Source organism: Symphalangus syndactylus, chromosome 19, assembly GCF_028878055.3.
Source record: "Symphalangus syndactylus isolate Jambi chromosome 19, NHGRI_mSymSyn1-v2.1_pri, whole genome shotgun sequence".
Lineage (NCBI taxonomy): Eukaryota > Metazoa > Chordata > Mammalia > Primates > Hylobatidae > Symphalangus > Symphalangus syndactylus.
Genome location: NC_072434.2, coordinates 11,802,606 through 11,946,784, shown reverse-complemented (window position 1 = coordinate 11,946,784; position 144,179 = coordinate 11,802,606). Strand labels below are relative to the sequence as shown.

The window sequence follows — 144,179 nt, the reverse complement described above, 5'->3', positions numbered from 1 at the left end:
TTAGGGTACATGTGCACAATGTGCAGGTTTGTTACATATGTATCCATGTGCCATGTTGATTTCCTGCACCCATTAATTCGTCATTTAGCATTAGGTGTATCTCCTAATGCTGTCCCTCCCCCCTCCCCCCACCCCACAACAGTCCCCGGAGCGTGATGTTCCCCTTCCTGTGTCCATGAGTTCTCATTGTTCAATTCCCACCTATGAGTGAGAACATGCGGTGTTTGGTTTTTTGTCCTTGCGATAGTTTACTGAGAATGATGTTTTCCAGTTTCATCCATGTCCCTAGAAAGGACACGAACTCATCATTTTTTATGGCTGCATAGTATTCCATGGTGTATATGTGCCACATTTTCTTAATCCAGTCTATCGTTGTTGGACATTTGGGTTGGTTCCAACTCTTTGCTATTGTGAATAGTGCCGCTCAAAACCACAGTGAGATACCATCTCACACCAGTTAGAATGGCCATCATTAAAAAATCAGGAAACAACAGGTGCTGGAGAGGATGTGGAGAAATAGGAACACTTTTACACTGTTGGTGGGACTGTAAACTAGTTCAACCATTGTGGAAGTCAGTGTGGTGATTCCTCAGGGATCTAGAACTAGAAATACCATTTGACCCAGCCATCCCATTACTGGGTATATACCCAAAGGACTATAAATCATGCTGCTATAAAGACACATGCACACGTATGTTTATATTTTGAATTTTTTGTAGAGGTGGGTGGCGTATCACCATGTTGCCCATGCTGGTCTCAAACTCCTGGGCTCAAGTGATCTGCCCGCCTCAGCCTCCCTAAATGCCAGGATTACAGGAATGAGCCACCACTCCCAGTCAGTAGTCCTTAAGATTATAAAGGAGCTGAAAACTTCCTATCACCCAATGATGTCGTGGCCACGGTAAGTTGTAGTGCACTGCATTACTCACATATTTTTGGTGATGCTGCAGAAAAACCTACTGAACTGAGCTGCCAGTTGTATAAAAGTGTAACACATACAATTATGTACAGTACATAATACTTGATAATGATAAACAACTATGTTACTGGTTTATGTATTTACTGTACTGTATTTTTTTTTTTTTTTTTTTTTTTTGAGACGGAGTTTCGATCTTGTTACCCAGGCTGGAGTGCAATTGGCGTGAGCTCAGCTGACCACAACCTCCACCTACCAGGTTCAAGCAATTCTCCCAAGTAGGTAGGATTACAGGCAAGTACCATCATGCTCAGCTAATTTTGTGTTTTTAGTAGAGACGGGTTTCTCCATTTTGGTCAGGCTGGTCTCAAACTCCTGACCTCAGGTGATCTGCCCGCCTCGGCCTCCCAAAGTGTTGGGATTACAGGTGTGAGCCACAGGGCCTGGCCACCATATTTTTATTGTACTCTTTCTATGCTTAGATACACAAGGACTTACCAAGTGTTCAGGATAGTAACATGCTATACAGGTTTGTAGCTGAGGTGTATAGTAGTCTATATCATCCAGGTTTGTGTAAGTATGTACTATGATGTTCAAACAATGATGAGATCGCCCAGCGACACATTTCTCAGAACATATCCCTGTCATTAAGTAACCCATGACTATATTTACAGTGAGTTATTAAACCCCTAAGGATGCTGGGCACAGTGATTCATGTCTGTAATCCCTCATTTTGGGAGGCCGAGGTTGGTGGATCACCTGAGATTGGGAGATCCAGACCAGACTGACCAACATGGAGAAAATCTGTCTCTACTAAAAATACAATATTAGCTGGGCGTGGTGGTGCATGCCTGTAATCCCACCTACTCAGGAGGCTGAGGCAGGAGAATCGCTTGAATCCGGGAGGTGGAGGTTGCGGTGAGCCAAGATCGTGCCATTGCACTCCAGCCCGGGCAACGAGAACAAAACTCTGTCTCAAACAAACAAACAAACACCCTATGGATATTCAGTGGCAGACTGGGGATTCACAAAACTACAGGATAAATATGGCACATCTTCAAGAAACAACAGTATTACAATGATTTTCATAGGTGAAGGTGTGGAAGGAGCTGCCTGAGATGTACATTGGAGATGGTTACCATTCTCCTAAAAAGCTACAGCATAAAGAGGCTGTGATGTTTATTTTTAAATTTTTATTTATTTATATATTTTGAGATGGAGTCTTGCTCTGTCACCAGCTGGAGTACAGTGGCATGATCTCAGCTCACTGCAACATCCGCCTCTCAGGTTCAAGCGATTCCCCTGCCTCAGCCTCCCGAGTAGCTGGGACTACAGGTGTGCATCACCATGCCCTGCTATTTTTTTGGTATTTTAGTAGAGACAGGGTTTCACTATGTTGGCCAGGATGGTGTCGATCTCCCTACGTTGTGATCCACCCGCCTCAGCCTCCCAAAGTGCTGGGATTACAGCATGAGCCACCACTGCCAGCCTTTTTTTATTATTATTATTTTTTGAGATGGAGTCTTGCTGTCGCCCAGGCTGGAGTGCAGTGGCACAATCTCGGCTCGCTCCAACCTCCACCTCCCGGGTTCAAGTGATTCTTCTGCCTCAGCCTCCTGAGTAGCTAGGACTACAGGTGCGTGCCACCACACTCAGCTAATTTCTGTATTTTTAGTAGAGATAGGGTTTCACCATATTGGCAAGGCTGGTTTCAAACTCCTGACCTCGTGATCTGCCCACCTCGGCCTCCCACAGTGCTGGGATTACAAGCTTGAGCCACCACACCCAGCTGATGTTTATGTGTCAACTTTACTGGGCCAAAGGGAGCCCAGGTATTTATTTGGTCAAACATTATTTTGGATGTGTCTGGGAGGGTGTTTCTGGGTGAGATTAACATTTAAATCACTAGACTGAGTGAAGGACATTATCCTCCATCATGTGGGTGGGCCTCATCAAATAAGTTGAGGATATCAGACGAGATACGGCACATTCAGGGTGGTACGGCCATAGACGAGGATATCCTTTGAATAAGAGAGAATTCTTTTTGCCTGATAGCATTTATTTGAGCTAAGACATCAGCTCTTCCTGGGTCAAGCGCCAGCTAGCCTTCAAACAGGAACTACGGCATTGCCTCCCCTGGTTCTCAGCTATTCCGACTCAGACCAGAAGTAAACCATCAGCTCTGCTGGGTCTGCACCTTGCAGACTCACCCTGCAGATCTTGGAACTTACCAGCCTCCATAATTATGTGGGCAGCTTCTTATTTCATATACACATACATATATATATATATATATATTTCATTATAGCCATATAGACATTTTATATATATATATATATATATATATATATAATGTCTATATGTGTAATGTCTCCTGTTGGTTCTGTTTCTCTGCAGAATGCTGACTAAAACCCAGGCTAAGAACTTTAGTATTTGGCCTGTTGATTTAGAAATAACTTCCTTCCCAATGTCTTCCCAAGTATTTGCTAACCTTGGTAAACAAAATTATAATCACTTCATTTCCTAAAGGCTTCAAATTGAAATTGGCATAAAAATAAATTATAGAATGCAGGTGGTGGGTAAATTAATTCTCCCTGTATAATTCTTTCTACTTTTCTGTGCGTTTGATAATTTTTATAACAAAATATTTGGAAAAAGAAATTGCTGGCCAGGCACAGTGGCTCACGCCTGTAATCCCAGCAGTTTGGGAGGCCGAGGCGGGCGGATCACCTGAGGTCGGGAATTCAAGACCAGCCTGACCAACATGGATAAACCCCGTCTCTACTAAAAATACAAAATTAACTGGGCGTGGTGGCACATGCCTATAATCCCTCCTACTCAGAAGGCTGAGGCAGAAGAATTGCCTGAACCCAGGAGGCGGAGGTTGCAGTGAGCTGAGATTGACACCACTGCACTCCAGCCTGGGCAACAAGAGCGAAACTCCATCTCAAAAAAAAAAAAGAAAGAAAAGAAAAGAAATTACTTTGAAGTACATAGGTTATGACAAAAAATCTCTAATATTGAAGAGAAAAAATATTTATAAAATAGAATAAACTGATACAACCTTACTAGGATTTTAAATAAATGTAGTTTAATTCAAATCCCCCCAATTCCAAAATGGCAGTAATAAGACAAAAATAGAGCAGTGTGAAGTTTTCTATAACTTCACTGCTCCTTTCAAATACCCTACTCAAAACCTACCCCTTCTCTCCTCTTTCTGCAAATGGCCTTTCCTCTTCTCTGAGAAGAGTGATACCATCAGGCATGAAATGCTCCACTGTCAGGCCAGGCGCAATGGCTCATGCCTGTAATCCCAGCACTTTGGGAGGACAAGGCAGGCGATCACTTGAGGTCAGGAGTTCAAGACCAGCCTGGCCAACATGGTGAAATGCCATCTCTACAAAAAATACAAAAATTAGGCTAGGCACGGTGGTTCATGCCTGTAATCCCAGCACTTTGGGAGGCCAAGGTAGGTGGATCACTAGGTCAGGAGATGGAGACCATCCTGGCCAACATGGTGAAACCCTGTTTCTACTAAAAATACAAAACTTGCGGCCGGGCACGGTGGCCCACGCCTGTAATCCCAGCACTTTGGGAGGCCGAGGCAGGCGGATCATGAGGTCAGGAGATCGAGACCATCCTGGCTAACACGGTGAAACCCCATCTCTACTAAAAATACAAAAAATTGGCTGAGCGCGGTGGCGGGCACCTGTAGTCCCAGCTACTCGGGAGGCTGAGGCAGGAGAATGGCGTGAACCCGGGAGGCGGAGCTTGCAGTGAGCCGAGATTGCGCCACTGCACTCCAGCCTGGGCGAAAAAGCGAGACTCCGTCTCAAAAAAAAAAAAAAAAAAAATACAAAACTTAGCTGGGCGTGGTGGCACATGTCTGCAATCCCAGTTACTTGGAAGGCTGAGGCAGGAGAATTGCTTGAACCAGGGAGTTGGAGGTGAGCCAAGATCATGCCACTACACTCCAGCCTGGTGACAGAGTGAGACTCCGTCTCAAAACAAAACAAAATTAGCTGGGTGTGGTGGCGGGCGACTCTAATCCCAGCTACCTGGGAGGCTGACTCAGAAGAGTTGCTTGAGCCCAGGAGGCGGAGGTTGAAGTGAGCTGAGATCACACCACTGCACTCCAACCTGGGCAACAGAGCAAGACTCCACTTCAAAAAAAATTAAAAAATTAAAATTAAAAATTAAAAAAAAGAGAAATGCTCCACTGTCCAACATGGTTACCTAGAAACTTATTGGTAGGTGTCCTCTTTTTAGTTTTCTCTAGTCTTAGGGGAGGTGGTATACCACCTCCTATTCCAACCAATCTAGTCACCTTTTCCCTATTACCTCCTCATTCTCCAAAATCTTGTTCTATCACTTAGTCCTCTGTTCTTGTTTCTTGGGCCCCTTTCTCATTACCGGTTTCTTTCCCTACAATATTTATGAAATGCCTAACAATCCTCTTCTCCAAAATACTCTTCCTTTGTCTCAGATCCACAAGATAACTATTTTATGGAGATTCCTGTCTAGAAGATTCCGGGCATTCCTTAGGTAATGCCACTCAGAGTGCTGGTCTGTGAGCTGTTTGTTACTAGTCAGATTGAGATAAAGAGATTTCATTAGAGTGTAAAGCAGCTATGTCAGTAAGTATGCAGTTTCGTTTACCTGGATTTTTTTTTTTTTTAAGTAAGACTTCCTCAGTGAAAGAAGCAGTGTGTGGATTTACATTCTGGCATAGGTCTCTTATCTCACTGTGGACTGGTAATGAATAGTTTGTGGATTGGTACCTGTCTGTGAACTAGCTTGTTTGTGGACTACATCTTGAGTAACACTGACTAGAGTAACATTAATGCAACTCCCTATATCCCCACACCAACATCTTACCCTAGTTAAATGGGGCTAGAGAGAGAACTATCAGAATTATTTTTGTTTGGTGCTCAGTTGATGCTTCTAAGATGCAGATCATGTGTGTCTGTCTGAATCAGTTTTTGTCTAGGACATTGTTTTTCAAACTAAAGATCTTGAAGGGTTGTGAAATCAATGCTGTGAGGGTTAACCAGCAAAATAATATAAAATAAAATAGAAAATATTTTAAGGCATCACAAACCACTTGTTAAAAATTGTTTTGTGAAACTTTTGATTCAGTTATATTTATATTTTTGATAGATTAGATTATTGTTCAGAGAGATTCATCTCTCACCTCCATGGGTGGAGTATACTTTTCTGCCCCTGAACATTGGGCTTCCTATATGACTTGCTTTAGCCAATGGAATGATAGCAGATGTGACATGATCAAAGGTTTGAAGAGTAGTTGTGCAACTGGGCTTTCTTTTGCACTTCTACCATTTCCATGAGAAAAATATGCCCAGGCTAGTCTGCAGGTATCAATAATAGGATAAGAGGTATGTGGGGCAGAGCCACCTGAGCTAAACTACCTAGCCAGCCTCAGCTTATGTTAGCCAACCACCAACCACCCTCAGATACATGAGCAGCCAAGATCAGCAGTGCCACCTAGCTGAGTCCAGCATACATTGGCTGGCCCTAACTAACCCATAACAATTGAGTGGAAATTAATGCTTATTGTTATAACCCCTGCTTTTCTTAACCTATTTCAAGATAGGTTTCTGTCTCTCGCAAATTAAGCAGCTAGTTCTTATTAGTACAATAGTATTACGGACATGGATGAAGCTGGAAACCATCATTCTGAGCAAACTATAGCAAGGACAGAAAACCAAACACCGCATGTTCTCATTCATAGGTGGGAACTGAACACTGAGAACACTTGGACACAGGGCAGGGAACATCACATACCGGGGCCTGTCATGGGGTTGGGGGAGGAGGGAGGGATAGCATTAAGAGAAATACCTAATGTAAATGATGAGTTAATGGGTGCAGCACACCAATATGGCACATGAATACATATGTAACAAACCTGCACGTTGTGCACATGTACCCTAGAACTTAAAGGATAATTTTAAAAAATAAGAATAAAAAACCAGCAACGGAACAAAGCTGGATGGAGGATGACTTTGATGAGTTGAGAGAAGAAGGCTTCAGACGATCAAACTACTCTGAGCTACGAGAGGAAATTCAAAACAATAGCAAAGAAGTTAAAAACTTTGAAAAAAAATTAGAAGAATGGATAACTAGAATAACCAATGGAGAGAAGGGCTTCAAGGAGATGATGGAGCTGAAAGCCAAGTTTCGAGAACTACGCGAAGAATGCAGAAGCCTCAGTAGCAGATGCGATCAACTGGAAGAAAGGGTATCGCTGATTGAAGATGAAATGAATGAAATGAAGAGAGAAGGGAAGTTTAGAGAAAAAAGAATAAAAAGAAATGAACAAAGCCTCCAAGAAATTTGGGACTATGTGAAAAGACCAAACCTACGTCTGATTGGTGTACCTGAAAATGATGGGGAGAATGGAACCAAGTTGGAAAACACTCTGCAAGATATTATCCAGGAGAACTTCCCCAATCTAGCAAGGCAGGCCAGCATTCAGATTCAGGAAATACAGAGAACGCCACAAAGATACTCCTCGAGAAGGGCAACTCCAAGACACATAATTGTCAGATTCACCAAAGTTGAAATGAAGGAAAAAATGTTAAGGGCAGCCAGAGAGAAAGGTCGGGTTACCCACAAAGGGAAGCCCATCAGACTAACAGCTGATCTCTCAGCAGAAACTCTACAAGCCAGAAGAGAGTGGGGGCCGATATTCAACATTCTTAAAGAAAAGAATTTTCAACCCAGAATTTCCTATCCCGCCAAACTAAGCTTCATAAGTGAAGGAGAAATAAAATACTTTACAGACAAGCAAACGCTGAGTGATTTTGTCACCACCAGGCCGGCCCTAAAAGAGCTCCTGAAGGAAGCACTAAACATGGAAAGGAACAACCGGTACCAGCCACTGCAAAAACATGCCAAATTGTAAAGACCATCGAGGCTAGGAAGAAACTATAGCAACTAACGAGCAAAATAACCAACTAACATCATAATGACAGGATCAGATTCACACATAACAATATTCACGTTAAATGTAAATGGGCTAAATGCTCCAATCAAAAGACACAGACTGGCAAACTGGATAAGGAGTCAGGACCCATCAGTGTGCTGTATTCAGGAAACCCATCTCACGTGCAGAGACACACATAGACTCAAAATAAAGGGATGGAGGAAGATCTATCAAGCAACTGGAAAACAAAAAAAGGCAGGGGTTGCAATCCTAGTCTCTGATAAAATAGACTTTAAACCAACAAAGATCAAAAGAGACAAAGAAGGCCATTACATAATGGTAAAGGGATCAATTCAACAAGAAGAGCTAACTATCCTAAATATATATGCACCCAACACAGGAGCACCCAGATTCATAAAGCAAGTCCTCAGTGACCTACAAAGGGACTTAAACTCCCACACAATAATAATGGGAGATTTTAACACCCCACTGTCAGCATTAGACAGATCAACGAGACAGAAAGTTAACAAGGATATCCAGGAATTGAACTCAGCTCTACATAAAGTGGACCTAATAGACATCTACAGAACTCTCCACCCCAAATCAACAGAATATACATTTTTTTCAGCACCACACCACACCTATTCCAAAATTGACCACATAGTTGGAAGTAAAGCTCTTCTCAGCAAATGTAAAAGAACAGAGATTATAACAAACTGTCTCTCAGACCACAGTGCAATCAAACTAGAACTCAGGATTAAGAAACTCAGTCAAAACCGCTCAACTACATGGAAACTGAACAACCTGCTCCTGAATGACTATTGGGTACATAATGAAATGAAGGCAGAAATAAAGATGTTCTTTGAAACCAACGAGAACAAAGACACAACATACCAGAATCTCTGGGACACGTTCAAAGCAGTGTGTAGAGGGAAATTTATAGCACTAAATGCCCACAAGAGAAAGCAGGAAAGATCCAAAATTGACACCCTAACATCACAATTAAAAGAACTAGAAAAGCAAGAGCAAACACATTCAAAAGCTAGCAGAAGGCTAGAAATAACTAAAATCAGAGCAGAACTGAAGGAAATAGAGACACAAAAAACCCTTCAAAAAATTAATGAATCTAGGAGCTGGTTTTTTGAAAAGATCAACAAAATTGATGGACCGCTAGCAAGACTAATAAAGAAGAAAAGAGAGAAGAATCAAATAGATGCAATAAAAAACGAAAAAGGGGATATCACCACCGATCCCACAGAAATACAATCTACCATCAGAGAATACTACAAACACCTCTATGCAAATAAACTAGAAAATCTGGAAGAAATGGATAAATTCCTCGACAAATACACCCTCCCAAGACTAAACCAGGAAGAAGTTGAATCTCTGAATAGACCAATAACAGGTCCTGAAATTGTGGCAATAATCAATAGCTTACCAACCAAAAAGAGTCCAGGACCTGATGGATTCACAGCTGAATTCTACCAGAGGTACAAGGAGGAACTGGTACCATTCCTTCTGAAACTATTCCAATCGATAGAAAAAGAGGGAATCCTCCCTAACACATTTTACGAAGCCAGCATCGTCCTGATACCAAAACCTGGCAGAGACATAACCAAAAAAGAGAATTTCAGACCAATATCCTTGATGAACATTGATGCAAAAATCCTCAATAAAATACTGGCAAACCGAATCCAGCAGCACATCAAAAAGCTTATCCACCATGATCAAGTGGGCTTCATCCCTGGGATGCAAGGCTGGTTCAACATACGCAAATCAATAAATGTAATCCAGCATATAAACAGAACCAAAGACAAAAACCACATGATTATCTCAATAGATGCAGAAAAGGCCTTTGACAAAATTCAACAACCCTTCATGCTAAAAACTCTCAATAAATTAGGTATTGATGGGACGTATCTCAAAATAATAAGAGCTATCTACAACAAACCCACAGCCAATATCATACTGAATGGGCAAAAACTGGAAGCATTCCCTCTGAAAACTGGCACAAGACAGGGATGCCCTCTCTCACCGCTACTATTCAACATAGTGCTGGAAGTTCTGGCCAGAGCAATCAGGCAGGAGAAGGAAATAAAGGGTATTCAATTAGGAAAAGAGGAAGTCAAATTGTCCCTGTTTGCAGATGACATGATTGTATATCTAGAAAACCCCATTGTCTCAGCCCAAAATCTCCTTAAGCTGATTAGCAACTTCAGCAAAGTCTCAGGATACAAAATTAATGTACAAAAATCACAAGCATTCTTGTACACCAATAACAGACAAACAGAGAGCCAAATCATCAGTGAACTCCCATTCACAATTGCTTCAAAGAGAATAAAATACCTAGGAATCCAACTTACCAGGGATGTGAAGGACCTCTTCAAGGAGAACTACAAACCACTGCTCAATGAAATAAAAGAGGATACAAACAAATGGAAGAACATTCCATGCTCATGGGTTGGAAGAATCAATATCGTGAAAATGGCCATACTGCCCAAGGTAATTTATAGATTCAATGCCATCCCCATCAAGCTACCAATGACTTTCTTCACAGAATTGGAAAAAACTACTTTAAAGTTCATATGGAACCAAAAAAGAGCCCGCATCGCCAAGTCAATCCTAAGCCAAAAGAACAAAGCTGGAGGCATCACGCTACCTGACTTTAAACTATACTACAAGGCTACAGTAACCAAAACAGCATGGTACTGGTACCACAACAGAGACATAGATCAATGGAACAGAACAGAGCCCTCAGAAATGATGCCACATAGCTACAACTATCTGATCTTTGACAAACCTGACAAAAACAAGAAATGGGGAAAGGATTCCCTATTTAATAAATGGTGCTGGGAAAACTGGCTAGCCATATGTAGAAAGCTGCAACTGGATCCCTTCCTTACACCTTATACAAAAATTAATTCAAGATGGATTAAAGACTTATATGTTAGACCTAAAACCATTAAAATCCTACAAGAAAACCTAGGCAATACCATTCAGGACATAGGCGTGGGCAAGGACTTCATGTCTAAAACACCAAAAGCAATGGCAACAAAAGCCAAAATCGACAAATGGGATCTCATTAAACTAAAGAGCTTCTGCACAGCAAAAGAAACTATCATCAGAGTGAACAGGCAACCTATACAATGGGAGAAAATTTTTGCAACCTACTCATCTGACAAAGGGCTAATATCCAGAATCTACAACGAACTCAAACAAATTTACAAGAAAAAAACAAACAACCCCATCAAAAAGTGGGCAGAGGACATGAACAGACACTTCTCAAAAGAAGACATTTATGCAGCCAAAAAACACATGAAGAAATGCTCCTCATCACTGGCCATCAGAGAAATGCAAATCAAAACCACAGTGAGATACCATCTCACACCAGTTAGAATGGCCATCATTAAAAAATCAGGAAACAACAGGTGCTGGAGAGGATGTGGAGAAATAGGAACACTTTTACACTGTTGGTGGGACTGTAAACTAGTTCAACCATTGTGGAAGTCAGTGTGGCGATTCCTCAGGGATCTCGAACTAGAAATACCATTTGACCCAGCCATCCCATTACTGGGTATATACCCAAAGGACTATAAATCATGCTGCTATAAAGACACATGCACACGTATGTTTATTGCGGCACTATTCACAATAGCAAAGAGTTGGAACCAACCCAAATGTCCAACAACGATAGACTGGATTAAGAAAATGTGGCACATATACACCATGGAATATTATGCAGCCATAAAAAATGATGAGTTCGTGTCCTTTGTAGGGACATGGATGAAACTGGAAAACATCATTCTCAGTAAACTATCACAAGGACAAAAAACCAAACACCGCATGTTCTCACTCATAGGTGGGAATTGAACAATGAGAACTCATGGACACAGGAAGGGGAACATCACGCTCCGGGGACTGTTGTGGGGTGGGGGGAGGGGGGAGGGACAGCATCAGGAGATACACCTAATGCTAAATGACGAATTAATGGGTGCAGGAAATCAACATGGCACATGGATACATATGTAACAAACCTGCACATTGTGCACATGTACCCTAAAACCCTAAAGTATAATAAAAAAAAAAAAAAAAAAAAAAAAAAAAAAAAGAATAAAAAAATACAATAGTGTTTATAGGCCGGGCGCGGTGGCTCACACCTGTAAATCCCAGCACTTTGGGAATCCGAGGCAGGCAGATCACCTGCGGTCAGGAGTTTGAGACCAGCCTGGCCAACATGGTGAAACCCCATCTCTACTTAAAAATACAAAAATTAGCCAGGCATGGTGGCAGGCGCCTGTAATCCCATCTAGTCGGGAGACTGAGGCAGGAGAATCGCTGGAACCCAGGAGGGGAAGGTTGCAGTGAGCTGAGATTGCGCCATTGCACTCCAGCCTGGGGGACAAGAGCAATACTTAGTCTCAAAAAAACAAAAAACAAAAAACAGTGTTTATAAATAGTATTAAGCCCTGGTGTTCACACTGACATGTTTTATTCATTCTATTTATAATCCATCTCCTCAGGCTGGGCATGGTGGCTCATGCCTGTAATCCCAGCATTTTGGGAGATCGAAGGAGGCGGATCACGAGGCCAAGACATCGAGACCATCCTAACCAACATGGTGAAACCCTATCTCTACTAAAAGTACAAATTAGCTGGGCATAATGGCGCTTGCCTGTAGTCCCAGCTACTCGGGAGCCTGAGGCAGGAGAATTGCTTGAACCCGGGAGGCGGAGGTTGCAGTGAGCTGAGATCCCGCTGCTGCACAACAGAATGATCCTGTCTCAAAAAAAAACAAGCAAGACTCCGTCTCAAAAAAAAAAAAAATTCCATCTCCTCACAGTGTTCCTAGCTTAAATGCTATATAAAGTTATATATTACAGCAAAGGTAAGAATTTTCCCCCACAACTTAATTCAACTTAATACTTTTTGGCGGGGCGTGGTGGCTCATGTCTGTGATGCTAGCACTCTGGGAGGCCAAGGAGGGCAAATCGCCTGAAGTCAGAAGTTTGAGACCAGCCTGGCCAACATGGCAAAACCCCGTCTCTACTAAAAATACAAAAAATTAGCCAGGTGTGGTGGTGCGTGCCTGCAGTCCCAGCTACTCAGGAGGTTGAGGCAGAAGAATTGCTTGAACTCCGGAGGCAGAGGTTGCAGTGAGTCGAGATCATACCGCTGCACTCCAGCCTGGGTGACAGAGCTAGACTCCGTCCAAAAATAATTAAATAAATAAATTAATTAAATAAATAAATAAATAAAACAATACTTTCCTATCACACTCATTATGGTTACACTTCAGTCTATAAAATATTAGATCCTTCACAGAGGCTTCAAGTATGTCAGAACTGAAAAGCTTTGTTTTCAAAATGCAATTCATAGCTCAGAAGTAATGGGAAGTAATTTCTAATAACTGTCAGAAATGTATAATTCCCATTATTATGAACTTGATACTATGTTTTTGATACTCCATCCAAGAGGGCTGTCCGTTGGGTGAGAGGTCACAGTAGTAAGAGCTATGAGGTGCATCACCCCCTGTATGGGCTAAGGGACAGTGGAAGAGGTAAAGGTTGAGCTGTATCTCTCATATCGAGGAGCATCTCTCATACAAGTGGAGGATTCTAGAGGGACTTCCAATAACCAACAAAAATATCCCATGCATTTGGGTCTGCTATACCCAGTGAGTGTTAGAGAAACAGCAGTAATCAACAGCATAAAGACTACAACCTGGTTATAGATGGTGAAGTATTAATAAGGAGACAATCTCCCTGCTTCCTCCCCCTCAGACCAGATTAGAGCTGTTTAAGTACTGAGGGAAGAGAGTGAAGGGCATGGCATGAAGGCCAAGTCCTGAGAGCCACAAATTTGGTTTATGCTGAATAGAATGACATTGTTCTGACAACCAAAATAATGGAATAAGATCAAAGCATATCTAAGAGAGCCCTATATGCAGGGGTGGTGGAGAAGGTGGCGGTGTGTGTATGTGCATGTGTGTGTGGTGTGCCAAAGATGGCAACAGTTACTTTTTCTCATGCCTCTAATCCCAATATTTTGGGAGGTGGAGGCGGGAGGACCATTTGAGTCCAGGAGTTTGAGACCAGCCTAGGCAACATAGCAAGACTCTATCTCTACAAAAAAAAATTAAAAATTAGCAGAGCATGGTGACACATGCCTGTAGTCCCAGCTACTGGATAAGCTGAGGCGGGAGAATCACTTGAGCCCAGGAATTTGAGGCTGCATTGAGCCATGATCATGGCCCAGTACTCTAGCCTGGGCAATACAGCAGGACTCTGTCAATCAATTAATCTTTTTATCCTAATAAGATTATCCAGGGGACCCGTTTCTTTTTACTATTATCTATAGGAATATTCCTATCTAAATAAGAGACCACTGTATAGATTCAGGGTGCCATCTCCTTGGCCAATTCTGGAGAAGCTTTGATGTGATTTCTAATGTCTATATTTAATACTACTACTAATAATTAACATACTATCAATAATTAACATTGATGACTGTTTCTGTCATTATGCCAAATTTATAGATTATTCTACACATTATATTTAGATTACTACCTCCAATCTCCAAGAAAGTATTTTAGGGCTGGGCGCAGTGGCTCACGCCTGTAATCCCAGCACTTTGGGAAGCCAAGGCTGGCGAATCACAAGGTCAGGAGATCAAGACCATCCTGGCTAACACGGTGAAACCTCGTCTCTACTAAAAATACAAAAATTAGCCGGGCGTGGTGGCACGCACCTGTAGTCCCAGCTACTCAGGAGGCTGAGACAGGAGAATCGCTTGAACCCAGGAGCCGGAGGTTACAGTGAGCCAAGACCGTACCACTGCACTCCAGCCTGGTGACAGAGCGAGAATCCGTATCAAAAAAAAAAAGAAAAAGAAAGTATTTTAGGAGCCTTCTAATCTCATGAGCAGCAAGTTTCTGAAACATTTTATTTTCTAGGATTATTTCCACAAATCAATTTAATGTTACTTTGTTTCCATTTTAGTGGTTTATACATCTAATTTTATCCCCAGATCTTCAGATTACCTCATAATTTGCGTCCCAGAGATCTCTACAGACTGATTTTAATGAATATATTCCTTAAAAGTCTTTTTAAACAGAAAAAGGTTGTGAGTTCTAGTTTATAATTTGTGAAACAAAGAAGAGAATGTGGCAGGGCATGGTGGCTCACGCCTGTAATCCCAACACTTTGGGAGGCCGAGGCAGGTGGATCACCTGAGGTCAGGCGTTCGAGACCAGCGTGGCTAACATGGTGAAACCCTGTCTCTACTAAAAATACAAAAATTAGTGGGGTGCAGTGGCGCATGCCTGTAATCCCAGCTACTCAAGAGGCTGAAGCTGGAGAGTCTCTTGAACCTGGGAGGTGGAGGTTGCAGTGAGCCAAGATGGCGCCACTGCACTCCCACCTGGGCAACAGAATGAGACCATGTCTCAAAAAAATACAAAAAAATAAAAAGATGAGAATGTGTTAGTAAAGAATACAGCATATTGAGGCAGACTTAAAATGTAAACTTTAGCGCACCTGTAATCCCAGATACTCAGGAGGCTGACGCAGAAGAATCTACTTGAACCTGGGAGGCGGCGGTTTCGGTGAGCCGAGATCGCGCCACTGCACTTCAGCCTGGGCGACAGAGCGAAACTCCATCTCAAAATAAATAAATAAATAAAATAAAATAAAAATAAATAAAACGTAAACTTTAAAGTTTTCACTGTCTAGTCTTTTTATTTAGCCAAATAAATCCTTATAAAATCATATAACAGGAAGAAATTTACATACCTGCTAAACTTGCCTGTTTAAAAGACCATATAAATATTAAATCGAATTATTAAAGACAAATAAATGTCTATATTATTGTGAACCCTGAAAATATGAGACAGGTCTCAGTTAATTTATAAAGTTTATTTTGCCAAGGTTGAAGACGCGCACCCATGCGGGAGGAGGTTCTGACAACAGGTGCCCAAGATGGTCAGAGCATGTTTGGTTTTACACATGTTAGGGAGAAGTGAGACATCAACATGAACATTGGTTTGGTCCGGAAAAGGCAGGACAACTCAAAGCAAAGGCAGGACAACTTGAAGTGGGGAGGGGCCTTCCAGGTCATAGGCAGATAAGAGACAAATGGTTGCATTCTTTTCTGATTACCCTTTCCAAAGGAGGCAATCAGATATGCATCTCAGTGAGCAGAAGGGAGACTTTGAATAGAATGGGAAGCAGGTTTGCCCTAACCGGTTCCCAGCTTGACTTTTCCCTCTAGCTTGTGATTTTGGGGCCCCAAGATTTACTTTCCTTTCACATTATTTTAGAAGATAGACAGGTTTCATAGTTTTCTGTTCACAAATCACTCCAAGATTTTTAAAAATATATAGAAAATGTTCTTTTTTTCTTTTTTTTTTTTTTGAGACGGAGTCTCACTCTGTCGCCCAGGCTGGAGTGCAGTGGCGCAATCTCGGCCCACTGCAAACTCTGCCTCCCAGGTTCAAGCCATTCTCCTGCCTCAGCCTCCCCAGTAGCTGGGACTACAGGCGCCCCCCACCACGCTCGGCTAATTTTTTTTGTATTTTTAGTAGAGACGGGGTTTCACCGTGTTAGCCAGGGTGGTCTCGATCTCCTGACCTCGTGATCCGCCTGCCTCGGCCTCCCAAAGTGCTGGGATTACAGACGTGAGCCACCGCACCCGGCCAGAAAGTGTTCTTTATTTTCAACTGCAGTATTCATTCATTAAACAGATACTGAGAATTTACTCTGCACTAGACATTTTACCTGATGCTGAGGATATAAATTAAGATTCTGTTCCTGCCCTTAAATAGAAATTCAGTTTACTACAGGTGCAAATGCCCACATGTGAGACATTTAATACATTGGGTAAGAAAGTTAGAATTCAGGAAGTTCCCAAAATGTTCAGATAAGCTAAAACAAGCCAGGTGAAATTAAATAGCAATACATTTATACACACTCAGGAGGGAAAAAAAGGAAAGTAAAAAGCCTGCTGGAGTATAAATGGGGAGAGATCAGGCTAAATAACAACAGATGTAAAAAAGGCCCAGGGGATGCAGATGACACCAAATTTAGTAACCATGTGCACTTGTTGCTAAGAAAGCTAATTTTACGATGGATTAATAAAAATATGCAAAGTCCCCAAAATATTTCCAATTGATTTTGCATCAATCAGGTCTCACAGAAGGCAGGGGGTTGTCTTTTTTGAAGTACAAATTAGAACATTTTCATGAGACAATCAAAAAGGTGAAGGATCTGCAAACAGTATCAATGAAGATTTGTCAAAGGGAATAATGATGTTTAGTCTGTAAAAGAAGCTTAAGTGGGAATTGATTGCTGTTTTTAAGTATTTAAAGAGCTAGTGTGACAGAAATTGCTAGCTGCTTTTCAGTACTCATTTCCTTTGTAGTCCTTAGCAATGGAACCCTGCTTTTTAGTGGGGCACTTTGAAATTTCCCAACCTCCTTTGAGATTAGATGGATCATGTGACTAGGTTGTGGATGTTAATATATCAGCATAAGTGGTTTGCAAGAGTGCCCAGAAGTCTCCTTAATGAGAGGGGTGTGCTCTTTGGCTTTTACTCCTTTGTTCTGCTGCATGTAGCAGGGTCCTGACTGGCACTCTAGCAGCTATTCTGGATTGCAAGGGCAAAAGTTATGCTCCAGCAACAGTGGAGGGCAAAATGGAAGAAGTCTGGATTCCTCACCAGTTCATTGCAGTTGTCGTGTCAGCCCAATATTGCCTACCTCTGTACATCTTTTACATGAAAAGAAATAAAATTTCATTTTGTTTAAGACACTGCTGTTTGGGGTTTCTTTTGTATGTAGTTGAACTTCGGGTACAAAAAAAAAACATATGTTTTCTAAGACTTAAACATTTTTATTTTTGGCCAGGCGCGGTGGCTCATGACTGTAATCCCAGCATTTTGGGAGGCCGAGGTGGGCAGATCACGAGGTCAGGAGTTCGAGACCAGCCTGGCCAACATGGTGAAACCCTCTCTCTACTAAAAATACAAAAATTAGCCAGCTAATTTTTGCCTGTAGTCCCAGCTACTCGGGAGGCTGAGGCAGGAGAATCGCTTGAACCCGGGAGGCGGAGGTTGCAGTGAGCCAAGATCACACCACTGTACTCCAGCCTGGGCAACAGAGCAAGACTCTGTCTCAAAAAAAAAAAAAAAAAGACTTAAACATTTTCAAAAATGAAATGATCAGCCGGGCGCAGTGGCTCACACAGTGGCTCACACAGTGGCACTTTGGGAGGCCGAGGCAGGTGGATTACCTGAGGTCAGGAGATAGAGACCATCTTGGCTAACATGGCAAAACCCCATCTCTTCTAAAAATACAATAATTAGCTGGACGTGGTGGCACGTGCCTGTAATCCCAGCTACTTGGGAGGCTGAGGCAGGAGAATCGCTTGAACCTGGGAGGCACATCGCTTCTCGGCCTTTTGGCTAAAATCAAGTGTGAACCTGGGAGGCAGAGGTTGCAGTGAACTGACATCGCGCCACTGCACTCCAGCCTGGGGGACAAGAGCGAGAGTCCGTCAAAAAAAAAAAGAAAGAAGAAAGAAAGAAAGAAAGAAAGAAAGAAAGAAAGAAAGAAAGAAAGAAAGAAAGAAGGAAGGAAGGAAAGAAAGAAAGAAAGAAAGAAAGAAAGAAAGAAAGAAAGAAAGAAAGAAAGAAAGAAATGATCTACTCTGTGATGCAGAGTTATCTATCTCTGTATCTGTTTAAATGGAGATATTCAAATGAAGATCTGTTTAAATTTCTAGTTTCAGAAATGGTGACTATTCCAGGAGGTGAAGATAAAGAAGGTTACCAGACCTCTAAAGTTCCTATCAGCTCTTAGGATTACATGATTTCTCTGGCTGTGGGGATCAGTAGCTCTAAAAAAATTAACTAAAATTAAAATTTTAAAATTTTAAAAATTAAAGTTCCTTCTCCCTATTATGTTTGTGTCCAACATGAGCTGGCTTAATGTTAGGCAGTCCCCTGGTCATGCTGCTCAGGATCACTTGATTCTATTTTGGAGTTAAACTTATTCTAAGACCAACACTTCTAAGGTAATAATGAGGCTGCATGAGGTGGGTCACACCTGTAATCCCAGCACTTTGGGAGGCCGAGGAGAGAGGCTCACTTGAGGCCAGGAATTTATCAAGACAGGGAAACTGCAGTGGAGAAAAAGTAATTAACGCAGAGCCAGCAGTGTGGGAGATTGGAGTCTTATTATTACTCAAATCAGTCTTTAAAGACAATTTGTGGGGTAGGGGCTTGGGAAGTCGGGAGTGCTAATTGGTCAGGAGATGTAATCATAGGGGAGGGCCAAGTGAGTTTTTCTTGCTGTCTTCTGTTCCTGGGTAGGATGGCAGAACTCGTTGAGCCAGATTACCAGTGTGGGTGGTGTCAGCTGATCCATCCAGTGCAGGGTCTGCAAAATATCTCAAGCACTGATGTTAGGTTTTACAATAGTGATGTTATCCCCAGGAGCAATTTGGGGAGGTTCAGACTCTTGGAGCCAGAAGCTGCATGGCCCCTAAACCCTAATTTCTAATCTTGTAGCTAATTTGTTAGTCCTGCAAAGGCAGACTGGTCCACAGGCAAAAAAGGACTATTATCAATTTCGTTTCAGAGTCAAACCATGAACTGAATTCCTTCCCAAAGTTAGTTCCACCTACGCCCACGAATGAACAAGGACAGCTTAAAGGTTAGAAGGAAGGTGGAGTTGATTAGGTCTGATCTCTTTCACTGTCATAATTTCCTCAGTTATAATTTTTGCAAAGTTAGTTTCAAGACAAGCCTGAGCAACATGCAAGACCCTGTTGCCACAAAAAAAAATTTAAAAAATTAGCTCGGTGTGGTGGTGCACACCTGTAGTCGTAGCTACTCAGGAAGGAGGCTGAAGCAGGAGGATTGCTTGAATTTAGGAATTTGGGGTGGTAGTCAACTATGATCATGCCACTGCATGCCAGCCTGGGTGACAAAGCAAGATCCAAGATCAGTATCAAAAATAATTAATAATAATAATAATAATAATGAAGGAAAACCAAAGAACACATCAATGAACTCTTCAGCATAACTAGTAGCATAAAGAAAATCATAATTAACCTGAATAATATGAATAAAACAGGAGTTCAATTGAGGCCTCTCCTATGTGCCTAGTACAGCTGGTGAATCAAGGTATAGTCCACAATGACTGCCTTGCTGAAATTTTTTTTTATTTTTTAAAATGAGAATACTAACACCCCATCCTCTTTCCAACTTGCCTCTTCCATTCTACTTTCTAACTTCAATTAGTTATAACTTTACTTTTATATTATTTTAATTTTTTTACTATAAATATCTGTGTTTTGTCTATTAGTTGATTCTTTAAATACTTATTTCCTTGAAACAATAACACCTATACATGGTAAGAGTCCAACCATGCAAAAAAATACAGTGGAAGATAAAGTCCCCCTTTTCATCCCAGACTGTGACACCTCTTCCTCAGAGAGAACCAGTTTTGATGTACTCTTTCAAAAATATTCTGAGGCTGGGTGCGGTGGCTCACGCCTGTAATCCCAGCACTTTGGGAGGCTAAGGGGGGCAGATCACGAAGTCAGGAGTTCCAGACCAGCCTGGCCAAGATGGCAAAACCCCGTCTCTACTAAAAATACAAAAATTGGCCAGGTGTGATTGTGTGCTCCTGTGGTCCCAGCTACTCAGGAGGCTGAGATGGAAGAATTGCTTGAACCTGGGAGGTGGAGGTTGCAGTGAGCCAAGATCGAACCACTGCACTCCAGTCTGGGCAACAGAGCAAGATTCCGTCTCAAGAAATAAATAAATAAAATGTTAGATATATACATATTGTTGGCTGTATCTCTATAGTTACTTTGCTTCAAGACACTATGTGTTGTCACATGTGTGTGTGTGCGTGTGTGTGTGTTCCTTTCCTTATCCATATGAGTACTTTTTTGGAGTAGGCTCACATTTTTTGTTCCTATTTCCTTCTTCCACTTCTCAATCCACTGCAGCTTGGCTTTCAGCCCATTAATCCCAGTAAAATTGCTCTTACCAGAATCATTCATGACCTCTTACTTGCATAAGCATTTGAGTCTTATCTCTCTTGGCCTGGTGACTCTGTTTCTCTTTGCATCTCTCTATACCCCTGGTTTCAGTAAAGCACACTCTCCTAGTTCTCTTCCTATTTCTCAATTCCTTTCACTCTCTTTCATGGATTTCTTTTTCCTCTTTTAGACTCTTTAATATTGGTGTTCCCTTGCTTTTCATTCTCAGCTCATTATACTTTTCATCTTGTATGCTCTTCTGTGTGACTTAGTTAGGTCTTTCTATGGTCTGAATGTATGTGTTCCCCCAAAATTCGTATGTTGGAACTTAGTACCCATTGTGATAGTATTAAGAGGTGGGGCCTTTAGGGAAACGATTAAGGCATGAGTGGGGTTAGTGCCCTTATAAAAGATGTTGAAGGGAACTGCCTTGCCTCTTCTGCCTTGTGAGGACACAGCAACAAGGCAACATCTGTGAAGCAGAGAATGCTCCCCAGACACCAAATCTGCTGATTCCCTGATCTTGGACTTGCCAGCTTCCAGAACTGTGGTAAGTTTCTATTGTTTGTAAACGACCCAGTCTAAGGTATTTTGTTATGCAGCCTGAATGGACTAAGGTCTTACAACCTTGGTTAGCTACAATCAATCACTAGCAACTCCTCTCTCTCCAGTGCTGATCTTAATTTTATATCCAACTGCATATTGGATATCTCACTATGGAGTACCCAATATGTCCAGAAATAAACTCTTTTTTTTTTTTTTTTTTTTTTTTGAGACAGAGTTTAGCTCTTGTTACCCAGGCTGGAGTGCAATGGCGCCATCTCGGCTCACCGCAACCTCTGCCTCCTGGGTTCAAGTGATTCTCCTGCCTCAGCATCCCGAGTAGCCGGCATTACAGGCATGCGCCACTACGCCCAGCTAATTTTGTTTAGGAGAGATGGGGTTTCTCCATGTTGGTCAGGATGGTCTCGAACTCCCAACCTCAGGTGATCTGTCTGCCTCGGCCTCCCCAAGTGCTGGGATTACAGGCATGAGCCACTGCACCCAGCGACTCATCCTTCTTCTCCCGTAAAATGGCAAGTCTTCAGTATTCATCATCTCAGTTGTTGACACAATCATCTATCCAGACACCCAAGCCAAAATCCTTGTATCAGATTAAATTCATCCCTTCCTTTTGTCTTTCTATATTCAGTTGGTCCCCAGATTTTGCTAATTTTACCTACTAAATATTTCTATCTGTCCCTGCCTCTAGCCTTGCTACCACTGCTGTAATTTAAGCCTCATCATTTCTTGATTACTTCAATAGTGTCCTTTTTTTGAGGGGGGAGTACAAATTCTATTCCATCTAAAATACCAATTGGACCAAAACTCCTGCTTAGATCTCTCTGATCCTGTTTCTTTATCTGTAAATTGCCTAACCCTTTTGAATGCTATAAAAGGCTTAATGTGATTCAGAACTTGCCTAACTCTGAGTTCACTTCATGTTCTAGGAATACAAAACCATTTTTAGTTCTCTGACATAACATCTTAATTCAATATTCTTTGCCTTTCCCATACTATTTTCTGTATCTGGAATGCTCATATTTTCCTTTATAAATAGTGCTTTTTTTTTTGAGATGGAGTCTTGCTCTGTCACCCAGGCTGGAGTGCAGTGGCGTGGTCTCAGCTCACTGCAACCTCCACCTCCTGGGTTTAAGCGATTCTCTGGCCTCAGCCTCCTGAGGAGCTGGGACTACAGGTGTGTGCCACCATACCCAGCTAATTTTTGTATTTTTAGTAAAGACAGGGTTTCACCATGTTGGCCAGGATGGTCTGAATCTCCTGACCTCATGATCCCACCCACCTCAGCCTCCCAAAGTGCTGGGATTACTGGTGTGAGCCACTACGACTGGCATAAACAGTGCTTTCTCTATCCTGTTTAAGAAATGTTTGACTACTTGAAATTATAAAAGTGTTATTGTTTTACCTTTTACACTGAGGTTCACAACATATTTTGATTTTTTTTTCAGTATGAGTAGGCATCAAGGTTACTTTCTTTCCACATGATATGCATTGCCCCAGCATTACTTATTGACATGTCAATTTTTCTCATTACTACAGTGTCACCTTTGCATAAATAAAATGTTCATATAAGCATCTGTTTGGGAACTCTATTTAGATCCATTTTTCTGTTTTCTATCCTCACGCCACTACCACAGTAATTTTTATAGATGCTTTAGCAGTAATATCTGGTGGTATAAATCCTCCAACTTTGTTCTTTTTCTAGATTGTCTTGGCTGTTCTTAACCTTTCCAATTTCCACATAAATTTTGGAATCAGCTTGCAATTTAATACACACACACACGTACACATACACTCACACCCTGCTAGTATTCTAGTAGAGATTAGACTAAATCTACTAAATCAATTTGGGTAGAACAGTATCTTTAGAATATCTAGTCTTCCAGGCCGGGCGCAGTGGCTCACACCTGTAATCCCAGCACTTTGGGAGGCCGAAGCGGGTGGATCATAAGGTCAGGAGTTCGAGACCAGTCTGACCAACATGGTGAAACCCCATCTCTAGGCCGGGTGTGATGGCACACGCCTGTAATCCCAGCACTTTGGGAGGCCGAGGCGGGTGGATCACTTGAGGTCAGGAGTTCAACACCAGCCTGGCCAACATGGTGAAACCCTGTCTCTACTAAAAATACAAAAATTAGCCGGGCATGATGGCAGCCACCTGTAATCCCAGCTACTTGGGAGGCTGAGGCAGGAGACTCACTTGAACCCAGGAGGCAGAGGTTGCAGTGAGCCAAGATTGTGCCACTGCACTCCAGCCTCGGTGACAGAGCAACACTCTGTCCCAAAAAAAAAAAAAAAAAAAAAAAAAAAAAAACAAAAAACCATCTCTACTAAAAGTACAAAAATTAGCCAGACGTGGTGGTGCATGCCTATAATCCCAGCTACTCAGGAGGCTGAGGCAGGAGAATTGCTTGAACCCAGGAGGCAGAGGTTGCAGTGAGCTGAGATCATGCCACTGCACTCCAGCCTGGGTGACAGAAGAAGACTCAGTCTCAAAAAAATAGAATATCTAGTCTTTCAATCCATGAGTACAGCCATTCATTTGGGTCTTTAATTTTTCTCAATAATATAATTTTCAGTATAGAGTTCTTACACATCTTTCATAAGATTTATTCCTAAGAGTAGTGGGCTGAATTACATCCCCAAAGACATGAGGTGTTAATCCTTGGAACCTATAAATGTAACCGTATGTGAAAAAAGGGTCTTTGCAGATGTGATTAGGGTAAGAATCTTGAGACAAGGAGATGATCCTGGATTATCCAGGTGGGCCCTAAATATCATCACATTGTCCTTATATAAGAGAGGTAGAGGCTGGAGTGATGTGGCTTCAAGCCAAGAAATGTCAGCAGACATCAGAAACTGGAAAAAGCAAGGAACAGATTCTTACTCAGAGCCTCTGGAGGGAGCACATCTCTGTTGACATCCTGCCTTCAGACTTCTGGCCTCCAGAACTGAAAGAATACGTTGCTTTTTTTTTTTTTTGAGATGGAGTCTTGCTCTGTCGCCCAGGCTGGAGTGCAATGGGGCCATCTCAGCTCATTGCAACCTCTGCCTCCCAGCTTCAAAGGATTCTCCTGCCTCAGCCTCCTGAGTAGCTGGGACTACAGACACATGCCACCACGCCTAGCTAATTTTTGCATTTTCAGTAGAGACGGGGTTTCACCATGTTGGCCAGGATGGTCTCCATCTCCTGATCTCGTGATCCGCCGGCCTCAGCCTCCCACAGTGCTGGGATTACAGGTGTGAGCCACCATGCCTGGCCATAAGTTTGTTTTAAACCACAGAGTTTGTGATAATTTGTTACAATGGCCATAGGAAACTCAAACACTAGGTATTTGAAATTGTTGATGCATTTGTATATCATTTTCTTTTTTTTTTTGAGATGGAGTCTTACTCTGTTTCCCAGGCTGGAGTGCAGTGGCATTATCTCTGCTCACTGTGAACTCTGCCTCCCAGGTTCAAGCGATTCTCCTGCCTCAGCCTCCCAAGTAACTGGGATTATAGGCGTGCACCACCATGCCTGGCTAATTTTATTTATTTATTTAGAGACAGAGTTTCACTCTTGTTGCCCAGGCTGGAATGCAATAGCGTGATCTCAGTTCACTGCAACCTCTGCCTCTCAGGTTCAAGTGATTCTCCTGCCTCAGCCTCCTAAGTAGCTAGGATTACAGGCACCCACCACCACGCCTGGCTAATTTTTGTATTTTTAGTAGAGACAGGGTTTTACCATGTAGGCCAGGCTGGTCTTGAACTTCTGACCTCAGGTGATATGCCTGCCTCAGCCTCCCAAAGTGGTGGGATTACAGGCATGAGCCACCATGCCTGGCCAAAAACTCATTTTCTAATTGTTTAACGCTAGCACATAAAAATATAATTGATTTTTATAGCTAACTGTATCCAGCAACTTGCTTAAAATCACTTAATACTAAGTGTGTAGATTATTGTAATTTTATGCATAAAATGATAGACTATCATGCTTTCTCTAGATAACAGGTTTATGTATTTCTTTCCAATCCTTATACATTTTTCCTTGCCTTTATGGATTGCTGGAATCTGTAGTACAATACTGAAGTACATCCTATCTTTTGACTTTATAACTATGAGAAAGTAATCTGTTCCAAATTTAAAATATGCACCTAGTAAAACTTTCAAAAATACAGTAAAAACACCAGCCAAAAAAATAAACAACAGCCTTCTAGTTAAATCCAAAGGCCTTTTCTTAAGCCCTTCTCATGATTCTGCATCAGTGGACACTGTTTATTAACCCATTCTTTTTTATTTTTTTAGTTTTTTGAGACAGAGTCTCGCTGTCGCCAGGCTGGAGTGCAGTGGCATGATCTTGGCTCACTGCAATCTCCGTCTCCTGAGTTCAAGCGATTCTCCTGCCTCAGCCTTCTGAGTAGCTGGGATTACAGGAGCCTGCCACCACATCCCGCTAATTATTGTATTTTTAGTAGAGACGGGGTTTCACCATGTTGGCCAGGATGGTCTCGATCTCCTGACCTCATGATCCGCCTACCTCGGCCTCCCAAAGTGCCAGGATTACAGGCGTGAGCCACCGCGCCTGGCCTATCAAGCCATTCTAAAGCATTCTTTCCTGTCCAGCTTCTTCTTCTCCTCTTCTAATCCATTACAGTCAGGCACTTCCAAGATTTCGCCTTAGACCTTGTCTTTGTATATCAGTCCTTGTTAGCTATTGGGAAACATTTTAAGGTCCATTATTATTCAGAACCAGGCCAACTTCAGGTGCTTTCCTTTACTTCAGGAACAAAACAGAAACCTATTATACTTTCCTTTTTAAAAAATGCCATACTCTCCCCTCGCCCGGGTTCTTTTCCTAGCCGTGGAATGCAGTCTTCTCTGCGTCTGCCCTTTTGTGCTGTGCTCGAATGGTATCTTCTCACTTTACTAATTTTACTAATAAACAGAAGTTACAAAGGTCCCTAAATCTTTCCAATGTTTTGGTTCCTGATCTATATGCAGATTCCCTTCTGTAGGAAACTGCATGGGGTGCCACAACGTTGGGTGTTAGAAAGCTGGCTGGCTCAGAGGCCTCAGAGTGAGCAGCATTTGACAGGGTCTAGCTTTTGTGTTACAGGACCAAAGAAGCTGCATCATGTTCATTAGAAGCTGCTGCATAAAGACCAACATACCAGTGTATTAATTTGTAATGAAAAATAACGTCTGTCAAGGAAAACGGCTATTCATTTCATTTGGCCAGGGCACTCGCTCCTTGTAGGAAAACTATACGGGAATTAAAATAATATTCAGAACTGCATTTATTGAGACAAGGAACAGAATAAAAGGTCCAGTTTTATGATTCAAATATTTAATGGAATCACATTAAGCTTTAATAGAGAGATGAGACTATCTCTACTACTAGAACCAGATAGTCCTATACACACACAGGAGACTTTTCACTTCAGAAATATTTACTTTCCAGGGTTTTCTTGGCTCAATTCCTAAGTTAGATATATTATTTCTCTCAGTAAGGTTTGCTCTGGCCAGAGACGTTCATTTCTGGTTTGATCCACTCTGGATTGACCCATAATAGAATTATTACAAGACAATATTTTCTAGTGTTTGGGGAGTGTCTACTGAACCCCAATACCGCTCGGCATACATCTGCATACTAGACGCTCACAGTTAAATCCTCACTTATTTCTACTTATTCGTGGGGGAGGGGGGGGAAGAAATGAGAAAAAGAGGAAAAGAAAATCATAAACAGCCCCCAATGCCAGGCAGCCTGGCACGCAGCAGATGCCCTCAAATCTGGTGAAGGAATAAACGCAGTTTCCTACTCCTACCGCCGAATGCAATTCAGAAAAGCATTACAGAGCACAACTCCTTCCAGGCTGGAAACGCTGCCAGAAATCAGCTCTCGCTTCACCTCTGCCGGGGGACTCCGCCCTCTCCCCCAGAGCTCCAAGCGGAGACCGCAGGTCAGCGAGAACTGAAAACGCGTCTACTGGGCCAGGTCTCATGTTCATCTTATATCCCCCTCACTCACAGCACTCACTCCCCAGCTATTAAAACAGAAAAGAAAAAAAAACAGAAAGAAAGATGGGAAGAATAAGACAGTAGGGTTAGGATCGGGGAGAGGGGCTTCAGCAAAAAACAGCTGCATCGCTCAGCCCGGGAAACTCATCCCGTCATCCCCAGACTCTCTCTCGGGAATTGGGCCCCACTTCAGAGATCCAGAAACAAAAATTGTAGCGTCGAGATGGTTAGGGCCGAGTCTACTTCTTTCGCCGGTTGGGCCTCAGAGCCCCAAGGCCGCCCTGCTATACTGCGCGATTGCACCGCGGGCCAGAGCGCGCCCCCAGCTCAAGGCTGCCGGCGGACACCGGGAAACTGAGCGGCCTGCGGGTCCACACATCTGAGGAAGGCCGCGCTCCGGCCCGTGCCTGCAGCAGGGTCAGCAGAGGGGGGCCGCTCCCCGCCGGTCGCCCAGTCGGGTCGCTTCGGTCCTTTCTCAGGATGACCGCGTTCCTTCCGCCCAGAGAGGGCAAAGAGTCCCGCTCCCTCGTGTGCACCTCCCGCCGGCGCTCCCGAGCGCCCCCTAGGAAGAAAGCCCGAGCGGCGGCCACGCCTCGGTGGCGATTTTATTAGCGCTTGGTTGGGGTGGCCCGGCTGCCTGCGAGCGGGGTTTCCCCACCCCTCCCCCTTCCCCTCCCCCCCTGGCGGCCGGAACCTCCCTGCGGGGCGGAGTGATACCGGCGGCGGCGTAGAGCGCGGCGCGGCCGAGGGGCGCCCGGGACTGCGCGGGGCGGGCGGCGGCGGAGGGAGGAGGGGAGAGAGGCGGGGCCGGGGCGGGTTGTTGTGAGGCGACTGCGCTACTGCCGGAGCGGGGCGGTCATGGCGGCTCCATATTAACAGCCTCCTCCTCCTCCGCCGCCGCCGCCGTCGTCTCCTCCTCCTCCTCCTTTCCCTCCCGCCCGCGCTCTAAGCCATCTCCCCCTTCACCCTGACGCCTACCTCTTTCCCTCACCTTTCCCCCTCCCCTGTTCTACCATGCCCGGCATGATGGAGAAAGGGCCCGAGTTACTGGGGAAGAACCGATCGGCCAACGGCAGCGCCAAGAGCCCGGCAGGCGGCGGCGGCAGCGTTGCCTCGTCCACCAACGGCGGGCTGCACTACTCAGAGCCCGAGAGCGGCTGCAGCAGCGACGACGAGCACGGTGGTAGCCTCGAACTCCTCCCCGCCAGCCCGCCTGCCCCCCTCCCTCTTCCCCTCCCCCAGCCCCCTCCCCTCGCCGCTCTCCTGCTCTCCCGCCCTCCCTCCCCTCAGAGCCCGGGCGCTGCGGTAGCCTCGAACTCCCGGTGCAGTGCAGCAGCACCCCCGCGACCCCCGTCCCTCCTCCCTCGACCAATCCTCCGCCCTTGCCCCCCCCCCGCTCCCCGCCCCCCATCCGCTGCCATCTCCCGGAGTGCCCCGAGTTAATATCTTCCCATCCACCCGCCGCTTCTTTCCTCCATCTAGCGATTTTTATTTTTTATTAAGTATCTCTTCCTTTTTCTTTCTTTTCTTCTTTTTTATTTTATATATATATTTTTTGGCATTGCTTTGCAGATGTTGGGATGAGAGTCGGAGCCGAATACCAAGCTCGGATCCCTGAATTTGATCCAGGTAGATATATTTGCTTAAGCAAAATCTCATCTCTCCTTTCCTGGGCTTGGTTTGGGGTGGACGGGCTAGGGGTCCGGGCATGGGGCTGGGAGGGGATGCGGGGTTGGGCTGGGCAGGCATCCATGGCGGGGAGGCTGTCAGGCTTGGCCGGGCTGTGACACTGGGCGTGTGGGCAGATGTGTGCGCTGCAAGGTTAACATGGTTCCCTTCTGAGGCCACTTGCCCGCTGGTGGCATCGCCTTCCTGACCCTTAAGCCTGGAGCAGGGTCGGGGTGAGCAGAGGGAGACGGCCCTTAGTGGAGTCCAGGGTCCGAGGCCGCGGGCTGGAGGGACCATGCAAATGTCAATTGCCACCTCGCTCGCCCCGGCGCCGAGGGCCGCGCTCTCTCGGGCGGGCGGTAGAGGCCAGGGCGGCTGTCACCGGCCGGGGAAGCCAAGGGCGAGCCCTGCCGACCTGTGCGCAGCCGGGATTGTCTCTTTTCTTTCTTTTCGGCTAGGTGGTGTAGCTTTGGTCGCGGCAGCTCTGCGGAGTGCAGGAGCCGCGGAGAGAAAGGGGTGGGGGAAGGGGGTGGGGAGACGCCAGCAGCAGGCACACCTCGCTCGCCAGCCAGCCCTGCGAAGTTAGACCACAGGACAGTGGCTGCAGCTGCCAAGGAGACATTTTCTCCCCGAGCAGCCAGGTTCCAGCGTCCTCTGCCAACCCAGCTTGCGGGCTCCCTGTCTACTTTTCTCCAAACAGGCTCCCCGGCGGTCACGAGATTTCAGCCTGTGTAGGGATTGGGCGAGAGTTCCGCATATGGAGGCGCCCTTGCTGGAGCCTCTCGGAGTGGAGCGCGTTTCCTTCTCCCCACCCTGCCCGAGACCCTTCTCAGTTCAGGCTTTGGACAGACTTTGAAAGGGGCCCACCTTTTTTTTTTTCCTCGTTACAGTTTGTCAGTTTTTTCCCAGTGCCTATAATATTGCGTTTGTGTCAGACCTTGGATTTCTGTGTTAGATATTAAAGAGCTTACTTGTATTTTCTTGGGGAGAAACAATGTTTAATTATTAGGATTCAGAGGCGTATTTTTTTGTTCCTCCTCTCCCCATTAAGACAATGCGAAATGATATTTACCAACCATTTGGATTTCAGATAGCAGCTCCTCCTCCTGTCCCAAGTGAGGAGGATGAAAAGTAATGAGTCGGGACAGTCTCATTTGTAATAGGTGAAAACAATGATGCAAGAGTGTTCACTAGATTTGGGTTGCCTTCTAAATGACTGGCTGAGAGTACATTTTATTCAAGGACTATCAGTGTGTATACTGATGGGCTTCAAATAATTTTAAATGTTTTATGAAACTAATTTTCTTTATTGATGTTGCTAGTAGGTGAATGGCACTTTCACACCACTCTGCTCCCTTTGGGTTTACTTGACATTTGGAAAGAGCACATTTTGGCTTTAAGAGACTGAATTCAGGCCGGGTGCGGTGGCTCACGCCTGTAATCCCAGCACTTTGGGAGGCTGAGGCAGGTGGATTACGAGGTCGGGAGATCAAGACCATCCTGGCTAACACGGTGAAACCCCGTCTCTACTAAAAATACAAAAAATTAGCCGAGCGTGGTGGCATGCACCTGTAAACCCAGCTACTTGGGAGGCTGAGGTAGGAGAATCATTGCGTGAACCCGGGGGGCAGAGGTTGCAATGAGCCAAGATCACGCCACTGCACTCCAGCCTGGGTGACAGAGTGAGACTGTCTCAAAAAAAAAAAAAAAAAAAAAAACTGAATTCAATTCCTAACTCCCAACTCTTCTTTTTGTGGTCTGAGCAAGCCACAGGCTTTCCCTGAGCCTCAGTATTCCTAGCTGTAAAAACTTTTTTTTTTTTTTTTTTTTGAGATGAAGTCTCACTCTGTCGCTCAGGCTGGAGTGCAGTGGCATGATCTCGGCTCACTGCAACCTCTGCCTCTCGGGTTCAAGCGATTCTCCTGCCTCAGCCTCCTGAGTAGCTGGGACTACAGGCACACGCCACCATGCCCGGCTAATTTTTGTATTTTTAGTAGAGATGGGGTTTCACTGTGTTGGCCAGGCTGCCCTCGAACTCCTGACCTTGTGATCTGCTGCCTCGACCTCTCAAAGTGCTGGGATTACAGGTATGAGCCACCACGCCCAACCTATAAAAACTAATGGAATTCTTGCCAGGATTAAATGATGGGCATATGGCATTTATTCTATAAAGATTAAAATTTGTAATTATGAAGAACTATTCTGGATATATTCACACCTTTCTGATTTGGAGCTTTCATTGAGAGTCTGTTTTTTTTTTTTGGTAGTGATAGTTATTTCCAAATTATACCTCAGCAGCTACAATTATTTCCTAAGTTAATAAACATACCTATGTTTTTGCCCCAATGGGTAGATTTCTGAGTCAATATTTATTTCATAGACAACTATATACAGTTTGATTAGGGGTTTTATGTTTAATAAGAGCCAGACTTAATGCTGCAACAAACTTGTACATGCCCATAGCATTACACTGGAAAGCACTGATCTGGTAATTGGAAAGCATCTTTTTTGTTTCAGGATAAACTAAACACGAACAAATTTCAAAATTTTGAGAATAATCACTTAAACAGAATAATATTAATGTGATTTTACATGGCAACACTGTTAGCCAACTTAATTGACGATAATATTTTGCTTATTTTGAAACCTAAATAGAATATTCAAGGAGGAAAAAAATCACTGAAATGTTACTATTTTTAAAGTCATTAAAGTCATATTTTCAATTTATTTACTCAGACTGTAATTGAATTTTATTATTAGAATAAGGATAAACATCACTTTCTGTAAATTCACTTACTCATTTTCTGCTTAATAGTCTTCTCCAGAAGCATACCAAACCTAAGGACACAATTAAAACTAGCTACCATTTAAACATAGGAGGGCTTTTCTTATCTGGTAAAAGCTAATCTTATCAATCAAATGTAGATTATCAGTTATTGGGCATTTTTTACAGGGAAATACTGGGCCTCTGCCATTCAACATTATACTGCTGATCTATTTTATTCTTATTTATAAGTGTTGTGCTGTTGTGTGAAGTTTTTCACATCAGTATAATTAGGTGAGAATATAAACACATTACCTTGGGAAAAATAATAGATGAAAAGTTGTTGGTTTTTTTTTTTTTTTTTTTAAGGCAGAGTCTTGCTCTGTCCCCCAGGCTGGAGTGCAGTGGTGCGATCTTGGCTCACTGCAACCTCCACCTCCTGGGTTCAAGCAATTCTCCTGCCTCAGCCTCCCGAGTAGCTGGGACTATAGGCACGTGCCACCGTGGCCTGGCTAATTTTGTTTTTTGTATTTTTGTAGAGAAAAGGTTTCACCATGTTGGCCGGGCTAGTCTTGAACTCCTGGTCTCAGGTGATCCGCGTGCCTTGGCCTCCCAAAGTGTTGGGATTACAAGGTTGAACCACCACACCCTGCCAAAAAGATATTTATTAATTATGGAAATTGAGAAATGGTTAGCTTCTCTCTCTTCTCTTTCTCATTATCTTTGTCTCCTAAACCACTCAATCCATCTTTATGGAGATTGTTGACCCATAGCTCAGGAAGTCATTTGGAAGAAAAATTCCTTGGGTGCTGAGACTGTAAAATCTGCTATGATTAGACTAGAAAAATTAAGAGGATTTTTTATGGAGACTAATTTTATTGGAAAAGGTGATAGTGATGATGATAAAAATTAAGCAGGTAAAGAATGAATTGGCCAGGGGCCATAGCTCATGGGTATAATCCCAGCACTTTGGGAGGCTGAGGTGAGAGGATCGCTTGAGCCCAGGAGTTTGAGACCAGCCTGGGCAACATAGTGGGACCCCGTCTACAAAAAATTCAAAAATTAGCCAAGTGTTGTGGCATACCACATTTGTACTTCCAGCTACTCAGAAGACTGAGGTGGGAGATCACTTGAGTCCAGGAAGTTGAGGCTGCAGTAAGCTATGATGGCGCCACTGTGCTATACCCTGGGTGATAGAATGAGACTCGGTTTCAAAAAAAAAAAAAGAATTATTAAAATGATTATTTTAGGAAATATGAGAAGAATTGAGATTTATATTGGAATTTCTGAAGTTAAGAGATTAGGAACAGTTTACCTTAATTATGGAACCATTGATGATAATGTCTTTACTAACTAGATTTCTGATTATTTTCTTTCCGTTGTTCACTAGATCTTCCCACCTTTTATTTAGTGCCTACTAACTGTACTTACATCATGAGGAACAATTTTTGTGTGTAGAACCTAATTATTTGTCATATGCCTTTAATCTAATATGGCATAATAACCTTGGATGAACTACCTGACTTCTCTAGGCCTTAGTTTTCTCGTTTGTAAAAGGGTAATGATGTTAAGTATGTCACAAGATTAAGTTAAAATTAATGTATATAAAGTAGTGGTTTTCAAAATATTTTCCTTACATATCCATGAAATAATTTTGAAAAAAGATTCACGTATTTTTAGTTGACATCTGTTGTCAGAGTTTAAATAGTTGAAAAATATAATCTGCAGTGTATTGAAAATATTAGCACTTTGATAATAAAGTCTTTTTCTGTATTTTAAATATATCCAATTAAATATAAATACTACAGTGATGTGATAGTACTATTTTGTAAAATGTGTAGACAAGCTTCTAACATTCTCAAAGTTTACGTTGTTCCTTTTTGTCTTTGAAGTCATTTCCATGTATTTTCTCCACAAAATTTTATCGTATATAATTTTTTTTGTGCTTTATTGGGCCCGGTGCGGTGGCTCATGCCTGTAATTCTGGCATTTTGGGAAGCCAAGGCAGGTGGATCCCTTGAGGTCAGGAGTTCAAGACCAGCCTGGCCAACATGGCAAAACCCTATCTCTACTAAAAATACAAAAAATTAGCTGGGCGTGGTGGTGGGCACCTGTAATCCCAGCTACTTGGGAGGCTGAGGCAGGAGAATTGCTTGAACCTGGGAGGTGGAGGTTGGAATGAGCCAAGATTGCACCATTGCACTCCAACCTGGGTGACAGAGCGAGACTCTGTCTCAAATAAATAAATTAATTAAATTAAATTAAAGTGCTTTATTGATCACCTGTGAGTAAGGTTCTGAGTATTAAATCTTTTCTGGCTTGAGTTATTACAATTAGTGCTTAATTGATTAAAACTCTAGTAGTTATGGTGCCTTGAGTAAAGGAGGGTTTTCCTGACACCCTGTTTGAAACCCTGGAGGGTTTAAAATTTTGGGCCATGTACTCTTGTAAGATTTGAAATACATGAGAGATTTATTTTTTATTTTTTTTAAGTGAGAGAAGGGTATTTGTGAAGACAGATGATGGAAGTAGAATGAGTCTAACCTCTTATCATTTGACCACAGGTGAGTTTTCAGGCAGATTGTCTTGGGAAAGAGAAAATAGGGAAGTTAAAATTCTGAAAATTGATTCTCTTAAAACTTTCTCATGCGCATGTACCCTGGGAAAGTCTTTGTTTACCCAAGTTTGAAGTTGGTACATATTAAGTATATAATTTAGAACCTAGTATATATAAATAGTAAAATGTCAAAATATATTTAGTACAGCTTAATATTCTCGATATTTAAGTTCTTTATATGGTATATTTGTTCCATGATCTTCATCAAAGTCCTTATTTTTAATGTCTAGATTTTTATTTTTATTGATGTAGAAATCCTAGTTTATTGAATTATATTTTCCTTTCCTAGTTGTTGGTTTTCTCCAGTAGTCTTATAAACGTAAGACTCCAGTTTAAAGATCTAATAATTTCAAAGGGATTAACCTTTAAATGTTTTATCTAAAACTGAAGACAACTGATTGTTCAACAATTTCATTTTCAGAACTGATATGCTAGTATAGTCTTTTAAAATTATGATAGCTTGCTATCCAGGTTTTGGTTTGTTTTTTAATCTGTTCAGAAGTTAAGGTACTTCTAAGGCATGGTTGTTTTGTTGGTGACTCAGGTTTGAGTCTCAGTACTGTTTCTAAATATCAGATAGTTTTGAGGTATAATCTTAAATATTGTTACTGTTAAAAACGATAAACATGGGGTTAATGTCTATTAAATGTTTTAGTTCATTCTGACTTTTACAATGAAAAAGGTAAAACTTACTGGACACAAAGCATCCCAAGAGGTAGATAAATTATTTTTAATAGCACATGTTACTTTCTCCTATTTTATAGGAAAGGAATCACGTCTGAATTGTGAGAAAAACGTAAGGGTCATTACAGCTATTCAATTTCATTTTCAAGGGGTTGGTGAGAGAGGACATCAGCCATTTTTGAGATACAGCCCCTTGAGGATTTATTCATTTATTTTGTAGTTGATAAGGTGAGAAGAAGCCTTTTTAGGATAAAGAAGGAAGGAACTTAAAAAAGAACTGTCTTCAATAAGCATATACTAGTAATAATAAAAAAGTCTTAGGTAATGCTTACCATATGCCACGTACTTACATTAATTCATTTAATTTTTGAGCAACTCTGTCAGGTAGGTACTTTCATCATCCATATTTTTAGAGATAAGGAAAACTGAGGCACAGACAGATTAAATAGATTTATCCAAGGTGACACAGCTGCCAAGTAGCAGAGCTGGTATTCAGACTCTGGGAGTTGGGCTCTGTAGTTCATACTCTTAACCATTGCACTGAAATATCCCTTACTTCCTGTATCAGTCATCTCTTAGGCCTAGTTGACACATATGTAATTGAAAATAGTAGAGTCCAGTTCAGAGTTAGGGAAGGAAAATTGTGAAATGCTTAATTAGGCATTCTTTGCTATCAGACAGGATTGCTCTACCAGGATTGCTCTATGTATGCTGCTCCTCTATCCTCTACCTACTCACCGATATTGGAAGAGCTGTTAGTTCCCACAACTTGGATACCAGTTTCTGTCAGATGGGGCCCTTAATTACAATGCTAATAATTTTTTGGAAACTTATTTATTTATTTATTTATTTATTGAGACAGGGTCTTGCTCTGTTGCCCAGGCTGGAGTGCAGTAGTGTGGTCATGGCTCACTGCAGCCTTGAACTCCTGGGCTCAAGCAATCCTCCCACCTCAGCCTCTTGAGTAGTTTGGACTACAGGTGCACATGACCACATCCAGCTAATGTTTTGTGTTTTTAGTAGAGACAAGGTCTCACTATGTTTCCCAGGCTGGTCTCAAACCCCTGGGCTCAAGCCGTCCGCCCTCCTTGGCCTTCCAAAGTGCTGGGATTATAGGTAAGAGCCACTGCACCCAGCCTGTAGCTGTTACTTTTTATGGGGAAAAATTTTTAAAAAGTGTAATATCTGTCTGAGAAGGGACATTTAATGAAGATATTTTAATTCAGACTTTCTGTAAGGCAAGAATGAGGTGCAAGGAAATTATGTTTAAATATTTAGCATGATATGCCATTAAGACTTGAGACAATGAAAAACTTTCTTTGTTGCATTTCATGTTGTATTAAGTAGGATTTAAATGATCTTATTGTCGTGATTCCATTGTGCAGAATAATGAGTTCCATGTTAAAGGATTGAAGTTTAGGATATTCACTTTGTATAACATTAGATTTTATGAATTAAGTAAAGGCTTCTGACCAACTTAAATAGGATTTTTGTTTTATTACTATAGAATGAGTTGGCTATTTTGTGTTTGTATTGTTATTTTACAGGATTAAAACTTAAATATGTATCTTAATATTGAAGTTTTAAAAAGATACATTAAAGTTTCTTTTCTTTCTTTTTTTTTTTTTTTTTTTTTTGAGATGGAGTTTCGCTCTTGTTGCCCAGGCTGGAGTGCAATGGCGTGATCTCGGCTCACCGCAACCTCCGCCTCCCGGGTTCAAGTGATTATCCTGCCCTACGCTCTTGAGTAGCTGGGATTACAGGCATGCGCCACCACACCTGGCTAATTTTTGTATTTTTAGTAGAGATGAGGTTTCTCCATGTTGGTCAGGCTAGTCTCGAACTCCCGACCTCAGGTGATCCGCCCACCTTGGCCTCTCAAAGTGCTGGGATTACAGGCTTGAGCCACAGGGCCTGGCCAGTTTATTTTCATTGAATATAAATTTTACATAATGAACCTTAATTTGGCATTTTCCTAAATTCTCAGCTCATGCTTTTGTGTCCTCTTTTATTAAAGATATGACAAAATACAAAAGGCTTTCGAATACTTTGGTAGTGTTTCTTCTTTCAGTTCTCTTTTCTTCTTAATTTTCCTTATAACATACATAGAATTTTAAGATAAATTTATATTTTATAGCAATTGTATGATTTTTTAACTAAAATTTGTTGATCAGTAATGATATATGATGCTTCTCTAAAAATAAAAATATTTAATGATATTATATTATTGCCTGATAGATAACTTCCCTAGTTGGAGATTATAATAGTAGTTCTCTGACCCCCCCCTAGTTCTTCATTCCAAGTATCTTATAACTTTATAAAGGATTACAGTTTAACCTCGGAATTATTTTAATATGTCAGTAATTTTGGAATTCTGGCTATTAATGGTAATTATCAATACCACATAAAAGTCATTTATGAGCCGGGTGCAGTGGCTCACACCTGTCATCCCAGCATTTTGGGAGGCCGAGGCGGGTGGATCATCTGAGGTTGGGAGTTTGAGACTAGCCTGACCAACATGGAGAAACCTTGTCTCTACTAAAAATACAAAGTTAGCCAAGCATGGTGGCGCGTTCCTGTAATCCTAGCACTTTGGGAGGCCGAGGCAGGCGGATCACGAGGTCAGGAGTTCAAGACCAGCCTGGCCAACATGATGAAACCCTGTCTACTAAAAATAACAAAAATTAGCTGGGCGTGGTGGTGCATGCCCAGCTACTTGGGAGGCTGAGGCAGGAGAATCGCTTGAACCTGGGAGGCAGAGGTTGCAGTGAGCTGAGATCGTGCCATTGCACTCCAGCCTGGGCAATGAGTGAAACTTCATCTCAAAAAAAAAAAAAAAGTGGCAGCAATGCTTCATTTGTTGGTAGTTTTAATGAATTAAATGCAACTAAGAATTAGGTAGACCAGAAAAATATCACTGAATGATTAAAATAATAGAATCTACAGGCATGTAACTTGGCTCTGGCATAGCTGTCTCAGGCCTTCATTCATGCTGTTGATTCTTAATTTATATGAAGTTTTAATAGGGCTTGATTTTTCTGACTTTCTAGGCTGTAAAATATTAGAAATAAATAACAGGCTAGGTGTGGTGGCATGCAGCTGTGATCCCAACTACTTGGGAGGCTGAGCCAGTAGGATTGCTCGAGGCCAGTAGTTCAAGACCACCAGCCTAGGCAACATAGCAAGACTTCACATATTTATTTATTTATTTATTTATTTATTTATTTATTTATTATTTTTTTATTTTTATTTTTTGAAACGGAGTCTCGCTCTGTCGCCCAGGCTGGAGTGCAGTGGCGCAATCTCAGCTCACTGCAAGCTCCGCCTCCCAGGTTCAGGTTCACGCCATTCTCCTGCCTCAGCCTCTCCGAGTAGCTGGGACTACAGGCGCCCGCCACCACGCCCGGCTATTTTTTTGTATTTTTAGTAGAGACGGGGTTTCACCGTGGTCTCGATCTCCTGACCTTGTGATCCACCCGCCTCAGCCTCCCAAAGTGCTGGGATTACAAGCGTGAGCCACCGCCCCCAGCCAAGACTTCACATATTTAAAAAGAAAGAAAGAAATTAGAAAATGTTACTATCTTTCCAGGTCAGAAGTAGACTTTCAGATTATATTAAGAAGAAGTTGTGTTAACTTTTTTATCTTGACTTTTTTTTTTTGGAGATGGAGCCTGGGCTCTGTTACCCAGGCTGGAGTGCAGCTGTGTGACCTCGGCTCGCTGCAACCTCCGCCTCCTGGATTCAAGCGATTCTCCTGCGTCAGCCTCCTGAGTAGCTGGATTACAGGCGTGCGCCACCACACCTGGCTAATTTTTGTATTTTTAGTAGAGACGGGATTTCACCATGTAGGCCAGGCTGGTCTTGAACTCCTGACCTCAGGTGATCTGCCTGCCTTAGCCTCCCAAAGTGCTGGGATTACAGGCGTGAGCCATCACACCCAGCCTTTTATCTTTTTATCTTGACTTTTCTTCTAATGTAGAGCACAAGCTTTTATAAATATAAGATGTCATAAATGAACGTAATGTAAAAGTGAATAGCTGGCAGACCCTTAGCAAGAAATAAATAAAAAGCAGACATAAGTGTTTAAAAATTACAGCAATCTTGGCCCATTTAGTATGGGGCAAAAAAAAAAAAAAAAAACCCGAGGCATTCTTTCTCATTTAAAAGTCTTGAATTTTTAATGATGATCTCTAAGTAATGTATGGAAGTTTAAATCAGATTTATTACCTTCTGTCAAGTAGAGGTAGGTACTGAAGACAGTCTTTTTTAGTTTAAAAGGGATAAACCGGCATTTGCAAAATTTCCTTAGTTTTTATAAGCAAGATATTTACCATATGTAATGTAAATCTGTTTTCCTTTATTTTCTTTACTTGTCCTCCTTTGCAGGTACTGTACTAAAACATAAATAAAGCTTACTTTCTTTTTTTTTTTGAGACGGAGTCTCCCTCTGTCACCCAGGCTGGAGTGCAGTGGCGCATCTCAGCTCACTGAAAGCTCCGCCTCCCGGGTTCATGCCATTCTCTTGCCTCAGCCTCCCGAGTAGCTGGGACTACAGGTGCCCGCCACCAGCCTGGCTAATTTTGTTTTTGTATTTTTAGTAGAGACGGGGTTTCACTGTGTTAGCCAGGATGGTCTCGATCTCCTGACCTTGTGATCCGCCTGCCTCGGCCTCCCAAAGTACTGGGATTACAGGCGTGAGCCACCGCGCCCAGCCAGCTTACTTTGTTTCTACTTATTTTCAGTGTAAACAAAATCCTTCATATTCAAAGTAATTATTTTTTTCCCCCAGGTGCTACAAAGTACACAGATAAAGACAATGGAGGGATGCTTGTATGGTCTCCATATCACAGTATCCCAGATGCCAAATGTAAGTTTTCTGAAATTGAATGTTAATGTCAGCAGGAGTTTATCAGCCAATTCAAAATATGACTTATGTTTGTTTTTGGGTCTTATAGATTCTCATAAGAAAACAGTTTTGTCTTTGTTTTATTTTTTTATTTTTTTAATTTTTTTTTATTGGAGGTTGTTATATTAGAATGTTTTTCCTTTTGGAAGATAGTGGGTTGATCATTCCAATTTGTGTCAGGCCCATGAAGAATGAAAAAACCTAGGATCTGATGGCATTGCTGCTTAAATCCTCAAGCAGGGGAGGGAGTTACTATGTAGACATCTGCCCAGGCTTTTCCTCAGTATATGGAGCGGTAAAGACATGCCTTCAAACTTCAAAGAGCCCACTATCATTACCATTTTAAAGAGGAAAGGGGAAAGAACTGACTTCAGCAGCCATCAGGTCATCTTTGTGCTCTCCATTTCTGGACGGAGACCTTCTGGATCATTGACCATGCACTTCTTGAATCATGGTGTGGCTTTAGACTTCAATGTGATGTAGCGGACCTGATCCTTTGCGGCACATCAGATATAGGAAACGTGCAGGTAACAACACTAAGATCCCCACCCCTCCATTCAGTTATCATTTAGTTTATTAAATAACAACAACAACAACAACGACACTGAACAGTTAATTCTAGCAGCTGTAAGATAAGCTTGTCTTTTTAGAATATTTACTAACATCTTAAAGGTGTCTGATTTATTTAGTCCCATGAAAATTAATGATATCCTATCGTGTATAGTAAGTCGAATCATGCTTATTGATGCAATAGAGCTAAAAATTGAAAACTGAGTATGTTTCTGCTTACCTGATAAATCTTTCTGTTTAAGAGCTATAAAACACCAGCTAAAGGTCTAGCTGGTAATCTAGAAATTGTGTGCCTTTGAAGCATTCCTAACAGAAAACATGAAATTATTCATCTGGCCTGAGACTGTTTAATGAGAACCTGAAAGAGACTGTTGGTTTCCCAGGTTCAATCCTCATTACAGACAAAGGTTTTCATTCACAAACTGAGCATCAGGGTATCATTGAATTTTGCTGGCTTAGTTCTGTTTTATACAATGGTTCATTTCTTAGCAAAGTGGAAAACAAAATTCAGCCAGAGTGTCCTGGTAGTGCAGTGTTCATGTGGAATATTTAAATGAAGGTCTAGTGCAATAGTTTTCAACCCTGGGTGTGCATTGGAATCATTTGGGGAATTTTTTTTTTTTAAGTACTTATGTCTAGTCTCTTTCTCAGACCAATTAAGTTAGAGGCTTCAAGGGTGGATCCTGGATGTCTTACTTTTCAAAAGCTCCCACACTGATTGTAATGCATAGCCAGGGTTGGAAACCACAGGTCAGTTGGTATTGTTCAGCATATATTTAGACCTGTCATGTATTTAAGTGCTTTCGGCTGTAAACAAAATATAATATTTGGGTTTTCTACACAAAAAGCTTACCCTTTGAGGGGAGATTTGATAGCATACATTTAACCATTTTATTCTAGTAGCATTATTATAAGAACATATTCATATATTAGACTATACAGACTAATAATCACAGCAAATACTTTTAAAAATTCTTAAAATGGACCAGGTGCTGTTCTGGGCATTTTCCATTTATTAACTCATTTAATCATAGGAGGAAGGTACTGTTTTTAACAACTATTTAGAGTGAGGAAACTAAGGTACAGAAAGGTCAAAAGTTACTTGACCAAAGTCAAAAAAATAGCAATAAGCCGATAAACCCAGGTAGACTAGCTGTTCCAGAATCAGGATTCTTAACCACTGCTTCTCAAAAATATTTCCAAAATTAATTTATACATACATACACATATATAAATTAATTAGAATCAAGGCAGAGTGATTATATGGAGTTCACATAAAACTGAGTTCTAGTGAATGTGTCGGACTTCTTAGCAATGAGGCCTTGAAATAATAGCCAGTTTATCATCTTGAAACTGCTTATCTAAATAATTCTGTTGGCTTAATTACATATGGAAGATAAATGAAAGTGGAATACTCAAACATGCTTTGTGTAACAAGCAGGAAGAGCTGAAGAAAATTTAGAGTACTGAAGCATACATAAATGTGTCATTATGTATAGCTGGCAAAACTATAGATAAACTATCCTTTATACATCAATCAAAAATGGAATGGTAAAGGCTTTGGATCAACTTGAAATATGTGAAAGTGTCTTAAACAGCTAAGTCTCCAAATAAAGACTATTAGAACAGAAATTATCTTAATATTTTATACAATAATTAGATCTATTGGCTACCCATAGATTGGTCTTTTTCTGCATACAGAAATATAGTAATGTCATTGAATTTAGTAAGTATAATGTGTAGTCGTAGAGATAAGTTATACTAAATACAATTTTAAACCAGGTGAGCATCTGATCTTGCTATGATAAGTCTCTTTTTGTAACATTTCATGGGAGGTGCCTTTGGCTATTTTTTTTACCCTGGAATATAAATCGTTTTACTTTGCTATGTTAAGAACAAAAGTAGACCTAGGTAAATGAAGTAAATGAGAATAATTAATTATATAACCTTATTTCATTGCAGTGGATGAATACATTGCAATTGCAAAGGAAAAGCATGGCTACAATGTGGAACAGGTATGTAGAGAAACACTTCAGTAGTAAGGCTTGTCCCAATATTTACCAAATCTAGAGTATCTCATGATAGTTTCTGTCCTAACAACGTGCATAAGCTTGACCAGCTATTTTATAGATACCACAAAAGTCCTAGCAAAGAGTGACCTTTCAATATTAAGGAGTTTGATTTTATAAACATTATTCATCTCAAAGGCTTAAATATTTTTCTTTCAATATATCTGTTTCTTACTCTACTTCGAGTTCTGGAAGTTTCTGGAAGCCTTCAGTATTCCTCTGGCAAATGCTTACCAAAATGAAAAGTTAAGGTTTTGGTGTATTTTGGAGTAAATGTACACAGATAGAACTTTAAAACAAATCTTTTATTTATAAAAAAATTTTAATGATACAGGTAATTCTCTTTTGACTTTTTGTTCTACAGGATCTAAAAGTTAAACTTTACATTTACAGGAATATTTAAGACTTTAAAATTTTGAATGAAATCACAAAAGGCTCTTTTTGTTAGATAACTTTAAAAGGATATATCTATATATGATATATGTCTGTATGTAGAGTTGTCTCTTCAAATAAAAATTGTAACAAAATCAAATTATCTTAATATTTTACACTGTAATTAGATCTATTGACTACCCACAGATTGGTCTTTTTCTGCATACAAAATATAGTAATGTCATTGAATTTAGTAAGTATAACATACATAGTTATGGAGATAAGTTATATTAAATAGACTATGATGTATTTACATGTTTATTATGTAATACACTCTGTTATATATAATATAATATACTATATATAGAGAGACAAATATATGGTACATTATCCTTAGTAATGAGGGAATGGAAATTATGGAATAATGAAATGAAAGAGATCTTAAATCTCATTTCAACTAAATATTATTTCAACCTTTATCAGAATTAATAGTAAAATAGGTAGATTTGTTTTAAGATAAGTAAGAAAGGTAAATTATCTGTAACCTGGGTTATCAAGAGCTAACTTTATAGTCCAATTACATGGTAAAGGAATATTTTTGTGAAATTGAGATGTTTATTTTATCTATATCTATCTAAAGGTAATTAACTTTTTTGTGGATTTTGAAGCCTTTGATTGCCTATTTTTTTTTAAGCCTTGTCTTTCTGTTTAATATTTGAGAAAGTCAATCCTTTAAAATAGGACTATACCTTAATATGTTCATTTTCCTGTGTATTTTAAAGAACTGTTATCAGAGTACAGAAATTAACAAACGCACTATTTATAAAGTTCCTATATCTCTTGGAAAATAAAAGTTTGTGTCCTAAATGATGCGTAATACCTTATAATAAAGAGAAAGGCCTACTAAAAATAGAAGGGGAAGTTATGGAATTTTTGGAAATTGTCCATTTCAGTCTTTGTTATGATTTGGTAATCAAGTCATTGAAGTTATTTGTATGCCTCCTAATAATTCTATTTATATGTTCTGATAGTAAATGTGGTTAAAAAAATTGTTAAAGTTGCAGTGGAGGTACTTTTACTTCTTGGACGTGGTTAGTCTGTGATACACTTGTAAAAGATTAAAATTTAAAATACCTCTCTACTAAGCCCCAACTGAGCATTTCTGGCTTTGTGGCATCTGATCATTTCATTCAAGTATGGATTTATTGGAAATTTTCCTTTTAGCAAATTTTTTCCTACATATTGACAAATTTTAAAATGTGGGTTAAACTCGGTGTGAACCTACAAATCTGCTTTGTAGTCACTCTCCTCAGCTCACTGTTTTTCCTAGATTCTGCAGCAAATATGGTATATAAGAACATTCACTGTTCTGAGGCCCTGATTTAAAAGAAATAAATAAATGAGGTCTGCTACCTGGGCGCCCCTGATTTAAAGTCCCAAACTGTGAGTCTATCTTCAGTTGAAGTCATAGGCTTAAGATTTTAATCTAATTTGTGTTTAACTTTCTTAAGTGTGATGGAACATAAGTCCATTAAAACCAAAGGGGAATGATTTCTCTTCAAAGGCACTTGGCATGTTGTTCTGGCATAAACATAACATTGAGAAGTCCCTTGCTGATCTCCCTAATTTCACTCCCTTTCCGGATGAGTGGACAGTGGAAGATAAAGTCCTATTTGAACAAGCCTTTAGTTTTCATGGAAAGAGCTTTCACAGGATTCAGCAAATGGTATGGTAATTTTAATCTTACTGTGGTTCATATGTGAATGATATGTTAAGCTACTATTGAACACTTCCTAATTATTAAATACAAAAACATTCTTCAATTTAATTTTAAAAACTATTTGTAAATAGGTGTATTTTTATACAATCCTATTTTCTGCAACCACTCTTAAATGACAGTTATGTGCTATTGCATTATAGTAAATTAGCTTTTATTTTGACTTAAATAACATGTAATAATATACATGTAATAAGAGTTATTTCTTATGTTTATTGTTCCAGGAAAAAAAATAATTTCAACTTTATTTTTAAATGTTTCACTCTCTGACACGAGGATTTTTTCCAATTTATATATTTTTGGATACGGAAGACCCTTTTTTAAAAATCCCATATTAGGCCGGGCACGGTGGCTCACGCCTGTAATCCAGCACTTTGGGAGGCCGAGGCGGGCAGATCACGAGGTCAGGAGATCAAGACCATCCTGGCTAACACAGTGAAACCCCGTCTCTACTAAAAATATAAAAAATTAGCCAGGTGTGGTGGCATGCGCCTGTAGCCCCAGCTACTTGGGAGGCTGGGGCAGAAGAATAGCTTGAACCCGGGAGGCAGAGTTTGCAGTGAACCGAGATTGCGCCACTGCATTCCAGCCTGGGCAACAGCGCGAGACTCTGTCTCAAAAAAAAAAAAAAAACATATTATTTCAATATTGTCCCAATGGTGCTGCTTTTTTCTTTCTCTCTTTTTTTTTTTAATGGAGAGAAACTGCTCTGTATTTCTAGTTCCTACATTTTTAGTATTGTGTCAAAATAATGTAAATCCGAGAAGTTCCTGCATTAAACGATTTTAACCTGAGTAGATGAAAATTAGATAATATTTGCAAATATATCTAGGTGTCTTCCATAATGAAAGAGAACATTTTTGGTGGGGAAGTTGCATCCTTGTTTGTCACTCTGACACATCAGTGCATGATCATTAGTCATTTTAATACTCAGAGACTTCATTTGATGGCCAAAGCCTGTTTGCATTATTTACCATTTTAAGACCTGGATTTAAAACAAAGTTATTCAAAAAAATTTGTTAAGAATTGAATAGCTTTTCTTTAAAACATCTTGCTAAATGAAAGAAGCAAGACACAAAAGGTCACATATTGTATGATTCCCTTTATGTAAAATGTCCAGAATAGGGAAATCCATAGAGACAGAAAGTAGATTAGTGGTTGCCAGGGACTGGTGAAGGGGGAGAATAGGGAATGATTGCTAATGGGTACAGGATTTCTTTTTGAGATTATGAAAATGTTCTGGAATTAGAGGTGGTGATTGTACAAGTTAGTGAATTCACCAAAACCACTAATATGTACACTTAAAATAGAGAATTTTATTTTATGTGAATTACATATATTGAACACTAACATGGCTGCGCTGGGAACTTCTGGGGACATTCTCACCAAATTAGTGTGTGACCTCTTCCCCTCCTCTCCCAGAACAAATAGGAATATTCATTCAGAAATGTCAGTGAAATTGATATGGGATACTGACTGTAGTAGTATTTTTTAGCTCTATAAGTCATAAAGGTACCCATGAAATATTTTTTAATTATGCCTTTACTAAGTAGTAAAGAATATCATCAAAATTATTCATTTTGTTTATGAATTAAACTTGCTGATATTAACATGATTTTTTTTAAGCTTCCAGATAAGACAATTGCAAGCCTTGTAAAATATTACTATTCTTGGAAAAAAACTCGCTCTAGGACAAGTTTGATGGATCGCCAGGCTCGTAAACTAGCTAATAGACATAATCAGGGTGACAGGTAGGTTGGTTACCTCCATATAGTTACATTGTTAGGGACACTGCATTGGATTGCTTACATTTCCTAAGGCAGAAAAGTTATCACAACACATTGTAAATATTCCTTATTACATTTATGTTTCTACTCTGACAAGAAGAGCCAAGTGGTTAGAAGTTTTAATATTAAGAGCTCTTCCACCTCTTTTAATTTTAATAACAAATGCTTCCTTTTAGTATTGATATATTTAATACACATATTTAGAATATATTAAAAAATATGTTTTATGAAAAAAGTCTTTTTATAATTACCTGAGTAACTGAAACCCTTATTATTGAGGCTAAATCTTTTGATAGTATAAAATCATTTTGTTTCATTTTTGTCTGTCTTTATTCTCCAATGAAATTTAAGTATTATATCAATTTGTATGTGTTCGCATTTCCCAAATGATATTTCTTTTTAAATCCCTTTCCCACTGGGTCTCTGTTTTTGAGCTAGAAGTGTTTGCTAAAAGAATTCTGTATACCCAATGAGGTAAATGTTTCTGAACACTACAGAAATCTGAATTAAAAGCTCATCTTCCCAAGTACAACTCTTGTTCTGTTAAATAATATTTAGTAAAATTATTTAGATATATATATTACAGTTTGATAAGAGCACTAAAATACAATAAAAAGAAGGGAATTGGTTGGGCGCGGTGGCTAACGCCTGTAATCCCAGCACTTTGGGAGGCTGAGGCGGGCAGATCACTTGAGGTCAGGAGTTTAAGACCAGCCTGGCCAACATGGTGAAACCCCGTCTCTACTAAAAACAAAAATTAGCCAGGCGTGGTGATGGGCGCCTGTAATCCCAGCTACTTGGGAGGCTGAGGTGAGAGAATCGCTTGAACCCAGGAGGCAGAGGTTGCGGTGAGCCAAGATCATGCCATTGCACTCCAGGCTGGGCAATAAGAGTGAAACGCTGTCTAAAAAAAAAAAGGGAATTCAGTGTACTAATTTTTGTTTCTTCTCAGTGATGATGATGTAGAAGAAACACATCCAATGGATGGGAATGATAGTGATTATGATCCCAAAAAAGAAGCCAAAAAAGAGGTAATGATGATCATTAGAAGTGCTTGTGATTGTTCTACAAATCTGCTGAAAAAGAATGAACAGTACTTCATATTAAAAAGTTTTTAATGTGATGTTTTATGAGATAGTAAATTTCAGTGTTAATTAGCAATACAGTCGTACCTAGAACCCCAGTTAACCAAGTTGTTGAAAGTTGAAAATACCACTGAAACTGGAAAAAGATCTGAGTTTGTTTAAACTTAGCATTTACTAGTTATCTGACCTCAATCAATTTAGTGACTCTCATTCTTCTGAAGAAACTCAATGCCATGGGCCATTCATCACCTTAAACTCTTTCATCAATGTTATTTAAAAAATTCTATTCTACTGTAATTTTGTGTTTTACTGATTTTCTTTCTACTGCTAAATATTCTCAAATTCCTTAATTCCTTCATTTTCTCCCCCAAGTCTGCCTTACCTTTGTTTCACAGAGCCGTGGTCCCAATGATCAACTATTCGAATCTCTTTCTTTCCCATTTCCCCATTCCTTTAACTCCCCACTTCCCTTATCCTTCTGCTATACCATCCCTAACCTTGTAAACTTATGATGCTGGATTTGTTGCTATTCACGGTCTAAGAGACGCAGCAGGAGAAAATGATACAATTATGTAAATTGTTGCTACTATGAAAAAAGTTTCCCGTCTCACTGTAGTCCTTAAGTGCCTCTGTTTTTAATCTCTAAGTTCCACGTTTTTTTCTTAGTAAAATGAAAATAGTAGGATTGTTTTGAGAATCAAAGAGGTAATATGTATAAAAGCACTTTTTACAGTACCCAGGACATAGAAATCTTGGATACAAGTTGCTGTTGTTTTATCTGGGCAGCTGTTTTGAACATTCTTCCCTTCCTACACATTGCCTAATACCCCTCCACCCCTAAAAACACTTGGCAGATAACTTCATCCATGTCACAGAGAAAGTGTCAGAAAGAAGCTCCCTTAAATTCCAGCCCTTCCTCTAACCTCTGTGCTACCATACTGGCCTTTCCACTGTGGTATATTAGTACTTAGAACATACTACAGTTACTGTATTTTGCCCACTAAGCTGCGAACTCTTTGAAGTCAGGGACTGAGTTATTCATTTGTATCCCCTAACACTTTGCACAGTACCTGGTATATGGCAAATATTCAATAAATGTTGATTCAATAGATCGTTGTTGAATGAACAGTCTTGGGCCTTAATATCCCTCTCTCACAGTAGGAAGGATCTTTTTTCTTTTCCTATACAATTTCACTGCTTGTGTGATCCTATCCATCCATTCGTATCTACTCTGAGACTTTCTCCACCAGTTATCCTTTGTCTTTCCCATATTTTCAACCCTTCAGTGCAGCCAAAAAGTATGTTCAAGTCTTCCATTTAAAAGCATTTCTCAGGCCGGGCGCAGTGGCTCACGCCTGTAATCCCAGTACTTCGGGAGGCTGAGGTGGGCAGATCACCTGAGGTGAGGAGTTCGAGACCAGCCTGACCAACATGGAGAAACCCCGTCTCTACTAAAAATACAAAATTAGCCAGGTGTGGTGACACATGCCTGTAATCCCAGCTACTCGGGAGGTCGAGGCAGGAGAATTGCTTGAACCCAGGAGGCGGAGGTTGCAGTGAGCCGAGATTGCGACATTGCACTCCAGCCTGGGTAACAAGAGCGAAACTCCATCTCAAAAAAAAAAAAAAAAGCATATGTCTTAACCACTCTAGAAAACAAATCATCCTTCTTAGCACTATGTCACTTTTGAGTCTGCTTTAGTCAGGCTGCTTCTGTCCCACCACTTCACTGAAACTGCTGACAGGTTACCAATGATTTCCTAAATGCCACATCCAGTGATCAGTTGTATTCTACTTGTGCTTTCTGTATCAAATTACTGACCCCTCCCTTCCTGAAAAACTGTCTTTGACTTTCGTAATGCCATTCTGATTGCCGTCTACCTTTTTAACCATTGTGTCTCAATTTTAGTAGCATCTTTTACTTACTCTATTCCTTTTATCATTATTCTTTTTAATTCTGTCTCTCAAAAAACTGAGATTTGATCTCTCTGTTCTTCTCTGTGTGATTGCCTTCTTCTTAGGTTCTCATCTCTTCTCTGAATTATCCTAACAGTTTTCTCTCTGATTATCTCCGTGCCTCCCTTTCCACATTCTCCACACCACCCTTTCCAGTCCATTGACTGCCCTGTTGCCAAAGCAATCCTTTGTAAAGTTGACAATTCACTGCTTGCAGTCCTTACATGGTGTTGTCTATAGGATAAAACACAAACTCTCCAGTTAGGCATTCCCTACCCTTCCCCATTTATTTCTGATTACTAACAGTGTTTTAGATATGTCTTTTAGTTCCCTGGCTTTTGTCCTATGATTATGTTGGTCCCTTTTTTTCTGGAATTCCTTTCTTCCCAAATCTGCCTAGGAAATTCCTCACAACTCTGCAAGATGTAGCTTCTCTATGAAATCTTGTGCCTTATCTTGAATTGACAACCTCCTTATTTCTCCTTAAATCTGTTGCAGTACTAAGTCTACTGAGTGGTACTTGTTTACTCATAGTTTCCCCTCCCTGCCTTCCTGTCCCTGCATGGTGAGCTCTTTAAGAGCAAGAATATATTTTAACTATTTTCCACTCCCAGGGACTGATACATAGTAAGCATTTAGTAAAATTTTAATGAATGAGAATACATTCTATATGCTCTTAATTATGATATAAACCTGAAAACTTAGGAATTTGCTACCTAGAAAACATATGTATGTATATATGTATGTGTATATATGTATATATATATATATGGAATACATAGTTTTGCCCAACTATGCAAGATGTTGCATACTCATTTGGTCTTTTTTTTGCTTATGATCTCATCTTACCAGAAAATAATATGAGGGGAGTATAAGTTAAAAAGTTTTAAGAGGATACTGCAGAGGTGTGGTCCAAGACTAGCACTATGTGTCAGCAGCTTCATTCCAAACAATAAGGATAACAGGCAGGGAAAGAAACTACATTATTGCTTTTAATGCAGATCTTTGTAGCTGCTTCTGCATGTTGTTAACATATTACGTAGAAAGTTTTAATTTTAACTTTTAAAAATTGTGAACTATATATGCTGTAGAATATGTACGGTTTAAAGAAAAATAATAGATACCAGTGTATCTACCACTGAGCTGAAGAAACAGAAGTCCTGTTTGTGTTTCCTCAATTGGATATTCTTTTTTTTTTGAGAGGGAGTCTCACTCTGTCTCCCAGGCTGGAGTGCAGTGGTGCGGTCTTGGCTCACCGCAACCTCCACCTGGACTCAAGCAATTCTCCTGCCTCAGCCTCCTGAGTAGCTGGGACTACAGGCATGCGTCACCATGCCTGGCTAATTTTTGTATTTTTAGTAGAAATGGAGTTTCGCCATGTTGGCTAGGCTGGTCTAGAACTCCTGACCTCAGGTGATCCGCCTGCCTCAGCTTCCCAGAGTGCTGGGATTACAAGCATGAGCCGCCGTGCCCGGCCTCAATTGCATATTCTCACCTTCTCTCTAGAGGGAGCCACTATAATGAAATTTTTTAATTATTCACTTCTTTCTTTATAGTTTTATCACATATATATAATCACATATAATGATATGATTATCATTTAGTTTCATTTATTTAATACTTTATTTAAATGGAATCATATTGTATGTATTCTTCAATAATTGCCTTTTATTATTTTTGCGATTCATTTTTATTGCTATATTAAAGTGTTCCATTGTATACATATACTGCAACTTATTCACTCTCCAATTAATAAACTTAATTTTCAGCTTTTTATTATGGACACTGCTGATATGAACATGTTCTGGATACACATGTCTAAGAGTTCCTTTGGTACAATAGTTCTCAGCTAGGTTTAGCACTGACCCCGTAGGGGACATTTAGAAATTATGGAGGTGTTTTCATTGTTAACAGTGATTGTGGGGCATTTCAGTTTTCGAGTGGGCAGGAGAAAAGGATGACAACTATACTGAAATGCAAAGCACAGATTGTTTCACCAAAATGCCAACAGTGATTTATTGAGTAACAGGGTCCCAGGATTCTTTGGAATGGAGTCACTCTATTTTAGGGAATAGCCACATTAAACTTTCCTAGGTAATGGCATAATTGTTTTCTATAGCTGATATACCTCCACTAGGCTATGAGAATACCCATTGTCTACTTCTTTGCCAATGCTTGATCAGACTTTTAAAATGTTCCAAATCTGGCAATATGAGATGGCATTTCATTGTGTCCTCAGTTTCATTCATCAGGTAACTACTGAGGCTGAATGTTTTTCTATCTGTTTATTAGCTATTGTTACATGTTTCGTTCGTGGAGGTTTTTGTTTTGTTTTTTTTAGAGACAGAATCTTGCTTGTTGCCCAAGCTAGTGTGCAGTGGTGTGATCATAGCCACTGCAGCCTCAAACTTCTGGGCTCAGATGATCCGCCTGCTTCATCCTCCCAAGTAGCTGGGATTGCAGACGTGAGCCAGCATGCCTGGCTTGTATTTTTTTATTTTTTCACCTATTTTTCCACTGCATATTTGTCTTTTTCTTAAAGACTGAATATAAAAAGTTTTTTCGTATTGAATTCTTTGTATATTCTGGATACGAGTCCTTTGGTTAACAGCAAATATCTTTTACCAGTTTGTGTTTTGTCTTTTTACTCTCTACAGGGAAGTAAACAGCTGTTTCATCAAAAGCATATAAATTTTAAATATTATTTATTTATTTCATTTTCATTTATTTATTTATTTATTTATTTATTTATTTATTTTTTGAGATGGAGTCTCGCTCTGATGCCCAGGTTGGAGTGTAGTGGCGTGATCTCAGCTCACTGCAAGCCCTACCTGCCGTGTTCACGCCATTCTCCTACCTCAGCCTCCTGAGTAGCTGGGACTACAAGCACCTGCCACCACGCCTGGCTAATTTTTTTTTTAATTTTTTATTTTTGTATTTTTAGTAGAGATGGCGTTTCACCATGTTAGCCAGGATGGTCTCGATCTCCTGACCTTGTGATGCATCCACCTCAGCCTCCCAAAGTGCTGGGATTACAGGCGTGAGCCACCATGCCTGGTCAATTTTAAATTTAAATTCCAGTATTCTTTTACATTTTCTTTTGAAAGTTTTAAACTTTTTCTCTTTTTACATTGAAGTCCTTGCTGTAGCAGTAAATAAGTTCATGTTGTAAGGTAGAGATCCTTTATTTATTTATTTATTTAACAGTTGGGGGTCTTGTTTTGTCACCCAGGCTGGTGTGCCAGTGACACAATCATAGCTCACTGCTGCCACAAATTCCTGGGCTCAAGCCATCGTCTTGCTTCCTAAGTAGCTGGGACTACAGGCATGCACCACCACACCCAGCTAATTTTTTAAAAAACTTTTTGTAGAGATGGGGTCTTGCTATGTTGTCCAGACTGGTCTTGAGCTCCTGGGCTCAAGTGATCCTCCCACCTTGGCCTTCCAAAGTGCTGGGATAACAGGTGTGAGCCCTACCATGCCTGGCTATTTATTTTTTAATACGGAATTGAATATCTTTTTCAACTAGTCTGCAATACCAGCTTTATTATATATGAGGCTTACGCATATGCCTGGCTCTCTATTCTGCTTCTGTCGTCAGTTAAATATTCCTTGCTAATCCCACATTTTTTCAATTACTTATAATAAGCCTCATAAGTCTTGATAGTTGCTAGGGTAAGTTCTGCTAATAGGTGGTTCTTCTTAAGGAGTGCGTACCTTGGTTATTCTTGGACCTTTGCTCTTCATAACTTATTTGTATTACTTTTGATTTCCTATATAGTGATTTATATTACCTGAAAATAATAGCTATTTTGTTTCTTTTTAGTCCTTGTATCTTATTTCTTCTCTTACTGAACTGGTTAGTATCACCAATATAATTTGAATAGAAGATATGATAGGGAACATTTTTCTGATCGTAAAGAGAATGGTTTTTGTTTCAACATCAAGTAGGATGTTATTAAAGGTTTTTAACTCATTCACATTGCTGGTAGTTGATGCTAGCTGTAGGTTGGAGCAATTCCATTTGGCCTCTCCAATTTGGTGGTCTCTGAGTAATCTGACTTCTTGCCATAATGGCTGGTTTCCTCCAAAGTAATCAATCCAGGAAGCACTAAGTGGAAACTACTCAGCTATTTCTGGCCCAGCCTTGAAAGTTACTCAGAGTCACTTCTCTTGCATTCAGTGGTTATAAGTGAGTCACTAAAGTTGGTTCAGAATCAAGGGGAAGGAATATAGACCCCTGCTTCCCCATGGCAGGAATGTTTAGGAATTTGACATGTTTTAAACCTCCAAGCCCAGAGCATGGAATTTTCATAAATGTTTTCCCATGTGTGCTTAGGGATATTATCTTGGTAACAAGGTTTTATATATGTCCGTTAATTTAGGTTTGTCAGTTCTGTGGTTGAAATCCATATTCTTACTGCTTGCCTACTTGATAGCTTGGTTTTTGTTGTCTGCTTATGTGATCAATTATTCTGATCACTCAATTATTGAAAAGTAGTTTTTTATCTGTTGAAGTTAGTGTTATTAGGTGCATACAAATTGTTTTATCTTGCTGCTGAATTGAGCCTTTTATCAATATGTAGGGTCTCTTTTATTGGCTTCTGCCTTGAAGATTATTTTATCTGTTATGTTGATAGCTCCACCATTTTTCTTCTGTTAAGTATTTGCCTGGTTTATCTTTATCATTTTACTTTCAACATTTCTGTGTCGTTACATTTTAAGTATGTGTCTTATAAGGAGCAGATAGCTGGGCGTATGTATTAATATTTTATCTGAAGAGTTTAGCCCATTTATATTGATCATGTTTAGCGGATGTATTTTTGTTCTTTCTTATTTTTACCTTCTATTTGACTTGCTTTTCCTAGTCTTCTTTCCCTTTGTTCATGTCCTATTTTTGGGGATTAAGAACCCATCTGTTACTCTATTTTCTTTCCCACTCTGTCTCTACTTGTTTGGGATGTTTCTATATTTCTTTTCTTTCTTTCTTTCTTTTTTTTTTTTTTTTGAGACAGTCTTGCTTTGTCACCCAGGCTGGAGTGCAGTGGCACGATCTCGGCTCACTGCAACCTCCGCTTCCTGGGTTCAAGCGATTCTCCTGCCTCAGCCTCCTGAGTAGCTGGCACTACAGGCGCATGCTACCACGCCCGGCTTATTTTTCGTATTTTTAATAGAGATGGGGTTTCACCGGGTTAGCCAGTATGGTCTTGATCTCCTGATCTCGTGATCCGCCCCCCTCGGCCTCCCAAAATGCTGAGATTACAGGCATGAGCCACTGTGCCCAGCCAGGATGTTTCTATATTTCTATTCTTATTGTATACTCTGAAAATTTTATCCTGCATATTTAACTTAAAATCTAATATTGATGTCTTTATTGACTTTCTGATTAATAGAAGGCCCTTAGAATGCTTTGACTCCATCCACTACCATCCTGATTTATATACTAGTTTTGTCCACAGTTTGTTACATCTTGGTTTTTTAAATCTCACAGATCAAACATATAGTCCATTTTGTTTAGATTTACCCACATTTTTAACTTCTATTTTGCCCACCCTTCTTTCCTGAATCTAAGGGCTTTCTTTGAAAATAATTTCCTGAAGTATATCCTTCAGAAGCTCATTTAGTGAAGACCTGTTGGTCATAAACAGATTTTTTGAGACCTGGGTTTAAAGTGCATTGTTCTAGAGAGGATTTGCATTTGCTTCTGTTATTTGTCTCTAGGCACTACCAATCTAAGACACTTTAAACTAAAATCTTGATTTGGGGTTTTTCAGGCAAACAGATCATATAAATTTAGGCCCCAAACCTGCCTGAATGGAGGACTGTGGTTGGGGCACTCTTGGGAGACTTTTTTTTGGTTTCTTTCCACCCAGCCAAGAGTGAGATGGGCATGGCTCCCATTAATCACCCCCTCCCTCTGCAGAGCAGGGGTGTTTTTCTCCTACTTCACAAAGTGATGGAGTTCCCCTTTTAGCATTCTGGCTTGTCTCCTGTGCCCTGCACCTGTTGTCCATTGAAGCCTGGCTTTAGGCAAATGACAACTACTGCATACTTGATTCTCCCTCTGGATTCTTGCTTTCTCATCATTTCAGGCCTCGGAAGAATTTCCTCACTTCCCTGCCAGCTCAGAAGTGAATGTTAAAAGACTTTAAAAAATGTTTGATCAGCAATTTTAGTAGTGCCCTACTGGAAGGACTTTCTCTGAACATCAGATCTGCCATGTGTTGCTTGGAGTTAACTTCGAGCAATTAAGTGGATTATGCTTCATAATAAATGTTCAGTGGGTGCAGAGTGGCTCACACTTGTAATCCCAGCACTTTAGGTAGCCGAGGCAGGTAAATCACCTGACATCAGGAGTTGAAGACCAGCCTGCCTAACATGGTGAAACCCCATCTCTACTAAAAATACAAAAATTAGCTGGGTATGGTGGCGGGTGCCTGTAATCCCAGCTACTCCGGAGGCTGAGGCAGGAGAATTGCTTGAGCCCAGGTGGAGGTTGCAGTGAGCCGAGATCGCGCCACTGCATTCCAGCCTGGGGGATCAAAAAAAAAAAAAAAAAAATTTTTTTTAACGAATTTTACTAAGAGTTCCTTTTCTAAGAAATTGGAGTATTAGACCAGGCATGTTGGCTCATGCCTGTAATCCTAGCACTTTGAGAGCCTGAGGTAGGCAGATCACTTGAGTCTAGGAGTTTGAGACCAGCCTGGGCAACATGGTGAGACTCCCGTCTCTACAAAAAAAGAAAAATTAGCCGGGCATAATGGCACACAACTGTAGTCCTGGCTACTCAGGAGGCTGAGGTGGGAGGATCACTTGAGCCCAGGAGGTCAAAAGGCTACAGTGAGCAGTGCTCATGTCACTGCACTTAACCTGGGTGACGGAGTGAGACCCTGTCTCAAAAAAAAAAATTGGATTATTAAATATATTCATTGAAATGATCTTCAACCTAAAAGATATAGTTTCTAATAGATTATTCTTTCAGAATAACGTGTTTTTATATCATACTTTAAGAACAACTTATAATGAAATAATGCTTAAAACTTCACAGTCATCATTGTTATACTTTTAACTCTTCCGAGGCATATATTTACTTTTATTTTAATCATAGATTTGGAAGTTAGAAATATTTTCAGGGTTAAGATAATTGTGCCCCTTTTAACCTTTAGAGGCGTCGTTTTCTTTCAGCAACTGTAAAGTAAAAATGAAATGTTACCTGTCTTTAACCAGCTATCTAATCTGCTATGTGTCATAATTTCTAAATTACCCCCTTTTTTCTTTCTAATTTTTATTTTTAGAGGAACTTTGCATTTAATAAGTTGGCTTTTTCCCCCCTTTATTGCTAAGGGAAAATACAGCACATCTTGAAGTACATAGGAAAGTTTAGAGTCTTAACTTATTCTTTCACTTATTCCTAGTCCTCTGGGCCTAAAAATCAGATATTTGATTGAGTGGATTAAGCAAGGATATATTATGTTGTATGCTTTTCCCCCCACTTGGTGAGTGCTATGTGTGTGTGTGTGGACTTGTACATAATATATAATTGGTTAGAAGTTTTTTTTATGTGTACTTATTGCAGCAGATACTTCTAATATTAATAGACTGTTTTCACTTTATACATTTGTGAAAACCAAGTGACCTGTTATTCTGCTTTTATTCTCTTAGGGTAATACTGAACAACCTGTCCAAACTAGCAAGATTGGACTTGGAAGAAGAGAGTATCAGAGTTTACAACATCGCCATCATTCTCAGCGTTCTAAGTGCCGTCCACCTAAGGGCATGTATTTAACCCAGGAAGATGTGGTAGCAGTTTCCTGTAGTCCTAATGCAGCCAACACCATCCTGAGGCAACTGGACATGGAGTTGATCTCTCTAAAACGTCAGGTATTTTATAAAAATAATATTTTTAATGATTCTGTGCATTTTGGCTATCCGCTTTTACCTAGGTTGAGCTCAGTTGTTTGCAGATTTTTCTCAGCCATCCACTTATGCAGGTTTCATTTTTTAAAGTTTATCTTATGTGCAACTTAGAAGATACCTCTGCCTGTTCTGGATTTGAATCCCAGCATTGCTGCCTGTTAGCTCTGTGGTCTTGGGCAAATTATATAACCTCTGTAAGCTTCAATGTTCTATCTATAAAACTGGGGATGATAATCATTCTTCTCTTGCAAGTTATTGGGAATTATTTGCAGTGATACATGTAGATTGTTTAGTAGTGCTTGGCACATTTTGAATGCCCAGTGAGTAATGGTTGTTGTCTTCATCATCATCATCATCAGTAGTAGTGCTAGTAGTATTGTAAGGGCAGCATCATCAGAATCAGATAGTAGTTAAAAATCAGCATCTAGAGTCAGTGAACCTGTTAAGTTCTAACCCTGGCTATACCATCTCCTTCCTGTGTAACCTTAGAGGAGCTCTTTAACTTCTTTCAGCCTCAGTTTTCTCATCTGGAAATGTGGATAATAGTATAGTGGTTGGGAGGAATTAAACAAGATAATATATGGTAAGTGCTTAAAACAGTGCCTGGCACATATTATGTACCCAGTTATTCGTTGCTATTAGATCTCTGGCCTTCCTTAGTTGTCTTTTCCTATTTTTTGTTTGTTTTGTTATTTTTTTCTTATCCCTTTAATCTAGATATTCTTCTAAATCTGTACTCTCTTGGTCTATATCAACCAACCCTATACTCTATGCCAGTGACTTCTGAGTCTTATTTCTCAAGCTGTGACTTTTCTCAAGCTCCTTAGCTATAGTTCCAGCTGCCTGCTAGGTCTTCCCATAAAAGATTTTTTTCTCCGTTTCCTGTCTGTTGAAACATCAGAATCATCTTTTATTCATCCCCCGCTGTTACCCCTTTCCCAACACATGTAAACCAAAGTGGTAACCAAGTTACGTGAGTTTTATCTCTGAAATTTCCTTTAAGTCAATTCCCTCTTTTTTATTTCATCACTACTGCCCATTTAGGCTCTTGCTATCGCTTGCCTTACAATAACTATCTTGTTCATTCTTTTTTTTTCCTTATTTTTTTATTTTAATTTTTTGTAGAGAAAGGTTCTTGCTGTGTTACCCAGGCTTGTCTCGAACTCCTGGGCTCAAGCGATCTTCCTGCCTGTGCCTCAAAGTGCTGGGATTATAGGCATGAGCCACCACACTTGGCCTCTTGTTAATTCTTTCTGTTATTTCTCTTTAACTGGAGAAACACATTGTTGCCAGTGTTATCTTTTTAAAGCACTGGGCTGATCACTGTCATTCATCTTAAAGCTGTTTGTTAGTTTCTTCTTGCTCTTAGCAGGTTACAGTAGAGGTAGACAGGGATTTATAAGAAAATCATGTTAAGAAATTTGAAATTCATCCTGAGTTAGGAAACTACTGAAGGACTTTAAGGAAACGTGGAACATGGTCATATTTACATTTTTCAGCTATATCTTTTGCATTTTCTTGTTTGTTTGTTTTTTTTTTTTGCTTTTGTAGTTGCTTTAGTGATTACAATATTCATCCTTAGCTTATCACTGCATATTTAGTTAATATTACATAGTCCTCCCTTAATCCGTAGTTTCACTTTCCATGGTTTCAGTTACTTGCAGTACAGTACAATAAGATATTTTGAGAAACAGACTATATTCACATAGCTTTTATTACAGTATATTGTTATAATTGTTTTATTTTTAATTAGCTATTGTTATTCTCTTATTGTGCCTAATTTATAAGTTAAACTTTATCATAGGTATGTATATATAGGGAAAAACAGTACAGGTTGAGCATCCCTAATCTGAAAATCTGAAATGCTCCAAAATTTGAAACCTTTTGAGCACTGACATAATGCTCAAAGGAAATGGTCATTGGAGCATTTTGGATTTTGGGTTTTCGGATTAAGGATGTGCGACTGGTATATATTATGCAAATATCCCCAAATCCCCCGAAATTTGAAACACTTCTGGTTCCAAGCATTTTGGATAAGGGAATACTCAACCTGTATATGTTATGATTTGGTACTATCCACAGTTTCAGGCATCCACTGGGAGTTTTGGACTATATCCGCTGCAGATATGGGAGGACTACTATATTCTGCTTACAAAATGTAAGAACCTTGCAACAGTATAGTGTGGGATGAAGATTCTCTATCTTAAAACATGTTCAGATTTTTCTATTCCTTGGTCCTGGTTATTCACCCAAACTGCTTTTCTGGTTCTCTTTTCCTAAACATAGGCCACATTTGCTTCCTCTGCTTTCTTACCAAAACTTATTCTCCAACCCTTTCTAATCTAGTTTCTGCCCCGTATGGTATTCCAGTTCTACTGAAACACCTCTCCGAAGATCATTTATGGGCTGACATGGTGGCTCATGCCTGTAATCCCAACACTTTGGGAGGCCAAGACAGGAACATCACTTGAGGCCAGGAGTTTGACACCAGCCTGAGCAACATAGTGAGACTTCATCTCTATAAAAAAAATTTAAAAAATAGCCAAACGTGGTTGTATCTGTAGTGTAGTCCTAGCAACACAAGAGAGGCTGAGGAGAGAGGATCGCTTGAGTCTAGGAGTTCAAGGTTTACAGTGGAAAAAAAAAATCACTTATAAACAAGTGGCCACATCTAATGCTGCCTTCTTGGTTTTTAACTCCTATGACTACTAGTAATGTTTGACGCTGTCAGCCATGTCTTTCTTTTTGGAATTTCTTTCACTTGACTTTGTGACTCTCTGGAGTATGTGTGTGTATAGTACATATTTAGAAGGCAGCTATCCTCACCACTATACCACCAGCGCATCTCATATTTGGTTAAATGCTTAGCCTTTAGTCAAACTATGAGTGCAAGATGCCTATCTTCCAAACCACAGCAATCCTCTTTAGAAAACTTCTAAATCATTTGCTGTAATACTTTAAATGCACTAAAAATATAAAGGAATAAAGTGTACTCAGTCACCTGTATTCATACTTCATTCTCAGTACTACTACTCCTACACTTAGGGACTATTTTTATTGATTTTTTTAGAAGGCACTTTAAGCTTTAACTTCCTAACTTGGTTATTCATTTGATGTGTGACACAGTAAAGGTTTGCACTCATGGGTTTACAAACCCTGTTAACCACTGCTACTTTTATGTCACAAACATCTCATATGCAGTGTTCAAGCTGAATTCTTCCACACTCACCCTAGTTATCTGTTCCACGTTTTGTATTCTCTGTCTCAGTGAGTAGTGCCACATACTCTAAATTACTGAAACCAGTGACCAGTTACCCTCAATTCCCCCTAATTCTCCACAATCAAGTGTTTACAAAGATGTCTTGGCCGGGTGCAGTGGCTCATGCCTGTAATCCCAGCACTTTGGAAGGCCGACGCGGGTGAATCACAAGGTTAGGAGTTGAAGACCAGCCTGGCCAACATGGTGAAACCCCGTCTCTACTAAAACTACAAAAATTAGCCAGGCATGGTGGCAGGCGCCTGTAATCCCAGCTACTCAGGAGGCTGAGGCAGGAGAATAGCTTGAACCCGGGTGGCAGAGGTTGCAGTGAGCCAAGATGGCGCCACTGCACTCTAGCCTGGGCGACAGAGTGAGACTCTGTCTCCAAAAATAAATAAATAAATAAATAAATAAATAAATAAATAAATAAAAAAGTCTTAATTTTGTTTCCAAGGTATTTCTTTAATCTCTGCATACCACTACCATCCTTCCTTCATTCCTACAGTTTTAATGAAAGTTTTCTTATTTATTTATTATTTCTCATCTGGATTGTTAAATTAATTTCCATCTTCTTTACCCTATTTTCTTCTTCATATTACTACCAGAAGTGTCTTTCTAAAAGGCAGATATGGTCATTTTGTTCCCTTGCTTAAAAATCCTTTAGGTTTCCTTCAATCTTTAGGCAAAATTAAAATTCCTCGGTCTGGCCCCAGTCTAACTTCTTGCCTTTGCCTTAGGGCATTTCTGTCTTCCTAAGTGTTATTCTGCCTGGAATGCAGTCCCTCCTCCCAAGCTTGTCTGCCAGTTTAATTCTTTAAAACTCAGTTTAGCTGTCCTTTTCTTTGGAACACTTTCCCTAATCTTCCCCACCACCTGTTCATCAACATATATAGAAGCACATTTACTCTCTCATTCTCTCTCTTTCTCTCTCCAAGTCTATGTTAGGTGTTTTAGCGTTTATCTTACTTTTGTATTTACTTATCTCCCCACTAGTCTATGAAATCCTCGAGAATTCACACTTTACATTTTATCTCTATATGTCTATCTAACATGGCCAGCTGACTACCCTTGAACCATCCTAGATTTTATGCATTTTAGCTGTGGTTTTAAGATCTCTAGTGAAAATAGTTCATAAATTACTTCATAAGTATTTCGTTGTCCACACTAGGGGGGAAAACAGAGGAAAAAAGTAAACAATCCTAACCCTTAACAGTCTAAATGGAGACTAATAATATTGCTAGTAGAATAGAAGTTAAAAACTTGGTATGGTTTAAATTCAGGTTGTATCTCCAAGCCTTAGGAAGGTTTCTTAACTTCTCTGTGCCTTATATTCCTCATCTGTAAAATGGTTATAATATAAGTAGAGTCTGTTCTGCTATAACTTTTTTTGAACATGTAGATTTGTCCTAATGCAGTTAATATACTCAGGAACAATTTGAGCATAACATGAATTTTTTGTTTGTTTATGTATGATTTTTGTCAGCAAAACAAAATGTACCCAGCTGAACTGAGCGCGCACACACATCTCAAACATGTACCAGCTACCTCAATTCACTGTGTGTTATGAACCATACATATATGGTGTTAAACCTTTTCATCTGATTTCAAGTAACCCTCCTACCACTTCCACAGTAATTCACAAACTACAACCATTTTGACTCCCACTTCCATAAGCAACCTTCAGGTTTATTTTCAAGGTAAAGTACTGTCTTTGTTGTAGCATTTATGGATTAAAAAAAAATTAATTAAGATTGTGTAAAACTGTGTTGCCATTTTTGTTAGGTTCCTGTCTTATGTGTCATTGAAGTTTTTTAATGTTGTGTCCCAACCTCCTTTTCCCTACAAGCCCTGTGGTTTTTATTATGAATTTTGCATAGCACACTGACTTTTCTTTTCTTTTCTTTTTTTTTTGAGATGGAGTCTCACTCTGTTGCCCAGGCTGGAGTGCAGTGGCAGGATCTCAGCTCACTGCAAGCTCCACCTCCTGGGTTCATGCCATTCTGCTGCCTCAGCCTCCTGAGTAGCTGGGACTACAGGCGTCCGCCACCACGCCCGGCTAATTTTTTGTATTTTTAGTAGAGACGGGGTTTCACCATGTTAGCCAGGATGGTCTTGATCTCCTGACCTCGTGATCTGCCCGCCTCGGCCTCCCAAAGTGCTAGGATTACAGGCGTGAGCCACCGCGCCCGGCCTTTTTTTTTTAAGACGGGGTCTTGCTTTGTCACCTAGGCTAGAGTGCATTGCCATAATCACAGCTCACTATAACCTTGAACTCCTGGGCTTGAGCAATCCTCCCACCTCAGCCTCCTGAATAGCTAGGACTACAGGTTCATGCCAACATGACCAGCTAATTTTTTTTTTTTTTTTTTTCATGGAGACAGGTTCTCACTATATTGCCAGGGTGGTCTCAGACTCCTGGCCTCGCAACACTAGCATTTTAGGCGTGAGCTACTGTACCTGGCAAGTTCAGTGACTTTTAATGTATTTATCATGTTATAGCAGAACTGATTGTACTTACCTCACAGAGTGGTTTTGAGAATTAAGTGATTTATTACATATAAAGGACTGAGAATGATGTTTTATACATAATAAATACCTAATAAATGTTAGCTACTATCATCGCTATTATTGGAAAAATTCTTATTTAGTCAAAACACTATGGTAATGAGAAAAATTGATGGAATTTAATTCCTATATATGCCAGTTGTCTTTGGTTATAAAAGTTGTTGCTAAAAGATATTCAAAACCATGATATTCAAAGATATTCAGAGTCTTTTAGTCTGTTAGATGTTTAATTAGTTCATACATGTATAAGTTGAATTAGTGGCATGTCATACCCCAAGTGTGATTAGTATGACTATTCTCCTAAAATAAAATTTAAGAGGGGTTTGGAATATATTCTTTTCACTTAATTGAGTACTCACAAATTTACCTAAGTACGCGATCTGATTCACGTTTGGGGTTATTTTGTTGAAGGTTCAGAATGCTAAGCAAGTAAACAGTGCACTTAAACAGAAAATGGAAGGTGGAATTGAAGAATTCAAACCTCCTGAGGTATGTTATTGAAGGATACATGTGATTAAGTATAGTGAAAACTTGTTTTTTCAGTTATCTAGTGTCCAAGTAGTATTTTGGTCACATGCATCATTAATACTTTGAAGATTTCGTAATATGGATAATTTATTATGTCTCTTTTTATTTAGATGATCTTATGAGGCTTGGTTAATCATTTTGTATTTAAGTTAAATTATTTATTTCCTGCCCTTAGAAATTCATAGCAAGCAAAGCAATTAGGGAAAATAGTAGTAGGAACAGTGTATGTGAAACTAGAAGCTCATTGATGAGCAAGCTAGTGTATTTCTGGGTCTACAGCAATGTTTGCTGAAAGCCCTTTCCTGCTTGTATGAATTGGTAACACAGCAAGAAAAATATCATGAAAACAAGTTAGATTATTTTAACAAATTTTTATTTTAAGATAATTGTCTTTGGCTCAGCTTCCACTTACGATTTTAGTATGTGGACTTACATTCTTGTACTTACAAAAACAAGGTATAGATTGACCATTTTCTCAAGTCTTCTATTTCAGTTGAAACCTAAATATGTTTTTGATACTTGTGGTAATTATAGGGGTACTTACATTCCCTTAAGGTCCAATCAGGTCTTTTTCTAGGAGCTTCTATTACATCTTTTTTCTCTCTTTGACATTTCCTTATTATGCTTCATATCCTGGATTTGCCTTTCTGTGTTTGTGATAATCAAATAATCTTATTTGGTCTTATTGGGACTTTTTTCCCCCAGAAGGGGAAAAGAACTTGGTTGACTAAAATATCTACAGGTGAAATTTATGTGAGAGGTTATGAGGAGGCAGAACAGTAGTTCTTCAGAAATTATGTACCATAGGCCATCTTAGTCATCAGTGTCTTTCAGAAAGGAAGACTTACGAAAAAAGTTGTTTTTCACTGTTTTGAATAATCTTTTTCAAGAAGGTTAGGTTATGGAAAAGTGTGAAAAATAATAGCAGAAGACTGATATCTCATTCCTGGCCCACAGGTAGACTGACAAACATTCTAGTAACAATTATTTAAGGATAATATAATACCCAAAATTACTATTTTGTTATATTATTGCAACAAAAATTATTTTAATTTTGTATTATGCATTAAAATGCATGAAAGCAAACAATTTTATATGTCTATAATTTTGTAATCTAAAATGTAAATAAAATACTGCAGATATTAAAAACATTATGGGACTAGCAGGAAGAACTTTATACTAGTAAGTGTGAAAAATAAAACAGAAATTCCTAGGAAAATGTGTCTTATCAAAATTGCTTGAAAAAGAAAGAAAAGCTGAATAATTGGTAATCATTAAATAAAACGAAAGAATAATTAACATTTTTCTGTCACAAGAAAACTCCAGGCCCAGACAATTTTACAGAAAACATTTACTAAGTTTTCAAGAAAAGGATAATTCTAATCTCAGATTTTCCATAAAATTATAGGACAGCCTCACTCATTAACTTTATATAAAGAAAGATGTGAAAGTCCAGTAGCATTTTATAGCTTCCCTATGTGCTATTTCATTTGATTTTTATGTAAATCCATACAGATAGGTGAACCAGATACTATTATTTTACATGAGGAAACTGGAAATCAGGGAGGTTAACCAACTTGTTCAAGGTGACAGAACTAGTAAATAATGAAACTGGCTATAGCTCATCTTTTCAGAGTCCTAATTGGACTTCTATATTAGTATGTCATGTTGCCTCTTAACATTTGGAAGTTTTTATGTAATAACAAAATTATATATTACATTTCCACATTTGAATGCAGTTATTGGGTGAGAAGTTGTCAAACATTTATTGTAATTTTTGATTTATTATAAAAATAATGATCAAAATAAAATAACCAAAATGTTAACACTCCACCATCCATATACTGAAGTTTGGATATTACTTTGGGTTGATTTATTGAACTTATATGATGTGAAAAATGTATATATGTTGTATCATCTAGAGAGTCCCCAGGATATACTTTATATTTGTCATATTATTCTTACTGCTTTGGGGAGGAAGGCAACTTGAATAGATGTGTTTCAGATTAACAATTACAGTAAAGAACTTGAAGAATCAGGTAATCTATCTCCTTACCTTTAGTTTAAACCATATCTAATCAAAGAATGTTAATAAGCTTTGGAATAATTACAGTAAGCCGTCAAATGAAGTAACTCTACTAAAAGTAAGCTGTTACTAAAGTACTTATTAATTTGGTTGTATTTCTTATTTTCATTTAGGGAAAAATGGGTTGAAGAAAGTCCATTCACTTCCACAAGTATTTATTGATTAACTGTTTCATAGGAGGCACTGTGTTAGGCCCTGTGAGAAGTGTGTGGGAAGGGGGAACACAAAGATGTGGACAAGATGATGTGATTTTTCCACCTGCTTTTTAAAAAAAAGAACTTGCAGTCTAGATGTTATAAGACAAACTGACAAAAGTTGTATGATAGATTTATAAGCAAAGTATACAGGGAAACAAGCGGACATTATTCATTCTGGCAAGGACAGTTAGAGAAGACTTCTTAGAGGGGGAATACTGCAGCTGAGGTTTGAAGGATAAGAGGGATTTTTTGCACATACAGAAAGGACCAAAGAGGTCATTCCAGGCAGAGGGAATAATAGCAATGGTTTAGTGTTGAACAGTACATTCAAAAATATAAATCTAGTAGGGGAAAATTAAAAGCACTTTTAAAAATGAGTCAGCAGGTATTACCTGAGCACTTATTATGTGCTCATTATTGTGCTAATTAATTGCTATTGAGGATTCCATGGAAATGTAAAACAGTCTTTTCTCAAGAAGCATATTGTCTACTTAGGAAGGCAAACTTGGATGCAGAGAAGGAATGAACATGGTATATGAGAGATGTTAGCAGGGTTGAGTGGGGGCATCTTTGTGATAGACATCAGTGGGCAAGGCCAGAGTATAAAGTCCTCATGAAAGCCAGAAAAAGGGCCAGGCGTGGTGGCTCACGCCTGTAATCCCAGTACTTTGGGAGGCCGAGGCGGGCGGATCATGAGGTCAGGAGATTGAGACCATCCTGGCTAACACAGTGAAACCCCGTCTCTACTAAAAATACAAAAAGATTAGCTGGGCGTGGTGGCGGGCACCTGTAGTCCCAGCTACTCGGGAGGCTGAGGCAGGAGAATGGCGTGAACCCGGGAAGTGGAGCTTGCAGTGAGCTGAGATCGCGCCACTGCACTCCAGCCTGGGTGACAGAGCGAGACTCCATCTCAAAAAAAAAAAAAAAAAAAAAAAAGAAAGCCAGAAAGAGAAGTTTGCCTTTTAAATTAAGTCAAATGGAAAGACCCTGTAGTTTCTTTAGTACAGAAGGATGTAAAGAAAATTTTTAATTTTAGAAAAGTTATGACATTATTATACAGGATAAATTAGAACAGGGAAACTTGATAGCTGCTAAAATATTAAGCATGTAAGTTGTCAATGATAAAGGGGTATCAGTAGGGTTGAGTATTAGTTATAGGAATGGAAGCAAGTAGTAAACCCAAAGAACATTGCAAGGTAGGAAATTAATCTATCTCCTTGAAAGTGTGTGAGAGTGTTGAGGGTGTCGCTGGCATGTCTTCTGCTTTGATTTGTTTTGGATGGAGGTAAATGGGTAGGTGGAGGAAAGATTGATGAATCCAGAAGGAAGAATAAGTGTAACTGAAAAAGGAGGGCTTTTTGAAGCTGTAAATTCCCCATCTATAGTTGTTTTCCTGCAAAGGTAGACGACATCCTTTCTTTCTTTTTTTTTTTTTGTTTGAGACAGAGTCTCACTGTCACCCAGGCTGGAGTGCAGTGGCGCGATCTCGGCTCACTGCAGGCTCCGCCCCCCGGGGTTCACGGCATTCTCCTGCCTCAGCCTCCCCAGTAGCTGGGACTACAGGTGCCCGCCACCTCGCCCGGCTAATTTTTTGTATTTTTAGTAGAGACAGGGTTTCACTGTGTTAGCCAGGATGGTCTCGATCTCCTGACCTCGTGATCCGCCCGCCTCGGCCTCCCAAAGTGCTGGGATTACAGGCGTGAGCCACCGCGCCCGGCGACATCCTTTCATTATGGATGTTGGGTGGAATTTTCAGCATTGAATAGAAGGTTTAATTTGGTGACATTTTCCATCTCTTTCAACTCAGAGGTAGTATGAATCTGCCACTGACGAAAATGGGAAAGATGTGAAAACAATTTAGTAGAGAAAGGATGGAGTAAAAATGCCGAATTCACTAAGGATGTCATAGATAGTTCTAGAAGGCTTTTTGGGACCTTTCGTATTATTATATATTAGATTGTCTTATTTTTTATTACTATGTTATTTTTAAATCAACAGCATTTCAGATAGGTGTTTTTGTAGAAGAATATACTCTGTGATATCATGTAGCTAACTACAGCTACCATGCAGTTTTAGATTCCTAGATATATTCTAGTTGTTCTTTCTTTAATCTCTACCAAAGTTTCTCAGGTTTAAAAGACAGTATTAAAATCAATAACTTATGTGAGTCCTGTATATTTAAAATTTTTTACCCTATTTTTTCTTCACTCTTCCCCCTCTTCTGCTTCCACTTGTCACACACTGACTGTTTAATCCTATACGGTTTCAACCGTCCCTTCTGCATTTTTCCTTTTCTTGCTTTTTTTTTTTTTTTTTTTTTTTGAGACAATCTCACTCCCATCACCCAGGCTGGAGTGCAGTGGCGTGATCTCGGCTCTCTGCAACCTCCATCTCCTGGGCTCAGGTGATTCTCCCACCTCAGCCTCCTGAGTAGCTGGGACCACAGGCACACCACCACACCTGGCAGATTTTTTGTAATTTTAGTAGAGACAGGATCTTGCTATGTTGCCCAGGCTGGTCTCAAACTCCTGGGCTCAAGTGATCCACCCGCCTCGGCCTCCCAAAGTGCTGGGATTACAGGTGTTACAGGTGTGAGCCACCACGTTGAGCCCCTTCTGCATTTTTCCACTGAGCTGCCTCTTAGCATTGGCACTGATGACCACATTCCACAACTTTTAACTTCTGATTCCCCTTGCCATTTTCTGAACCCTTGATATAGATGACTACCCTTCTTTTTCTTCCTTTAACTTTTGAGAGGTTATGTTCTGTTTTATAACTCTTCTTCTGTTCCCTGGTTTGTCTTCTATACATATAGGCATTCTCCAAGTTGTTCTCAAAATTCATTTCCCCTGTCTTGGATGCACAATCTCATTATTTTACTGTGTTAAAGTTATATCATATGTTCATTTAAATTACACAAATTTATCCAGACATTCAGTCAAATAAAAGAGAGAAAGAATATTTAGCTATAGCAAGTGCAGTAGTGCTGGCAATTCTGCTTATACTCCGTTTATTGAATGTATGCCCCACAGTGAGCAGTAGTGAGCTGAGAATTGAGAATCCACTATTTCTTTAGTCAATCTTAGTTTCTGCATGCCTTCTGTGTGTCTCTTTGAACTGAGAGAGACTCTAGTGTGTGTGTGTGTGTGTGTGTGTGTGTGTGTGTGTGTAAAAAACAACACTACCCTAAATTCAAGCCAACAGCTTCATCTGTGGTTTAACTGAAAAACTAGTGGTCTATTCCAATGCTGGAGGAATACCTGGCTGTGTGGGTGTGTGGAGAGACTGTGTGCCTGTCTCTGGCTACCTTTTTAAAGACATTTCAAGAGTAATCTTGAAAAAAAATTAAAAAAATATTGTAGGCCAATTTTAGACCTGAGTAAGATACGACTCCATTGTTTTTTCTTATAAAAATTTCCCAGAGTCTTCAAAACTGTGTTTAAATAAATGAATCTGATTTTAGCCTCAAGTGGAACCTGAACTCCACCTGAATCTCTAATACCTCATTCTCATTGTATCCCAAATTAAATTAAATCTAAGCCTCACCTTCCCACATCTCCCACATCAGCATTTCTTGATTTCTCAGGTTCTTAACAGCATTGTCCCTCTCCCAGCTTTCCAGGATTAAAGTCTTACTTTAGTTATGATCATATGCCTGACCCCTTGCCCCCCAAAACAAAACACAACTATTGCTTATTAAATTTGGTGTGAACTTATCAACCTTGATTTTTACTACCCTTCCAAAAGTGGATGGCCCTTATCATATTTTAATTTAGTTAAATATCACCAACTTTCCAGGCTATCACTTCTTACTGACACAAATCCTGTTTTCCCTTACATGTGGATTGCCTTCCCATTATTTGCCTTTGAGAAGCTTTTCCTATTCTAAAACCCATCTCAGTCTCCAACCTTTCCTTGTTCTGTGTCCCCGCTTAAATCATTGTGACTTTTTCTCCCGTCTTGAAATTCCCCTGTATACTCTGTACTTTTTAACTTTAAAGTTATTTGTATTCATTCATCTTCTGATTTGTAAGCTTTCTGAAGTTTAGATGGAAAAAAATTTTCATAATGCATGTTTTCTTTCATTTTTTGTTACCTTTTCATTAATGATACCTTTCCCTCCAATTTCTTTCAGATTTAATAAACATGAATTGATCAACTTTTATTTGCTTAGGCAGTGTACCAGATGCCTTTTTAGATATAGTCTAAATATATCCTCATATTTAGTTATATTTAATCCTTAGAGCAACCTACAACATAGTTACTGCAAGTTGTATGTACAGAAGATCCTCAATATCCAACTGGTCATTAATCCACGTAATGCATGGAGAAGCAAAAATTGCCAAACAAGAACATTGACTAATAAACCAATCATTTATAAAATTAGGCTCTACTCACCAACTCTTCCTAATTAACTTTAGCTGTAGCTGTTATCTGTCCCATTCACTACATCATTATCCTTCTCTGTCACTCTCTTGCTAATACAATGCAAATACAGCACAAACCAAAATGAAATTGCATACTTTGCAAAAGATGAGAAACTTCATGAAGTCTGTTAAACTGCAAGAGAATGACATTAGTCACCTACAGAATTGACAGATGAGTATCCAGCAGAAGTAACCATTAAAGAAAAAAGTGATCACTCACAGGCAAGCACTTCACAAAAGAATAATTTGAGAACCAAGTATTAAGAGAGGCCCTTGAAATTATTTCAATAAGCCTTTAAAACAAAAAATGACCCATTTTATGATCATGTAAATTTCAAAGCCAAAGGATGTTGCACCATTGTATAGTCAGAAAAGATATGCCAAAAAATAAAGTGTATTAAACACATCATTAACTATTTTAAAAAAGAACTAATTTCTACAGGTTTTAGTTTCACATTGCAGATTGAACTGCAATCAACCTTTTATTTTCTTACCATTTACTATTTACTATAAAATATTTTGACCTGTTTTAAACTGATTTCAGTACCAGTTATCCTTGGGTACCAAGGGCCTTTTTTATCCACCTTCCACAGCCAAGGTAGCATCAGATTGCCTGTGCATGAACTCAGTGTGAACTTCCTTAGTGTAAAGTTAGGGCCTCAATTAACAATATGTATCCCTTCTGAATAGAGTTCCTCCTCATTCTTGTTACTCCCCTTTCGGGGGAACATATGTTTACCTAATTTTTCCTATCTCTTTTTTTTTTTTAACTTTTTTAGATTTGTTGTGCTCTTTTATTACTGTTTCTTTATGTCTCATAGTTTTTGTCCTATTCTCCCCTTTCTCTTTTCCTTTTTACTGTTTTTCCTTTGTCTTATCACCAGGTTCCTAACCTTGAGGCGTATCCACTGTCTACTACCTTGCCTGCCCTGCTGTCCCTTTTTAATCTCCTCATCTGGAATACAGTGGTTTGTTTTAGGTTTTTCTCTCCTTAATTCTAAGTCCGTTTTTTTACTTTTTCATTTCTCCTCTAACAAATTTTTTTTAGCTTTGGATTTTTGTTTCATTCTTCATTCTGAGTACTTGCACCTCCTTACTTTTGGTGAGAAAGCTGGTGTTACCTAGAACCTCTGTGTGCTATAGAAACTCTTATTGCTAAGACCATGAGTGAGGTAAGACCTAAACGCCCCTTCTCAAAGGAAGCCATCTTTCTGTTTTGCCCAACATGCCCCGGTATTACACCGAGCCACTTTATCTTGGCAGTTCTTTCTGCAAACCCCTGCACGCTAGTGTAGTTATTTCTGTCCATCTACTGTCAAAGGTCCTTGATTTACCAGTCAGTGGGTATACACTAATGAAGTCTGATTAGATATTTGCTGTTGTAATATTACCATACTGAAAATCCTAAATTTAGGATTTTTGTGGGGAGAAATATTGGGGAGTCTGGAGAAAAAATATTCTTATCAGGATCACTTTCTGCTTCAGAAATTTTAAGAAATATTTTGGCTAGGCGCGGTGGCTCACGCCTGTAATCCCAGCACTTTGGGAGGCTGAGATGGTCAGATCACAAGGTCAGGAGATTGAGACCATCCTGGCTAACTGTGTTAAGTGAAACCCCGTCTCTACTAAAAATACAAAAAAATTAGCCTGGTGTGGTGGCGGGCACCTGTAGTCCCAACTACTTGGGAGGCTGAGGCAGGAGAATGGCGTGAACCCTGGGAGGCGGAGCTTGCAGTGAGCCGAGATCATGCCACTGCATTCCAGCCTGAGCAACAGAGCCAGACTCCGTCTCAAAAAAAAAAAAAAAAAGAAAAAGAAAAATTTTAGGGCTTAGGCCTGTTCTGTAGTTCTATGATAATTTATACCACTGTTTTCGGGGAGTAAGGATAGGTTTAATCTTAAATATGAAGGGAAGAAATTTTAGAGTCATAGATCCTCTCTAAAGAAAATAAAGTTTCAGCTGGGTGCAGTAGCTCATATTTGTAATCCCAGCACTTTGAGAGGCCCAGACAGGCAGGTCACTTGAGGTCAGGAGTTTGAGACCAGCCTAGCCAACATGGTGAAGCCTCATCTCCAGTAAAAATACAAAATTGGCCGGACATAGTGGTGGGTGTCTGTCATCCCAGCTATTCAGGAGGCTGAGGCAGGAGAATCAATTGAACGTGGGAGGCAGAGGTTGCAGTGAGCCAGGATCATGCCACTGCATTCCAGCCTGGGCATCAGAGGGATAAAGAAAATAAAGTTTCTTGCTTATGGCCAGAAGTTTGAGACCAGCCTGGCCACATAGCGAGACCTTATCTCTTAAAAAAAAAAAAAAATTAGCTGAGTGTGGTGGCAGGCGCCTGTGGTCTCAACCACTACTTGGGAGGCTGAGGTAAGCGGATTGCTTGAGCCCGGGATTTTGAGGTTGCTGTGAGCTGTGATCATGTCACAGCACACTCTGGCCTGGGCAACAGAACAAGACCCTGTCTCAAAAAAAAAAAAAAAAAGTCTCTTAAATGTTTAAAACGAGGCTAAAATTAATATCTGCAACGTGTGATAGGAATATTATAGTTGGGAAATGGGAAACTAATAGATTTTCTCATGTTTTAATATCTCTAATTAGAGCATAAATGCGAATGTTGTTCCTTCTCGCAAATTGGTACATTTCCCTTTCATTATCTTGCTGCATGGGTAAAAGGTAACTCAGAATATATATTTTTAATCTTTCTAAAAATGGAATCTTCATGAATCAGAGTTGTAGTAATCTGTGACTTGATGAAAATTTAAAAAAATAAGCGCTTTGGAAAATGTCTGTCTTCATATCCTCATTAGGAAACTTCTCTTTAATTTTGTAGTCAAATCAGAAAATTAATGCCCGTTGGACCACAGAGGAGCAGCTTCTAGCAGTGCAAGGTATATTAAAGATAAGCAGTTGTTGTTAATAATTATTTAATTTGTCATGAAAGGTGACTACTGTAGTTCTTCCCTTCTTTTAGAAATTGATTAAGAAAGGGCTCTTGTGTTTATCACAAAGTCCTGGTGACCAGGAATTCTGTGTTGTATTTGTGGATGTGACATACTCAAGTCTATGTGCATTTTGAGTCCTGAACAGCACGTAATGCATTCTCAGCACTAAATAATTGATGGTGATAATTAAGCATGAAAAAATCACATGGGCTCTCTGTGCTTCTCCTTTGGTATTCCTGCAATTGGGTTCGTTCTTACTATATATCATTCATTGATAACTCATAGTTAAAAGCATCAATAAACTATAGATGTTTCTGATTACTCTGCAAAATAGTGTTTATCTGATAAATGTCAGGATTGAAAATATTAACTACATGTTTAACTTTCAGTGTTTTATACTTCCCTTAAGAGATGTACCACTGAATGCTTAGAAACCTGATTTTAAATAGGTATATTTTTTAAAGGAGACCTAAGAGCGATATCAAAAAATCACTTTCAGCATTTTAAATGCACTATTTCTAAGAATGTTTTGTTGAATTATGTGGTAGAAGACTTTTTGTATTATGAATACCCATGGGCAAACTGGAAGCATAAACTTGGATTTTCTCATGTTTAAATGACTTAAAGACAAGTTGTATATTTTTATTCATTGTTACAGATTTGTTTCCTCTTCATGATAAATTTATGTGCAGGTCTGATTGTTCAATTTAAAGTTTGGTCTACATTTTGTTTCTTCCTGGCTGAGCACCTCTGTGTTGAGTGCTAATAGCTTTTTTTTAATCTAGGTTAACTACTGTGAGAGAGTGGGGCCCCAATGAAACATATAAGCATACCTTTTAAAATGTTGCCAAATAGTCTTCAGAGAACATATTTAATACAAAAATGCTGTGCAGACATCATTCCGATTGATCGACTGATAGATGACTCCACAGTTTGGATTAGAGAGAGTAAGAATTAGCCAGCCAGCATGATTTGAAAATGTCACAGGAGGGTGCCAGCAGGATGATGTCAGCCCTTGCTTTTGGCCTATGCAGCATAGCACAGTCATTTCAGAAAGAATTGATACTATGACACAGGGTGCTGGATGTGCGTTGGGCACATCTGTAATTATAGAACTGAGTTTCTGAATGAGTCAAAACAAGGTTTAGTTCATAATGTTCAAAAATAGCTGTTTTTAAATTAGACTCTGCCAACTTAAATTATTGTTTAAAAAATTAGTGAGCATTTTCAGTGGCTGCTTTATATTCATTTAGAGCAATGGCCTACATGTTTAATATAGTCATTTTGAGTAGGCATTGCTTTTATTCATGTAAAACCTGTGTTTCCCTCTATCTAGTAGCCTGGTAAAAACTGAACCCTGATTTCCAGTATTCATACCAGGCTAATTTTTTTGTATTTTTAGTATAAGATTAGTATATTAACTCTGTATTTTTAAGAAATTTTCCCAGTGAAAGGATATTCTGAAAAGAATGTCATAGGAAAATCTAGGCTAATACTTCTCTACACAGCACTCAGTATTTGATATTGCTCTACAGAGTACTTTAAGTTATAGAGTCCATTGAATCTTATGGCTGGGTTGGATATTACCCAAAGCTGCATTCAAAGGAAGAGCAGTGGTAATATCTAAATATATAGTTTGAACTATATATGTGGACATAACTTATAAATATTAAAATAAAAGAATGGAGTAGTCATATATATAACCAAACATTTCCTCTGTACTGAGGTAATTCAGTATTATACTATGTATATTTAAAAAGTAACCCTTTAAGTTACACTAATGCAGCAGTTTGTATGGAAGTACACATGTTCGCAGGATTTCAAAGGCACTTTCTTAATAATGTGTTAATGGTGTTAATGTCTCTGTTTTATTTATTCTTTGGATTTTTTTGTTTTCATTTTTGGGTTTTTGTTGTTGTTACATAAAATGAAACTATATATATAAGGCTATTTGTGCCCTATATAAAATAGCTATTTTAAAGAGAATTTTAAAGTGTCATATTGTCTTATGTGCCCATGCATTTATATAGTGCTCAGAAGTGTGTCTTATAAATAGTATAATCATGTAGTAACGTCCCCTGTACCTGAGTTTCAGTGCAGTTAAGGGACGTAATTGCAGGGTCTTTTAATACACAGTTTACTATCTAGAAGTACTTATCTTAGCAGGCAATTGTTTTTGTTTTTTCTTTTAAAAAAAAAGTATGGTAAACCTTCATATTATTCTAATGACCAATTTAGTTTTACAAAGTAATAATAAACTGTTTTGATATTAACATGTTTTAATTTGTATAGCACTTTATATTCAAGACATTTTACACATATTTTTCTGATTTGACACTTGTTAAATGCTTTATTTTATCTGGCTCATAGTAGAAGTCTATTACATTGACCTGCAGAAAAAAATACTGATTCTGGGCAACTAGTGAGATTTACAACTTTACTATTAAATAAGCTTTTTTGTTACAACGCTTTTGAAACCAAACATATTGAGATCATTTCCTGTCCTAGGACTTAAATATGTATTTCCCACCTTATTTTCCTATTCCAGCTACTCATATTGTTGTTAACTAAATGTTAACCATTTAAATAAGTTTCCCTTCTTTCTCTCTTAATTAGAAGAGAGGGGAACCATGCTTAGATCAAATAGGAATGTCTGTTTACACTTTTGTAATCAGTCACTTTATTATGTTAATTCTAGTTCTACCTATGTTGTAATTTTAATAGAATTCCTCAAGAGTCTCCAGGTAGGATATCATTAATACTGCTAATTTAATCCTCTTAAAATATTTGCCAGGAAAGGTATTTCTACAGTTTCTATCATGTGTTCCAAACCCTAAGTATCTAAATTTTTATTATGACCAAATTTTATTATGACCAATAATGATCTTTCCATATTTGTGTTAATGATAAAATATTCCTGTTTGTAGCTTATACATATATACATATTTTTTCTAACCTATAATGCTTTTAGAAGTTATCCTAAAATCCAACTTGATATTCATATGATAAACAGAATTCAGAAATTAAGAATTTTTAAAGGGGCTGGGTGTGGTGGCTCACGCCTGTAATCCCAGCACTTTGGGAGGCTGAGGTAGGTGGATCACTTGAGGCCAGGAGTTCGAGACCAGCCTGGCAACATGGTGAAACCCCCTCTTCACTGAAAATACAAAAAATTAGCCAGGTATGGTGGTGCACACCTGTAGTCCCAGCTGCTTGGGAGGCTGAGGCAGGAGAATTGCTTGAACCTGGGAGGTGGAGGTTGCAGTGAGCCAAGATGGCACTCCAGCCTGGGCAACAGAGCGAGACTCTGACTCCAAAAAAAAAAAAAAAAAAAATAGAATTTAAAAAGGAATTTAAAAGAATTTAAAAACGAATTAGATTATTCTAGGTGTATCTTTTTTCCATGTAAAATGGAATGATGGTTAGCTGTTTTCAAAAAACAATACATTTAAATTATAGTACAAAACACCCTTTTAAAGTGTGTAGAGGCTAGAAGCATGGTATACAGTATTTGCCATTTTAATTATAACCGCCTCTTAAATACATTCATTTCCTAGTCATTAGTGCTTAAAAAAAAAATGCTTCCCAACTGAAATTTATGCTACTTTAGGATAAACAAAATTTTTTCCAATTGTATAAAGATGTCAACTTTAGTTATTTTTTATATAATTATTTTTTATATTTAATTAGTTATTTTTTTATAATTACTACCTTTTTATATAAAACAAAATGACAGAACTATGTTCAGGTGACTTATGCTTATAGTAAAAGTTACCTTTTCTTGTAGTTCATTCACCTTTTTAAGATAAATGAAGTTGCAAGTCTAGAAATTGTCTTCTTTCTATCTTTTACTAACAAAAAGAAGGGTTTGTAAATGAGAAAAAGTAGATTTGGCAGTTGATTAAAAATAAAAGGATGGTAACATAGTACATGAATGATCAAAAGGGAGTGGAACGAGGAGATTCATATATTTCCATCTGAAAAGCACCCTTTTGCTTTAGAGATTATTTTTCTATTATAACAGACACCATAAGAACGGAGGTTCAAAAGTATAATTGTCAGCCCTCTGATACACTTACATTAAATAATTAATGATTCAAAATTTCCAGCATTTTTGTAATGGAATGTAACTTATAATGTGATTTTGACTTTTAGCGCCTTCCATATATACATCAGTCACTGTTCTGCTGCTATTGCTACCTTCTCTACCTCTTAATATGGAATTCTTGAAGAGATTTACAGGAAGTGGAAAGAAATACATGCCCCCAAATGGCTTGAGTTTAAAACGTATGTCTTAATGATAGAAAAGAATCATATCGCTGGAGTTTCTAGATGTTATTGTATTCGTATTATTTCAAAAATATATTTTTGAAAAATTAATGTTTCCCAGTTAAACTAAGTACATGTTCACTTTAAGACATTTTGCTGTGAAAGCCAGAAAAAAAATCCTCTGAAATTTCACCACCCATAAGCAGCTTACCATGTTTCGTCTTTTGGGTGTGTTTTGTTTTTTTTTTCTTTTTTGTAGTCCAAAATCATTTTTTTTTTTTTTTTTTTTTTTTTTTTTGAGACAGAGTCTCAGTTTGTCACCCAGGCTGGAGCACAGTGTCAGTATCTCGGCTCACTGCAACCTCCACCTCCTGGGTTTAAGCGATTCTTGTGCCTCATCCTCCCGAATAGCTGGGACTACAGGCGTTCACCACCACACCTGGCTAATTTTTGTATTTTTAGTAGAAACTGGGTCTTGCCATTTTGGCCAGGCTGGTCTCGAACTCCTGACTTCAAGTGGTCTGCCTTGGCCTCCCAAAGTGTTGGGATTACAGGCATGAGCTACCATGCCCAGCCCCAAAATCAAATTTTAAAAAATTGTTTTAAACATACCAAAGGCAGCTATCCATGCTATCCTTTCTAGCTAAACATGAAAAAAAAAAAAAAAAAAAAAAGATTCAGATTCCGTTTTTACAGTTGGGAAATACTGCATAAAATCTCCTGAAGTTACCACCATCTTACTAGTCAAAGATTAAAAAAAAAAAAAAAAATGTATGGACAGACTCCACTAATTCAGAATGTCTGATAATTCAGATAATGGCTATGCTGAAGTCTCTACTGCTAATAAAAATATCTTCTTTAGCAAGTTAAAAGTATTAACAAGAAATGTTTAAAAAGATGTTTTTGCGTTGGGTAATATAGATTCCTGGTTGGAATATGTGGGCTTTCCTAAAATGTAATGATAACAGAATATCCTAATGACTTATATTTTTATGTTAATTCCCAAATAAAACTTTACATATTAAAGATTATAAGGTATCATCTGCCAGCATAGAAAGCCAAGTTGTTTCATTGTAACTTTCAAATGAAATTTAGAAATTTGACTGAAAACAATTTTGTTCTTCCTGGGAAACTTACTATTTGCCTGTTTATTCCACTAACCTTTGAAAATGACCTCTTTTCCTAGACTTGAGACTTTAACAACTATGGTTCAAGCATACCTTTTACATCTTCAGGAAGAGAGATTGACTTAATCATATTTAACTCCCTTCCTGAGAAAGTAATCAGATTTTATCAACTATGAAAAAATAATGGAGTGCCCTTCCCCCAGGGACAGATTGAAACTAGGGTAGCTCTGATGCCATAAGTTGTTAAAGTTAGTTGCTGCTTATCACTACCACCTGCTAGTTGTTTCAGAAGCCTCACTGGAGATTCTTTTAAAGGAGCAGTCTCATTGAGTCAGTTGGGGTTTCACTAGAGTTTGCCTAGTTGCTAGCAACAGTATAGAGCTTAAGAGTTCCATCTTCTAACCAAAATGCTCTTGAGCCGTGCTGTTCTGAGTGTGAAGGTGATGAAGAATTCAGCCATATACATCTAATACCTCTTATGGTTTAGGGAAGAACAATAGAATGAGGCTTTATAGGGAAGAAAAATCGTATTTCCTTATTTCCTAAGCACTTCCTGTGTACTCAGCATTGTAGTCATGCTAGTGCTGCTTTGTATTTTCTAGGACAGTACTTTCCAACCTTTTTCACATCATGGTACACAGAGAAAGTTATGAAATTTGTCACAACACACTAGGGCAAGCAGATGAAGCTGCTCTTGTCCAAATGAGACTGCCAAGGAGCTCCAGCCATCCTAGACCCTGTCCAGCCATCCTTCAGGATGAGGGGATTAGAACAAATGTGGATGAGACGAGGATGAGAACAAATGTGCCTAGATATTTGTTGGAATATCTAGGTTGGAATATCTGAGGTTGGAATCCTCAGCCAAACTACGGAAGTCTACAGTGTGGTCTGAGCTTTAAGAGTTTAGACTGGCATACATGAGTTAATTATAAGCATATTATAGTTAATTATAAGCATACTTGGGTGAGTTAGAAAAAGTTATTGACATTGAACATCTCTAGAAACACTAAAGCTCTTATAGGAAGTAGTTTTGAGTTTAAGGTGTATAATTTTACAAATGTAACAATATTGGTGACAAGGTAAAGTCCATTGAACAAGGGAAAATTAAGAAGTGGAAGATCAAAAGGAGCATAGTCAGAAGAAGGGGCACTTATTTAAGGAATCAGACTTGGGGACAACTTAGAGTTTTGGAATATATTTTGCAAAATAAGCGTTCTGAGGTTTATAGTATCTTTAGACTTGGAGTCAGAGTTAGTTTCAATGTGACTTCTTCCTAGGAATACAGTCTAATCCTAGACTTATTTAAGGTTTTCACTTCTAAACTCATGTATTCAGTAGGTTTGGCCATTGCTAGAATGTAAATTAAGCATCCCTTATGAAAATTAGTAACTGATAGAACACTATATTTGGTTTCTAATTAGTAGTTATTCTTCACTGCAGCAAACTCAAATTTAGAATTTAGAAATGGCACAGAGACTCACCCTTCTAAGAGTTGCTATTTTCTAAAATGTAAAAGTAGTAGAAAGTACTTGAATATATAACAGTAACTCCTATGAAATAACCTTGGCTTTTTATTACCAAATAAACTCTCAGTGGAATCTAGTCACTATTGTAATTTATACTTAACTGTGAAGTTCAAACTGGAAATCAACCTCATGGGTTTAAAGGGAGTATAAATTCATTTATGCTGATAAAACATTATAAACAATGTCTATCATTGTTACTTTATTGTCACGTACATGTATTTTCCTTTGAGAACACAGCAAATGAGCATAGCTTACAAACCCAAAACTCTACCTTAAAAATGGGATACAATTAGAGGATAATAATGTCAGACCTCCTGTCCAGAATGCTCTTAGATAAAGGAATTCCCCTTAGAGTCAAGCCCAGCTAGTTTAATGTAGTCAGAAATGCTTATTTCCAAATTCTCGATTTAAAATAAAGCAGAATTTAAAAGTGGGATTGTTACATCATGATAGTGCTTTAGGGTAATTGAGTATTTCATATTAATTGGTATTGGTAAGAATAGCATTTCTGCTGGGTATTAACATATCCATATATTATTCTCTCATCTGTGATCATATACATGTTATTTATTTAAGCCCCCATATTTTTGTCTCCTTTCTCATCTCTTTCATTAATTAGTTACTGTTTTCTGGTATTTTTAAAAGCAGTTATCAAATTATAGAAAATTTCAACAACTTTTCTATTTTGAGCTAAGTGCATCTCCTTCTAGAATGAGTCTGTGAACTTCTTTTAGAATTCCCTTAAGAAGAAATTATTATCTATTTAAAATTCTATAGTAAACAATCTCAAACTTCTTAAATCAATTATTATCCTTCATTATAATGAACTTCCTTAGTGTAAAGTTAGGTTCTCAGTTAACAATAAATACCCCTTCTTAAGTTTAAGGTAGTGATGATGAGCACAAGTGCTCATCAGGTAGTCATTACTGTTACCTTATTCTTTAAGCTATGATCTTTCATCGATTCAGTCTTTAAAACTACTAGATGAGTTAAAATCCAACTGACTGAAAAAAATATCTTCCCTTTTTCTAAAATCCACCAACTTGTGATGATTCTCCTGCTTTTCATGTTTAAGTTCTTATCTAATTTCAATTTGTTGGTACCCTGGTGGTATAGGCAAGTATTCATGTTGAAGTTAGTATTAAGACCAAAATTATAATGCTTTTCTTAATGGGGGAACCCTAAGGCTACTCACTCAGTCCATTGAGGGGATAAGAGATGGCTCATTCCCATCCAGTTTTGTTTACAAACGATGTTGCTCAAATTTAGGTGACTGGCTACTAGGGAAATAAATGAATGTGGAATTGAGGATGGAACAAAGAATTCAATGCTTTACAATAAATGGACTGTATTTGAGAGTTCAAGAGAGGATTGGAGAAAATAACTGAGTATGTAAAAAATGGTAAGTTTCTGATTGTTCAGTTGAAGGCAAGTGGCTGGCTCGATGAAATGACATAACTGATAGTTTTCATCTGTGACCCTGATATCTTAGCCTCTATCTCAGAATTGAGAAATGAGCAGAGTTTATCAGAAAGGAATTTCATTGCTGGTATCTTTTGTGTGTGCATGATGTATAGTACACACAGCTCTCCTTATTGATCCTTCACAGGTGTATTATTTACTTTGCCTTCCAGGTGTCCGCAAATATGGTAAAGATTTTCAAGCTATTGCAGATGTAATTGGCAACAAGACTGTTGGCCAAGTGAAGAACTTCTTTGTAAACTACAGGCGTCGGTTTAACTTAGAGGAGGTATTGCAGGAGTGGGAAGCAGAACAAGGAACCCAGGCTTCTAATGGTGATGCTTCTACTTTAGGGGAGGAGACAAAAAGTGCTTCTAATGTGCCATCAGGGAAGAGCACTGATGAAGAAGAGGAGGTGTGTTTGTGTATGGAATTTGAGCTAATATGAGTTGAGGAATCACCATTTTGTGTGGTATTCTGTAAGGTTAATTTGTCAAGAGGACTAGCTAAATTGAGCATGAAAGGTTGACAATACACTTACTCAGTGGTGCATCTCTCGTGACTCTTAAGTCATAATGATATGCTAAGTTCTGATTCTAGAAGAATGGAGAGTGTATTGTTCTTTCATAGTCTTATTTTTATTTTCAGTGTTAAGCTGTTTACAAATAAAGATGCCTGTTTGGTAGCCTCGTTGGTTTTTGGTTTTTTGTTTTGTTTTGTTTAAAATAAAAGAAGCTTGTGCTTCCAATAAACACTGGTGTTATGTTTTTGTTTTGTTTTGATTTGTTTTGTTTTTCCTGTGACAGCCCAAACTATATTGTATTAAGTTCATTAGGACTTACATCTCATACATGTATTTTTGTTTCCTCACCTCTAGGCACAGACCCCACAGGCTCCTCGGACACTGGGTCCATCACCTCCTGCCCCATCATCCACTCCAACACCAACAGCCCCTATTGCCACTCTGAACCAGCCTCCACCACTTCTTCGTCCAACACTGCCTGCTGCCCCCGCTCTTCACCGGCAGCCTCCTCCACTCCAGCAGCAGGCTCGGTTCATCCAGCCCCGGCCAACTTTAAATCAGCCTCCACCACCTCTTATTCGCCCTGCTAATTCTATGCCACCCCGTCTAAACCCAAGGCCGGTGTTGTCCACGGTTGGTGGTCAACAGCCACCATCACTTATTGGAATTCAGACAGATTCACAGTCCTCACTGCACTAAAAATTAAATTGGACACAGCTGCAGTAACTTTTCACCCCATCATTATACCAATGCTCATCTGACTGATGAAAACGAGGAAAGAATAATCATTTCTAGATACTGAGGCTGCGAACTAGTTCTGTGGCAGTGGACTAGCATAAGTGGATGTCTAAGAAATTTTTCAGTTCACTAGACTAAAATGCTATACAACAAAAAGCCTCCAGTTAGCCTCCTTTCTACAGTATATGTTCAGCAATGTTGATCTCATAAAAGGAAAAAAAAAAGATTTAAGTATTCTATATACCAAGTTTTTGTTTTGTTTTTACTGTATTTATTTTATTGAGGTTCTTTATATTCCTGCCTCTTCATAGTCAAGGCTCTTAGTACAGGAATATTGACTTAGGAATTGTGAAAACTCCTTAAATTTCTTAAGTTAAGGATGTTTGGCTTTTTTCTTTAATTTAATTTTTTAAAAACCATTTTCCTATGTTAGGAGTGCAAGAATAGCCAGCATTTCAGATTTTGACATATGTTCATTTTATGCATATTTAAGAAATTATAGCTGCATATCCCTTCTTTCAAAAAATGTTGCTTTTTTTCTAAAGGAATTTTAATATGTTCCTTTAAAAGAAAGCAATTTAATCAATTGCAAAGCAATTATATAAAACCACAAAGAATGTACTGAACCTACTAACCCTTTAACATACAGTTTAGGGTCCTAGCGCAGAGTCCTTGTTTAAAGGTCATTGACTCATCATCTATCAGTAATGAGAGGATTGGAAGAATAATTTTGCATACAAATGAGGACTTAATTTGATGAAATATAATCTCTTTAAGTTCCTTGAAAATGGAGTTGGTTTGTTTTGTTTCTGAATGCTATCTGCTTTTAACTAGTAGTTGCCTACATCTGGGGACTTCAGAGAAGAATTAATTATATTTTGTTAGTTATGTAGACACTGGTTATGGAAGCATTTCTTTACCCTTTTCATGTTTGGTTTCTGAACTTAAAATTGCCCTCATACTTAATAATATGGTCTGCATTTAATATGAAAGGTGTTTTCTTGATAAATCTGTTGTACTATTTGGATACATTTGTGTATTCCTTGCAGCCAACCTGTATTCGTGGGATTGGTTTAGGGTTAAATCATCAACATTATTTCATAAAATAAATTTAAGAATTTGTTCTGTATTATCTAAAGTTGTATCAGTATATTGTCACAGTTGTGCTGTTAACTAAAAATGCTGAGACCCCTTTTTATAGAAAAACAAAAAGACATCAAGTCTTCTTAATTCAACCCATAATCATTAAGTACTTAACAAAGAATATTTTACAAGTGATTGATAGTATTTCAACAATGTGTAATTAATATTTTTGATACAGTGATTTCATATTGGAATCATTATTTGTGCAAAGGGACAGACAGATCACTTAGATTGCTATACTAGTGGACATAGGCTAAATGTTTGCACATTCACATTCTTATCACGTGTAGAATGCTTCACAAAATAGTCAACATCTAAGGCCCTAATTTATGTTTTGAAAGATCATGTGTTCCAAAAATACTCCCTATCATTGTCTCCACAGCCTTAAAGTGCTATAGATTTAAATTCATTGATTGATTAGTTTTCATTTTTAATTTTAGACTGCTTCTTTCCATAAATACCCTATGTACTGGCATATCTGAAACTCTTTTTCCAGGTTAGGTCCTTTTCTTTCTCATTGAATCATCTTAGATAGTTCTTGGCCCTGAATTTAGCTGATTTAAAATTCTTAATATTCAAGAATTTATACTTATTTTTTCTTTAAAAGCCACAGGGGACAGTTATATATCTTAAAATATCTAAAGCATTTTTTAGAGCGCTTACATTGTCTTACGTATGTGCATACTATACCTTTACAGCGTTTATTGTCTTGTCTCTTGTCAGTAGACCTTCAGTACACAGTATGTGGGATATGTCAGTCAAGTTGGTCAGCACCAGCATCTGTCCAGCTGTTCAGTATATTGTGATTCATTAAAACATCTGTTCTATCCCAGACATGGGCCAAGGTGCTGTATCTGAGGGATGTGCTGTAATTTGATTTACATGCATTAGAGCACACAGTAGAAAAACCTTAGCTTCATTGGTAATATGACACATGTATATAGTGAGATGTCTTTATTGTGTGCTTTGCATATTTTGTAAATATTTTGCACGTCATTATTTTTCTTTTTTGTTTAAGCAGTGTTTGACCTGGAAGAGTGATATGCTTGCTGCTTAATCAAAGGATTAAAGATTTAAAGATGTCTATGTCTTCTATTTTTATATAATTTCATGTTCTATGAGGAATTTAGTACCTCTTCACTGTGAAATTCGAAATAATGATTTTTATAAAAGCAAAACTAGAAATCTTTTAATGACAATTTTCATTAATTTCAGGGTTATCATTTTTGAAAAATCTACACCAAAGTGGTTTTTTAAAATTACATAACTAAAAATAAATCACACTGTGGATACATCTTATAAAACTAATGGAAAAAATGTTTTTCTATATGATTTAATTCTAGTGTAATATGGATGAGGTAAGGGTAAGTTATGATCAAACTTTTTATGTTCTTAATAAGCTTGCAATTGAGTAAAATAGAATATAAAATAAAGGTGAAATAATATAAAATTTTGTCTTAATGTAGGCCTACATTCTTTTTAGGAATAGATGTAGAGAGCAAGCCGAGAACGTGACTATCATTTTTAAGAATATTAAAAATTGCAAGTACAGTCATGTCCCTTAACAACAGGGATACGGTCTGAGAAAGGTGCTGTTAGGCGATTTTGTTGTGCTGTGAATCAGACTGTACTTGTACCAACATCGGTGGCAAAGTCTACTACACACCTAGGCTGTATGGTATAGCCTTTGCTCCTAGGCAACAGTCCTATGCTGTACAGTAATATACTGTACTGAATATCATAGGCAGTTATAACAGTGGTAATATCTGTGTATCTAAACATAGAAAAGGTATAGTAAAAATACAGTATTTTATTGATTGATTGATTGATTGAGACAGGTTCTCACTCTGTTGCACAGGCTGGAGTGCAGTGGCGGGATCTTAGCTCAGCAACCTTTGCCTCCCAGGCTCAAGCGATTCTGTCTCAGCCTCCCAAGTGTCTGGGATTACAGGCGCCCGCCACCACACCTGGCTAAGTTTTGTATTTTTTAGTAGAGATAGGGTTCCACCATGTTGGTCAGGCTGATCTTGAAGTCCTGATCTCAGGTGATCCACCTGTCTTGGCCTCCCAAAGTGCTAGGATTACAGGTGTGAGCCACCGCGCCCTGCTGATGTTAAACATCAGTGTATTTGCAGTCACTGACCAAAGTGTCGTGTGGTGCATGACTGTACTTGGGTTAAAGTACCTAGCTTAGTTATTAAGTATGTTGTATTAATTTTATGTTCCCTCCTGTTATCAAAAGGTTATTTATGAATATTAATAACTGCTAACTAGTTAACACTGGGGTGTCAGGATCTCCTCAAAAAGAATAATCTGACTTAGAACTCTAAGAAGAATCTATCTTTCTCTTTGTGCATGCCCAAAATAAATGACAAATACATTCTTATTAGAGGACACACAAGAAAAAAAGTGTTTTTAAATTTAGCTATTCATTATAGATTACATCGTTTATAAGAAAATAACAGAATAAATGAATACAGAAAGAACCCAAGAATCAAGTTTGAGAAACCATTCCATATTAGAAAATGTCTACAAGAAACTTTTGACATTTGATTTATGGTAGTACCTAAACTGTTTTCTCCTAGGAAAAAGTAGGTCATGTGTAACTCCCCACAACTTCTTTATCATAACTGCCTTAGGGGACGAATGTTCTGCAGCAGTATATTAGTGACAATGGAGTTTGAGAATTAAACATGACAAGGAATGCTCCTAGATGTGTGAGTTTGTGTCTAAAGGGCCGTGTGGCTTTATCTGCCCTTTTTTGCTCTCCTAAGTCCTATGTAGCTAAGGGAGAAACAGTGAAGATCAGAAGTTAATATTGGGTTGAGATGTTTGCCAATTGTCATTACTTGGTTTAAAGTAGACAATTGTTTATTAATAAATGGAACAGTCTTTACAATGCAGTAATTTAAACTTTAGAATCCTAAAGCAGGAATCTGGGTGAGCAGGGTCTCTAAGGAAAAAACACTGGTGATGTGAAGTGGAGAGATCTAAGAATGGTCTTCACAATGTAAATGACGTCAAAGTTGATGTCTCAGAATGCTTCATATGTTTCCTTCCTTTGGACTATTTTAAGAAAGGTGAAATTTTTATTCTGTACAATTTAATCTTATTTGTAAGGTACAGTTACCAATAACTAAGAAGATGCTGAACAATACCACAACACAAGGTATCTCTTGAGGGATCTGTCTAGTTTACTACCTGGAACAGCTTTCTTATTTGACAGGATTTGGCTTGAAGAGGCCTTTAATCCAAAGACCATTTTTGTTGATATCCTGCCTCTTAATCTTTTCCAAAAGAGTTTGAAAATAATCAGAATCATTGAGGGCTTGTGGCCTATATATATGCAAAATAGTTGCCCACCAACCTTTAACACAATGAGTTTTCCAACTCCACTAAACGGGTTACTTAACCTCTGTGAGCCACACTTTCCTCATTTGGGGAGGAATATATAAACTGGGGCATATAGTACCTGCCCAATGGATGTTAGAGGTTTTTACATGTCTACTTATACCATACCCTTCTTAATAAGGGAAATGTATTTTGCATTTTTTTTTTGAACAGAGTCTCGTTCTGTCACCCAGGCTGGAGTGCAATGGCGCAATCTCAGCTCATTTTTTTTAAAAAATTAAAGTGCAGTGCAAAAAGGAGAGATTAATTTCAGTTCAAGATGACACACTGGACATAGTCTTTTACTTTTCTTACCCATAATCCCCCGCCAATCTTACTGAAATGACAAGAAATAGAAAAACCAAAATAACCCATAGCAGTGCTACGAAGCCAGAGGAGGAGCTACCAGCAGATGGGGATACATTTATGACAAAAGCCAACAGAATTAAGGAACCTCTAATGTGACAAAGAGCTGAAGCCAGCCTTTTGCTAACAGCCAGCAAAGAACTCAGGCCTTCAGTTCAACAACCTGCCAGGAACTGAATCCTGCCAACAACCATGTGCACTTGAAAATGGCTCCCTCCCCAGCTGGGTCTTGAGATGACCAGAACCCAGCTAACACCTTGATTGCAGCCTATGACTTGAATAACACACCTTTACCTAATTGAAATATGGGATCATTCTACCCAACAGCAGAATAAACATTGTTTTCATGTGCACATGAAATATTTCTCAATATCAGCACTACTGACATTTTAGGTTAGATAATCCTTTGTTGTGCATTTAGAATGTTGAACAGAATCCTCAGCCTCTACCCACCAGATACTGGTAGAACCCACCTCCCCAGTTTGACAATCAAAAATGTCTCCAGACATGGTCAAATGTCCCATAAGGAGCAAAATCACCTCCAGTTGAGAATCATTGCAATATATCATATTAATAAAATAAGGGAAAAAAGCCATATGATTATGTTGATAGACACAGAAAAGATATTTGACAAAATCCAACACCTATTCATGATTAAAACTTAGAAAACTAGGAATGCTTCCCCTCAGGATGGGAATCAAGGCAAGGATGTCTGCACTCACAACTCTATTCAGTGGTTTACTGGAGGTTATAGCCAGTGCAATAGGCAAGAAAAAAGTATACAGATTGGAAAGGAAAAACTAAAATTGTTTTTATGTGCAGATGACATGAAATTGCATGTAAAAAATCCAAGAAACCTGCAAAAACTAGAATAGTAAGCAAGCTTAAGAAAATCAGAGTATACAAGATCAATGTACAATCAATTGTATTTTTATATAATGGCAACAAGTGATCTGAGGATGGAATTAAGAAAACTTTATTCATGATAGTATCGAAAAGAAAAAATATTTAGGAATAAACAAAAATGTGCAAGACTTGTCCACAAAAAACTATATTGCTGAGAGAAATAAGACCTAAATAACTAACTTCATGGATTGGAAGACTTGATATTGTTAAAATGGCATTTCTCCTCAAACTGATTAATAGATTCAATCTAATTCGTATAAAAATCCTAGCAGGCTTATTTTGCACAGATTGGCAAACTAATTTTGAAATTTATATGGTAATGGAAAAGACCTAGAACAGGGGCCAGTGAACTTTTTCTATAAATAGCCAAATAGCAAATATGTTAGGCTTTGTGGTCCACAAACTGTTGCAACTCCTGACCTCTACCATTTTAGTTCAAAAACAGCCAGAGAAAATACATAAATGGATAGACATAGCTATGTGTCAATAAAACTTTATTTACGAAAACAGGCATCAACTCCTAACTTAAAATAGACAAAACAATTTTGAAGAAGAACAAAACTGGGTGATTGGCACTAACTGATTTCCATATTTGTTATAAAGATGCAATAATCAAGATTGTGATATTGGTGTAATGATGGACATATAGATCAATGGAGCAAAATAGAGTCCAGAAATAGACTCATACATATATGATCAACTAATTTTCAATGAAAGTGTCAGTGTAATTCAATGGCAGAAATGATAGAATATCTGCATGCAAAACAAAAAAAACCTCCAATAAACCTTGATCCTTACTTCACATCATGCATAAAAATAAACAGGAGATGGAACACAGACCTAAATATAAGAACAAAAATGGCCGAGCATGGCGGCTCACACCTGTAATCCCAGCACTTTGGAAGCCCGAGGCGGGCGGACCACCTCAGGTTGGAAGTTTGAGACCAGCCTGGCCAATATGGTGAAACCCTGTCTCTACTAAAAATACAAAAATTAGCCGGGTGTGTGGCAAACGCCTGTAATCCCAGGTACTCGGGAGGCTGACGCAGGAGAATTACTTGAACCCAGTAGGTGGAGGTTGCAGTGAGCCAAGATCGCACCACCGTACTCCAGCTTGGGTGCGACAGGGTGAGACTCTGTCTCAAAAAAAAAAAAAAAAACAAAATAAACAAAAAAGAACAAAAATATAACTTTCTAGAAAAAAAATAAGAAAATATATCACTGAAGCATGATCCATAATAGAAAAAATTGATAAATTATATTTCATCAAAATTAAAAATGTTCCTTTTCAAAAGACACAAGAAAATGAAAAGGTTAGCCATCGGTCAGGAGAAAATATTTGCAAAACATATGTCTGATCAAAGATTTGTATCCAGAATATATAAGGAACTCTTACAATTCAAATATAAGCGCTCTTTCAAATCAATAATAGAACAAAAAGAGTGGGGTGGTGGAAGATTTGGATAGACATTTGCTGAAGAAGATATGCAAATGGAAAATAAGTACATAAAAAGATGATCACATCATTAGTCATAAAGGAAATGCAAAGTAAAACCACAATGAGCTACCTGTAACACCCACTAGAATAGCTAATATTAAAAAGACTGACAATAGCAAGTGTTGTCAGAGATGTGAAGAAACTGGAACCCTCTTACATGGATGATAGAAATGTAGTATGATACAACTACTTTGGAAACCTATTCGGCAACATCTAAAAGACTAAATGTACACTTACAATACAACCCATTAATTTTACTCCTAGGCATCTACCTAAAGAGAAATGAAAATGTATGTGCACACAAAAACTTCTATTCAAATGTTCACAGCAGCATTATTTATAATTGTAAAAACTAGAAATAATCCAAATGTCTATCAGCTGGGGAATAAACAAAATGGTCTACCAATACAATTTTTCTGTTATGGATCATGCTTTGGTGATATATTTTCAGGTGGTTTTTTTCTAGAAATTTATAGTTTTGTTCTTATATTTAGATCTTATGCTCCATGTGGTTAATTTTTATGCATGGTATGAGGTAGTCAACAAGAAAGAAAACACTAATGACTTACGCACCAACATGGATCAATGACAAAAGTATTTTCCTACTTGACACAAAATGCTACATATTTATTCATATTAATTTTCTTTTTTTTTTTTTAGATGGAGTTTCGCTCTTGTTGCCTAGGCTGGAGTGCAATGGTGTCATCTCGGCTCACCACAACCTCCACCTCCTGGGTTCAAGCAATAATCCTGCCTCAGCCTCCGGAGTAGCTGGGATTACGGGTGCCTGCCACCATGCCCGGCTACTTTTTTGTATTTTTAGTAGAGACAGGGTTTCACCATGTTGGCCAGGCTGGTCTTGAACTCCTGACCTTGTGATCCACCTGCCTCGACCTCCCAAAGTGCTGGAATTACAGGCATGAGCCACGGCGCCTGGCCTTATTCATATTAATTTTCAAAAAAATGCAAAGTTATAGCGACAAAGGAGATCTCTTGCCTGAGGTCAGGGCTGGGGGTGTGGACTGACTGCAAATGGACACAGGGGGTGATGGATTTGTTCTAAAATTTCATTGTGGTTATGGCTGCACAACTGTATACATTTACTAAAATTCATCAATTGGGTGAATCTTATTAAAAGTACATCAGTAAAGTTGTTTAAACAAGGAAGAAGAAGTATGGAACTGGAAGGGCTGTACAAAACCTGTATCACAATGAGAGGCCCTCATTTGTGCCAACAGAAAGTAGCATGGGATTTCACAGGATAGAAGTGGCAAGGTCATGGAATACTGAGGTGTGATTAGAGTCAAAGACCCTTGAACTTTGAGATTTTTCCTAGGATGGGCCCTTCCTGAGCTTATGCCTTTCTTTCTAATGCTTCTGTCCTGTTTTCTGTGAAATGGAAGATGTGACTAACCAGGGTTCCAAGATCATTGCTTGAAATCTCAGCATATAGAGTAAGCACCATTCTCAAAAATAAATACCAAATAAATGATCTTCCTTGTTACCAACCTATTACAAAATCTAAGACCAAACTGTGCCAATCAAACCTATTATCTTACTTCATGATTCCTAAGGCTAAACAATAACTTTTAAATCTATATTGTAATGGCTTCTGGTGATTATGCAGAATTAATATGTTAAAATGTTTTCCTAGTAGGGATAGGAATTGCATGTGTGAATCTTATTAAAGAAACTGTCAAAGAGGACAGAATTCATACTTAGCCAGGTGTACAATGAAGACAGGAGGCCTAATTTAAAAACAATAAAAATCTCATTTCTCCAGCCAAGGCTGACCATCAGACAATCAAACCATAAACAGGAATAAAGAAGGGTGTGTTTGTGTATCAAGCAGGGGATCCCCTGGAATAAATACATAATATATGGCCATAGGAACAGTACAGGTCTGCTTTTTTCAAACTGGTGCTGACCCTATAACACAGTAAATGACAATAGAGTAAAACAAGGTAGAACAAAAGAAACATGTTTTTTTCTTAAGCTCTTAAGTTAAAGGTGCAGCTGCTGAATGCACATACACAGGCTCTTTTGCAAAGGGAGGCTTAAAAAATTTACATCGGTCCCTGCCCCATCCCAGTACTCCCTGCCTCTCTTCTTGTGGTGGTCAGCACACTGACAGGCAGAGCTGAGCTAAAGGTTATTTGATGGAAGCAGAGGGAACAGTCATTCATTTATTGTCTCAATCTAACACCTACTTAGTGAGCAAGCTGAGTATTCTCTGTGCACAAGACTCTGAGATCTGCATTTTGCCTGGAAGTGGTTTGCTGCTACAGTATATCACATTTTCCACGTGTGGTTCTATTACAGACAAAGACTTTCCATTGTAACTTGCAATGGAGTCAGAGTCGCAATCTATGGCCCAAGGAGAGGATTTTCCCTCCTTATCTGATCTCACTGATCTCTAGGTGATGGGAAGTATGAACTTTTGCCCTGCTAACTAACTCACTACATTGATCAGTCTCGTCACAGAGGAGCAGGCTGAGGAAGATAATGCATCCATCTACTATTCCAGTAGGCGGCGTCCTCACCTCTCCGTCAGCACCATCTTTACATTGGCAGCGAGGGCTGCAGTCTCTCATCCTAATTTATATAGCAAATTAAACAGCTGAAATCCATGTCTTCGGGCGTCTGGGGCAATCTTACGGTGTCTAGAAGCAACAGATAAAAGGGTTAGCGCTTTTCTTCTGCATAAAACTGTAGTGTATAGTTCAGCCCTGGTCTTATTTTGTAGCTGAATTTAGTTTGAAGGTTGGATTCTGTTCAATGTTAGATATAATGTTGAACTTAATGCTGAATATTTTCAAAACACTAAAAGTACTAAAATTTGTCTTTAAGTTGTTTTGTTTGAATTCACACCCGTCATTTATTTGAGGGGTAGGGTATCGTGGCTAGGAGATACCCTACCAGAACCAGACTTCCCAGAATTCAAATTCTGCCTCTCTCAAACTAAGAATTTTGTGATTCTGGGCAAATTGCTCAATAGATAAGATTTTCCATCTATAAAATGGAGTTGATTATTAAATGAGTTAATACAAAAAAACACTGAGCACAGTACCTGGTATATAAAACTTAATAGGCCGGGCGTGGAGGCTCATGCCTGTAATCCCAGCACTTTGGTAGGCCGAGGTGGGTGGATCACTTGGGATCAGGAATCTGAGACCAGCCTGGCCAACATGGTGAAATTCCATCTCTACTAAAAATACGAAAATTAGCTGGGTGTGGTGGTGCATGCCTATAGTCCCAGCTACTCAGGAGGCTGAGGCAGAAGAATCGTTTAAACCCAGGAGGTGGAGGTTGCAGTGAGCAAAGATCGCACCACTGCACTCTAGCCTGGGTGACAGAGCGAGATTCCATCTAAAAAAAACAAAAACAAACAAAAAAAAAACCTAAAAACCTTAATAAACGTTAGTTATCACTTGAAGGTATTTAATGTTTTTTATATGTGCATTTATGTAAATACAGGATTCAAATTCCACTTTATGATCAACAAGGGAATTGGGACTATGTTACTGACTTCTGACTAATACCCGTCTAAAATTCCTTTACCCTTTCCACTTAGACTCAGCCCTCGAGTTATGCGGCCCGCATTTCCCACCACAATAAAGGTCCACCTCTCTATCCCAGGTTTTATTCCATCATATTTAAGGCTTGGATGTAATTTTTGGAACAATTGACTGCTTTATTCAGTTGGTGGGGAGAGGAGTAGGAGAGAGAAGCAAATTACAGTCAATGACAGGACCAGGGATTCTGAGCATACCTGGATGTATGCATACTAGACACTGATGTTCCAGCCAGTGAAAGGAGATATAACTTCTAAAAAACAGTATCAACTTTATCATGCTTGGAAGTAATGAGAAGAGAGGCAAGAAGCAGGCAATTGTAAGAGAAAGTGGGTGGGACGTAGTGGCTTGCACATTTAATCCCAGCATTTTGGGAGGTCGAGGTGGGAGGATCGCTTAAACCCAGGAGTTTGAGACCAGCCTGGGCAACATAGTAAGTCTCCATCTCTTTAAAAAAAAAAAAAAAAAAAAAAAAAGGAGCTGGGGGAGCTGGGCGTACCGGTGTGTGCCTGTAGTCCCAGCTACTCTGGGGGCTGAAGCGGCAGAATTACTTGAGCCCAGGAGATCCAGCCTGCAGACAGCTGTGATCATGCCCCTGCACTCCAGCCTGGGTGACAGAGTGAGAACCTCTCTCAAAAAATACACACACACACAAAAAGAGAGGGAAAGTATAGCGTGTGGCAGAACAGGGAGGAGAACTTGGGTTCACTAAGCACCTACTCTGTGTCAGGCGTACAGGAGTGCCATCTCATTTAATTCTCATGAGAAGATTATGAGACAGATCTAGAGTCCCAAAGCAACACCCACCAGTGTATCTCCCCCACGGAGCGGTTCATCTAACTCACCAACCAAAAAAGGTTTGGATCTGGATTTCTGGCTCTTTTGAGAAATAAGAGATCAGGTAACAATAGGCTAGCACTGGGTGGTGGCTGCTCCACTAGATCCTCCTCCTGCTCTTCAGTGCACCAGCGCCTCCCTCCTTTCTCCATGACCATAACCTCTGCCTCCCTCCTGTATGTTTCCTGCAGAACTCCTGTGCACATCTGAGTTTTTGACTCCCAAGGTGTATATTATTTTTTTTTTTTTTTTTTTTTTTTTTTTTTTTTTGAGACAGAGTCTCGCTCTGTCACCCAGGCTGGAATGCAGTGGCGCGATCTCGGCTCACTGCAAGCTCCGCCTCCCGGGTTCACGCCATTCTCCTGCCTCAGCCTCTCGAGTAGCTGGGACTACAGGCGCCCGCCACCACGCCCGGCTAATTTTTTGTATTTTTAGTAGAGACGGGGTTTCACCGTGGTCTCGATCTCCTGACCTCCTGATCCGCCCGCCTCGGCCTCCCAAAGTGCTGGGATTACAAGCGTGAGCCACCGCGCCCGGCCTACCAAGGTGTATATTATTCTCCCCTTTTATTGATGAGTACGGTAACTGAAACCCAGAGCAGTTAAGTACTTTTCCCACGGTGGCCTAACTGAAAGTAAAGGATCTAGATAGAATTGGAATTTTGGTCCATTTCATTTATATAGAAGGTATTGCCCTTGGAGAGAATATATTGTACGAAAGAGCCCGTATTTGAGTGCGCAGGCCAAGCGCGGTGGCTCACGCCTGTTGGGAGGGCGAGGTGGGCGGATCACAAGGTCAAGAGATGAGACCAGCCTGGCCAACATGGTGAAACCCCGTCTCTACCAAAAATACAAAAATTAGCCCGGCGTGGTGGCACATGCTTGTAATCCCAGCTACTCGGGAGGCTGAGGCAGGAGAATCGCTTGAACCTGGGAGGCCAAGGTTGCAGTGAGCCGAGATCGCGTCACCGCACTCCAGCCTAGAGTCAGAAAGAGACTCCGTCTCAAAAAATAAAATAAAATAAAAAAATACATAAAGACAGACAGACAGACCTGGATTCAAGTTCCAGCTGCAGAGCTTGCTGAGTGTCTAACCTTGGGTACGTCACTCCACGTTGCTGCTCTGGTCCTCAGACAGCTCATCTGCAAAATGGGGATGACCAGGCCTACTTCACCAGCTTGTTTTGAGGACCACAGGAGATGTTTGGGAAGCCAACCCTTGACATGACGGGGAGCTCTACAACTCTCAGAGATTGCTGGTGTTACGCCAACAGCAAGAGGAGGGCTGGCAAATTTGTACTACCCGGAAGGAAAGTCCAGGAAGGATTGATTTGAGCCAGATCTCAAGGCCTTGAGCAAATGCGTCAACACAGGAGAGGACTGGCTGAGCCTTGTTGTGCCTGACGGAAGAGCAAGACGTCCACAATTCAAACGCACGTGAGGGAAATCAGATGACTGGACTTGTAGATACTAACGGTTCTGAAACGGGTAGGTTAGCTTTCCAACCTCCTGGATGACCGTCTCAGCCTCCGCCCGACCCCTTCCTGCGCGTCCGCTCTTCCCCTGCGCCCGCCCGCGCCCCGGCCCCGCCCCAGGCCTCGCCCCCGCTTCGCCGCCGCCGCCGCCGCCGCCGGCGGCCGCAGCCAGGAGCAGCCGCTCGCCTGCAGACCGGCCCCGCGGAGCCCGCGCGCCGAGCCCCACGTGAGTCCGGCGGGGGGGCCCTGGGCACTCTCGCGGCGGAAGGATCGGGGTGGGGACACCGACGAGCGCTTTTCATCTCGTCCCAGTTACTTTGAAACCGAAAGCGCCTACTGGCGTCCGGCCGGTCCCCGACGCGGCGGGGAGGGCGCGAGGCGGCGGCTGGGCCGGGGGAGGCAGAGGGGCCCGGGCTCGCAGGTGACCGCCGACGGCCCCGGGACGGCGGGAGCGGTGCGGAGCGGGTTTTCTTAGCCGGGGAGAGGTGTGGCGAGGGCGGAGACTGGGGGTCCCGAGCTGGGGAGCTGGTCCAGAGGGCGGCTGTGGACCGGAGGGGCCGGGTTCCATCCGGGTGCTTTGGCTGGAGGACTTTCAGGCACGTCCCCCACACCGCACTGCAAACCAGGCCCTGGCCCCCTTCCGCACCCGAAGGCACCCCCTCCACCTTTGCACGGCTTTCCAATCAAAGCAGCTCCAGAATGAAACTTCAGGATTGCAAGGAATGGAAGCCTCCACCAGCTGTTCGTTCGCGCGTCTTCCTTTAGAAAGCAGCTACCCCCCTCCCCCAGAAGGCGAGCTCTAAGGAGCCTTGACGCAAACCAAAGCTCCGAGAGGTGGAAGGAGTTGCCCAGAGGCACCCAGAGAATTCGCAGATTCTAAGTTCTCCGTACCAGATTGTCTCCACTTTGTTCCTGTTCTGCAGGGTCTTGGTGGTTCTGAGAATTTTTGGGGCCACGCTTTTGCTGCGGGTCCCACTGGGCCACTCTGGCCGGCCGACTTTCTCTGCTCATTCGGCCTCCTTCTGCTAAGTTTCCATCTTTGGGTATTTCAGATTTACTTTCATGAGAACTCAGTTATCTCGCTGTGGCAGGCAGAGCTGCCCCAGGCGAGCGTTGAGGTTGGTGAAACCAGGCGAGGCTCCCTGCCAGGGATGCCCCTGCAGCCCCCACCCTCCATAGCCCTGGGCTCTGACCCACCTCCTGTGAGGATAGGCATCTGGTAACCAGTTTAATTCTGTAAATATTTATTGGGCAGGGGCTGTGTGAGAACTGGGCTGGGGCCAATGGAATATAATTATTTCCTCCAGAGATGCTTGCATTTTAAAAGGGCTCTGGAAGATCTAAGATGCAAAGAAATTAGTTGAACCATTTCTGGGAATAGAACAGTTCTGGGTGTGTGCGAGATAATTTTAGGCAGCAAAAGGCTGGGCTAGGACCTCTCAGATCCCAGTGCAGCTGCTCTGCCTTATGTAGTCACAAAGCTGAAAACAGGGGTGTTAATGTAATTGATGGTTTGGGTGGAAACACTTCCATCCCTAACTCTAATTTGAACTAGAAAGACAGAAATTGCTGCAGGAACGATGGATGTAAGATGGAAGTGGAAAACGCCTGGCTTCTGTAAAGGTTTTTGATTTTGTTACAGTGACTGTTTTTGTTGTAACTCTATGGAATGGATCAACTCTCAGATCCCTAGCTCCTGGACAGAGGCAGGAGAAACTGTCTGAGCCGGCATCTGAAACAGGGGAAGTGATGGAGAAGGTGACTTCTCCCACGGCCTCTGGGCTGAGGCCTGTTGTGACGGACAGGGTAGGATGGTGGTATTTCCCTCTGTCAGGAAGCATCACTTGAGTACCCGCTAGACTTGAGTAGTAGGGCGATGGAAAGAATGTGGAAAAGAGCTGCTGTCCACTGAACGTCCTAACGATAGGGACTGGGATGTTTCAGTGGGGATGATTTGCACAGTCGGGGAGCTAGATGCCTCAGAGTCAGTCTTGTTAGGCTAGCAATGGGAAAGGCACCTCATTACTTAGACAAACCTTCTCTGATTAGCTCAGCTTTACTGGGGAGGACCTTGAAGGAAAAATAATTGTTTGTTTGTAAAGCTCGTTCCGTTGCAAAGCATTTTCTCTTTGTTCTTATCGTTTTGTTCTCCTTTTGTCCTCCATGACGCCCTCATGAGTTACAGCAGGCTTATTCTCTACATCTCTCAGATTGTGAGGGTGAAGCACTGAGCGGGTAAATAGCTCCCTGAGCTCCACTGCTGGACCAGGCTCAGAGCGTTGAGGTGTCTGGTTCCCCTGATCCAGGCCCCTCACCCTGGCTTTTCAGAGAGCCATATCTGCCCACCTCTTCCTCCATCTGAGGGGTCAGCAAGGGGACCCAGATTCTGATAATGCCTCTATGGTCTGTCCCCAGCAACATGGAGCAAGTTCTGCTGGAGACTCTGGCCTAACCACCACTCTGTTAGCTCTGCCTAGCCAGGCAAACTCGGGGCAAGACCCGTGTCTGTTTTCATGTGTCTTGGAACCTGGCATAGAGTAGGCCTAAACAGATGGTTGCTGAATCCAATTGAATTCATTCAGGGTACGTCTCCCATGGGGTCTGAGCTGCCAGGAACAAGTGCTGGGTAGGCTTGGGAGAGAGAGGTTGAGCTCCCAGCAGGACTTGCTTAAATCCAGAAATTAGAATAACACTGTATAGCTTACGAGAAACCCATCTCATCTGATTAACTTCTCACTACCTCCTCAGGAGAAGAGGGAGGCACATGCTATTCCTTCCACTTTACCTGGTTGCAAGCTGAGGCTCAGAAGTGATTTGAAAGACCTCACAGCATGTAGGGATGGGGCAGGACCCAATCCCAAGTCTTCTTTCTCCAATTCCTGTGCTTTTCCCATAGTATCTTAATTAAAGGAAGCCAGGATTCTGGGCAGGAGGAGGATGAGAGAACCAGCGAGACAGTCATCAAAAGCTGCCTGACACCTTTGTCACTGATCAGAGGTCAGTGTCTGACTCAGTCTCTTAAGAGCTTTTTTCTGCCCAGGTTGTGGCTTTTTCTGGGATTCTGGATAGGAGTTCTAGCTCCAGCAGAGGTGTAGCAAGTGAGTATCTGTGTGTGTTGGGGCAGAGGTGAACATGCTGCAGGGCAGAGGCAGTCCTCAGAGCTGGCAGGCCCCTGCTGCTGCTGCTGCCGCTGCTGCCACCACCCAGGAGGGGGCCAGCGTGAATTTGTTGCCTTGCCCAGAGGAAAGCGTTATTTGAAGGATCACACAGCAGCCTTGACCCATATGGCCTCCAGCAAGTCCTATCTTGTGAGTAAGTGGCATGGAGGACCAGGCGGGAGATAAAAGTGAAAGTACTCATTAGTCCTGACAGAGGAACTCAGTCTGTTTACAGTGACAGTGGTGAGCACATTTTGCATATTTGTACCTAGAGGCAGGTGGTGGTGCATGCTTGGATCGTCCTGTAGCAATAGCAGTATAAATGCAAATGATCTGTACACTGTGCGGTATCCATGTGATGGGCAGGTCTTAGAGACCCAATATTAAGTGTCAGAGCCCAGTGAGTGCCCTCCCAGGATATCTGTATGGAGCAAAGGCTGCCATCTCGCTTACTTTCAGCAGAGCCCCATGTCTCATTTCTTGACACCACAGGCTCCATCAACTTCCCTCCTTACCAATTCAGAACACTTCTGAATTTTTTTCCGTGGCTTTTTTTTTTTTTCTCTCAAGGAGAAAGTGCTCTCCTCCAGATCAAGGCAAGAGCACCTTTTCCACCTACACTCCCAAGTCAGCTCTCTCCTCCTCCCTCTGAGGCAGGTTCCCTCCCTTCCTCCCACAGACTTCTTCCCTCCCCCACAAGCTGAGTTTTCTGTTAATAAGAAGACTCCATGTTTCCCCAGTCCCTCTTCTCTTTCTTTCACTGACAAGCTTCTGGAAAGAGTGGCCAGCTCTTGCACTCGCTCCTCACTCGGCACCGTGCACCTGCTGCACCGCTCTGATTGTCCTGTGTAGGTTTCCAGGACCTGGTACTCCTCAGTTGCCAGCCCATACCAGCCCACGCTGCAGCTATTACTTATCTCCTTGGAGGTTGCTACACCGTCCCCACCAGCATTCCCTTCCTTGACCTCCAGCTTCTTATCCTCCTCTGTCCTGCAAGTGCAGGTATGGGGCCAAGGCTGGGTCCTCAGGCTGGATTTCAATTCTCTGTGCTTCTCTCCTTGAGCCCTTGGCCATTCCCAAGGCTGAAACCAACACTTTTAAGGAAAGGCTGATCAAATTTCCATCCCTCACCCAGTTCTCTTCTTGGCCACTATGATTTGCAATATTCGGAATCTTCATCATGATGTTTCAGGAGCACCTTAGACATTTGTCCCAGGCCGCCTCTTTCTCTGTGTTCTCTCTGTTGTAGAAATTGCTGCTCTTCCTCAGTCACCTTTATCCTGTCCCCCTCAGCCAGTCCTGATCTGTCTATTCCCAGTTCAGGGCCACAGGGACTCTTTCCTGGACAACCTTAATTAAGCATTGACTCATTTTCCTGCCCCAGGTCTATCTGTATTCAATTTTCCTTTTCATGCTGCTGCAGAGGGGCCTCTTTAATACATAGCCTAGTCAAGACCTGCTACTTTCAATGATGGTGTAGTAGAAGCAGTGTGGACTTCAGAATCTGGTGGGCCTGGGTTCAAATCTGGGTTTATGATTTGCTGGTTGTAGTTATATAATCTGAGCAAGTTGCCCAACTTCCATAGTGTCTGTATTCCCACTGGTAAATAGAAGTAGTAATGTGTGCCACTTGGGGTTGCTGGAAAGATGAAATGAGTCAATATATACACAGAGCCTGGAGTCTGGCAGATATTCAGTAAAACTGGTTTTCTCCTTCCATGTGGTTAATAGCCACAGAGCATTGCGGGGTTTCTGGGGAGCCGGAAAATGCATGCCTAGCCTAAAGGCATTCAAATTTAAATTAAAAACCAGCAAACCAGCGGAAGAATTGCTGTGTGTCAGAGCAAACCATCTTTTTTTTTTTTTTTTTTTTTTTTTTTGAGATGGAGTTTCATTCTTGTTGCCCAGGCTGTAGTGCAGTAGCACAGTCTCAGCTCACTGCAACCTCTGCCTCCCGGGTTCAAGCAATTCTCCTGCCTCAGCCTCCCGAGTAGCTGGGCTTACAGGCATCCGCCACCATGGCCAGCTAATTTTTTGTATTTTTAGTAGAGACGGGGTTTCACCATGTTGGGCAGGCTGGTCTCAAACTACTGACCTCAGGTGATCTGCCTGCCTTGGCCTCCCAAAGTGCTGGGATTACAGGTGTGAGCCACCGCACCTGGGCGAGTAGATCATCATTTAAACTAGCCTATTGCTGCCACTTTGCCATCTCTGGACCAGGTAGACCTCAGGGGCCAGGGTAGGGAAGCTAGGCTGGGACAGGGTGTGGTGGGATAAGCTGGGATGAGTTCTTGGCAGGCAGAGGGGGCAGGCAGCCTCAGAGGCTGGGGCCCCATGGACCAGGTTTCAAGGGCAGGAGTCTAGTTTTCAGGACTTGTGGGCAGAGCAGGCAGCAGCTTTGGAGGAAGAATAGTGCTTGGCAGAGAGCCAACACAGGAAAAAATAAAACAGATTTGGGAAACAAAAATACAAGCTCTGGCTTGATCACCAGGAGCAGACCAGTTACTTTAGCTGGATCCAATGTGAAGGCACAGCAGGATAAGGTTGACCTGATGCAAAGCCACCACCCAGAGCCCTTTCTGTTCTCCTCTACTAAGGCAGATGGCTTAGAACAGCCAGGCTGTGTTCTAAGGCTTCTGTTAGGGAGACCCTTGACCCTGGAGGATGGAGGGAGATGGGTGGGGCTAAGCTAAGCAGCAGCCATGAAGGCCCCTCTTCTGTCTTCATGATTTTAGGATTTCTGAGGTAGAGGCTGGGTTGATATCTATGATGCAACCTAGGAAAACTTACCATGCCTCCCTGGGTTAAAGGCAGAATAATTTAATATAAAGCAAGGGCTGACATGCTCAGCAGATGCAGAATGAAAGAAGTGATTAAAACTTTGGGTGGAGTTATTCCAGGAATAACCCACCAGGGAGTGAGAGGGGTAGATAGGAGAAATGGAGGGGGAATATTGGACTTGAGCAAAGATGTTTTAAAAAGATGAAGAACATTTTAGTCACCCTTAATGAATGGGAAGTAGATTATTTGGGAGCAGACTGATTTCCTTATGTTAAGGTGTTTTATTTCAAAAATCAGTACTTTGAGATGTTGCCTCAAATTCTCTGTATCATTCCCACAGACCTCCCTTAGAGATATTTATTGCCATGTATTAGCTGTGGACAGCCAGAGGCTAAGTTCTTTCCCCACCTCCTTGATACTAACAGTTCTCATAGGGCCTGTGTATGACTAAGTGGTTCACTTTCACTTCACTTACACTGGATCTTCCTAGCAAGTGGACCTCTCTAGCCCTCATCTCTTCTACCTCGTAACAGCAGTGCTAGATTTTCTCATCAATTCTGTTCAAGCCTTGTTAAATAGCTCTAGGCCCTTCTTTTTTTGTTGTTGTTTTGTTTTGTTTTGTTTTTGAGACAGAGTCTTGCTCTGTCACCCAGGCTGGAGTGCAGTGCTGCCAACTCGGCTCACTGCAACCTCCGCCTCCCGGGTTCAAGTGATTCTCCTGCCTCAGCTTCTGGAGTAGCTAGGATTACAGGCGCCTACCACCATGCCTGGCTACATTTTGTATTTTTAGTAGAAATGGGATTTCACCATGCTGGCCAGGCTGGTCTCGAACTCCCAACCTCAGGCGATCCACCCCCCCCCCCCACCCCCGCCGGCCTCCCAAAGTGCTGGGATTACAGGCGTGAGCCACTGTGCCTGGCCTTGTTTTGTTTTTTTGAGATAGGGCCTTGCTCTGTCATTCAGGCTGGAGTGCAGTGGTGCAATCTCAGGTCACTGCAACCTCCACCTCCTGGGTTCAAGCGAGTCTGTCACCTCAGCCCCCCGAGTAGCTGAGATTACAGGCACCCACCAGCAGGCCCGGCTAATTTTTGTATTTTTAGTAGAGATGGGGTTTCACCATTTTAGCCAGGCTGGTCTCAACTCCTGCCTTCAAGTGATCTGCCCATCTTGGCCTCCCAAAGTGCTAGGATTACAGGTATAAGCCACTGTACCCGGCCTAAGGAAAGGTGTAGGCCTTTCTACACCTGACTTGCCTATGCCTACCTTTTCTTACATCATTTCTCCTGCCTAGAATGCCTTCTGTTCAAAACCATTAATCCATACCCCTGCCACTCTTTTCAAAACAAATTCAAAATTGATCTCTTGTTAGGCTTCTGTGTTGGGGGTCCCCAAGACCATCCCCAGGTTCAGTGATTTGCTAGGAGAACTTACAGGATTCAGCATCCAGCAGATGATCATGCTCACAGCTATGATTCATTTCAGCAAAAGGATACAAAGCAAAATGAGCAAAGGGAAAAGGCTTATGGGGCAAAGTCCAGGGGAGACCAGGTGCAAACTTCCAAGAGTCTTGGAAAAGACTCTGCAAAGGACTGCCGAGGGGGAATCACACAGGATGTGCTGAGTTTCTCCAGCAGTGCACTGTGACAGCAGGTGTGAAGCACTGTCTACCAGGGAAGCCCATTAGAGACTCAGTGCCCAGGGTTTTTACTGAGGGCCGGTCATGTGGATACCTTCATCTAGCACATGTCAAAATTCCAGACTCCAGAAGAAAAACAGGTGTTCCACATAAAACACATTGGCCGGGCGCAGTGGCTCATGCCTGTAATCCCAGCACTTTGGGAGACTGAGGCGGGCTGATCACAAGGTCCGGAGATTGAGACCATCCTGGCTAACACGGTGAAACCCCGTCTTTACTAAAAATACAAAAAATTAGCCAGGCTTGGTGGCACGCACCTGTAGTCCCAGCTACTTGGGAGGCTGAGGCAGGAGAATCGCTTGAACCCGGGAGGCGGAGGTTGCAGTGAGCCAAGATTGCACCACTGCACTCCATTCTGGGGGACAGAGTGAGACCCTGTCTCAAAACAAAACAAACAAAACAAAACACATTGTTCACCTAGATGGTTTAAGCACAGTGAGCCACTCTTAGCAGTTCAGGTGGTGGAAGCCTTACTGAAATCCATGTTCCAGACACCAGCCAGGGGCCATCCTTGCGAACAGAACTTTCTAGAGATAGCAGTATTAGGCTTGCTGTGTTAACTTGTTTCTGCATAACTTTCCTTCATAATCTCATCTGTCCTGTCCTCTCAGTGCCTAACTATAGTTATGTTGTAGAGAAAATTGCCCTAGACAAAGAACCAGAGGACCTGGGTTTCAGCCCAGCATGGCCTCCTACTGCTGTTGTGGCCCTTTGAACCCCTCAAACTCCATTTTCCTCATTGGGAAAAGAGGAATTGTAATTCTTGCTTGTAGGTCTCAATGGTGACTAAAAACCAAAGGAAATGATATATTTGGTCATTCCATCGATCCCTCATGATCGAGCACCTCCTTTATCTAAGGCAGTGAGTGAGCTGTGGAGAGTAAGACGTGCGTGTGACATGGTGGCTTTGACAGCAGACAAGCCTGAATCCCTACCCATAGTTACCAGCTGTGGTACCTTGAACACATTGTTTCATCCCCTGAGCTTTGAGTTCCTGATCTGTAAAATATGAAGATGAATAATACAATGAGTGTCTGCAAACGTGGGCTGCTGTGTGGATTAAGTGGGACAACCTATGTACAGCTCCTGTGGTATCTAGAACATTATGGCACCCCAAGTGGCAACTGTTAATTGACTTAGATATTTGAGTGCTTGCTCTGCGTCTGCACCTTGAAAAATGTAAGACACAATTCCAGCACTGCTTTCTTCGTGCTGGGGAAGACTATTATTGAACAGATAATTAATTACATAAACAATTATTTACATTCCCGGCACGTGCTGTTAAGGAGAAGTACAGGTGGTTAATGGGCATGTCATAAGTGGGGAGGACCCTAACTTGATGGAGGAGGCACACAGAGGCATGGCTGCATATGTGAGGCTTCATCTGGGCTTGAATGTGTTTAGCTCAGCAAGAGGTGGGGAGAGAGGAAAAGATGTTTCCGGAAGAGACAACAGCTTGAGGAAAGGGAGACCCAGCCTTAGGGTGAAGGCTGTAAGCGGGGAAGGTTCTCTGTTCATATGAGGAGTGGCAAAAAGACCAGGAATCCAGAAGAGGTGGAGGACAGTTGGGGAGATTGGCCTAATTCAGAGGTCACCTCTGCCGCCAACCTGGCAGGGAAGGGGCAGAGCAGGGGCCCCATGCAGGGAGATTTGCAGGTGTGGTGGCAGGAAGTAGAGGTGGTCTGGTCTGATGATCTCTGTTTTTTTTTTGCTGTGCAGTAGGAAGTAGAGTTTCCTGGTGAGACTGGAGGGAGTGGTCAAGGTTTGTGGAGGACAGAAAGGTTTAAAATCAACATTGAACAGAGTGAGCTGAGAGGGGACAGCTGGCATTGTGCTATGTTATTGTGTTGGCATGATGAAGTCTCTGGAAAAAGACTCTGGCAAATGGGATTTTAGATCTCTAGCACCTTGTACAATGCCTGGCACCTAAATGAGGGCCCCATAAATGTTGGTTGCATTGAATTGTTGGCTGGCTACCTATATACATTTTTCTCAGCATTTCTCCTTTCCCAGGTGCCTGCTACCCTTGGGCTAAAGCTTCCCACTTGGCACCTCACCCAGAGGCTAGCTCACATTAGTGTGTCAGAGGGAGCGCTGCCCAGGCTTTACTCTTCTGGTCCTAGGTGGCCACACTGTCCCTTACCGCTTACAGTGACTCCCCAACTCCTACCCCAGGTCAGCCATCATGAGCCAGCCGTGCCCTCTCCAGCTGGGACTGGTAGAATTTCAGGACTTACAAACAGGTGAAATGAAAAGGTTTAGGCAGTGAGAAGCGTGCTTAGCAGGAGAGAGGCTGCCCTGCTTTCTGGAGAATAGCTGTTACAGTCGTTCTGTAAGTATTTACTAAGCACCTATCATGTGCACTGTTTTGTTTGTTTGTTTGTTTGTTTTTGTTCTGTTCTGAGACGGAGTCTTGCTCTGTCATCCAGTCTGGAGTGCAGTGGTGTGATCTTGGCTCACTGTAACCTCCACCTCCCTGGTTCAAGCGATTCTTATGCCTCAGCCTCCTGAGTAGCTGAGATTACAGGCATATGCCACCATGCCCAGCTAATTTTTGTCTTTTTGGTACAGATGGGTTTCACCATGTCGGCCAGGCTGGTGTCAAACTCCAGACCTCAACTGATCCGCTCGCCTCGGCCTTCCAAAGTGCTGGGATTACAGGCGTGAGCCACTGCACATGGCCTTGTGCACTGTTTTATGTGTTGGGACCTCAGTACCCAAAGAAACAATCTTTGCTGTGATGGAGCTTATATTCTACTCTGATAGGGGAAGACAGAGATAAAGCCATGAACAAGTAATATGTTAGGCAGTAATAAGTGTATTGGAGAAAAATGCAGTAGAAGATGGGTCTGCCAGGGACGTTGCATTTTCCATGTAGGGTGGTCAGCAAAGGCCTCCCTTGTGAGATAACATTTGAGCAGGTTCCTAAGGTGGAGGAACAAGCCCTTCAGATATCAGGGTGAAGAGCATTCCAGGCAGGGGAAAAGCAAGCAGAAGCCTCTTCTGCTGTTCTAGAAGAAGCAAGGCAGTGTTGCCGGAGTGAGTAGACAAGAGGAAAGGCACTAGGAAGTAAGGACACAGAGAATGGAGAGGCAGAGAAATGGGGGGCCCTGACCTCTAAGGACACTGGCTTCTACCCCGAGTGCAATGGGGCCATTGGAGCAGAGGAGCAGCAGAGACAGCTTCTGTTTTTAAAAGCATCACTCTGGCTGCTGGGTTGTGAATGGGCTGTAAAGGAGCAAGGCAGAGCAGGAGACCAGCTAGGAGACTGATGCAGTAACCACTGGGGAGCCATGAGTAAGAGAGGAACCAAGGATCACTGCAAAGTTTTTGATCCGAGTGGCGCTGTGATTGGTGGCACCATTTCACTGAGATGGAGGAAGGCTATGGGAGGAGCAGGTTGGGTGGGGATTTGATGTGTTAAGTTTGTGATGCCTATTAAATGTGGAGGCATAGACTAAACAGTGGAGTGTGTCTGGGGCTCAGGGGAGAGGTCCAGATTACAGATAGAAATCAGGGCATTGTCAGCCATAGCTGGTAAGGCCAGGAGCTGAGACGTGCTCACCCAGAGAATGAGTGCAGATAGAAGAGAGCAGGTCCAGCACCAGCCCGAAGCTCCAAGAGATAAGGTGACCTAGAAGCTGCCACGGTGATCTGACTGGTGCTCCTCACACTGTCATGAGCTGTAGAATTTAGCCTGGGAATTTGCTAGAAAATCAGATTCTAGTTGCTACTGAGAGATCATAATACTGAAGTGTATTAATCAGGGAAGGCTAAACTATTATAACAAATAGGTCCCCCTTCCTCTGGGGTAAGATGTCCAAGCCAGCATTTTCATCCTGTTGTAGAACAGATTCTTAGCAGAGCATCTGGGGCCTTGACTGCTCAGAGAGCTGCTGCTATAGTTTTGTGCGTATGCATACGCACATCCCTACCTTGACTGAAAACTTCTCGAGGACAGGAGCTGTCTGGTAACCCACTCTCCTCCACTCCCATAATATAATAGGGTGCACCTTTGCATGGGACCGGCACTGAATAAAGCTGGCTAGGAGGGCAGGGTGGACTTGCATGGTGATTAAGTGCTTATTTACGTGCCAGGAATTGTGTGATAATAATTTACATGGATTAATTCATTTAATCTTAACTCCAAGCCTTTGTAGCAGGTACTATTATTGTTTTGTTTTTTTGTTTTGTTTTTTTTTTTGAGACAGAGTCTCACTCTGTTGCCCAGGCTGGAGTGCAGTGGTGCAATCTTGGCTCACTGCGGTCTCCACCTCCTGGGTTCAAGCGATTCTCCTGCCTCAGCCTCCCAGGTAGCTGGGATTACAGATGTGTGCCACCATGCCCAGGTAATTTTTATATTTTTAGTAGAGACAGGGTTTCACCATGTTGCCCAGGCTGGTCTCGAACCCCTGAGCTCAGACAATCCGCCTGCCTTGGCCTCCCATATTGTCCCATATTCTAGATGAGGAAGGGGTGACACAGGTAAGTGAATGGCAGAAGGGTTTGAACCCCAGCAGTCTGGCCCCAGAGCTGGTCTCTAACCAGTAAGCGGTACTGCCTGCCATCAAGCCCTCCTGTTTGGTGTTGGCTGCAATGTGGTGCATTTTCTCCCAGGTGTGACAGAGTGAAGAGCACTGGCTTTGGAGTCAGAAAGTCTATATTCACATCCCTGTGCCCATGCACTAGCTGTGTGATTTGGGGAAAGTTGTTTAACAACTTGAAGCCTTGGACTCTTCATTGGGAATATGATGATGATAGCAGTATTGCCACAGGGTTAGTGTGGAACTGTGTATGATATTATATGTAAAAGTGCAGGCTGGAAATTACTAGTACATATCAGGTTTTATTATTATTGTTATCATCATTATCTTGAGAAACCAAACTGTGGATCTCCTAGGACTAACCAGAAGAGCTGCCAGAGGCCTGCGGATCGCAGCAAATCCAACAGGCCCTGCTTCAACCAGAACAGGTATTCTGTATACTCTTTTATTTACTGATGTTTCTGCATGAAACTCGGTTTGGTAAGTTTCACTGTGAAACAGTGAAACCCTTGGATAGCTGATCCCTTAAGTCCTTCCAGAGCTGACAGGCTCAGTTGTGGGGTGGGGGAATCCACTCCCCCAGTTCTACCTACTTCTCTTGGATCTCCTCTCTGGGCTCCCTACCTGCTCTCCCTCTTCTGTTGCCCTGATCAGGCCCTTGAGTCCCAACAACCTGAGGGCTGCATTTTTTGAGCCAGACTGTAGGATGCCTGCCTGTATGTGGGCCGGGCACCTGGGGTGTGCCTGGGGTGTGTCTGGGGTAGCCCACCCCAGGAAGCGTCTCTCATCTGCTTCCTCCATGGACTGGGCCAGAGCTGGCCTTCTGCCAGGCAGGACGGGATTGCCCTGTGTGCCTCTCACAACATGTACCCCAGCCACAGTCCTCCCAGCTCTGGGCAGTAGGCAGCTGGCAGTATGTCACACGTCTGAGGTCAGCTTTGGAAATATAAACTTACACAAAGTCAGCTGTGGATGAGCATTTGTGGGAAGGTGGGGCACCGCTAGAATGATGTTAACCTTTGGTAGCTAAAAGTCACCAAAAGGTCATGCCACAGTTTCTAAACTCATTGGCATTTCTGTTCTGTAGCCCGTGTAGGGTGGTCTCAGGTTTCTTCCCTTTCTTCAGAGTACCCTTAGGCCACGGAGGGCGGGGCTGGGCAAAGCCTGGGCTCAGTTCTCATTTGAAAATGTTTCTGAATTCCAAGCTAAATCTAAACTGTTGTCTGTTGGCTCGAGGGGCCACTGGAGCCTCATTCACTTTACGAGTGTTTGTGCTCTTCGTACTTGTCTTTGTTTTTGTTTTTTGAGATGGAGTCTTGCTCTGTCGCCCAGGCTAGAGTGCAGTGGCACAGTCTCAACTCACTGCAACTTCCCCCTCCCGGGTTCAAGTGATTCTCCTGCCTCAGCCTCCTGAGTAGCTGGGATTACAGGTATGCGTCACCACGCCCAGCTTTTTGTATTTTCAGTAGAGACGGGGTTTCGCCATGTTGGCCAGTCTGCTCTCGAACTCCTGACCTCAGGTGATCCACCCACCTTGGCCTCCCAAAGTGCAGGGATTATAGGCGTGAGGTGTTGGGAAAAAGCTGAGTGTTGAGAGGGAAACTGAGGCAGGGCTTGCATAATATCCTCGTGAATATGTCTAGACTTGCTGGCTCCTTGCTTCTAGCCCTCTTAGGCTCCTATTCCCATTATCTCAAGTAGCAGAACATGCTCCATATAAATGCTAAACCATCACAGCTGTAAATCATGTGCTTAATGCAATGTGTCCCTTTGACCTCCACATTCTCACCACCTGTTTCTCTGTTGGATTACCAATAAATAGCGTGGGCTCCCAGAGCCTGGGGCCTTTGCAGCCTCCACGATCGCGATGGCCCTCTGGTGTCCCACCTTTATCTCTCCAACTGTCTTTTTCTCAATCCTTTGACTCTGCTGGGCTTTGTCACCCCCACAACCTGGTGCTGGGTCTGATCACCCCAACAGTGAGCCACTGCACCTGGCCTCTTTGTACCTTCTTTGTAAGCAAGGAGGATGGTCAGGAAGGGAGAAGGGGGAGAGAAGTGTGAGTCTGAGATGACAGCCCCATAGCTCCATGCAGTGGGCACACCTACCCCCATTTGGGAATGCAGTTGAGGTGGCAGTAGGCAGCCTTTCCAACGAGGAGAAGCCTTTCCAATGAGGAGAAGTTGTTGAGCTGAGTCAAGAACAAATGGCAGAAGGCTGACCTAGCCTTGGGGAACCCTGCAGGAGTGGCATGCTGACAAGGAGCCACCGAGAGGTGTGGTTCAGAGCTGGGAGGAGAACCAACAAATATAGAACCGCAGGGCCAAGGGATCAGGGAGTTTCAAGAAGGAAGTGCCAAATGTCACATAAAGGGCAGGAGGGCAGTGATCTAGGAGAGACTAGCCAGCAAGTGTGATGATGTGATTACAGTTTAGATCATCAAACTAACATAATATGCTTTCCCAGACTACATATGGCCTCATATACCACATCCCCAGACGATTTGGGCCTGCCGACTTATTCTAGGTAGCAGATGAGCTTGGGAGGGCCAGGGAGGCTTCAGAGAGGCCCTGTTGGGATCTGATAAAGGACACAGGTCTGTGGGTGCCACCTGGAAGGTGTGTTTCCATCAGGCACTGCTCTGGAGCCAGGAATGGGAAGGAGAGAGGGGTAGGGGGAGAAAGAGGTTGATGGGGCATTGCCGGGCTGAGGATGGAGAATGGGCTGGAGCTCCAGGGGGTGGGGAATTTGGGCCCATGTGCTGCATTTTTGTTTCCTTATCAGTGTCTGCCTATGGTAGGTTCCCAGCAAAGAAATGATTTACAAAAAAATGACTGAATCAATAAATGTTTAGTGCAAGATAGTCCAGTGTAACCATGAATTCAAAATTGGGTGAAATGAGAAGGCAAATAGCATGTCAGGCAGTCAGTTTATCTCAGAGTGGGGGACATTGATGGAGGGACTCAGGGGCAAGTGCTTAATAATAGTAGCCCTTATGACACCTCTGTGTACTACCACTATAAGCTCTTCATGCATAGGGGAGTCAGCAAACTTTTTCTGTAAAGAACCAGCTAGTAACTATGTATTTGAGGCCTTTGGTCTGTGGCGCAACTGCTCAGCTCCTCTGTGGTAGCACATAAACAACCATAGACAATATGTAAATGAATGAACATGGCTGTGTTCTAATAAAACTTTATTTACAAAACATGTGATGGGCCAACCCCTGATGTACATAGTATTGACGTATTTAATATTCAGAAGTTCTATGTGGTAACTACTGTTATCATTATCACCATTTTATTTTTGATATATTTTTCTTTTTTTTGAATTGTGATAAATCCTACTTTTTTATTTTTATGGGTGTGTATTAGGTGTATATGGGCTACATGAGATATTTTGATATGGGCATACAATGCATAATAATCACATCAGGGTAAATGGGGTATGCATTATCTCAAGCATCTATCATTTCTTTGTGTTACAATCATCCCAATTCTTTTAGTTATTTTTAAATGTACAATAAATTATTGTTGACTATAGTCACCCTGTTATCAAATACTAGATCGTATTCTATACGATTATTCTGACTATATTTTTGTACCAATTAATCATCCCACTTCCTCTCCCCAACACTTCCCCCACCCCACAACTACCCTTCCCAGCCTCTAGTAACCATCCTTCTACTCTCTGTCTCCATAAGTTCAATTGTTTTAATTTTTAGCTCCCACAAACAAGAACATGTGAAACTTGTCTTTCTGTGCCTAGCTTATTTCACTTAACATAATGTCCTCTAGTTCCATCTATGTTGTTGCAAGTGATAGGATCTTGTTCTTTTCTATGGCTGAATATTGTGTATATGTACCACATGTTCTATATCCATTCATCTGTTGATAGATGCTTAGATTGCTTCCAAATCTTGGTTCTTCAGTGTTGCCGTAAACATGAGAGTGCAGATGTCTCTTCAATATTCTCATTTCCTTTCTTTTGAATATGTACCCAGCAGTGGGATTGCTGGATCATTTGTAGTTCTGTTTTTAGTTTTCTGAGGAACCTCCATACCGTTCTTCATAGTGGCTGTACTAATTTACATTCCCACCAACAGTGTACGAGGGTTCCCTTTACTCCATGCCTTGTCCGGCGTTTCATTATCATCATTTTACAGATGAGGAAATGGAGAAACATAGAGACTAAGTAATTTGCCCGAGGTCACGTGGCTATGAAGGGGTACGGGCAGGATTTGAATCCAGGCAAGTCTACTCCAGAGGCCATGGTGGTAATTGCCATGCCATGCTGACTCTCGGAACCTTGGAGGAGCAGGGAGGAACCCCAGCTCCTCATCCCCTAAGGGCCTCCACCACTACCTGGCAGTAGGACCTCACTAGATCTCCATTTCCTCATTTAAAAAAATGGGGAATAATGATAATATATATATCATATCATATATCACCCTGTCTCCTACGCTGGAGTGCAGTGGCGCCATCATAGCTCACTGTAGCCTTGACCTGGGCTCAAGCAATCCTCCCACCTCAGCCTCCTGAATGGCTGGGATTACAGGCTTGAGCCACCACGCCTGGCTGAGGGGTTAATGAGCTAATGCATATCAATTAGCTGTCTCTGTGCTTGGACATAGCCTCAGTACTTGTAATCCTAACCCATATCTGACTCCAGCCTTAGGCTCCATTCACTTCTTTTAATACCCTTCCCTCGCCCTCGGCCTCAATCGGAACTCTCCTAGATTGTTTTCACGGCCCTTTCCCACTGTGGCCTCACACTAACTCTGAGTTTCCACATTGATTATTGAGTCACCTGGGTTATTGGGTACTCTGGCCTGGGGACTAATGAGGATAGCCCCACCCTTGAGGAGCTCGAGGAGCTGTCCCTAGGTAGCAGTGGGGACTGTTACAGAGCTGGAGCCAGGGATAGGGGGCCGAGCACACCGGGGTTGAACAAGGCTTCCTAGTGGAGAAAGCTGCTGTGTGGGAAGATCAGCAGAGCTTTCTTTGTTATTTTTTCCTCTTGGTCTAGTTTCTGAGAGCAAATCTAAAGGTCTCCTGGATACCTAAAAAGTGCTGGAGTCAGGTAGACTCTACATGGTTCCGAGGAGAAGAGTTCCACTAAAGGCATCTCTGTAAGTGTGACTGACTTGAGGCAGCAGCAGCTTTGGCCAGGCCAGCATGGGTGTGCAGCCTGGAGGGTTGGGGGAAGAGGGATGCATGTCAGCCTTTGCGCTCCGGTCTACTTACTGACAGTGCTTGCTGCACCGCCGGGAGAATGGGGAACCAGAGGTTTCCTGACAACTTGGAGAGAAGTCACAGTTCTCTTTAAAGTAATTAAAATTATACTCACATCATTGTTTGTCCTCTTACTTCAGGTGAGTTCAGGTAAGAGCCAGTTGTGTGCATCTCTTTCGCAGTTCCAGTTCAGTGACCTTTTTCATTGTTACCTTGAAATTAGCCATAGTGGAAGTGTTTAACCACAGAAATTGGCAAATGCTACAAACTGGAGCTTTACCCCAGTTGAGCAGATTATTAAACGTTTACTAGCACAGCACTGCTTGGGGCTCCCTGACACATTTCCAGAGGATCTGTATGGACAAAACTATTTTCATAATAGTATTGACATCATTGGCCATTTGTACTCTCCTTTTACAAATGCACAGAGATGTTTTCCTGAAGCTAAATGATATATGATATGCAATAGACTGAATGTAGGAGCAGACATGAGAATCCAGCTATCTTCTATTAAGCAAGACACTAAAGAGATGTGCAAACATGTAAAGTGGTGGCACTCTTCTCACTAATTCTTTTGTTTTGGAAAATGGTTATTTTTCATAAAAATTTTATTTGTATTAACATATAATTGGCTTATTATCTTGAAGTAAATACTTTTAAAATTCCTCAATTTGACTCTCAAGTATGGTAAATATGAATAGATATAATTTGCATAAACAAAAACTCTTAGGGGTCCTCCATTAAAAAAAGACAAGATTTTCTTTTAGAGCAGTTTTAGGTTCACAGCAAAATTGAATGGAAGTCTGTTTATCCATTCTTTCTTTCATGGATTGTGCCTTTGGTGTTGTACCTAAAAAGTCATTGTCAAACTCAAGATCATCTAGATTTTATCCTGTGTTATCTAGTAGGAGTTTTATAGTTTTGCATTTTACATTCATGTCTGTGATCCATTTTGAGTTAATTTTTGTGAAGGGTGTTAGGTCTGTGTCTAGCTTCATTTTCTGATGTGGATGTCCAGTTATCCTGGCACCATTTGTTGAAAAGACTATCTTTGCATCATTGTTTTGCCTTTGCCCTTTTGCCAAGGGTCAGTTGACTGTATTTATGTGGGTCTATTTCTGGGCTCTTTATTCTCTATATTCTGTATAATCAAGTATAATAAGTTTTGAAGTTGGGTAGTGTCCGTCCTACGGATCTTTGGCTCCTCGAGTTTTAAGAGTGTTATCTTAGACCAGGTGCTGTGGCTCATACCTGTAGTAATCCCATTGCTTTGGGAGGCTGAGCTGAAAGGATTGCTTGTGGCCAGGAGTTCAAGACCAGCCTGGGCAACACAGTGAGACTCTGTCTCTAAAAAAAAAAAAAAAAAATTAGCCAGGTGTGGTGGCATGCACCTGTAGTCCTAACTCCTGGGGAGGTTTAGGTGGAAGGATCAATTGAGCCCAGGAGTTGGAGGTTACAGTGAGCCGTGGTTATACCACTGCACTCCAGCCTGGGCTACAGAGTGAGACCTTGTCTCTGAAAAAAAAGAAAAAACAAGAGTGTTATCTTAGTCTGTTTGTGTTGCCATCACAAAATACCTCAAACTGGGTAATTTATAAAGAACAAAAATGTATTCCTCACAGTTCTGAATGCTGAGAAGTCCACAATCAAGACACCAGCAGATTCCGTGTCTGGTGAGGGCTCACTTTCTGCTTCCGAGATGGCAGCTTATTGCTGTATCCTCCAGAGATTAGATCCTCACATGGGGAAAGGTGGAAGGGCAAAATAACCCAGCTAGTTCCTTTGAGCCCATTTTAAGGTCACTGGTCCCATCCATGGATACAAAGCCCTCATGACTTAATCACCTCCTAAAGGTCCCACTTCTTAATACTATCACACTGGACCTTAGGTTTCAACATACGAATTTTGCGGGGGGATGCATACATTCAAGTCATAGGGGGTCCGGAGACCAAAAAGTTGGAGAACTACTGTTGTAGCAAAAGATGGACATACACACAGATGAGTGCCATAGATTCTTGTGTTAGGGAGAGTGCAGAGTGTAGTGGAGGGAATCTGAACTGAGTTTTGTACATCCTCCTGCCTCATTCTGGGGACTGAATGAGCCTGTTGCTTTAGGATACATCTCTGAGAGTCCAAATTTAGATGCTGTGTGACAGACTTGGGCCTGGCCTCAGAAGAGAATCTCAGAGGCACATAGAATATGACATCAGGGCACAGGATGTGAAGTGCCAACCTCCCCAGGAACGAGGGAACACAAGGCAGAGCAGGGCAGTTTGAAAGTGGTTCTTCCAGTTCTCTGAGAGAAAGGTGGGGCTTGGTTATTAGGGCTGTGCATGTAAATAAAATGTTTTGCCTCTTCATCTTCAGAATTAAAAGTTTTATTAAATCCCAAGAGTCAACCATGTTACAGGAGGGAGCATTTGTATCTTATACTGCTTACCTACCACCCTTGAAGTTTTGCAGGAAACACTAGGGAAAAGGTGGAGCTTTGGTCTCAAACCCCAGGCTTTTTTTTTTTTTTTTTTTTTTTTTGAGACATGGTCTCTCGCCCTGTCACCCAGGCTGGAGTGCAGTGGCATAATCATGACTCACTGCAGCCTCCACCTCCCAGGCTCAAGTGATCCCCCTTGCCTCAGCCTCCCAAGTAGCTTGTGCAAAGGCCCTGGGGCATAGAGTGTGGTGTATTAGAAGAACTAAAAAAAAAAAAAAAAAAAAGCCTGTGTGGCTGGAGTACAGAAAGCCAGGGAAGAGAGGTCCAGGATGCTGCTGGATTGGGGAGGATACAGTCTTGAGCCTGCTTAGCATTGTGGACTTTCTTTCAGAACCCTGGGAAGCCAGTAAAAGATGAAGGGAGATAACCTTACATTGTACTTGGCATTTTGAAAGTCTCATCCTGGCTATAGTATGGAGAGTGGATTGGAGAATAAAGCAATTAATGAACTCATATTTAGTTCAGGTGAGAAATGATGTGGCTTGGTACTTAGCTTGGGCTGCTATAAGAAAGCACCATAGACTAGGTAGCTTATAAACAACAGAGGTTTCTGACAGTTCTGGAAGCTGAAAGCCCAAGATCAGGGTGCCAGCGTGGTTGGGTTCTGATGAGGTCCCTCTTCCGGGCTGCAGACTTAACTGCTGTATCATCACATGGCAGCAAGACGGCCAGGGACCTCTCTGGCCTCTTTAGAGAGGAGGTCTCGCCATGTCGCCTGGGCTAGACTTGAACTCCTAGGTTCAAGCCATCTTCCCACCTCAGCCTCCCAAGTAGCTGGGACTACAGGTGTGCACCATCATTCCCGGCTTTCTCTGGCTCCTTTTTTTTTTTTTTTTTTTTTTTTTTGAGACGGAGTCTTGCTCTGACACTGGAGTGCAGTGGCGCCATCTCAGCTCACTGCAATCTCTGCCTCCTGGGTTCACACCATTGTCCTGCCTCAGCCTCCCAAGTAGTTGGGACTACAGGCACCCGCCACCACGCCTGGCTAATTTTTTGTATTTTTAGTAGAGATAGGGTTTCACCACGTTAGCCAGGATGGTCTCTATCTCCTGACCTCATGATCCACCCGCCTCGGCCTCCTAAAGTGCTGGGATTACAGGCGTGAGCCACTGTGCCCAGCCTTCTCTGGCCTCTTCTTATAAGGGCACTAATCCCATTCATGAGGGCTCCACTCTCATGACTTCATTACCTGCCAAATACCCACTTCCTAATACCGTGGTCACATTGGGGTTTAGAATTTCCACATATGAATTTTGGGAGGAATACAAACATTCTATCTACCACAATGACAGTGATAGATACTGTGAGTAATATATCTGTGTGCAAGAAGTCATTGCCAAACTCAAGATCATCTAGATTTTATCCTATGTTATCTAGTAGGAGTTTTATAGCTTTGCATTTTATGTTTATGTCTGTGATCCATTCTGAGTTCATTTTTGTGAAGGGTGTCAGGTCTGTGTCTAGCTTCGTTTTCTGATGTGGATGTCCAGTTGTCCCAGCACTATTTGCTGAAAAGACTTATCTTTGCATAATTGTTTTGCCTTTTCTCCTTTGTCAAAGGTCAGTTGACTGTACTTATGTGGGTCTATTTCTCGGTTCTCTATTCTGTTCCCTGGATCTATTTTGTCTATTCTTTTGATAGGACTACACTGTCTTGATTACCGTAGCTTTATAATAAGTTTTGAAGTTGAGTAGTATCAGTCCTCCAGCTTTGTTCTTCTCCTTCAATATTGTGTTGCTGTGTTGGGTCTTTGGCTCCACAGGTTTTAAGAGTGTTATCTTAGGCCAGGTGCGGTGGCTTACCCAGCACTTTGGGAGGCTGAGCCACAAAGATCACTTGTGTCCAGGAGTTCAAGACCAGGCTGGGCAACATAGTGAGACCCTGTCTGTGTTAGTCCGTTTTCATGCTGCTGATAAAGACATACCCAAGACTGGGCAATTTATAAAAAAGAGAGGTTTAATGGACTTACAGTTCCATGTGGCTGCAGATGCCTCACAATCATGGCAGAAGGTAAGGAGGAGCAAGTCACGTCTTACATGGATGGCAGCAGGCAAAATGAGAGAGAGAGAGCTTGTGCAGGGAAACTCCACCTTATAAAACCATCAGATCTCATGAGACTTATTCACACGAGACTAGCACGGGAAAGACCATGATTATATTACCTCCCACTGGGTCCCTCCCACAACATGTGGGAATTCAAGAGGAGACTTGGGTGGGGACACAGCCAAACCATGTCACTGTCTCTAAAAAAAAAAAAAAAAAAGTTTTGTTTTTTTTTTAAATTGGCCTGGGGTGGTGGTGTGTGCCTGTAGTGCCTGTAGTCCCAGCTACTGGGGAGGGATCAGTTGAGCCCAGGAATTGGAGATTACAATGAGCCATGATCACACCACTGGCCTCCAGCCTGGGCTACAGAGTGAGACTTTGTCTCTGAAAAAAAGAAAAAAAGTATTAGTCTGTTTGTGCTGACGTAACAAAATACGTCAGACTGGGTAGTTTATAAAGAACAGAAATTTATTTCTCATAGTTCTGGAGGCTGGAAAGTCCAAGTTCAAGACCCCAGCATGTTCAATGTCTGGTAAACGCTTGCTCTGTGCTTCCAAGATGGTGAGAAATATATTTGTCTGCTTCTAAAAATTTTAACAAAACCTGTGTTTCCATTCTCTCATTGAGTGGAAGAAAAATTCCTAACAGTTTACTTATAATGTAATTAACACACCTGGCTATATTTTGTCCAAGCATGTGGCCAAACTGACAGGGTAATTTAGCACCCTGTAAAAGATTGATGGACAAAGAACTGAATCTCATAGAATCTTGCTAGAAGTCATCTGGTCCAGCCTCTAACCTGAGCACCCCAAAGACATTGCACCTTTGCCGGAGCCCCCTAGTGGCAGGAGGTTGTCACTGTTGTTTCAGAGTCACAACAGAATGACCATGTGAATGATGTATACTAATTATGAGACAAATAACCAAAGCATCTGACGGCTGTAGTTGTTTCAGTGTTTGCACACTTAATTTTCCTTCTCCTCCCCTGACCTCTGCAGAATGGCTTATTCAGAAGAGCATAAAGGTATGCCCTGTGGTTTCATCCGCCAGAATTCCGGCAACTCCATTTCCTTGGACTTTGAGCCCAATATAGAGTACCAGTTTGTGGAGCGGTTGGAAGAGCGCTACAAATGTGCCTTCTGCCACTCGGTGCTTCACAACCCCCACCAGACAGGATGTGGGCACCGCTTCTGCCAGCACTGCATCCTGTCCCTGAGGTGAGTGGGCAGGGCCTGCAACTCTGGCCATGGCAGGCCCAGCATCCAGGTGGCAATTGTGGCCACTCAACTGTTTTCATGGGTTTTAGAGTTGCTTTACTTGGCCACAGAACCATGACTGTAAGGAAGGACTCTCCCAGATCCCCTCTGTGAAGGCCTGAAGAATAATCATTTTTTGGTCACTAATTTACAGATATTTACCTTTTCTTAAAATTCAGACTGTACCTGCTTTGCATGGGAGAGCAGACCTAGGCACACACTCCATCATGGGAGCTGACTGTGGAGAAGGGCTTGAATCTCACAATGTCTGTGTTGTAGTCACCCCAATCTTCCCTTGCCTTGAGGCAGAGGTGCTGTTGTACCTAGAAGGGACCTTGCTGCCATGGATGCTGTCCACTCCTGGGCAGCTGTAAGACCTGGGTCATGCTGTGTTGAGGGAGGATACCAGGAGAGATGTGGAAGCAGGTACACTTTGGGGGATTATATAGGAAGCAAGGCAGTCATTTTACCCTGCCAAGCTTTGAAAGGGGGTTATTACAGCACATCCTCATTCCCTCGTGTGTTTGTACGTTCAGCACCTGTGTGTTCTGTGCTGTCATGCTGAAGAGCTACGGTGTGGAACAGGACCCCATGTCTGCCCTCTAGAATGTCCCAGTCTAGAGGAGACAAATGTGGCACAGTATGATAAACAAAGGACGGGGCATTTAGCTCTGTCCAGGGACTCACTGACTGCATCCCGAAGGATGCGTGAAGTTTTTCAGGCAAACTGAAAGAACAGGAAGGTGCTGAAGGAGGGGTACAGGAGGCACCTTCTGGGTAGAGGGAACAACATGTGCAGACAGGGACCAGCCTGCCCAGGGCTAGAGCATGGCTGGAGCCCTGGGGCTGGTCTTGGAAATGCTGTTGAGGTAAACAACTAACTCTGGCTCCATTTTAATTTTTTTCTCCAGAGAATTAAACACAGTGCCAATCTGCCCTGTAGATAAGGAGGTCATCAATTCTCAGGAGGTAAGAAAGTCACTTCTTTTGTCTAGCAGCTCTCAGCGTGATGGAGAAGCAGTCAGTGAATTGGATATTGAGATAGGAGCAGGAGAGTGGTCGAGGGAGACCTTCGTTGGAGTCCATATTCTTCTGCTGTGGGGTCACATCAGACCCTACTTACAGGCCTGTTTGAGAGGCTTGTTTGGGCCTTTATTGACCACACCCCTCCTCCACCCCAAGTCTCCTCTCCTGCTTCTTCCTCATCCCCTTCCTACACCAGCTCCAGCTAATATATTTCATTATGGTTTTGATTTGCATTTCCCTGTTGGCTAATGAAGTTGAGCATTTTTTCTTGTGCTTATTGGCTATTCATACATCTTCTTTGTTAAAAATGCCTATTTATTTCCTTTGCTCATTTTAAAAAATTCAGTAATTTACCTTTTATTGTTGAATTATAAGAGTTATTTATAGCCTGTAATCCTAGCACTTTGGGAAGCTGAGGCAGGCAGATCACATGAGGCCAGGAGTTTGAGACCAGCTTGACCAACATGGCGAAACCCTGTCTCTACTAAAAATACAAAAATTAGCTGGGTGTGGTGGTGCATGTCTGTAATCCCAGCTACTTGGGAGGCCGAGGCACAATAATCGCTTGAACCCGGGAGGTGGAGGTTGCAGTGAGCTGAGATCATGCCACTGCACTCCAGCCTGGGTGGCAGAGCAAGACTCTGTCTCAAAAAAAAAAAGTTCTTTATATATTCTGGATATAAATCTCTTAGCAGACATTTGGCTGCTAAGATTTGCAAATATTTTTCTTCCATTCTGTAGGTTGTCTTTTCCCTTTCTTGATAGTGTGTTTGAAGCACAAAAAATTTTCATTTTGATGAAATCTAATTCATCTTTTTTTTCTTTCTTTTTTTGGTTGCTTGTTCTTTTTTGGTGTTGTGTCTAAGAAACCATTCTCTGTTCCATTGTCAGGAAGACTTTCTCCCTTAAAACTCCTCTTTAAGTTCAGTTTTCTTCCTTTAAGATTCTGTTGCAGGATGTTCAAGCAGAAGCTTTCCTTGAGCCTCTAGTCTGCTGTACATGCATCTTCTCTATACTCCTTATGAAATGTTTTGCAAATACCTACAACGGGGTTGTGCTGCACTTAGTGTCTGTCTCACCTACTATCCAGGGCTTGGCATAATACAGTCTTGGGACAAATCCAGCCTGCTACCTGTTTTTGTATGGCCTGTAAGCTAAGAAATTCTTTTTATGTAATCGTGGGTGCATAGAAACCCTCATATTTTTGCAACTTCTTGTGAGTCTTAAACTACTTCAAAATAAAAATTCATTTTAAATAATCCAAAGAAGAAAGTTTTGTGACATGTGAAATTCAAATTTCAGTCTTCATAAATAGTATTTTATTAGAATATAGCTGTGCCCATTCATTTAAGTATTGTGTATGGAAGAGTTGAAATGTGACAACAGAGATGATCACGATGTGGACTATCTGACCGCTTACAGAGAAAGTTTGCCGACTCCTGGTTTGCGCTAAAATAGCACAGCCTCAGTGACACCGTCTGATGAGTAATACATTTACCCTGGGACAGGAAGCTGAAAGCATCACCCTTGGCCAAGCTTCACCTCCTGACCTTTAAGAATGTGGGGTCAGGTTCACCATGAGATTCAGCTAGCTGCAGCCTGGTACACAGGGCATTGTTACCTGGCTTGTATGTTTAATGGTTTGTCAAAAGTATGTGTCTGAGATAGCCTTTTCTTTCAGTGTGGTGTAAGTGTGATATTTCCATTCCAGCTGATGTCTGGAAGTTTCCACCTGCCTTCTGAGATACACTTGAAGACCAAATTAATAATAGCTTAATTCACATTGCTGTAAAACTTCGAAGTGTGTGAGACCTATTATGTTTATCTTTTAGGTTTTTAAAGACAATTGCTGCAAAAGAGAAGTCCTCAACTTATATGTATATTGCAGCAATGCTCCTGGATGTAATGCCAAGGTTATTCTGGGCCGGTACCAGGTTGGTATTACTCATGAACAATATCTGCTTTTGCCATTTTTCCAGGGATGTGTATTGAACCCCTTTATGTGACAGTTACTGAGCTAAGCATGGTACAGGGATTCAGTGAATTGCCCTCAAGGATTCCCAGTCTAGCAATACAGGTGGCTACAGTGCTGTAGCCCACCTAGGGCTGAGGTATGAGTGAAGAGGTTCGTCCTGTATGGAGCTCATGGAGGACATCTTGTATCCACTAGACCTTAATTGTGTGGTAGGGATCATTGAGCCAAAAGAGAGGGCGTGGGACATGCTGGACCAAACAGACACTCAAGAATATGCCATTTTGGGGGAACTGTGTGGGACCCAGGGCATGATTACAGAAAGACACAATTGTGAGGTCCTTCCCCGAAAGCATTTGCTCTCTCACTTGGTGCTGTCGTAAGTGTTTCCCAGCAACTGTGGGGTCTGGCCTCGTGGGGTTTATGATCTAACGCAGATCACTCAGACCAGGACAGAGACAGGCTGTGGGTTAAAGGTGAAGCATTGATAGGAGAGACACCAACAAGGTGTAGGGGAAATGTAAGTGAAGGGGAATTGATGCCTTTCAAATGAAGTGACCCCAGCTGCTCTTCCCTCCAGCTAGGGAAGGTGGTTAAATGGGAAGCTGGAAGTGTGGCGCTGCCTGGCAGGCCCATGTCAAGTTTGATCACACTGCAAGTGAACATGACTCAGGCTTCTCTAACTTCCAGGGAATTGCTGAGAGGCTGCTGAAATTTCTCCCGCACACCCACACATTTTGGAACACATATTTCAGATGATTCAGTCTTTTCTCTATCACACTTCCAAATCCCTCAGGCACTGAGCTTATAAATGTGTAAATGATTTCCTGGTTAACGCAAGGATTTATTTGGAGGTTCATAGAACTTTTGTTCTGTTTTCATGTGTCCTTTGCCGCTTGTTTTGAATAGTCGAGTCCTAGAGCAAGGCCTTTTTTCCAACTTTGTTGTCACTAAGCCTAAAAAGTAAGTGAGGCTCAAATGGGCCATTGAACAGCTTTAGTGACCAAAACTGGCTTATGGAGAGCAGGGGCTGGTTTCTCTCCACCTGTTTCTTTTATATTTCCCCTCATTCCTTGTTTCCCACCCACCCCCTTGTAAGGTGTAGAATCTTACAGGTAGCAGAGTTGTGATGAATATTGACTGTTTGGGTGAGAGTTGAGGAGTAATATCAACCAATTTTGGAGAAGAGATGGATTCCAACTGTGATCACCATATGATTCTTACTATCAGAGGTGAAGGAGAATAGCTGTATTTGTTTATCTCACTGTCAAAGAACTGTTTGCTTTTTCTTCTGAGAAGAGAAGGGATCAGCAAACTCTGTTAAGAGTCAAACAATAATAATTAATAATAATAATAATAATAAAGAGCCGGATAGTAACTGTTTTAGGCTTTGCAGGCCATACAGTCTCTGTCACAATTACTCAGCTCTCCCATTTTAGAGGGAAAGCAGCTATATAGACAATATGTGAAGGAATAGGTGTGGCTCCTCTCCAATAAAACTTTAATTATAAAAACAAGTAGCAGGCCAGATTTGGCCTGTGAGTCTTAGCTTGCCAATTTTGTCTTAAAGGACCCTCAGAGGGATAAGTTCTCTAACATTTTGGTAACTTGCCAGCATCACAATAACTGCAGTGATTCAAAGGTTTTCACTGAGATATGCCTGCTTTTAAACCTCTGGAATGTTGGCCAGGCGTGGTGTCTCATGCCTGTAATACCAGCACTTTGGGAGGCCAAGGTGGGCAGATTGCCTGAGGTCAGGAGTTTGAGACCAGCCTGGCCAACATGGCAAAACGCTGTCTTTACTAATAATACAAAAATTAGCCGGGCATGATGACTGGCGCCTGTAATCCCAGCTACTTGGGAGGCTGAGGCAGGAGAATTGCTTGAAACCTGGGAGGCGGAGGTTGCAGTGAGCCAAGATCGCGCCACTGCACTTCAGCCTGGGTGACAGCACGAGACTCTGTCTAAAAAAAAAAAAAAAAAAATCTAGAATGTCCAACCTGGCCAACATGGTCTCTACTAAAAATACAAAAATTAGATGGGTGTGGTGCACACCTGTAATCCCAGCTATTCTGGAGGCTGACTCACAAGAAGCTCTTCAACCCAGGAGGTAGAGGTTTCAGTGAATGGAGATTGTGCCACTTCACTCCAGCTTGGGTGACAGAGAGAGACCCTGACTCAAAAATAAAATAAAATTAAAAAATAAATAAATAAATAAAATAAAATAGAGTGTGAAGAACCCTGGAATGAACACTGTCCATGTAATCATTCTCTAATATTAAATAATATTAAGTAGTATATATAATGTTATATATTATATTACATATATTGTTTATAATAAATATATTATTTACATGTAAATAATAATTAAATGTTTATATTTAATAATAAATAACAGAATATTTAAAATAACTTTTAAAATAAAATTAGAGAATATTTAAAATAAAATTTAAATAACTTATTGTTTGTGATAGGGTCTCACTCTGTCACCTAGGCTGGAGTGCAGTGGCACAGTCATAGCTCACTGCAGCCTCAAACTTCTGGACCCAACTGATCCTCCCACCTCAGCCTCCTGTGTAGTTGGGGCCATAGGTGTACACCGTAACACTTGGCTAATTAAAAAAAAAAATTTGTGGAGACAAGGTCTTAGGGTCTCACTGTGTTTCCCAGGCTGGACTTGAGTCCTGGCCTCAAGTGATCCTCCCATCTCAGCCTCCCAAAGTTCTGGGATTACGAGCATGAGCCACCACACGTGGCCAATAAAGTATTATTAATGGTTAAAAATATTTCCTGATTTTACCAGTCTGACCATTCCTAGCTTCTCTTGGGCTTGCACACCCGTATTTCCTCCACCTCCTTTTCTTTATCATTTCTGGAATAGCTTACTCTCCCTTCTTTTCATCTTCTTAATCCTTTCCCTTTCTTCCTTGAGTTAGGATATACCCTTCTCTCCTTTTTTCTTTTTCCTGTGTCCTTTTACCATCTGCTATGCAGAGACCCATACTTGATGCTGGAGGTTGGGATGAAGAGTCCACAAAAGAAATAAAAATGTCCTTGAAGAACTGGTAAATTAAGGGAAATATCCAAGATCTAACATGAGAATATGAGCACATTATTAGATCATCTAAAACAAACTTGGTGTACTTCCCTCTTCACCTATCTTCCCCTGTCCTCTGAATTTCCCCCAACCAAGACTGGCTTTCCCATCTCTGGTACAAGCAGCCCTCCCCATGCCGTCTCCTCAGCAGAGACAGTGGGCAGCATTCCCTGAGCCTACCCTCTGCCTTGCTCTGTGCAAGCCTTTCTGCCCAGCTGCCCACCCTGTTCTCTCTCCCTCACTAGGCCTTCAGCTGACTTCCCTCCTACCACCCTGGTTAGCAGGTCCCACTGGCCTGTTGTTATCTGTTGCAGGATCACCTTCAGCAGTGCTTATTTCAAGCTGTGCAGTGTTCTAATGAGAAGTGCCGGGAACCAGTCCTACGGAAAGACCTGAAAGAGCATTTGAGTGCATACTGTCAGTTTCGAGAGGAAAAATGCCTTTATTGCAAAAAGGATGTGGTAGTCATCAATCTACAGGTGAAAAACAACACATACAACAGTCATCTTTATGGAGCTAAATTATGCCTGAGTGGTCACAGTGAATCAGGTGGAATGCCAGAAGAACATTCCTGCATTTATTTTTGTACAGAATTAGGTCTAAAGAATTTGCTTTTTGGAGAGAAGTTCTGTGAAAAGCTTAAAACCTTCTTGGTAGCACTCCATTTATTGTTGGCAAAAATATTATTTAAACACATGCTCTGTATGTGTAAGGAATGCTGAGCGCTGAGTCACAAGGAGGTGACAATAATGTCTACTCTCTGAATTCTGCAGTGTAGCTGGGGAGGCAGGATGTAGGCATAAAAAGAAAGCATGGGTACCTTATCCATGTCCCGAAGGAGCTATGCTGGCAGTTCCCCAATCTGCCTTCTTTGAGTCCTGTGCTCTATGACTTTCTTTTGGAATAATTGGAAAATTTAATATTTTAATTAAGTTCATTTACACGTAGAAAGTGGACATCTTTAATCCTTTTTTGGAGCTAGGCAATAACTTTCTGTAGAGAGTAAGCCACATGACACATAGCCCCAAAGAGACACAGGTGTAATCACTGTGAGGCCATGAAAGACAACCCTTGGTTTTGTTTTATTGCACTTTCTCTGTTTCAGAATCATGAGGAAAACTTGTGTCCTGAATACCCAGTATTTTGTCCCAACAATTGTGCGAAGATTATTCTAAAAACTGAGGTAACTGCAAATAATACTCTCTGTAGATTTTATGGAAGATAAAGTTTTAGTAATCACTGTGGTCTGTGTTTGATAAAATCCCAAAGATATGGGCCCAGGGCTTAAATTACACTTATGACCATGACATATCTGTCTTCCCTTCTCTTTTTCCTGCAAACTCTCTTCAACTCATCATAGCTCTTTCTTGCCAGGCCTCTCTCCTCCTGGTCCTTGCCTTCTTCCCAAGCCACTCATGGCTCCCTGATTGCTGCAGTTGGAGAATAAGTGATGAATTTCTATAGCTTGTGACTATCCATTTCATAGGTGGGTGAACACCTGGCTGTATGTCCTGAAGCTGAGCAAGACTGTCCTTTTAAGCACTATGGCTGTGCTGTAACGGTATGGAATGACTTTTTGTTTCTGCCTATACATTCTACTGTATAATTCACTTGGCAAGTTCAGTTTACTCTCTGTTCCATCAAGGATGGAGAAAGACATACGGTTCTGAGAAATTTAAGGCTAATTATTTTAGAGTTCTCCAGAAGAACAGAACCAATGGGATATATACATATGTAGAGAGGTTTATTTTAAGAAGTTGGGTCTTGCAGTTGTGAGGGCTAGCAAGTCCAAAATCTGCAGGGCAGCTCGGCGATCTGGAAACTCTGGCTGGAGTTTCTATGCTGCAGTCTTGAGGAGAAGCATTTTTTCCTTCAGAAAACCTTAGTGTTTGCTCTGAAGGCCTTCAAATGATGGGATGAGGCCCACCACACTATGGAGGGTAATCTGCTTACTTCAAGTCTACCAATTGTTTTCATCACGTCTACAAAATACCTTCACAGCAGCATATAGACTTGTTTTGAGCAAACAATTGGGTACCATAGCCTAGCCAGGTTGACACATAAAATTAACCAGCACAATAATTATTTCTTTGTTCTTTTTTTTTTTTTTTTTTTTTTTTTTGAGATGGAGTCTTGCTCTGTCACCCAGGCTGGAGTGCAGTGGTGCAATCTCGGCTCACTGCAACCTCTGCCTCCCGGGTTCACGCCATTCTCCTGCCTCAGCCTCTCCGAGTAGCTGGGACTACAGGCGTCTGCCACCACGCCCGGCTAATTTTTTGTATTTTTAGTAGAGACGGGGTTTCACCATGGTCTCGATCTCCTGACCTCGTGATCCACCCGCCTCGGCCTCCCAAAGTGCTGGGATTACAAGCGTGAGCCACCGCGCCCAGCCGAATTTTTTTATTCTTAAAGAGGCTGGTGCGGTGGCTTACGCCTATAATCCCAGCATTTTGAGAGGCTGAGTTGGGTGGATCATTTGAAGTCAGGAGTTCGAGACCAGCCTGGCCAACATGGTGAAACCCTACCTCTACTAAAAATACAAAAGTTAGCTGGGCGTGGTGGTGCACGCCTGTAATCCCAGCTACTCGGGAGGCTGAGGTATGAGAATCGCTTGAACTTGGGAGGCCGAGGTTGCAGTGAGCTGAGTTCGCGCTACTGCACTCCAGCCTGGGCGATAGAGTGAGACTGTCTCAAAACAAACAAAAAAACCCCTCCAGCAACAACAGAAGCCCTTTCTTAAATGACTAACACAAAACCAGAAGCCATAATTTTGATAAACTTTTAATATATTTAAAACTTCTATATGATTTTTAAAAATACCATAAATAAAGTCAAATAGCAAACAGTGAACTGGAGGGAAAAGTTTGCAACATATGATCAGACAAAAAAAGGGGGGGGTTATTTTCCTTAATATACAAAGAAACCTTACATGTTAATAACCTACTCAACTTAATGGAAAAATAGGCAAAGAAATACAGTATATGGGCAGTTCCAGAAAAAAATTCATTTGACTGATAGATGTAAGAAAAGATGCTCAGTTTCACTCCTAAATAAATATACATTATAACAAGAAATATAATTTTACCAAATGTCATCAAATTGACAAAGATTAAAACATCTTATGATATCTCACTTTTTTTAGGGCAATTTGGTTATATCTATGAAAATAAAAAATGAATCCACACATTGACCCTGCATTTCTGCTAGGATTTATGTTACAGATATCCTTTCTTAAGTTATACAGTGATTACACATACACAAACACACACAAAGATGTTTTTTCTATTATTGTTTGTATAGCAAAAAAAACCCCACAACTCAAAACTAAAAACAACCTGTAAGTCTATCATTAAAACACCAACTATATATTTTAGAATACTATGTAGCTGATAAAAATAATGAGATATATGTAAAAAATTAAATATAGTATGTTCTCATTTGCGTTACAAATATGTATATATCCTTACTGACTCTGGTAAGACTAGGAAAGTGGGTGTGGAGATGGACAGAAGAGGCCTTTTACTTTTCATTCTTCGTCTTAGGTTGTTTGACGTAAGCACATATTTCTTTTATTTTAAAAACCATTTGAAAAAATGTATATTCTGAGAAGGATTTAAAAAAAATCAGTGAAGAGTCTATAAATTTGTCACATATCAAACCAGAGGTTGTCTTGGCTGCAAAGAGGATAGGGTTTACCTTCCTTGTGCCTGAGCACAATTGTCCAGCTTGGGCACATGTTGAAACCCTGTCTCTACCAAAAAATACAAAAATTAGCCAGGCGTGGTGGCGCACCCTGTAGTCGCAGCTCCTTGGGAGGCTGAGGTGGGAGAATCCCTTGAGCCAGGGAGGCAGAGATTGCAGTGAGCAAAGGTCATGCCATTATACTCCAGCCTGGGCAACAGAGTGAGACCCTGTCTCAAAAAAAAAAAATGCAGAATTGCTTTCTAGCTCTAAAAATGATCTTTACAGTCAGGCCCAGATCTCCAGTTGGTTTGTATTCTAGAACTTGCCTCAGCACCAGAGCTTGGGATGGCTGGGGGAGTTATTCTCCAGAACTTTATTTAGGACAGCCTATCACCAAAGAAGCCAACCCTAACCCAAATGGAAATTGATGATAAATATTTAGTTAGACTGCATGGATCACCTTGAACACCTAACAGACATTTGCTTTTACTAATAATATAGGCAGTCTGCAAAAAAAAATATTTTAATGATTAGGGAAAAAGCAACCATTTCTTCTTGCAAATGTATTCTATGGTTTTGAGGGCAACAAATTTATATGGGCTGAAATTAAAATCAGGTGGCATTCCTTCTGCCCATGGCAGCCAGTCCGTGATTGGAGGCAGCATGGAAATGTGCTTGACAGAGGAAGAACTAGTGTTGACTTAAAACTAATTTGAAGAGGCCAGGCGCGGTGGCTCATGCCTGTAATCCCAGCACTTTGGGAGGCCAAGGCGGGCAGATCACGAGGTCAGGAGTTCAAGACCAGCCTGAGCAATATGGTGAAACCCTGTCTCTACTAAAAATACAAAAATTAGCTGGGCAAGGTGGCATGTGCCTGTAATCCCAGCTACTCGGGAGGCTGAGGCAGGAGAATCACTTGAACCCAGGAGGCGGAGGTTGCAGTGAGCCAAAATCGTGTCACCGTACTCCAGCCTGGGCGACAGAGTGAGACTCCATCTCAAAAAACAAAACTGGTTTGAAGATAACCCACAAAGGAGATAGTTTTTATATGCGAATAGTTGAGAGATGATAATAACTATGCTTAACCCACAGTCATATACTCCCAGGGCAAGGAAGAAAATCAGCACTGAGAATTTTGATATTGGCCTGATTCTCTGTCTCATGGATATTGTAGAATCCTAAAGCCTGGGCCAGGTATGGTGACTCACACTTGTAATCCCAGCACTTTGGGAGGCCAAGGCAGGCAGATCACTTGAGGCCAGGAGTTCGAGACCACCCTGGCCAACGTGGTGAAACTCTATCTCTACTGAAAATACAAAAATTAGCTGGGTGTGATGGTGCACACCTGTAATCCCAGCTACTCGGGAGGCTAGGGCACAAGAATCACTTGAACCCAAGAGGCAGAGGCTGCAGTGAGCCAAGATCATGCCACTGCAATCCAGCCTGGGCGACAGAGCAGGCTGTCTCAAAAAAACAAAACAAAACAAAAAACACGAATCCTAAAGCTGGAAAAGGGACCCGCTGGAGTCATTTTTCCTGCAACCCACCTAGAGACTGGTGCGTGTTTAAACTATTAAAGTAAGCAAAGTTGTTAAGATTCTATTTTAGCAGAATATCCTACCACCACTTTTATTTTTGGAGCCTCTCAGCAACCTGACTTATTTTTCTCTTCATATTGAAGGATAAACGGAGGAACCTGCAGGAACATGAGCATTCAGCCTTACGGGAGCACATGCGTTTGGTTTTAGAAAAGAACGTCCAATTAGAAGAACAGGTAAATCTTCAAAGGTTCAAATAAAAAGTGAGGCAACAGAATTGCTGGGATTTACCTGCTCTATGCTGGTATTTTTCTATTCTCCTCTGTTTCAGTATAAGTCAATTGGAGGTAGATGTTTTTCTATTAAATGGCCAAACAGGCTCATAGGATTATAGAACATTAGAATTGGAAGGTGCCCTTAGGATCCTTGGGTCCATCCCCCTCATTCAACAGATAAAATAACTGAACGCTGAGAAATTTTTATGTGTTTTAATCGTAAGTAGCAGAATTCAATCTCAAAACCCATGTCCTCTGATTCTAAGTCCAGTACTCCCCATGGTATACCATAACTGCCTCTCAATAGCCTATCTACACACCTTTTGTTTAATATCTGACACTTAGCAATTTGACGTTTCAGTTAAATTAATATCACTGTGAAACAACAGTTGACTATCCTAAGCACGATAGGTTTTATAAATTTTGTGATAAGTCTAAACTCCTGCCTTTGCAGAAGCTTTGCAACCTGATAAATGCATACATACACACTTATTTGACCGAGTTGTGATTATCAAGTGAAATTATATGCAAATGCCTGCCATAGTGCCTGTGGCATGCATATTAACCTCAATAAATGCTGATTCTATTGAGCAATTTTTAGGAAAGTTAATTATTTTGTTAGAACATCTCAGAAAATCAGACTTTTCAAGCCCAGGTAGAGAAGAAAACCATCCATTTTCAGAAAAGGAGCTGATGTTTACTACTGCAGATGATTTTTTGATGTCTGATTTTCTATTAAAGTAGGTGTGTGAGTTCCAGGGTCAGATCCTGGAGAAAATTAGGAAGACTGATTAAACAGTAACTTTGGTAGAAGGCATGCTGCCTAGTAACCATTCCCAAGTTTTTTCTGCATCAGTTGCCTCATTCATCCATCTTTTCATTCAAGAAACACCTACTGTATGTCAGGTACAATGTTTGCTGCTAGGGACACTGAACCAAGGAAGATACAGCCTCTACCCTTGAAGAACTAACATAAATGTAAACAGGTAAGTTATCATGCCTTGTAGGACATGCTGTAACTCAGTCTGGGGTACAGAGACTGCAGCAGTTTATTCTAGGGGAGTTGGGGAAGACTTTCAAGGCAAGACATCCAAGCTGCCTCTTGAAGGAGGAAAGATTCATTAGTTAAAATGTTGTGGAAGAAGGACATCCAAAAGGGAGAGCTTGCACCAAAGCAGGGAGGCATAAGAAATGCTGATGAGTCAAGGAAATGGGGTTTTAGGATGAATGGACTTCTGAGTATGAGATAGAGAAAGGCCAGAGACTGGTGTGTTGGATCCAGATTGCAGTGGCCTTCTGTGTAGCCTAAGAAGTGTTGAACACTGTGCATTCAATTATTTTTTCATTCATTTATACTCTGCCTTGTTTCAGAAAGGTTTTAAGGGCCAGAAGTTTGAACTAATGGTTTTTTCAATAATAGGGAGCTAATGGAGGTTTCTTAATTGGAAAACACTTGGTCAGCTAATTGTTTGTTTGTTTGTTTGTTGAGATAGGGTCTGGCCCTATTGAAGGCTGGAGTACACTGGTGCAATCCAGACTGTCTGTAATCTCTGCCTCCCAGGCTCAAGAGATCCTCCTACCTCAGCCTCTTGAGTAGCTGGGACTATAGGTGTGCACCACCACACTCGGCTAATTTTTGTATTTTTTTGTAGAGACAGGGTTTTGCCATGTTGCCCAGGCTGGTCTCATGAGCTCAAGCCATCTGCCTGCCTCAGCCGCCCAAAGCAGTTTGTTTGTTTTTCTTTTTTAAAGCAAGACAGTTGGTAATAGCATGGCAATTGATAACAGTGAAGGCCCTGGAGCCAGAATGCCTAGGTTTGCAGCCAGGCTGCATGCTAGCCATATGAGTTTGGACAAACTACTTCATTTCTATCATCCCCAGTTTCCTCATTTGTAAATGGGGTTGTGGTGATGGTGAAAAGGGATAATATAGTTAAGCTAGTAGTACAATGCCTAACACATAATAAGTACTTCAGTAGTAGGTGGAAGCAAGATGCTGGAGGTGGTGGTGGTGATGGTGAAGGCTCAACCAAGGCCATGTCAGTGGGCTGAAAAGAGAGAGACTATCAAGAGACCTTCTGAGATTGTAAATGACATGCAGTAAGCTGAGTAGGGAGGGGACATGGTAATGATATTAACCAAGATGGACACTACAAAACTGGAGCAGGTTAGAGGTGAGGGTGCAGAGAGAGACAAGGACTTTGCTTTTGGTCAGGCAGGTAGGTGGAAGTCAGCTCTAGGGGTCTAAATAAAGGGTTCTAGGGCCAGAGATCAAATGATTGTTTCAGCCATTTGTGCATTCATTCATAAAATATGTATCAAATGCCCTCTCTGTGCCAGGCACTGTCCTAGGCTCTAAGGATAAAGAAATAAATGAGATGTAGTCTCAAGAAACAATTTAGTGGAGGAGAAGACCAAAACAACAACAAAAAGCAAGTTATAAGCATGATAATGATGATTTATACACTAGAATATGGACAGGGTATCATGGAACTTGAGAGGTGGTCTCGGTGGGTGGTGCAAGTAAGGAAATATTTCCAAGAGGATGTACCCATGAGTGGAGGCTTAAAAAGTGGTAGTTTTTAGATGAAGAGAGAGGTGTCTGAGAGAGCAGGGCCTGACAGGAAATAGGGTCTTGCTGGGCAGGACGCATGTGGAATGTGAATGGGTTTGAGGCTGAAAGTGTAGCCAGGGACAGGTCACGTAGGGCCCAGTGTCACCTGTAAAAGCAAGCCACTAGAGATGTTTATGCAGGGAAGGCTCAAGACAGATTTTTCTCTTAATATTATTCTGGTCACAGTAAGGAGTACAAATTGAAGGAGAACAAGACTAAAGGCAGGGAGAGCATTCATGCTGTTCATTCATTTAACAAATATTTATTAAGCACCTACTGGTACCAGGCACCAGTCCAGTTGCTGGGGTCATAGTGGACTGTGAGGTTCATGGCAGTTCCAGCTCCCATGGAGCTTATGTTCTGGTGTGTGCTGGGGGTAGAATGGGTAGAGCAGGACCAGTTAGAAAGCTACTGTTGCAGCCCAAGGGAGAAATAATGAAGACTGAAACTAGTGCTGAAATGAGAAAGGGATTTAAGTCTTTTTGTTTCTTTTGTCATGTTAAAAGTTAAAATTGGCAACTGTTGCAGATTGAATGGATATGGGAATAAGAGAAGAGCTGTCTAGGAGCAGCTTTAGGTATCTAACTGTTTCCTTCAAGTAGATTATAAAATCTGTCAATATGCTACCCACGCATTTTGCCTATCACTTGCTGGCTTGTATGCTGGATGGGTTACTTAAACTCTCTACCTCTGTTTCCTCATGTGAACAATGAGTCTAATATTCGTGCAACTCATAGGGTTCTTTGAGGCATACAAGAGCTAATGAATATAAGGGTATGATAGACAGTCAGCAAGTTTTTGTCATTATTACTATTGATACTGTGCGTGTAACATTTAATGTGGTATGGTGATCAGTACTCTTTGGTGATAGTTTTATTTTGTTTTAAGAGACAAGGTGTCACTATGTTGCCCAGGCTCGACTGAATCTCCTGGACTCAAGTGATCCTCCCCATCAGCCTCCCAGGTACCTGGGATTACAGGTGCCTGGCTTCTGTGGTTGCTTAATAAGTCCGTGTTGAATGAAGTGAAGAGAACCAGTTCAGTAAATTCAGTCAGGTGATGCCTGTCATTAGATGAACCATCGTAGTAGGTTAGGTATAGAAAAGGCTGATGAGAAATTCTGTAGAAGTGGCTTTTTGGAACCACCTGTAAATATCTTCCTATAATTATGTAGGAATCTACCTGTAAATATTTTCCTAGAAATAAATATGTATATTTTTTCCTAGAAATACTTTCTTAGCTGCAAGTACGATTTTAACTATATGCATGCAGTTATATTCAGTGACTTTATTTTTCCTCACATTCCTGTTATTAGATTTCTGACTTACACAACAGCCTAGAACAGAAAGAAAGTAAAATCCAGCAGCTAGCAGAAACTATAAAGAAACTCGAAAAGGAGTTCAAGCAGTTTGCACAGTTGTTTGGCAAAAATGGAAGCTTCCTCCCAAACATCCAGGTAAGAAATGGCCTTTCCGTTGAAAGCCAAGATTTGGCTTTCAGTTGCAGTGAGAGTTTTTCTTTTAACTTTTTAAATAGAAATAATTTAAAATATACAGAAAAGCTATAAGAATAAGATGGTGCAAAGAACACTTGTATAACCTCCACCCAGATTCACTCGTGGTCAACATTTTGTCCCGTTTGCTTCATCATTCATGCTCCCCTCTCCACTGCTCCTCGCCTGACGTGTGTGTGTGTGTGTGTGTGTGTGCATGTGCGTGCACGTGCTCTCTCTAAACCATTTGCGAGTATGCTGCGTATATTATGGCCCTTTACCTCTACATATTAATACTTCAGTATGTATTTCCTAAGAATAAAGATCTTCTTTTACACAACCCCAGTACGTTTAGCAATATCAATAACTTTAACATTGATACAATGCTTCTATATAATTTATGGCAATTAGGGTTTTAATTAATGTTGGGCCAGTATTAATCACTTGATTGCAGATTCATTGAGAGCATCTGCAGTTCTGCATTTTGTAGTCAACAAGTGAAACTATTAATTTCCTTGGGAAGAAAATGCTTTAAACATCACTAAAATATAGCAAAAATAATACTTTGTAAATTATGAACATTAAATAACCATAAATGAATTCTGATTAATAATGTCTTTATCATGATTATAAAATTTATAGTGAAAAAGATGCCAAGACATGTGGTATAGGCAATATATTTGAAATTTAAGTTATCCCAGAAAATCTAGGCCCTATAATTTCCATACTTGGCCAGCACATTATACATTAAACACACACACACCCCCCCATATACATACAATGTATATGTATGTGAAATATATATAAAGTATATATGCATATGTGTATATACATTAATATGCACAGATGCTCCTTGACTTACAATGGAGTTATGTCCTGATAAACCCATTAAGTTGAAAATATCCTAAGTCAAAAATGTGTTTGATACACCTAACCTATTAAACATCATCGCTTAGCCTAGCATACCTTAAACATGCCCAGAACACTTACATTAGCCTACAGTTGGGCAGTCATCTAACACAAAGCCTATTTTATAATAAAGTATTGAATTCCTCATGTAATTTATCAAATACTGAAAGTGAAAAACAAAATGGGTCCTTTGAGTAGCCATACCTTATATTGTACACACATAGGGAAAGGGAGGAGTAGTTTTATTTAGTCTCTTCCACCTGAGAGAGCAGTCAAACGTTTAGGCCGTACTCAGGGCCTTCTGTACCACCTGTAGAGCTTAGGCCAGAACAGGTGGGCCTATTCCATCTCATTCTCCACCTTCTAGCAGAGCAGGAGTGAATCAGGAGATTGGCTTCTAAGAAGAGAAAGAAGTGATAGGGCAAGAGGAGAGACAACATGAAAATAAATATATAAAGATGGGTTGGAGAACCAAGCAGAGGGAAACGGAGGGAGGATAAAAATTAGATAAAGAAAAGTTCAAACATTTAGAACAGGAGCTGTGGTAGGAGAGGAGGAGGAGGAGGAAGATAGGTGGCTCATCTCTCTGTGATCCTCATTGAATTTTATTTTCTGGGCTTGTATTCATTCTGTTAATTGATTAAATGTGGTATGTTTGAATTGAAAAAAATTTTAATCTCAATGAATTGCTAAAATATTAACTAAATTTTTAAACATGATTATCCATTTTGTAATGAAAGGTTTTTGCCAGTCACATTGACAAGTCAGCTTGGCTAGAAGCTCAAGTTCATCAATTATTACAAATGGTTAACCAGCAACAAAATAAATTTGACCTGAGGCCTTTGATGGAAGCAGTTGATACAGTGAAACAGAAAATTACCCTGCTAGAAAACAATGATCAAAGATTAGGTATGTCTGATATTTTATTTCTCTTTTGGTGACTCATTTGTCTGCATGTGTTCATGAAACAACCAAACACCTGGCCAAATAGAGAGTCACATCTATCCAGGATAAACAATGGCTGAATCTGCTATTTGTGAAAGAGAATGGTAAGATTCTGGCCACTCAGGCAAAAATGAGGGAGGGCCACAAGGGGGGTTGGGGGATGGGGCTAGGAAATTCCAAGACTGGAAACAGGCCAGCAAATTCCAAGAACAGGGATTGATGACTTTAAAGAAGAATGGAAAATAATGAGAAGCCTCAGGGAGAGATGTGGTGGGATCATTGTTTTAGGTATGGAAAAATATTAAAGGGTTTGGCTATTTAAGAGCATTCTAGTTAGAAAAGTGTGGGGCTCAGCATGCTGATTCACGCTAGTTGAATGCTCAGTGTCTTCTCTACACTTCAGTGAGTTTAAGAGTACACATCTAGGTTTCCTTGGAGGCAGTGTGCCAAGACATGATGTTCCCTGAGTTAATATATTACAACAAATGAATTCGGCTCATCTTTAGGATGTCAGAATTTTGTTGAGTCTCTTTCAGGTAACAAAATTCCGCTTTGGGAAAATTTTAAAGATAACTTTTAGGCCTATGGAATCTTTTTTTTTTTTTTTCTTATTTGCAGCTGTTTTAGAAGAGGAAACTAACAAACATGATACCCACATTAATATTCATAAAGCACAGCTTAGTAAAAATGAAGAGCGATTTAAACTGCTGGAGGGTACTTGCTATAATGGAAAGCTCATTTGGAAGGTGACAGATTATAAGATGAAGAAGAGGGAGGCGGTGGATGGGCACACGGTGTCCATCTTCAGCCAGTCCTTCTACACCAGCCACTGTGGCTACCGGCTCTGTGCTAGAGCATACCTGAATGGGGATGGGTCTGGGAAGGGGACACACCTGTCCCTATACTTTGTGGTCATGCGAGGAGAGTTTGACTCACTGTTGCAGTGGCCATTCAGGCAGAGGGTGACCCTGATGCTTCTGGATCAGAGTGGCAAAAAGAACATTATGGAGACCTTCAAGCCTGACCCCAATAGCAGCAGCTTTAAAAGACCTGATGGGGAGATGAACATTGCATCTGGCTGTCCCCGCTTTGTGGCTCATTCTGTTTTGGAGAATGCCAAGAACGCCTACATTAAAGATGACACTCTGTTCTTGAAAGTGGCCGTGGACTTAACTGACCTGGAGGATCTCTAGTCACTGTTATGGGGTGATAAGAGGACTTCTTGGGGCCAGAACTGTGGAGGAGAGCACATTTGATTATCACATTGACCTGGATTCAGACTCAAAGCACATTTGTATTTGCCTTTTTCCTTAATGTTTGAAGTCAGTTTAAAACTTCTGAAGTGCTGTCTTTTTACATTTTACTCTGTCCCAGTTTGAAACTTAAAACTCTTAGAATATTCTCTTATTATTTATATTTTTATATTTCTTGAAAGATGGTAAGTTTCTTGAAGTTTCCGGGGCATTTCTCTTTTACTGGTTCTTAGCGCAGTGTCTCGGGCAATCTAAATATTGAATGTTATGCAGGACATAGAGGTAGCAGAATTCCCAGTTGAAAATGTTTTGATATTTTATTGTTTGGCCTATTGATTCTAGACCTGGCCTTAAGTCTGCAAAAGCCATCTTTATAAGGTAGGCTATGCCAGTTAAGTAATGGGTGATGTAGTTACAAAGATAATATGCTCAGTTTGGACCTTTTTTTCAGTTAAATGCTAAATATGTGAAAATTACTATACCTCTAAGTATTTTCATAAAATTCACCAGCAGTTTGCAAGCACAGTTTTGCAAGGCTGCATAAGAACTGGTGAATGGGGTAAGCATTTTCATTCTTCCTGCTGAAGTAAAGCAGAAAGTACTGCATAGTATATAAGATATAGCCAGCTAGCTAAAGTTCAGATTTCATTAGGTCCAACCCTATGAAAAAAAGTATTTTCATAGGTCAAAAATGGTAAAAAATTAGCAGTTTCGTAAGATTCAACCAAATAAATACACACACACACACACACACCTATATATGTGTGTATACAAACAGTTTGAATGTATTTTGGCAACAGTAATAATGTGAGGATGGATAGAATTTAGTATATGATAGAGAAAATTTCCTATGGGTGTCAGAAGTACTCTCAACGAAAACTGATGGCTAAAACAGTATCTACTACTCTCTGATAACTTTTATTTTTTGAGACAGAGTTTCGTTATCACCCAGGCTGGAGTGCAGTGGCGTGATCTCAGCTCACTGCAACCTCTGCCTCCTGAGTTCAAGTGATTCTCCTGCCTCAGCCTCCTGAGTAGCTGGGATTACAGGCGCCCGTCACCACACCCAGCTAATTTTTGTATTTTTAGTAGAGACGGAGTTTTGCTACGTTGGCCAAGCTGGTCTCAAACTCCTGACCTCAAGTGATCTGCCCGCCTCGGCCTCCCAAAGTGCTGATATTACAGGCGTGACCCACCACGCCAAGCCTCTGACAACTTTTGAATTTGTAAGCTGCTATGCAAATGGGCATTTATATAAACTTGTAATGTTTCTTGTCAGAATTCTGAGTACTTTGTGAAGAACAGAAATGATCATGTTCTTATGCATCTATCTGTATGGGTCTGAAGGTGTATATACAAATTGAGATGAGTCCTTATGACTCTTGATAAGCCTGAGTTTAACAACAAAAATGCCAAGTTGTCCTGAGCCCTTCTGCATTGTTATGCCACTTCCCTACTGCTCATATGCACGCTGGCTCCCCTGGGCATGCAAGGATGAGTATGGGCCACAGGCCCCTGTAGAACTGCTTACCTGGTGATGACCGTGCACCTTACAATTTCTGAACAGTTAACCCTATAGAAGCATGCTTTATATGAGTGTCTTCTGGGAAGAGGAACCTTCTTAATCTCTTCTGTGGGATTTTCAAAATGCTAAAGACTCACACTGCAGCAATCATCCCAGATGATTAAATTCAAAGAAATAGGTTCACAACAGGAATATACTGAAGAACTAGAGTATCGCTGCTGGTGAACTGTGGCACAGCTGATGCCCAACACATCACCTCGGACAAATTCGGGAAGGATTTCTTTAGCCCACAAGGCCAGACCCCGGTGCTCCGTGTGTTTTTTACTGTTCTTCATCATGTCCAAGTTCACTCTGTCTTCCTGAGTGGTGGTAGATCATATTGCTGTAACTCCTTTTAAGTAGTTGATGTGGAAAACATTTTAAAGTGAACTTGTCAAAATGCTGGTTTTGTGTTTTATCCAACTTTTGTGCATATATATAAAGTATGTCATGGCATGGTTTGCTTAGGAGTTCAGAGTTCCTTCCTCATCAAAATAGTGATTAAGTGATCCCAGAACAAGGAATTCTAGAGTAAAAACCACCCCTTTTTCACAAAACAAGAGTTGTGATTTTTGTTTTAAACAAGGTGGATCCATGTAAACTATTTTTCCTTTTTTTATGAACGGGACAGTAATTTTTCTTCTGTATCAATAAGATTTAAATTTTTATTTCCATTTTGGGTTAATTTTGGTTCCTGACGAAAAGATAACAATACACTAACCATAAAGGGGAAGTTAATATCCTTGAGAAAGTTACAGAAGGATTACAGTGGGGGTGTGTGTGTTAATAATGCTTATTAACAAGTCTGAAATCTGACCCCTGATTTCCACATTTGGTATTTTCAGAGAAAACAAAAGATAGTCACAGCCAGGATCAATTCACAGTGCCAGTCCTGAATACAATAGGGCAGTGAGGTTCAAACCCTTTGTATGGTCCCTGGATAATCAGTCCACACTACCAACTACCTCTTTTCTCTTAGAAAGCAGTTAGAGACATACGTCTCAATCTTATATAAGAATTCTGAGCTGGAGATAAAGGTCTGATGGAGGCACAGTAGGGGTCAGGTGGTGAAATCACACAGGAATAACACATTCTATGGGAAGAGGAAGAAGAGCCTGTAAAGCATTTGGAGAAGGAATGATCAGAGGTAAGAGAAACACCAAGGAAGGTGGGAAGAGAAAAGAATGTCAATAGGGCCAAATGCCAGCCTGGGAACAGCGGCCACTCCCGGAGCACTCCCACAGCCCTTCTGAACTCACTGTCACCCCCATGCTGCTGTCTCCTCAAGTCTGTATCTCTGACCCTGGCCTTTGCCATAAGCTGATCTGAGTACCTGCTGAACATCGTAATTCAGGAATCCCATAGGGACTTTAAGGACCACTTCACCATACAGAACTGGAAATCTTCCAACCCTCCCCACTACTGCCAACCTATTACTCCTCAATTTTTTCTACCTAAATGACATCATTGTCCAAGCCAAAAATTCGGACACTATTCTAGATTCCTCCCTCATCTTCCCTATCCAGTAACCTACCCTGCACTGCCAATTTGACCTCCAAATAATTTCTTTATAAGTATTCCTACTACTTACCCCTCCTCAGTACTACTGTCCTGTTTCAGGCCTACATTATTTTTTAACTCAGAACTATTCTTCCTATTTTTAGTTGTGCCTCTTTGAAATCCAGTCTACAGTGTCACCTGATGATCCGTCTCAAATGAAAATCTGAGTATGACTCCCACCCCACCCACACTGTGGCTTCATAGCCCATAGGAAAAAGCCCAGCCTCATGGAGTGCCATACAAGGCCCTCCATGCCACTTGTACCCTTCCAGCCTCACCTCCTGACATTTCTACTTTGCATTTAGCAACACCACCCCAAGCTATCTGATATTTGTTTGAGCTTGTGCTATATGTCTATCTGGAATACTCTTTTTTTTGAGATAGGGTCTTACTCCGTCACCCAGGCTGCAGTCCAGTGGTGCAATTACAGCTCACTGCAGCCTTGACCTCCCTCTGCCTCCCAAGTAGATGGGACTACAGGCGTGCAACACCATGCCCGGCTATTTTTTTTTTTTTTGTATTTTCTGTAGAGATGGGGTTTCACCATGTTTCCCAGGCTGGTCTTGAACTTCTGGGCTCCAGTGACCCGCCCACCTCAGCCTCCCAAAGAGCTATGATTACAGGCGTGAGCCACCACGCCTGGCTTGAATACTCTTCTCTATCCTTACCTTCTTTGCCTGGATAATTCTTGCCCTTCAAGATTCTGCTTTGGCCTCACCTCTGGGATGCCTTCCTGAACTATCCTTTAATCTGTAACCCTACTCCCACACTTCACCCTTAGTAACTGTCCATCGGGTTCATTTTGCCCACTGCCCAGATACAGCTGACTTATCAAGACAAAGGAATTGTAACAGAGAAAGAGTTTAATTCACACAGCTGGTTGTACAGGAGACTGCAGTTTTATTATTGTTCAAATCAGTCTCCCTGAAAATTCGGAGACTTGGGTTTTTAAGGATAATCTCATGGGTAGGGGGGCAGGTAGTGGGGAGTGCTGACTGGTCCCCCAGGAAATGGGGAGTCAAAGCTGTCCTCTTGTGCTGAGTCAGTTCCTGAGTGGAAGCCACAAGACCATCAATTTGGGTGGGAGCAGCTGATCCATCCAGGGAGGGGTCTGAAAATACCTTGAGCACCAATCGTAGGTTTTATAATAGTGATGTTATCCCTAGGAGCAACTGGGGAGGCTTAGAATCTTGTGGCCTCTAGCTGCATGACTCCTAAACCATAATTTCTAATGTTATGGCTAATTTGTTAGTCCTACAAAGTCTGGTCCCCAGGCAGGAAGAGGGTTTGTTTTGGGATAGGACTGTTGTCATCTTTGTTTCAAAGTAAAACTATAAGTTCCTCTCAAAGTTAGTTCCGCCTACACTCAGGAATGCACAAGAACAGCTTGGGGGTTAGAAGTGAGATGGAGTTGGCTAGGTCAGATCTCTTTCACTGTCATAATTGGCTGTCATAGTTTCTGCAAAGGCGGTTTCACCTTCACTATGTCAAGAATCCTTGCTCTGTGCTGTATACTCCCTTGCCCATACCTCAATTGCTTGACTTCTCTTTTTCCAGAAAACAAATGTTGACTACATACTTGTCAGATTGTGTGAGTTACAAATAGAACAGATATTGTCCCTGTCCTCCTCAGACTTCTAATCTGTAGGTCAATCACAAGTGGTACAGAAAACTGATCAGTGTGTAAATCTTCCCAGCCTCCAGGCTGACAAAGACTTTGCCTCTCAACTTCTCTCCCCAGTGCCCTAAGAAAGTGTACCTCTCAGACCTGTTCTGGATGTTTGTGATGCAAAATAAGAGAACAGGCAGAAAAACATTTGAAAGGTGAGCTCTAAGGGAAAGGTTTATGGAGAGTAGCTAAACAGATCCACATAAGGATTGGGGAGAATTAAAGAAGAGAGAGGAGGGAATTTGAAACTACGGAAACACTGCAAAAGCAGCCATGGAAATAAAAAACAAAACAAAAAAACAGAAACTACGGGAACTGCTGGGAACTGTGACTTGGAGCCTTTTTTATTCTTTTTTCTTTCAAGAGACCCACGCTAAAGACTAAAATACGTTTTAAAATTATTTTTGGCTGTTTGAAATATACTTATTTGAAACTCCACGCATAGACTCTATGGCCCCAGAATTTATAAGACATTTGAACAAATTAAGTACATAACAATACAGGTTGTGACAAGTGCCTTGAAGAAAATGACAGAGTACAGGAAAAGACTGATGGGGCTGCTGTGGGGAAACTGTACTGGGGTTGTCAGAGAAGGCCTTAATGCTGAGGTAACACATTATCTCATGTTCATGTGACATGTTTTCTGAATACCCAGCACTTTTCAACACCCTTATAAAGTCTGAGGAATTTACTATGAGAAAACTTGCCTCCTTGACCCCCTTCCTAGCACAGCAATGTGACCTAGGCCCCACCAAGCAGGCATAGCCAATGCAAAATTTCAACTTGAAAGTGAGCAAGATAGGCCGGGCACAGTGGCTCGCGCCTGTAATCCCAGCACTTTGGGAGGCCGAGGAGGGCGGATCACAAGGTCAGGAGTTCGAGACCAGCCTGG

At 41.0% G+C, this 144,179-nt stretch overlaps 2 protein-coding genes and 1 long non-coding RNA gene across 12 annotated transcripts; 2 read left to right on the top strand and 1 right to left on the bottom strand.

Moving 5' to 3' along the window:
• The first annotated feature begins 28,248 nt into the window (after positions 1–28,248).
• RCOR3 (REST corepressor 3) lies at positions 28,249–85,526 on the top strand. Of its 8 annotated transcripts, XM_055233921.2 has the most exons (13): positions 28,270–28,652; positions 29,045–29,101; positions 36,226–36,321; positions 39,995–40,072; positions 42,644–42,696; positions 44,687–44,848; positions 46,526–46,650; positions 47,639–47,717; positions 57,390–57,608; positions 63,880–63,957; positions 73,544–73,601; positions 82,212–82,453; positions 82,916–85,526. In XM_055233921.2, the coding sequence occupies exons 1-13, from the start codon at positions 28,487–28,489 to the stop codon at positions 83,258–83,260; spliced, it is 1,758 nt and encodes a 585-aa protein (XP_055089896.1). In that variant the 5' UTR covers positions 28,270–28,486; the 3' UTR covers positions 83,261–85,526. The 8 variants fall into 8 exon arrangements, with proteins under 8 accessions (XP_055089898.1, XP_055089899.1, XP_055089896.1 ...); XM_055233923.2 differs by lacking the exon at positions 36,226–36,321 and having other exon boundaries at positions 28,249–28,652; XM_055233922.2 differs by lacking the exon at positions 36,226–36,321 and having other exon boundaries at positions 28,270–28,655.
• A 2,474-nt stretch (positions 85,527–88,000) lies between these two features.
• LOC134731877 (uncharacterized) lies at positions 88,001–96,588 on the bottom strand. The gene is made up of 3 exons (XR_010114559.1): positions 96,067–96,588; positions 91,475–93,265; positions 88,001–90,053 (listed from the first exon to the last, which is right to left on the bottom strand). It is a non-coding gene; the product is annotated as an uncharacterized lncRNA (long non-coding RNA).
• On the top strand, positions 96,527–140,615 carry TRAF5 (TNF receptor associated factor 5). 3 transcript variants are annotated; one of them, XM_063613122.1, is made up of 12 exons: positions 96,634–96,714; positions 109,024–109,095; positions 119,432–119,650; positions 120,601–120,658; positions 122,548–122,649; positions 126,099–126,263; positions 126,890–126,967; positions 127,271–127,345; positions 131,150–131,242; positions 135,211–135,351; positions 137,037–137,205; positions 137,860–140,615. In XM_063613122.1, exons 3-12 carry the CDS (start codon positions 119,433–119,435, stop codon positions 138,432–138,434), a joined length of 1,674 nt encoding a protein of 557 aa, XP_063469192.1. In that variant the 5' UTR covers positions 96,634–96,714; positions 109,024–109,095; position 119,432; the 3' UTR covers positions 138,435–140,615. The 3 variants fall into 3 exon arrangements, with proteins under 3 accessions (XP_063469190.1, XP_063469192.1, XP_063469191.1); XM_063613120.1 differs by lacking the exon at positions 109,024–109,095 and having other exon boundaries at positions 96,527–96,714; XM_063613121.1 differs by lacking the exons at positions 96,634–96,714; positions 109,024–109,095 and adding an exon at positions 96,795–96,909.
• The last annotated feature ends 3,564 nt before the right edge of the window (positions 140,616–144,179 follow it).

What these genes read in the sequence shown, in the direction of transcription:
- TRAF5 (XM_063613120.1), top strand. Translation starts at nt 96,527, where the DNA reads ATGACCGTCTCAGCCTCCGCCCGACCCCTTCCTGCGCGTCCGCTCTTC. An exon ending in GCCCGCGCGCCGAGCCCCAC is followed by an intron (nt 96,715 to 119,431) that starts GTGAGTCCGGCG and finishes TGACCTCTGCAG; the next exon opens with AATGGCTTATTCAGAAGAGC. An exon ending in CACTGCATCCTGTCCCTGAG is followed by an intron (nt 119,651 to 120,600) that starts GTGAGTGGGCAG and finishes TTTTTTCTCCAG; the next exon opens with AGAATTAAACACAGTGCCAA.
- RCOR3 (XM_055233921.2), top strand. Translation starts at nt 28,487, where the DNA reads ATGCCCGGCATGATGGAGAAAGGGCCCGAGTTACTGGGGAAGAACCGA. An exon ending in GATCCCTGAATTTGATCCAG is followed by an intron (nt 29,102 to 36,225) that starts GTAGATATATTT and finishes TTGTGTTTTTAG; the next exon opens with TAGAGACAAGGTCTCACTAT. An exon ending in CAGTATCCCAGATGCCAAAT is followed by an intron (nt 40,073 to 42,643) that starts GTAAGTTTTCTG and finishes ATTTCATTGCAG; the next exon opens with TGGATGAATACATTGCAATT.